A 144179-nucleotide genomic window follows, 5' to 3' on the forward strand; every position below is an offset into this window, starting at 1 on the left:
TGAAGCTAATTGTGATGTTCCTTCCCCTTGGCGAGGTGCAGGAATGCTGAGGATACTTGTGATTAAACTGGAAGTTGCAGTACGTCATGTTAAGCCCCTGTAAGCGGCCCTGATCCCATTTACAAAGAAGAAGATGAGCCTGATCGTAATCTGCTGCCAGGGCCCATAATTGGTTTGAGTCGTCACATGGTCACGCTCGCCATGATCGAACATGCCAAGAAGTACAAGAATGAGGCCGTGTAATGGTTAACAAAGAGGTGGAGCTAATAATGCTGTTATTTATGTCCATACACAGACACAGGTCCCTGGGTTCAACATATCAGGACTGTGCAGTATAGTCTTACTGAAGGTCCACTGACCCAGTGACATTGATTGATTGATTGAAAATGTTATTAGGCAAAAAGAATGTAAAACAACACAGTTACATTTATAATACTTTTTGTCTAAAAGGTCCGACCAAAAAAGTCCTTGCGGACTTGTTTCCGTTGGGGTCCTTGGTATTAATTTCATAGACATATATAGTAGCAACCAAACAGTCCAAATATCAACATAAAAATACAGAGAAAAAATACCACTGTGTACAAAAAAAAGCATGACAAAAATATATATATACAAAAAAGGGGAGGGGGGTCGTCTGTCTACCGGGAAACTGGTACTACCTCCTCTTTTGGCCTCCAGAAGACAACACAGAGTTAGCCCTCAGCATAATATATTGACCCCATGCAGCATGTCTGCTCATAATCATCTCATTATGTTTACATGCACATAAGACACAACGTATGACTATTAAATATATTGATGCATGGCCCTCCTCATCATTCACATTCACACACAAACACAAATGCATCCTATCTCCATCAATTCAAGTATTGTACAGTAGTGTAAAGTAACTAAGTACATTTACTCAAGTACTGTACTTAAGTACAATTTTGAGTTATTACTTTACTGGAGTATTTCCAATTTTCAATACTTTCACTTCTACTATACATCTCAGAGGCAAATATTGTAGTACTCCATTACAATGATTTGAAAACTTTAGTTACTTTGTAGATTTCGATTATTATTACAAAACATACATTACCCACTTCAGCCCTATATACATTTCGTCCCTTTGAAAATAGCCGATCTACAAGCTCACAATGCGTCGCGATGTAACGCATTGTGAGCTTGTAGATCAGCTATTTTCAAAAGATTTGTTACAATCGTTTATACATTTGAAAACTTGTGAAATGGGACATTCTGCACAACGAGTACTTTTACTTTTAGTACTTAAAAGTACACTTTGATAGCAATACTTTTGTACTTTTACTGAAGTAAATTTTGATATCCGGACTTTTACATGTATTTCTACATTGCAGTATTGATAGTACTTTTTCCACCACTGGTTTTGTAATGACCTATAGAGCTCTAGAACAGGGACTGGGCTGGGCAACCACCAATATTTGAGCTACCAGTTGATCAGATTGGTCCCCCGATAGTCTGAATATATTTTACATTTATTATTATTAAAATGCTGACTCATTCTTTGATCCCCTTAATAGAAAGTGGTTTTCACTGTCTGGCAGTGGGTGATCACGCAAGCCTTGTAAAGTGGCTAAGTGATAATGTGCCCCGAAAAGGATGCCCACCCCCTGGTCTAGAGAGTTATGGGTGGAGTACGAACCTGCCTATCTCTCAGGTGCTGTCAAAGATGGACACACCTTGTATAGCTAGGTGGGGGTATGGGGTTGGCAGTGTCAGAGGTAGGGGCTGGACTTCAGCTACCACAGTGGTTATCAAATGTTTTCATTTCAAAGACCCCCCGTAACTGAAGTTACAGACCTGTAAGGGTCCATTTTGAACCCCCCTCAAGGAAACCAGAGGGTCCCTGGCCTGGACCCCACTTTAAGAACTACTGAGTTAGCTTTATATCCCCCAGTGTTTGGGGAGATTCTCGTTGTTCTTCCACATCTGCTTGAGAGAGAGAGCTGCTCTGACCCATGTGATTAATGCTGTTTGGTTATCAGACAATAACCTGTTTTACTGTTGATCATTAAACCTGAGGAACTACTGAGACGTTGGCATTGAAAAAACTCAGTGCAAATTCTACAGTATAGATACTACTATATAGATACTCCATACTCCACAAGTGAAAGTTTCTCAGTCAAAAAAATGACTCGAGTTAGCCTTCTTGAGTTTTATTTGAGTTGAGGAGTACTTGTTTTTAAGTACTCCAAATTGTATTTTCTTTTTAATATCGACACAATGCTGTGTTGTTTTCACAGTGCATTTACACAACTCTTTGAAATCACACAATGAATGTACAGACCAGAGAGGTGACAGATGAGATTGCTGTTGCAAATCACATTTAGGAATAAAAAGGAAAGTCACAAACTGACTACAGTCTACTTAATAGAAACTAGAAAGTACAATATTTCTACTTTAAAATGCAGCCGAGTAAGTCACAAAATAAAATACTAAAGTAGATACCAAAAAAAAGTACTTACAGTACTGTAATTACAGTACTCAAGTAAATGTATGTAAATGTACACAAAGACCTCTGTTTTATGAACAAAGTCAGAGATCAGCCAATGCAGGTTGACCACAAATACACAAGAAAACCTAGTGTCAGTTCACATCCAGACTCTTTATTTGCATCGGTTTTCAATAGCTACATGACAGCTACATTTCAATTCAATTCAACGGCAAGAAACTATTTTGTGCAATTTCACTAATCCTTAAATAAAGAATGAGAATGCAAGAATTCTTTGTATATTTTGTTCATATCAGTGTTCTAACTCAGGACATCAAAGCTATCCTGTATGGTTACTTACTAGCATCATAAAGGCAAATACTCCAGGCTTTGTTCTACACTTCATTTGAACTCACACACACTGAGATATGTATTGTTAAACCATGCTGTTAACTGCTTTTTACAGTAGTGCATTGTCTGTGATTTGATTTTATGGTCCTCTTGACCTCTTATATTATTTACAGTATGTTCGTCATGACCTCTTTTATTATTTTAAGTGGATACAGTAAGGCTATGTTTGTTTTTTGCAAACACATTAGTGCAGTCTATTTAACACCACTGTCTGTTTTTCCCCCATGTTATTAAACAAATGAAATATAAAATGACCAAATATGCCCTTGAACTCATTGACAGTGCAGTGGTGTAACATTTCAATATTATGCATAGAACACCTGCTATATAATCATAATGTGGTGCCTGCTGCCTTGTAGTTGGAAGAGACATAGTTTGGAGCACTGTAAAATGAATTCATATTTTCTAGCAAAAAAATAAATCCAAACAAGCTTGTATTAAATCGCTTTGCATTTAGCAAAGGAAAACAAACCTGACTGTGTCATTGGTTTTATGACTGACTATGATGTTGAGTGCTGTTGTTGCAATGATTTTAATTTAGTTAGGTAGAATGGCAAGTGTGTTGACAGTTAGATACCATGATGCTATCATTTATGTGGGACCTCAACGGAAATAAGTCCTTCGACTTTTTGTGATATCCTGATAAATACTGTACTGTGCACCTCAGTGAATTGTACCATAAATTATCAAATCAAATCAAATCAATAATTGATGATCCAGGCTCAATATAAGGTGACAGGTGAAGAATTACAACCTGCCATGCATTTATGTTCCAAATTCTACACTCATAAGAAAAAAACATTTAAATAATATAGCCTATGAAAGTGCAAAAACTATATGACAGGGCTGCATGATTATAGCTAAAATGATCATCCTAATTTAGCTTAATATTAAATACAAAGACAACTATTTATCACATTATTGGTAATAAATGTGATAAATAATTGTGATTGTATTTATGTACATTGTGCTAATCGTGTCATATCTTTGGTCAAGTGGTGTTCTATGATTTTATTGTTCCTCTGTCTGATGGATGGGGAGATGGGCTGTACATTGTTCTGGTGTTAAACCTTGTGTTTGGTGAGGAGATGGAGGCAAGGTGCAACAGCTGCCATATAATGCGTTTGAATTAATTGGTAAGTTTCAATGACATAATTGTTAGATATAATCACTATATTGAATTATTTCCTAATATATGATACATGCATTAATCAGAGGTGTCCCATTGCAGGCTACACTTCTTCTAATAATGCTCACTCGCTTGTATTCCCGTTTCACTATTATATCTAGTTTTTTTTTTGCTCATGTGTACAGCCTTCTTTGCTCATGTGTACCTTTTCTCTTATGAAAAAAGAGAAACGCACATCCCCAACCCAAGCCTGGGCAGGTGCTGAGCGACCAACAGTAGGTAGAGAAGAATAAATTAATAAACGCTCGCACACGAGGGCTCCAATGCAACAGATGCTTTGGTGCAATAAAACATCGGTCGGATTGGAGGCCTCAGTGTGTGAGCGTTTATTTATTCTTCTCTACTACCCGTTCTCTTATTTCACTGACTAACTGCATGAGAAGTTGAACATACTCATTTCACACCGTTGTCACAGCTGTACGAAAAAAAAGGAATAATCAAATTCCATCATGTTTCCCCTGTTTAGATGGATAATCAAGACCTGTGCCACAAGTCTTAAGATTGAATGTATTTTTTAACTCTAAAATCCATTAAACATTTAAACAGGTGTAGCAATGCCCAACAATTTAAAACAAAATAACTGAAAAACATGATTTCATGTTTCCCAATAATGTAATCGTGAAACTATCAATTAATTCAAACTATTTTATTTATTTAATCAGCTGTTGCAACTTGCCATGGTCTCCTCACCATCACACAATAACCAGAACATCGTACAAGTAATATCTCCATCCATTAGGCTCAATAAAATCACAGAGGCCATCCACTACTTAATACTTATACTTACAATGGTTAATGGCCTATAGCGACACCCATAAAGGACGATGAAATAAATAAATACATTAAGAAAATGATTTAAAAAAAGCACAATGAGCAAATACATAAGAAAATGGTAAAACACCCAAATTGAACATCACCAATAATAATTGTACAAAATTTAGCAAAATAATTGGGATTATCAGTTTAACCATAATGATGCAGCCCTAATGCAGATGACAAAATAATACCGCTATCATTTCAATACCGCTAACTTATTTCAATAACTGCAAGACCAAGAAATTTACTGTAGAATGAAAAAAAAGGCTAACAAAATTATTAGTTTTGGTTTCACACAGAAAAGAAAGTTACTGTAATTGAAAGGCTACTTTGTAAAGATGGGGAACATAGTGGGGGACCCTATGGCTCCCAGGTGGTTCTTCTGTCCTCTTCTGGGATCACGGTCCAGTTAGGGGAAGGCGTTCCCGTGTCCAGCCAGTTAAAATCATCCACCTGGTCCCAGTTGTTCCGCCCCTGGTCCAGACCGGACTCCGCAAAGTCCCCGTCCAGGGACGGATAGGACCAGGAGAACGGGGCCAGGCCCACGCCGCGGCAGTCCTCTATGATGGCCCGGCTGGTGACGTGCAGGTACACGCGCGTGTCCGTGGTGTTGTGCGTGCGCAGCTGCTGGCAGGCCAGCACCAGGGTGCTGTCCGTGCAGTGGTCCACGAACACCGAGCTGGACACGGGCCCGCACAGGATCTCGCAGCCCGTCACGTGCTTGATGTGCAGCGTGCTGGGCGAGCCCAGCAGGCGGACCTTGCAGTTGGTCAGGTGGGTCAGCAGGACGTCCTGCTTCCGGATCTCGTCGGCGCTCTTGGTCAGAACCGCCGAGTCCAGGTTGGAGAAGCCGCACTGCTCCGATCGGACGGTCCAGTCCACCTCGGTGGTGGTACCGGCGGAAACGGAACCAGACGTGGCGGTGGTGGGACCGGAACCGGAACCAGCGGCGTCAGCGCCGGGCTCGTCCACTTTCTCCGTGACTTTGCTGCGAGACTTGAAGGCGAACTTCTTCTTGGGCAGAACCTCGTCCCTCTTCTCGGCCAGGGCGGTCTGCAGCTTCTGCAGGGCGGTCTGGGCCTGGGCCACCTCGTACTGGTTGAGGAAGGACAGGCTGTCGTTGAGGAAGTTCTGCAGCTGCTGGGTCTTCGCGGTGGCCTCCTCCAGGGTCTTCTGGTCCGAGGCGGAGCGACAGTGGGCCAGCAGCTCCTCCACGGCCGCCCGCTGCGTCTTGAACGTGGAGGAGAAGTACTCGCTCTTCTCCTCCGTGATGGACTGGCTGTCCTTCTCCTCCTTCCGTCTCCTGAGGTCCTCCACGCGGGCCTGGTTGCGCTTCACCAGCCGGTCCGGGACCTTAAAGGCGGCGTCTTGATCCGTTAGTTCCATAATGTCTAACGGTCCGGTTGTTTAGAAACGGTCCGGTGTTTATAACAACTCCCCGTCCGCAGGCGTGTGTGACGTAATGCGGAAGCGATGATGTCACCTCGCAGCAAACGGCGTTTTCATTGGACGGCCCCGTTCACTGACGGCGTGTATTCTGACACGTGATTGGTTGGAATAACGGAGCAGCGCGTTGTCAAGCCCAGCCCCTTTTTACCATAACAACATGACAGTGGTGGAAAAAGTACTCACATGTTTTACTTGAGTAAAAGTATCAATACTGCAACGTAGAAATACTCTGTTACCAGAAAAAGTCCGGAATTCAAAATGTAGGCCTACTTGAGTGAAAGTACAAAAGTATTGGCATCAAAATATACCTTTTTGTTTTTAAAAACACTTTTTTATTTATTTTTATTTTCCATGTAACAGACAATAAACATAGCCTACATGTACATTGCACTGTAGCCTATCCGACATCTTATTTCCCCAAACCCCCATCCATGTCATAACAAGACAAAACAGTAAAGTAAAGACAAAAGAAATTGACAAATAGGAAAAAGAAAAAGAATATATATAAATAAAAAGAAAATAATAATAAAATAGAAACAGAGAAACCAAACAGTAAAATGTTTATCAGAATGTATTGTACTTTTCAGGTTAATATAAACAACTCTTGACCTATTCCAGCATTAAGTTCACAATCACAAGTAAGAAAAAAGAAATAAATATCCAATGTACATACTGTAGGCTCCAACCAGAGGCCGTCCAGTACCAGATTTGGTGAGTGGCGTTAAAATATACTTAACGTACCAAAAGTAAAAGTACTCATTATGCAGAAGGTCCCATATGCCAAGTTTTCAAATGTGTAAAATCCTTTGAAAATAGCAGATCTACAAGCTCACACCGCGCTATTTTCAAATGGCGAAAGTAGTCTATATGCATAGGGCAAGTGGTTATTGTATGTGTTACAAAGTAACTAGTAAAATTCAAAATTGGAGTACAGTACTTGAGTAAATGTACTTAGTTACTTTACACCACTGCTTCATGATGTGAGAAATGAAAATGAGGATTAATGCTGTAGTGTGTGTGTGTGTGTGTGTGTGTGTGTGTGTGTGTGTGTGTGTGTGTGTGTGTGTGTGTGTGTGTGTGTGCACATAACTTCATGTTAGAAATAAAAATGAGAATAAATGCTGTCTAGGCCAGTGTGTATGCAGTATGTATGTGTGTGTGTGTGTGTGTGTGTGTGTGTGTGTGTGTGTGTGTGTGTGTGTGTGTGTCTCTATTTCTCTCTCTCTATGAATTGAATACACAGGACCACAATGGAAACAAGCCCTTAGGGTTTTTTTAGTGTTGTCCTTTTAGCACTATTGTATAAAAATACCACTGTAGGCTACTATTTGCAAACTGTTAATACAGTATTCAATCAATGTGTGTGTGTGTGTGTGTGTGTGTGTGTGTGTGTGTGTGTGTGTGTGTGTGTGTGTGTGTGTGTGTGTGTGTGTGTGTGTGTGTGTGTGTGTGTGTGTGTGTGTGTGTGTGTGTGTGTTATAGCTACAGAAAGAGACAGGTTTTCAAATGTCACAATGATTCCACACATTTGTAAGACAAATTGTCACAAAAACATGAGAATATTGAAAAGTAATAAATGGATAAATAACGTGTAAATGTGTAAAATAAAAATAAACTGTAAATGTTGTCAATAACTAACAACTTATCTTTATTATTGTATAGTTATGAATCACCTGTGCAATATGAAGGTGTGGCACAGTGATTGGAGGCCCGCCCCCTACCGTTTGTGATGAAAAAAAACCCAAAACAAAACAAAAACAAATGTTGTACGTGAAGGTAAACAAAACTATTGATTCATTTTTTTTAATGATTCCAAAATAATAACTTGATTTTAATACATCCAGTGGCTTTCATTATCACATCAGTGTTGTTTAAATAAAAGTTTTATTGCTGTAATAATAACAGCGGGATGGATGGATGGATGCAACACGGGCTGCCCGGCAAGCAGCCGGCTCGCGCACTACCCCGACCCGTGCGGCGATGGCGAGGAAACCCCGTTGACAAGGCACCGCTTTTTCATGACGGTGAGTTTCCCTTTGAGTGTATTATAATTTTGTGATAAAAATTTCAGGGAAAAAACACACACGAGCTCCTTCCTCCCTCTTCCCTTCAGGGAGGGAAAGAAGAGGAGTTTAGAGCAGGAGAGAAAAATCTATCAGGACTGAAGGAGAGAGAGAGAAAAGAATATGAGTGGGAGAGAGGAGAGAGGGAAGCAGCAGCAGCAGGGAGGAGGAGGAGAAGGAGAAAGAAGGAGAGAGAAGAAGGAGGGGGAGAGTAGAGCAAATTAAAAGTTGCCAAATAGAGATATTGGGTTTCAAGTAAGAGAGGAGTGAGAGTAGGACTTAAAAGAAGGGCTTTATTGCGTCGTATTCTCTCCTCCTGGCCGCTCTTTATGTTAATGCGTTTAATCACGAGCGATATTTATATATGGCTCGAGACGGGACTGAGTGACGCGGCGGTGTTTTTCCACCTCGAAATGCGACCGTGGTTTCGGGGCGTCGTAGTAAAACAATAAGCAGCGCGAGCGGCTATTAGCACGGCACGGCACAGGGCCGGTCGTTTACAAAAAAAAAGAGTTTAAAACGGCACGAGCGGTTATTTTATGCCTCGAGACACGAATTACCGTCGTTTTTTTCAGCGTCGTTTGAACAACACAGACCGCAACTGAACATACGCAGCACGCGCTGCTGGAAAACGCACATCTGTAGGCCGGGGCCGTCGTGTTAAAACGGCAAGAGCGGTTTCTACTTATTTTAATGGCTCGAAACACGAATTATCGTCGTTTTACAGCGTCGTTTTAACAACACCGACCGAACATACGCAGCTCTTAAAACGCACAACTAGGCCGGGCCGCCGTTTTTTTTTTTTTTAAACAACCGGAGAGTTCCGAGTCGTGCCGTTTTAGTACCAGGGACTAGATAAATAGAACCCCGGGGGTTAAAAGAGAATGCATGTCCGAACGGTTGGGAAAAGAAAATGCGACCGTTCAGCTAAAAAACGACAAGAGAAATGTGACGTTTTGTTAGACGAAGCTAAATGAGAAGAGAGAAATGAAAGCCTCCCCCAGACAGAGACAAACAGGACGTCAGAGGACGTTCTGGGGGGCTGGATGGATAAGATAGAAGGACACACATTATTATTATGATGTCTCTCTGTGAACATTACATGAACGGGCTATTTTTGGAGATTAAAATGCGCAGAGCTTGTACATTATGTGAGCTCTCTTCTCAATAAACCACCAGAAATGGTGGCTGTCCTGTCGTCGTGTAGTAGTAGCATGTATGCTAGGCTGTGTGTGGAGGCTTATATATCTGGTTATAAACATGTTTATTCTTTAGTAACTGTCTGTTTAAACTAAGTCAGAACTAATAAACCATCTGTATTATGTATGCCTTTTAGATTAGACTGTAGGACATGGTGTACCGTCCGAGCAGTAGCCTGTATAGTCCTACACAGCACCACATTATCTAATGGAGACGACGTGATATAAAATATTTAACACAGAATTCTGAGTTGTTTTAAAGCTAATGAAGTGCAGTGACCAGAGTCATTATTGGTATATTTATGTATTATAGGGTCATGGGGGGGGCGTGTTTGTTTTTACATTGATATTGTATCAGTTAATATGCCATGAAATCGTTGCTTTGTTTTACATATGAAATAAAACCTTTGTTTTTTTAAGCGTTTGGTTTATTCTTGTTTGTGGAGATGATGACTTCATGGTTTTGTTCACAATTAAACAAGTCCCTTTAAAAAAAGAAAAAGACAAATCATGTCTGGATGTGGTATAGCTGCCCAACTAGAAATAATGAAAACAAAATACCTAGTTATTGGTTATTTGTCATAAAAAGACAATTTAGCAGATTTTTGTATAGCTATTTTAACATTCACAAATCTCATGTATTTCTGTTAGTTTAGTGCAGTGGCCGTGTTTGTTCTTTGTTCTCCCTGGAATAAAGATGGTGGCTGTGTGTGTGGTAGCATAAAGACAGCCAGTGGGAGGGTAACAGCCATTTTGTAAAGACTTGTGCAACATTTTGTTGCAATGCAGCTGCATTTTAACACGGAATGAAGCACAGAGACAACAGGCTTACTGTGTCTAATACTAGCCTATGTCTTGAGGACGTACATGTATTCATGTGGGATTATTACATTGTGAATATATTTCCATATGTGTATTGCCAAAGTATACTGAATACTGGGTACAAAACCTTATCTAAAAATACACAATTGACCAAATATGCATTCCTCCAGAGTCAGACACACACCGACCGACCACCATGAATCTACTTGCCCTGATTATTTACTCAATATTCCCCTCTGTAGTGTTGAACATGATGGCTGCATACTTTATCTGGTATAGTGGCTGAAACAACTCAAAGCCAACGCCTTTTAAACTGTAGGAACTCGACAAACAATCTTTTTAAAGGGACAAATAGGGTGTGGGGTGGAGTTATTTACACTCAAATGCCCATCTCTCCATTCTGCTGGAGCTTAGCTGACAGGACAGAGAGCCAATGTGTGGGGCAGTGGAGGACGGCAGGGGGTTGTCTGTAGGAGGAGATAAGGCCTCCACTCCACTGCCCTCATTACTTCAATACTGAGCTTACCAATACCTACCCCTGCTCATAACATCTCTCTCTACCTCACATGCCCACCCACCCACCCTTTCTCCCCCTTTCACTGCCCCCCCCCCCTCCTCCTGTCACTCTCACACATTCACTGGCTCTATCTTTCTACCCCCCCCCCTCAACCACAGGAAATAAAGGGTGTTAAATGACTGGTTCCATGCTGCCTGCCCGAAAACTGTGAGTGAATGAATACATCACAAATTGTCACCAACCACCACACCTAAAGATTCAGTTTGGCATGCAGATGAAGTCGGCCTGTTAATGTTTATTAAATCTCAAAGGCCCCCATGCTGGCTGCCGACTGAATACATTACTCTTAATAATATTTCTATTGATGGAGCAGTTCACTATTCACATCATTATGGAGGAACACACAAATTGGTTCATAGCTCACCTTCATTCTGAGTTTGGACATGTTTCAGATCTCGTACCAGTTCTTGACGGCTTCCTTCTGTTTCCTCCCATCTTCCTCTTCCTCAGGTGTCATGGATGATGAGGACGACCGCCGTCTTCTAGATATTATAGGGTAAAGCAAAATCAAGTATTTTGTTTATGTAAGAACACTATGAATGGTAAATGTATAGGCCTATAGCGCTTTTATCCAAAGTGCTTTTCATAGATTGTGCATTACATTCACCCATACATTCACACACCGATGGCGGAGGAAACCATGCAAGGCACCAACCTGCTCATAGGGAGCAATTAGGGGTTCAGCGTCTTGCTCAAGGACACTTCCACACTAACTCAGGGGGAGCCCGGGATTGAACCCGGGACCGAACTGCCAACATCCGGCCGCTCTACCAGCCACTCTACCCCTGAGCCACTGCCGCCCATATAAAACCAATTTTGTTTCTCTGATTGAACGAATGTGCTTCTCAAATCATGTATATACTCATAGGGGCAAATTACTCATTCGTTTTAGTAAGAAATAGCACACCTGTGATCAAAATGTCATCTTATTAGTGTGGTGCACCAAAAAAAGGCAGTTGCAATTTCATACATCATACAAATGAACAGTGTGATAATGTGACCTGTCTTTATAGTCCTAACGTTGATCAATGCACCTAAACGTTCTTTCTCCTCTTGTGTCTTCTGTACAGAGATGTAGATCTACTCAACGATTATCTCCATGGCTCCAACAGCAAGTCGGTGAGTGTTAATTTGTCTTTACCGACTCAAATCCTGCCTGCCCTGAAAATCTATTTTCTCTTATGTAGTACTGTATGTCCTTTTGTTGTGTTGGAAGTTCACAAAAGATTGTTTGCCAGCGCATCAGCCGTGTTGTGCGTTTATTGGAGTTAATTGCAGAGAGATGTTGTGTTGACTCATTGAAGTTGTCTCTGTACCTGCAGATCGGGGAGGACGACGTGACAAATGCAGCGTATGGGTCAGACGGAGCCTTCTATGCGGGCAACACTGTAAGTGTTTTTCTTTTTTTCATAATAAATCTCTGTAAGAGAATACCAGCACTCACGGAATAGTCCTTTTAAGGCACTTTTATTTATATATATTAAGCAGGCATGTGATGGTAGGCATGGTATGCTGCAGAGCAGACAACAACGTATGCGTTTCGGGGCGACAAGCCTTCCTCAGCGTTGTGTGCTGTGGGCAACGGAAGTGTACAGATCGACAACTTCCAACCAACTTGTACAAAAAGCGCAGTCATAATACAATTTCACAAACGGCACATTACATTATACACATCAGAGTCCTTGAAGTCTTTTAATACAATTAAGTACAGTTAATCTGAGTCTGTTCCAATATACAGTAGGGGTCCAAGTAAAGTAGTACAGTACAGCATAAACATGAATTCACTAAATACCGAATAATGCACAATTGGCTAAGTCCTCACAGAGGAGGGTAAAGTACCCATATATAAACTTAGCGAGACAGAAAAAAAGAAAGAAAGCAGTGCTTAAGGTTAGGAGGTAGGAGTCGTGCTCGCGCCCTTGATTTGAACACCGTAAGTGTTCCCATGACTCCCCCGAGAGAGACACCGTGACCCAACCCCAAATAAGATTAGACGGTTCCCCCATGTTTAGAGATTTTTGTCCTTGTTGACAGTGGCTCTTCTCTGATCATGCCTGTGTGCTCGCAACGCAGGATTTTCCCAGGCTGTTATGGTGACTTAAGTAGTAATATCACCATGGTGATTGGCTCTGTCTGCGTGTGAACATGGGGCATTGGAGAGGCTTAAGAGTTGTTGGCTGCGGTCTTTGTGGTTGAACATACACAGACAGACAGACCTATACAATGCTACTAGGCAATGTGCAAGGTAAACCATTCAGGAAGCTCCGAGCTAAGACAAATTCATTATTGGATCTTAGTCGCAGGAAAAGATATAGATTATATTGTATATTTAAGCACTCTCGTTTTTAAGTCGACCATCTAAGACTTAAACATGCATATCCACTCTTAAGTACTGTACTTAAGTACAGTTTTGAGGTATTTTTACTTTGCTGGAGTATGTCCAATTTTCAGTACTTTTACTCCACTGCATCTCAGAGGCAAATATTGCACTTTTACTCCACTACAATTATTTGAAAACTTGAGTTACTAGTAGTTACTTTGTACATTTTTTTTATTATTACAAAACATACACTAACCACTTCAGCCCTATATATATTTTGGCCATTTGAAAATAGCCGACCTGCAAGCTCACAATGCGTCGCGATGCGACGCATTGTGAGCTTGCAGATCTGAAAACTTGTGGAATAGGACATTCTGCATAATGAGTACTTTTACTTTTGGTACTTTAAGTACATTTTTATGCCAATACTTTTGTACTTTTACGCAAGTCAATTTTGAATTCCGGACTTTTACTTGTAATGGAGTATTGTTACATTGCAGTAGCGATACTTTTACTTAAGTACAAAATTAAATTTGAGTACTTTTTCCACCACTGCCACTCTTACACGTAACTTTTCTTCCTCTCCTCTTCCCCCTAAACCTTGTTATTCAGGCTGGCCCCGACGCGGCCCTCAAAGATGGCTCTTCCACAATGGGTGAATTTGGCGAGGATTCGGCGGGGGCAGGCCTCCAGCTCTCCAGCAGCCTCTCCTTCATCGAGGACGAGCTGGGGGGGGCGGCGGGGGGCTCCCCGGAGGAGGGGGGAGGAGGAGTGGACCTGGGAGGAGAGGACCAGCCCTTTGACATCCTCCAGAAGTCCCTCATGGAGGCAGACATCACGGAGCAGACCCTGGCCCAGGAGGCCATGCTGGACTCCCAGCCTGTCCAGTCCCAGACGCCCCTCCCCCAGGCCGCCCCCCAGCTCTCCTTACCCTCCCAGCTGGTCTCCGGGGGTTACGGAGGGGGCGTGGGCGTGACGGCCGCGTTCCCCACGGGTCAGTTCATCCAGGGCGTGTCCCAGCTGCCCAACGGCTCGTCCCATCACCAGCACATCCAGGTCCTGGGCTCGTTCGGGGGCGGCGGCGGCGTGATGACGCTGAGCAGTCTAGAGAGAACGCCTCAGATCGTCTTCAGGCCCGGCGGGGGGCCTGTCCCCACGGGGACGGTGGGGGCGGTGGGGGGTCAGGTGTTCGCCCCGACCCAGGGACAGGTGGGCTTACCGCTAAAGAACATCCCCCTTCAGAACTTTATCATCCAGAGAGGACCCGGCGGGACCCAGACTCTCGTCAGACACATCCAGCCTAAACCCCCCCTCCAGCAAGGCGGGGCTCAGACCGTCTACAGCCTGGGCCTTCAGCCCACGTCCACCACCATAGCCAACGCCGCTAGCCCGGCGGGACAGTACACGGCCAACGGCTCTATTGTCGTGCACTCCCCGCTCGGGCAGCAGCAGCAGCAGCAAACGCAGGCCCAGACGAACCTACAGCCCGGACAGTTCCTCTTGCCCGGTTCTCTGGCGCTAGCTCCCGCCCCTACCCTCCAAAACGGCCCCGCCGTTGACCCCAGCTCCAGCACCCTCATCACCAATCAGAACACTGTGCAGCTTGTCGCCGGGCAGAATTTCACCGCCACGCCGGGAGGCCAGCTGATAGTTAACCACCAAGGTGTGGTGGGTGGCGGTCAGGTGGCGGCGGGTGGGGCCGTGACGCAAACGTGGACGGGTTTCCCCGGCGCGAACCCCCCCGCCTCGGTACAGACGTCGTCGTCGTCGTCCGCCTCCGGCCGGCTGACTCTGGTCGGTCCGGCCACGGCTGGAGCGGGCGGTCGCGGCGGCCAAGCGTCCTCTGGCCCCGTGCAGCGCCTCCTAGTGACCCAGACACAGAACTGCACCGCTCTGTCGCCTCTGCCTGTCGGCTCGGCCACACAGGAACAGCAAGATTACAGACAGGTACAGGAGTGGTTCTCAACATGTGGGCCCACATGATTTGAAGGGGGGCAGATGACAGTGAAGTGACAATTTAAGGACTTTTAAGACATTTTGAATACCTAAAAAAAATATAGAAGAAATGAGACCATTACTGCATCAAAAGTAATCAACAAACCACTGGTCAAACATTGGCCAAATTGTCAAATAATATAAGAGAATAGCTGATCTACAAGCTCACAACGCCTGGCAACGTGAGTCACGCGATGTGAGCTTGTAGATAGTAGAATTACGAGTGCTTGTCAGGGTGGGGGGTCCCCAGTTCAAATATGATTCTTTTGGGGGGTTGTCCCGGCCTGAAAATGTTGAGAACCACAGGCACAGGAGTGACAGTTTGTTTTATCCACTTGAAGTGTCTATATCTCTTCTTTAATCCTGCTTGTCGTCTTACTGACCTCCTTCCTTCCTTTTTACAGGATTCTCCATCACCTGCCGGCAGCCGACAGCCAGGGCAACACGTCAACCTGCATGGTGGTAACACAGGTAGGCGCTGTTCGCTGTGTGTGGCGTCTTCATCATCTACCGTTCGTCTGTTAGTCCCAATGTGCATAATACCATCCTATTGTCTGTTTGGTCTCTCTTAGCGGTGAACACCATGACAGCTTCCAGTCAAGATTCAACGCTAAACGTACAGGTAAAGTACATCACTCACTCAGCGACACACCTTGTCTGTCTTTGTCCAAAGTGTTGTGTGTTTGTGGTGAACTATGATGACCTTATAGTAGTTCTATAATGTTACGTCTGTGTCTGCTTTAGGTCAGCACACTGAAGAGGCCTGCCCTTCCACAGCTTACTAGAGGAGGAATGTGAGTGACCTGCTCCCCCTGTTGTCTGCACTCGTCTTGTTACGGCATGGCTTTGTAGGAGGCTAGCTGTCTGTAAAGGGTCTGTGTGTCTGTTTTGTCTGAGGCTTATCTTGTGAATTGATCAATATACCGAATTGCTTTTCCAAGTTGTCAGTAGGCCAAGCAAGTATCTCCACGCATTGTTTTTCTCATACGTTTGATATATTTTGTAATTTTACTTGAATTTTATTGAAGTCAAAGGGACTCGGGTCAGACTGAAACCGTGCCCATAGTTGGTCTCATACGCCACCGACGACGGACATCATAGTTGACTGACCTCATAGACTGGTTAAGTCCAGGAGCCATGCCGTTATTAGACCCTGTCTTGCTTATTTGTGTGGAGAGGGTGTCAGACACTGAAGCCCCTAACCCTGACCCTGACCCTCATCCATCCAGGATTCTGCAGCAGCTACGGAAGGACCACGACGGAGTTCTGAGTCCAGACCGCAGACGCTTCACCTCATTGGACGATGCCCTGCTGAGGCTCCTCCCCTACCACGTGTTCCACGGAGCGCCGCCCAGTGCAGACGAGTTCTCTCAGGGTAAGATTACGTCCGTCCGTCCGTCCGTCCCATCCGTCTTCATCCACTTATCCGGCGTCGGGTCACGGAGGCAGCGGTCCCAGCAGAGAATCCCACACTTCCCTTTCCCCCGGGCAACATTAGCTACTTCTAACTGGGGGATCCCAGGGCGTTCCAAGGCCAGTGTGGAGATATGACCCCCCCCCCCCCGTCTGCCCCTTGGTCTGCCCCGTGGCCTCCTCCCAGTGGGACGTGCTTCAAACCATCTCATGCCACGTACTGTCATTTGGTTCAGCAAACTGAGAGGCTGACCAAGTAAACACCAACACCCCTGGGTTCATATCTGTGTTGCATGTCCTCTCATCTCACCACACTGCACTATCTTCACTTTAATGGCAAGTCATTGTAGGCTAAATGTTTCAAACATTTTCAAAAAATACCTGATCTACAAGCTCACGACGCGATGCGCTGTGAGCCTGAGCATTGGTTAAACATCTTAAAAAGTGTAAAAAGTGTTACCCTGTTCCATGATGTCAGATCTGAGGAAAGCCGCTAAAACCATGAAATGAGTGAATGCCATTTACATTTTACTTGACCTCCAACTGAGCAGCCAAGAAAGCAGAGATTTTAGCTATAGTCCATATACAGTATGTACTGTACATATAGTTCATATACAGTACATATACATATAGTTTATATACAGTATATATACATATAGTTCATATACAGTATATATACATATAGTTTATATACAGTATATATCTGTAATGTTGCAGGTTGTGTGAGAAAGTCAAAGTGTCTTTGTTTCTGTTGACAGTGGATGAGGAGTTTGAGTCAGTGGCGACTCAGGTGCTAAAGAGAACACAGGCCATGGTGAACAAATACAGGAGACTGCTGATCGTTGAGTCTGAGGTGGGTTCACACACACTCACACTCACACTCACACTCACATTTTAACAAGTTATTTATGTCCACACAAAAGGAAATGTATACAAGGACACAAATATTACGGTCCAGCAAGGTCACATCCACAAAGTCAAGGCATAATGTCCTCATGATACAACAAACAAGCATGTCATGCATGTGACACAGCCCTCCATGCGCTCAAGCAGCAATGTCTCCGCATGGCGGCTGACAATCATATCGCACAACACTCTGCCTCGTTTCTGGGCATGCCAAGTTGGTGAAACCTCCTCTAACAACGTGTCCGCGGGCATATCCCAGGCTGGACCACCAGAGGAAACAAAGGTTCCCAATACTCCCGCCCTGCCGCCCGGTGTCAAAACGCTCTCCGTAGCTGCTCCCATGAGCCCCAAAGTCTGTCCACCCATTGTTGTTCCGCAGCTAGCGGACACACCACTAGAAGGCCGCCGGATCTTTATCCACCGCCGGGTGGTAGTTACACCGCCTCTCTTCCCGGTAGCTGCTCACGGGAAGGGACGCCAGGCAGCGTGGGCTGTCGGTATACTCCATCGGTGAGCAGCACCTTCTTGTGATTGCAATGAAGCACACAGTCCACAGAAGTTGCGGATGCATCTTAAATCCACCCCATTCGGATGCTAGCAATGCATTGAATAGGACATTAGTAGGCGACATACTGACCTACCCGCGATTTATCAGACCATTCATTGGGTGTTATCAAGACATACTGGCGTACCGACAGAGATGACTTAAAAAGTCCAGTTTCGGTTTTGGTTTTGGTTTCGGACCATGACGGAGGCGCGCAGTCTCAGGTGAACTGGAACCACGTGAGGGACCACGAGCAAGCTAAAACGAGCGAGTTGCCGTCCTGAACGTTGTGACGTTCGCCTGAGCCTACTCAGCGCCGTTGGAGTTATGTACCGATAGGCACAGAATGGTACATCATGTTGTGGGGACTGCTCCGCCTCCGAGTAGGTCAGTAGCTCCTGATTACGCCCAATGAATGGTCTGACAAATCGCGGGTAGGTCAGTATATCGCCTACTCGTCGCCTACTCGCCCATTCAATGGTCTGATAAAACGTGATAATCTCCCATTCAATGCATTGATAGCATTCGAAGCCGGTGCTTAAATCTGCACCTACTACATTAACGGTGGTAGTTACAACGGGGCAGTTTAACGTCATGTCCAGGACACACACACACACACACACACACACACACACACACACACACACACACACACACACACACACACACACACACACACACACACACACACACACACACACACACACACACACACACACACACACACACACACACACGTGAAGTGGTGAACTGAAGGCCCGCCCCCCTCTTACAGCGCTCCAGTCCCTCATCAGAGATGGTGATGATTGACAGGACCTTCAACCAAGAGGAGCGGACCAACCTGACCCAGGACAGACGCATGGTGCTGGTGGACCCAGGTAAGAGAACACTGGCTCCTTTCCACTACGAAGGGTTAAAACCCAGAACCTTCCATGACCCATGGAGTTCTGTGATGGTTTTTCTGTTACAGTTTGTTTCCATCATGATCACAACCATCCCTGAAGGGGGAACGTCATAAACACAACAGCTTCGTGAGCTTGTAGATCTGCTGTTTTCGTGACGTATATAAAAAAAGGTAACGTACGAGTGGGTTAGTACCACCTCCTGAGCAGGGCCCAAATCAGGTTCTGACAACCTTATCTGAAACCGAGCCTTATTGTACGGAAACACATCTAGAACCTGTGAAATACGTTAATCGGCACGCTTAGTTCTTTTTCTAGTCAGAAAGAGCCATATGTGAATGTATTCATTCAGTCATTACGTGTCGGGGTAACTCAGTCGGCAGAGGTCTCGCCTTTGGACCACAAGGGTCATGGGTTCGATCCCGGGCACCGCCGACTCAGCGTAGGAGCAGCAGCACGGCCTGGGTGCGGAAAGTCGTGCAGTAAGGGACTGGGAGCCAGAGTCCTGCACGGGTCCAATTTTGAGAACCCGCGCCCGCCCCGCCCGTCAATACTCAGATCCGTAGACCGACCCGTCACCCGTGATTATTTCAAAATACGAACCAGACCCGCCCCGCCCGTCAAATAAACGACCCGTTGTCCGCCCGTTTACCCGTGTAAAATGTAAATCCTATTGAAAAGTGTGTTGAAAAAGATAGCAGCCTTCAACAACAGCGCTACATTCAGTGGTCAGGTTTGTACAGAAATCAAGTGAAGACGGAGGAGCGAGCTTAAGCCACGCGCGCGAACGCGCATCTACGCAGCACACATGTGTCGTTGTTTACGTCATCATATGGTTTTAATTTGAAGGTTTAACAGGATGTTCAATGTGTTTTTGTGAGTTAAGATAACTGACCAGCATGCTCCATGCAGTTGTGCTGTGTTAAGTTACACAAGTGACGTTGTTTGGGCGGAAACAGTGCTCTCTGATTTTCACAATAAAATTATACCCGCCCGCGATTAGTTCAGTACCGCCCGTCCCCGTACCCGTGATCTTATCAAAGTAAAATTTTCACCCGTTTTCACCCGTCAAACGCGGGTACCCGTCGGGTATCCGCGGGTACCCGGCCCGTTGCAGGACTCTGCTGGGAGCTGATGGTAGGTGTGGCGCTCCACCTCAGCATTCCATCTCCCAGCATTGTAATGGGGATAGACCCCCGCGGTATCGGCCGATATCGACAATAAGCCTCTCTTCAGAGCACATTTCTAAGGAAGTCTTATTCACTGTGTTCTCTCTCTCTCTCCCTCACTTGGTGTCTCGTCAGACGGCTTCCAGGAGGACTTCTGCTGTGGCGTGAAGCACAGCCCCGCCCCGGAACCTTTCCCCTCGCCACCTTCGCCCAGCTCCGGCTGGAGAGGACAGACAGGCATGGACTCCACGGAGCCCCCTTACAGGACAGACCCCCAGCCCGGGTACGGAGACCCCGGAGGGGGCGGGGGGGACGCAGGAGGAGGAGGAGGAGGAGGAGAGCCTCCGCTCTTAGACAGCAAGAGCATGCTGGACCTGAAGAGGTCTCAGCAGCAGCAGGGCTACGGAGTGGGCAGCGCCAGCAGCAACAACAGCGGTTACCCCCATCACCACCATCACCACCACCACGGGAACCTCTCGCCGTACACAGGAGCGCCGGCAGCCGGACAGATGCACTACCAGGCCCAGGCCCAGCAGCACCTGGCCTCCTCCTCCTCCTCGCCCTCCTCTGCCCAGCCCCACTACCCCCCGGAGCTCGCCTCGCCCCCTCCCCCCGACACAGACTCCGTTCTGGAGGCGGCGGTCAACAGCATTCTAGAATGTTAAGGACCGGACCCTTCCCCCCCCCCACCCCCACAACGTCCACCTGAGGTTTATTTGTTTTGTGTCTTCTGTTTGTTTTTAGTTTTTTTTATGTGAAGACAGGAAGGCAAAAAGGTCACTATGATTTCTGCGATACTTTGCGGTCCTTTTCGTAGCAGGTTATGTTTGTGAGGGAAATTAAAAGTAGATTCCTTCAGAGACTTGTTCAAAGGTGCCGCTCAAACCCCCCCCCCCCCCCATCCTCCCCCCCATCCCCCCCCCAAAAAAGGAAAAAAGAATCAGGAGTGTGCAATGTAGTGGGCTACCTTTATGGAAAGTTACCTTTTTTAAGTCGGTTTTTACTGTAGCGGTATATGGGATGTGGATCATATCAAGGATTGCCCTTATTCTTGTACCTAAGCTCTCTTTTACGACTACTTCTTCACCCCCCCCCCCTTTCCGTACGTTTCTTTTTGTGCCAGTCGATTGTCCTCACTATATCTATGCTGAACGACAGGGAAGAGAAAAAACTGATGATTCTGTGCCTGAGAAATTCTTTGTTGTCCTTTTTGAAACGTTTACATGAAGAAGCCTTGTTCAAACAAACAAACAAACAGAAATCCTTTAATTTGTGCACCCTGGCATGGCAGACATGCACGGTGTACACATTACATAGACACTGTCTTGTAGAGTTGGCCTCAGACTCAGGCGTCTGGGCCACACGTTTGGAATAGGTACCATCTGTTAGAAGATAGAGAGACGTGTGTATTAGAGTAGTGGTTCCAAATGGACCCTTGAAGGTCTGTAACTCTGAGAGTGTACAAATGGAAACCAAATGATTTGGTTCCATTTGTTCACTCTCAGAGTTACGGGGGTTCTTTGACATTAAAACATTTGAGAACCACTGCGTCAGAGGAACATCACATAATAGATCTCATAAAACGGTTGTTAGTCGGTAGTGGGTTCATCTGGAGCCAAAAACCTGTATTTTCTCGCCAGGTGACTCCAGCTGCTCACAGCAAAAACACATACCTGCTTATCCACCCTCTAATAACTACCAGTTTGACACAAATAGAACTCACAGTAAGTAGTGTTTCACAAAGTACTCTAAAAAAAAAACTTTGATTTCTGTCTGTCGGTCATTATATTTTATTTGGCATTTTTTCCTTTGTACCTTAAAGGTATGTGAGCCCCTACACACAAACACAGGACAAATCTCTTACATGCACACACACACACACACACACACACACACACACACACACACACACACACACACACACACACACACACACACACACACACACACACACACACACACACACACACACACACACACACACACACACACACACACACACACACACACGAGCACATGTTGCATTAACTTAGATTCATTCCATATGTCCTTACCCTAACCTCAGTAAAAATCCAATTGGGACACCGATTCTATCCACAGTTTGACAATATTCCATATACAGACCACATTTTTGGACAGTTTTGTCCCCAAATGTGGCCCTTGTCAGGAACACACTCGCACATACACGCACTCACACGCACAGGCACATACACACACACACACACATACACACACACTGCGTGTGTTTGTGTCAGGGGAGCTACGTAAATCCTCAGATTGGGGAAGATATGTTATAAAAACATGTTTATCTTTTTATTTAGATTATTTTAATTCTTCATTTTGTTAGAAATGACATTTAAGAGTAGTAGTTTTTTGTTTTGTTTATGTTTTGTTACTTACTAGTGATGTTGTTGTACCCAGCTTGGTGACCGTGGTAAGACGATACCAAACCCTGGGAGTGTCATCATCACTTATACCTGTCTGCCTTCTGCATAGCTACGTATCATTTACGCATTATTACCCCTCATAATGTGTACCGGCGTGTGCCATGTTTTAATCTGCATGCACGTACCCACGTGTAAATGTGTGTGTGTGTGTGTGTGTGTGTTCTCACTTGTGATGTTTGATCGTGGTCGTTTTGGACTAGGGATGCAACAGTTAATCGAACTGATCGATTTATTCAATTGTAAAAAAGAAAAAAAATCGATAATCGATAATTTACTAAGATAATCAAATGATAATCAATCCCCATTTTGGCCATGGTTATTATAGGCGAAAATATTTTCGAAATCGGTTATTTTTCACTATGCACGACGTACGACAATGTATAAAATAACACGCAAGTGGTTAATTGATGAATATATATATATATTAAAACCCTGCGCTTCTTGATTATTCAATTAATCGAAAAAGTAATCGATATAAATAATCGCTAAGAAAAAAATATCGATATTTGCAGCCCTACTTTGGACCAAATGATCAAACATTTAATCGTGTTTCAAATGTGTTTTTGTCAATTCCAAGTCCTCTTGTCTGAGTGATCTATATAGTATCCACACTACTCACTCTGCCCTCCTTCCTTCCCTCTCTGCAGCTCAAACCAAAACTTGGGAGTAGCTCTGTCCAGAACCAACCATCTGTGTGCTGGCGTCCGGAATGTTTACCATGAAATAAGGTGCAAAGAAATCCCCCCCCCCCCGGGTCCATCACAGCAGTGGTTCTCAGTGGTCCTTCGGGGGCTACCAGGGGGTCCCCAGAAAAATGTGCTAACAAGGCGTCACAATCATTTTTAGAATGATTTTTGAATATATATATATTTTTTAAAGCGAACATTTGTAACTCAAATCTTTGCTTCTTTGGGGGTCCCTGGAACAAACATTTTGAGATGGGGGGGGTCCGTCATTTTAGGGGTCCTTGACGTGAAAAAGTTTGAGAACCACTGCATCACAGGACTCACTATAGTAGATATGTCAATACAGGTGAAAATGGTCAAAAATAGTGAAGATAGCACATATCTACAAGCTCAGCGTGTCGCATGGTGACTGGTGGAGCTTAGGGATATATTTTGGACGACATGCAGGCCTTAAGTGGTTCAAATTCCACTGTTGCTGTTGGTTCTGGACATGCCAGCTCTTCTCTGTCTATAAATGTGTATGTTTGTGGTGACATATTGATGCTCTCTTTATCAGGTTACGGGAGCAGACTAAAGGCCTTGTATAGGAGGGAGAGAGAGAGAGAGAGAGAACACGTTTGTTTGTTTGTTTTTTGTGTGTTTAAATCATGCCAGTGGCCACCGCATCCTGCCTGTAGCTCAGCCTCAGCTTTTAAAAGACAAAACCTTGTATGTACACACACACACACACACACACACACTGAGCAGAACGCCTGTCCAAAGCATATCATGCATCTTGTTTTTTTTACTCACGTAGAACAGTGGTTCCCCAGCTTAAAGTATGGGTCGTTAGGAATTAAATGGGACACTTTGCAGGTCTGTTACTTCCGAGAATGTACAAAAAAATAGTCCATTTGGTTCAATTTGTACACCGTCGGGAGTTATGGGGGTTTATCGCCTAATGCAAGCCATGCGCATCTGTGTCATTTTAAGATTACTTTGGCTATTAAAAAAATAGCAGATATACAAGCTCATAGCGCAGCACCGAGTGCCGCACTATGAGCTTGTAGATCTGCTATTTTTTGAAAAATCGTGGAAAATGTGTGCAAATCTTTGAATATATGTTTTTTAAAGCTAACATTTGTAAAACAAATATTTTGTTCCAGGGACCTCCCAGAGGCAAATAATTCAGTTACAAATGTTCGCTTTAAAATTATATGTATATTCAAAGATTTGCACACATTTTCCACGATTTTTCAAAAAATAGCAGCTCATAGCGCTCATAGCGCGTTGTAGATCTGCTATTTTTGAATATCCCAAAGAAATCTTAAAAATGACAGAGATGCGTTCCCGGGTTTGAATGGGTTAAGGCCAGTCCACAACCATTTATTCTCAATGCAACTTTCAACCGCTTACGTGATCTCAAAACTGCACCGACCTGCAGCGATTCAGACCGCTGTGACTTCTCTCTGCAACGGTTTTGTTGCATATCGTGAATCATTGACATGAAAGAGGCTTTAAATGGCGTCTCCAGAGCTTGTTGTAACACATAGTTTTTAAGGCGTTTGTTTTCACACTTGCACAAAGCAGGCGTGTGGAAGGTGTTTGGCGAAACGGTGTGTCGTTGTTGTGTGCGTACAGGGGTTTGTAGGCCCCGATAATTTACACTTTTTATTGTCTTTGTTCCTCAGTTGAGATTTTTTGATTTTTACATTTCTGCTCCTGTTCTCACTGTTGAGTTCATGTTTTAGTACGTCTTTCACTTGATTTGTATAGTTTGTTTTGTATGGAAGAAATAATGAAAAGTGAAAACACAAGATATTTATAATTTTTGTAAGGAGAAAAATATTGTAAGAAAAAACAAAACAAAAGCAAAAAAAAAATAATCAAACACCAGAAAATGGGAAGTTATTTTTTATTATGTTGGCAAAAAAAAGTGGCCGTTGGAAAAAAATACTGTCAGTTCTTCATTTGTAGCTAATGTGTGTCGTTCACTACAGCAGCAAAGAAAGTAAATAATAAATTCATTTTTTGAATACAATCACACATTTGGTCCAGTGTGGTTGAGGACGGTGGTTGCCTGTCCGTTCTTATTCTGTCTGTGTTCAAATGGAGGCTCTTCCTTGACCACTCACACACTGTGAGCACACTAAGCATGCACAATGACATCATGTGACTCACTCTGCATTTACACTGGATGTAAACATGTGATTGGATACTAGCAGTGGTGGAAAGTATTTCCAATACTTTTACTTCCACTACATCTCGGATCAAAATATTGTACTTTTACTCCACAAAAGCTATTTGAAAACCTTTTAGTTACTAGTTACTTTGTAGATTTTGATTATTATTACAAAACATACATTAACCACTTCAGCTCTGTATACATTTCGGCTGTTTGAAAATAGCCGATCTACAAGCTCACAATGCGACGCATTGTGAGCTTGTAGATCGGCTATTTTCGAAACATTTTTATACATTTGAAAACTTGAAATGGGACATTCTGCATAATGAATACTTTTACTTTTGGTACTTTTAAGTACATTTTGATGCCAATACTTTTATACTTTTACTCGAGTACATTTTGAATTCCGGACTTTTACTTGTTAACAGGGCATTTCTACATTGCAGTATTGATACTTTTACTTAAGTAAAGCGACCGAGTACTTTTTCCAACATTGGATACCAGCTCTCTAATGCCTCCATACAAAATAAGAACTCTTGATGTGATCAGACAGTGACACCTAGTGGCGCCACAGATGTCCACACCACAGTAGTACACACAGGACTCACAAGCTCAAACCTACTTCTTAACAAAGAAAAAAAGCAATATATTATGGAACTAATATAAAATAACTATTGCATAGCTTGCATGGGTGTAAACTTCCCTTTTTAGAGTCAACATAACATAAATAAAACATGTATTTGGTGTACAGAAACATAAAACAGAATAAGGTTTGTTGAACATGCTTCACATTCTATCTCGCCATTAACCCACTTCATTTGCACATCATTGCTGTCAGGCAGAAACCTTGAACAGAACACAATATTTAAACTTTTTACGATTTTTTTCGTCACACAAGAATGTCGCACAAAAGTAGCGAAAATAGCCGATCTACAAGCTCACAGCGTGTCTCATTGTGACTAATCTTTAGCTTGTAGAGCTGCTATTTTATTTCTTGAAAAGTAACTCTTTTGGAGATACAAGCGACGATATGCTAGTGTCACCAACAGGTGTCTTATTAGAATATCTAACCGTTCACTGTTGAGGATTTACTGTATGCACGTCTAAGCTGTGGAGGGGAATGCAAGATTAACTCATTATTGAAGTGCTATGAAAGCACTACTGTGTATCACCTTGCATCATAACACTTATTTGGAAACTTTAGTTACTTTGCAGGTATAAATTATAATATTATAAAACCTACATTAACCACTTTAGCCCAATCTTATACCTAGGCTATTTGAAAATAGCCGATCTACAAGCTCACAGTTGTGAGCTTGTAGATCGGCTATTTTCAAACATTTTTACTGTTGGTGCTTTGACTACATTTTGATGCCAATACTTTCGTACTTTTACTCAAGTACATTTTGAATTCCGGACTTTTATTTGTAAAAGAGTATTTCTATATTTTACTTTTACTTAAGTAAATAAATAAATGGGGGATGGATGGCTTACATGCAATGTTGAGACAAATTGCTATCATGCCCCCATTTATTTACAATGACATTCCAGACAAAATGGTGGCAGTAAACTGGCTCCAATTGTGCTGACAACAACACCTGCATGCAAACCTTTTGAATGTCCTTAGATGTTTAGTGTTGGTAATCAGTGGGACAGGCTTCTGAACATCCTGACTGATTTTCATATCTGCCGTACAGTACTTGCGGCTCCATTATGAAGAATGAACCGGTCTTCTCTAGTGGTACTTCCTCCAACGGTCTCGCTCTGCAACACATCAAAACACACTTAATTACAAATAGTAAAATGGTGGTAGAAAGTAGATACAAAGAAAAGTCCAATGCGCTTCAGCCAGTTGAAGGTAGAAGGGGTTTGTCTGTGCTCAACAGGGACAACTTGAATCAGAAATAATAATACCCTGGGCACAAGACTATCCAAATAATACTGGAGCACTTGACTGGTCTGCACATATTTATTTTTCAGGGGTGACTGACGTTTCCACTTGCGTCAAACAGTGGTTTCAGCCCGATCAGAGCCCTGTTTACTGCCATTATAAAACTAGTGTGGGCATTCAGAACGCAACGCCCGTTGTACCCAGGCCAGGGTATGATGGCAGTACTATGAAATCATCATTGATCTCCATTATGGTTCCATATATGTATGGGCATAAAAGGGGCACACACAGACAGACAGACAGACACACACACAGACAGACAGACACACACACAAATCTATGATCCGACCAACTTCACACTGGCCACCGCACTCCCTTGGGTCCTCTGCGATATGCGTGTTTGACGTCGATCAAATCGGTTTGCGAGATTTTCTACGGACACACAGACAGACCCTAGATGGCTGGACTCCTACACGCCTTAAACACACACTCTCTCTGTCTCTAATCTACCCACCCACCCACCCATCCCACACACACATACTCACTTATATGTGGGTAACTCCACATGTAGCTGAGAGCACAGTATCCTACTAACAGCATGGCCACGCCGCCCACACCACCTTTCCTCACGTCGATGTACTTCCTGTAATACCACTGCCGGCCTAGAGAGAGAGAGACAGAACAGGATAACAATGAACAGTCTGCTCTGTACAAGTGTTATTTGATGTAAACATGTAGCACTTGGTTCATTACTCAGTGTATATACTGTATGTTTAGTGTGTGATGTACAGTAGGTTTAGTGTGTGATGTAGAGCAGTGTTTATCAACCCTGGCAAACGTCCCAATTTTGGGCCGGGGCTACTGCTGAGGTGTGCCGCGCCGTTTGAAGAAGGTTTGAAAAAATATCATTTTGAGAAAAAAAAAAAAAAAAAAAAACCTTTTTAAACATTTTTTTTTTTTTACAATAATAATAATCAGGCATGCAAACAGCCCGAGGTGAAAAGGGTGACAACATGCTGTTTTTTTTCGGGTCAGGTGTCACACTATTGCCCTATTTGGATTCAAAACGGCTAGTGGAAGCTGAAAAGCTACAAGTTTGCATGTCTGAATAATGCAAAAACAGAAATATTTGTTTGCATTTGCTTTTTTTCTCCCAAATATATTTTCATGATAAAAAAGTGCGTATCGTATCGAAATCGTATCGAAGTTGTGTGCCCAATATCGTATCGTATCGTTTTGTGAAATTAGTGTATCTGCACACCCCTAGTGTGTGTATATAGATAAACCGTATATATATATATAATTATATATATATATATATACCGTATATCTAGGTGTGCCCTGGGATCTTTTGGCTATGCCAGGTGTGCCTTGGCACAAAAAAGGTTGATAAACACTGATGTAGAGTATGCTGAGCTCACCTCCACGGAGCATGTCCACCACCTCAGCAGGGTGGCTGGGGGTCTTGAGGGCCAGCCAGGCGGGGACTTCACTCAGTTTCACCTGGGCAAGACGTCGCTCTGCCAAGACACCTGCAATGCACAGTGGGAATGCATTAGGTATGATAATGAAGGTTTGTATGGATAATAAAGTCATTCAAACATATGCACGCATGCACACGGGTGTTCATTTACTCCACATGAACCCAAATGTCCTTATCCTGGCCATGTCATAATCGGCGAGTTCACATTTGGTGAAAACAGGCGAATATTCTGTGGAAATAGGCAAACATTTGGCAAAAAATTGTCAATCTACAAGCGTTATGAGCTTGTAGATCGCCTATTTTTGCTATTTGATGTAAGACAAAGGGTTTAAGACGTGGTTAAATACAGACCCCCGATTCTGTTCACAATGACGTCTGCTTTCTTGACCCGGAGCAGTGGGTTCACCGTCATCAGAGTCTCTCTGGGTCTGGAGGTCACAGGTCGGGGAGGGAGAGAAGAGGAGGGAGGGGCTCCAGGTGCAGCCCCTCGTTCTGCAAGCTGACTGACAGGGGCTGAGAACGGTTCCACCTTGTTACGGCTCAAGTTTGGCCTTTCTTTCAGTGTGAGCGTAGGGATGATGGGTACAGGAGTCAGTGTGGAGCTGGGTCCATGCTGCCATGAGCCTGAAGATGAAGATGAAGATGTGGACTTGGCAGTAGTACGGCCTTCAGGACTCTGTCTGCTGACCGGCGGAGGCTCCTGAGCTTTAGAGACGGTGTCGGAGAACTGCTGTGACTGAACAACAGGTAAAAACAGTCGGTTAGCGTTCAGGTCATTATAGGGCTACAAATTTAAGTTGACGATTAAGTGTCACTAAAATAATTGCGATTAACGATTTAATTGTGTTTTTGGTGTCGAACATTGGAACATATCAATACAAACTTTATTTCTGTTTGCCTTTTAGGCTTCGGAATCAAACATTGCACAGGGCAGATAGGACAAATCACTTAAATATACAAAGAAATCATTTCATACTTTAAAAAAAGCAGAAATAGCTGATCTACAAGCTCACAACACGTCACAAAGTGACGTGTTGTGAGCTTGTAGATCTACTATTTCTGCTTTTTTTTTAACGTATTTGAAAATGTATGAACATTTTCCAACATGGAAACGATTATGACTTTTATCTCAAATAATTGCGATTAGACGATGATGTAATAATTGAGACAGGCCTACAGTAGGTCATTATTATGACTGACCCCTGGATTGGACTGGACGGCCTCCACGGTGACGGGTCCTTTGGTTCTGGTGTCAGCGGTCAACACTGAAGCTTGGAGCTGCTCCAGGATGCTGCTGGTGGTGTTGGAGCGTCCTAAAGCCGCCTTAACGCCCTGAAGAGTGATTCTGCTCCGTGTGGCGTCCTCCTCATCGTCTCCTGAAGCCCAAAGCAACTTGTTCTCTGGTGTGTTTGGTCCCTTTGGTCCCTCGTCCTCCAGGGAGATGACCTTGACCACGCCACCCACTATCTCTACCTCCCTGTCCTCCACAGAGGTCATACTAGAGGCTTTGGACGGTTTCTCTGGTCGTTGGCTCTTCTTCTTAGAGACGGCTTTAGGTTTGGTGTCTGTGGTGATGAGAGCGAGGTGGGGTGCAGGGTTATTAACTGCTCAAAGAAAGTTCGGAAACTTAACTTCGGTCAATAATATCTCCCCTTTAATAATACCAATTGGTATTGTGTTTTATATCATTTTTATTGTTGATTAGTCACCTTTACAACGAGGTACAGCTTGTAAGGATCGGGCATTCGTGGAATGAGCAACACAGCTAAACGTGCGGGTAGCGCCTCCAAAAAAATTGCCAAAATCAACCAATATGCTTCTGTTGGTAATCACTCTTGTTTTGAGCAACCTGCCAGCACACACCTGCTGAGAAGTGTGTGCCAATAGTCACAGGTGTGTGACTGCCTCACAGGTGAGTGACTGGCACCTGAACATGGGTTCTGCACCTTTCTTGAGTTGGAGTGTCTATGCTCCAAGCAGCAACACTGCCCCCATGGAAAGATGCCACATTTGTCCCTTCAGGATGAGGCCTGTGCAACAGGGCAAGTGAAGCTGGTGTTCCGTTATCCAGAGTCACAGCATTATTTGGTGTCAGCCCTGGTACCATTTGCAAACTTAGGACCAAGTTCTGTGAGACTGGTGAAGTCAACAAGGAAGACAACAACCCAAGACCCCTTGCTTCACTGAGGAACCATAGATTTACAGGCCAGATTTGCACAACGGAACCGAAGACAGATCTCAAAGTTGCAGGGCCCATGCTCAGGTGCCAGTCACACACCTGTGACTGGCACACACCTGCCTGCAAATGGTACCAGGGCTGACATCAAATAATGCGTAAACTGCGTAACGGAACACCAGCTTCACTTGCCCTATTGCACGGGCCTTATCCTGAAGGGACAAATGTGGCATCTTTCCATGGGGGCAATGTTGCTGCTTGGAGCATACACACTCCAACTCAACAAAGGTGCAGAACCCATGTTCAGGTGCCAGTCACTCACCTGTGAGGCAGTCACACACCTGTGACTATTGGCACACACCTCTCAGCAGGTGTGTGCTGGCAGGTTGCTCAAAACAAGAGCGATTACCAACAGAAGCATATTGGGTGATTTTGGCAATTTTTTTGGAGGCGCTACCCACACGTTTAGCTGTGTTGCTCATTCCACGAATGCCCGATCCTTACAAGCTGTACCTCCTTGTAAAGGTGACTAATCAACGATAAAAATGATATAAAACACAATACCAATTGGTATTATTAAAGGGGAGATATAATTGACCGAAGTTAAGTTTCCGAACTTTTTTTGAGCAGTTTAGTTAAATAAAACGAACTGAATAATGAAAACAAGAATTGACAGAAACATTTCAGTTCACTGAAATAAAAACTGAAATGAGGCTCGACAAAAAAACAAAGACACTAACTAACTCAAACTGTATTGTTTTTTTTTTCCATTACAATGAATAACTGAAACGAACATTAAACTAATGTACTAAATGTACATTGGTTACATTTATAATGTAATAAACGTATACGCCTTTTAAAAAAATAGGAGATAAACTAAACTAGAAAATCCACTTTAAAAACGAATCAAAACTAAACAAAACTTAGGCTTAAACTAAGGTATGGTATTCTTAAATCAACTCTTTAGGTGATTGGTTTTCTTCTGTATTCTGTTATGTTTGTATTGTTGTAGGTTTTTTTTATGTGGGAACTACGGAGGGAAATTAGCTTCTAGCTAAGTCTGGCATGTTTACATGAGATCATGATCAGCTGATTCATTTCACTTTCATGTATGGAATGTTCATTCATGTGCATTGTCCCATCGAAAGAAAGAAAGAAAGAAGGAAAGAGAAGGAAAATGTTAGAAAACGAATGAAAAATGCTAATCCATAATAACCTTGTTGTGGTGTAAGCTGTCTCTCTGTGAGCAGGGATGTTGTGGAGATCAGTGTGTTTGACGAGGAGACAGACAGCAGGTCCAGTGAGGTAGATGAGCTTCCTCCCTGTGGTTCTGACAGAACCACAGCGGACCTGGAAGCCTCGATGAGAGCACGCAGACTCTTCTTTTTAGGCTTAGAAAGGGTGGAGCTGGGAGGGAGAGGAGGAGGAGGAGAGGGAGAGGGAGAGGAAGAGGGAGAGATGGAGCTGGAGGAGGACTGGGTAGCCAGCTGCTTCATTTCATCCATCAGCTTCCGTTTCTTCTTCTTTGTTGACACTGAGGATGATGAAGCTGATGATGTAATCTCAGCGTCTGTTGGCTTCATCACGGAGGAAGACGTTGATGGAACTGAAGCTTTGCTCTTCTTCATTCCTGGACTTGTGGATAGGGCTGTCATGACGACACAATTTAAGTTGGCAATGAATTGTCATGCAAATAATTGCAATTAACGATTTAATTGGGTTTTTGGCATTGAACATTGGAACATGTGAATACAAATTAAATGTCTGTTTGCCCTTTAGGGTTTGTAATAGAAAATTGTACAGGTCAGATATGAAAAATATCTTGAAGGGATAGTTCACCCAAACAATTACTTTTTTTCTATTGATTAGTCACCCCTATGGAGACTTGAATACATGGATATATATATATTTTTTTGTCTCATTCCTAAGACAGTAATTTTATGACCGGCAGCGGTTCCGGTCGGAGACACAAATAGTCTCCTTTGTGTCTCCTACTGGAACCGCTGCCTACCGGTCCGCAATTTATTGGTTTAGGAATGAGACAAAAACAAAAGAATATCCATGAATTTAAGTCTCCATGGGGTGACTAATCGATAGGGAAAAAGTTATTGTTTGGGTGAACTATACCTTTAAATATACAAAGAAATCTACTGACATATTTAATCATTTTTATACTTTCACTTCACATTATATTAACCCATTAAGACCTGGAACGCATCTGTGTCACTTTAGATTTCTTTGGCTATTCAAAAATAGCAGATCTACAAGCTCATAGCGCGGCACCGCGCGCTATGAGCTTGTAGATCTGCTATTTTTGAAAAATCTTGAAAATAATGTTTTTTTATATTTTTTTCAAAAAACTGTTAGGATTTAGAAAACATTTTAAAGAATTGCCTCAGGTCTTAATGGGTTAAAAATAGCGGAAATAGCAGATCTACAAGCTTACAACGCATCGCTCAAATAGGCATTATTGTGACAGGCCTACTAGTCCATGACGACAGGGTGAGAGGTGCTTTTCTTACTTGCTGGTGTTTTTTGAGGCGACGCTGCTGTGGTTAATGTGGAAGTTGAAGGTTCCACGCCGTCATGGTCAGAGGGGGGGTGTTTTGGGTGGCGGGTGTGGGTGGGGGGTTCCTTGTTGGCCTTGCAGTGGGGCAGGTGGGCTTTAAGCCTCTTGAAAGGCTTCCCACAGAACGGACAAACCTCTGCGGAACGGAAACGGAAAAAACAAAAGTCAAACTCTCTCTCCCACTCAACAGAAACCTGAATGAGTCATAACATTAATACTAGTGCAGGGGTCTTCAACAGGGGGTTCCGGGACCCCTAGGGGGTCCTCAGAGTTACTACAGGGGGTCCACCAAATCTGTGTGTGATATGATTATTTGTTTTACCTTAACCACTCGAAACCTAGCATCCCTTTTTTATGAGGAGAACTTTAGCCAAAAATAGCCGATCTACAAGCTCACAACGCCTCGCGCTGCGAGGCGTTGTGAGCTTGTAGATTGGCTATTTTTGGCAAAGAGGCTATAGGTGTAGAGGGAAAAAAGCAGACCAAGTAAACAAGAAAAGTTTAATCTAAAACACAATTTTATACAATATGTAGTAGGGGGTCCCTGCTTCATCTCTCTCTCAGCTAGGGGGTCCTTGGCCTGAAAACGTTGAAGAGCCCTGTACTAGTGGTTCTCAAACTTTGTCATTTTAACAAGGACCCCCATAACTATGTGAGCACGCAAACAGGGTCCATTTGGTTCTACTGCTATGCCACCAAAAATGTGGAATGCCCTGCCAACAGACATCAGAAAGTGTGACTCCCTACTCTCCTTCAAAACCACCATAAAAGAACACCTCGTCCTGTCTGCAATCTATAACTGGCCCCTGTATGAAGTCTAAGCTTTAACACCAGAAATGACCCCCCCCCCTTCCCCCCCAACTGCGTACATATTGTTTTTATTGCTACTACTATATAGATGATGTATAGCATAGTATTGCATGTCTTTAAATGTATGTCTCTATGAATTGAATACACAGGACCACAATGGAAACAAGCCCTCAGGGCTTTTTGTGTTATCCTTTTAGCACCATTGTATAATAATACCACTATTTGCAAACTGTTAATAAAGTATTCAATCAATCAATTAGTACACTCTCTCAGTCTGAGTTACAGACATGTAAGGGTCCATGTGGAACCCCCTCAATGAACCCTGACTGATTGATTGATTGATTGAATACTTTATTAGAAGTTTGCAGGAAAAAAAACACATGAAAGTACAGTTCAATACAAGGTCAGCTAATAGGAATTAAAAAAAAACAAGAAAGCCTATGGCTCGTTGCCATGATTAGGGTCCTTTGTACTCAATTCATAGAGACATTAAATGACACTACTATGCAGAACATCATAAAAACTGTTTAAAAAATAAGAAAGAACAAAATATGTACAGTTGGGGGGGGGGGGACTTTTACAGGGGCCAGTTTAGAATCGCAGCCACCTGAAGGTATTCTTTTAGGGCAGTTTTGAAGGAGAGTTTACACTCCTTCACGACTTTCCTGGGGGTCCCTGGCCTGGACACACCACTTTGCATTAAATATACAAATGACAGAAGTTCATATTTCCCCTCTCATCATAAAGCAGTGAGATGTGACCATGATGTGAACACGACCATTATCACTGTCTGATGCAAAAGGACAGCTGAAGGGCAGACAGTGAATGAGTAATAAGTATAATATATGATCATAATGCATATTATATTATATAAGTATTTATAAAGTAGGACATTATTAGTGACACTTATAACTCTTACCTGAGCTCATCTCACGCTGTCTGTGAATCAACCAATCAGATCCAGGACACGATGTTCTATAACTTTGATAACTAAACACTCACTAAGCCGTTAATATTCAACACTATGAACACACATACCGTCCTGTTTGTATTAATGACATCTAAACGTCTAAAGTATCGGATAAATACGGCTGTTTATTATCTTTAAATAAGATAAAAGTGTCTATAATACAATACAACATTCATTCATATAACTTTCATGCTTGTTTGTTATGATCTTCTTTACGTCTGTCGTCAGCACGTTTTACCCAGACCCATAGAGAGAGAGCTACGACACGACAAGGAGTCCTGTCGTAACTACGCGACAAGTAGTTCCAAACATTGGAACTTCTGTATTGAGACACAGAGCGATTCCGCATTCCGTTCTTACGAAGCGAGTCAACATTAGTGTCGTCACTCTCATATTAAATCACGCTGGTTTTTTACCTTCCTTACGTCTGACGTCAGCACGTTTTACCTTCTTTACGTCAAACGTCAGCACGCTTTTTACGTCGACGTTCTTTTGAAAAGGACCCCGGAGCTGACTTTGTAGGTGGCCCCGGAGAATGCCTGAGTGGAAACTATTAAAGTGTCAAAAGAATAAAGTAAAATAAAAAAAAGTAGAATTGTTTATAAAATGTCAACCTGCCATGGAAAACATGACTTAGTTAACCATCTCGGAGGTCATTAAAATCATTTCTAATGTTACTTCTGTTATTCATACTTACCATGTTTTTACTTTAAGGTGGGTGTGGTCCCTGTACTCGGCTGAGGAGGCGTCGTTGAGCCTACTCAGCGGAGAGAGGGGGTCCTAGTGACAAAAAGAGCAGATCTACAAGCTATCAACGCGTCGCACTGCGACGCGTTGATAGCTTGTAGATCTGCTCTTTTTGCACCGCAGTCACTGCTCGAGCTCCCCATGGGGAAACAAGGGGATTTCTTATGACTGTTTAAAGTTCCTCTCGGTTGTACAATTTCACAGAAAATGTGGGGGGAACAAACTTTGATCAACATAAAAAGTACCATGTTGATTCATTAGAAAAGTGTATTTTATTGTTGTGGTTACAGTGACATGAGACTTGACAGTAAAAGAGGAATGAATTTCTGGAGGAAACTTAATTATAAAAGAAATTTTAACCCCAAAAAAAAAGAAAAACAGCTTTAAGGCAAATTAAATCTTCATTGAAAAAAAAAATGAATGAAAAAAGGTATTGATTTGAAAACACGCACACAAGGTAGTACAGCAAATAAAATATGCCATTATTTTTCTCTCTCTACAACCATTTACATACGTAATACGTAAGGAGATAAACTAAGGAAGGATTATTTACATGGCAACAAGATTAACAGTATTTACAATAATAATAGCCCGGGATTGGAAAAAACGCAGAGCCCACACAATTGCTGTCGTGAACAAACAGTCTCGTGAGACAAAAAGGCACAGAGGGGTGATTTGGCTGGAAGAAGAAGTAGTTGTTCTCAGCAAATATAAAAGCTAGGGTTGGGATCCGGAAAACCGGAGGATATCGGAAGAAACCGGATCCAACAAAATTGAGGAACCAGGCATCGGGTTCCATCAAATTTTGGAAGCGTTTCTAGAACCGGTTTTATCACTCTTGTCAGAGTTGGTGTGTTTGTGGACTTGGTGATGTCTGCTGTACGATTACAATACCGCTGGTTCTCAAACGTTTTAATTTCAAGGACCACCATAACTCTTGAGTGTGTACGAATGGAAGTGTACAAAATGGAGTGTACAAAATGGAGTGTACGTGGAGTGTACAAATGGAACCAAGGTTCCATTTGTATACTCTCAGTTACAGTAACAGACCTTTAAGGGTCCATTTGGAAATCCCCTCAAGTAGCCTAGAGCATTGGTTCTCAAAGTGGGGTCCGGGGACCCCCAGGGGTCCTTGGGGGGATACCAGAGGGTCCCCAGCAAACTTTGTCACAATCATTTTAACCCCTTTATCCATATTGTATACTTATTCAAGTATAAAAAAGTATATGTATTCAAAAATAGCAGATATACAAGCTCAATGTACGAGCTAGTAGATCTGCTATTTTTTGAAAAATAAGTCGTGAAAATGTGTGCAAATCTTTATATCTTTTTCCTAAAAGGCGAACATTTTTAACACAACTCTTTCCTTCTGGGGGTCCCTGGCACAACATATTTTCAGGTGGGGGTCCTTGGAACGAAACTACCTCACTTTAAGAACCTGTGAGGTATAGGAACACTCACTTTAAGAACCTGTGAGGTATAGGAACACACATCGAGGCAAATCGTTAAGGAACTGGAATCGTTAAAAGTCCTTTAAGGATCCCAACCCTAATAAAAGCTGGACAACTACATTACAATTACAGAAGCTCAATAAAAAAAAGGTTTCATATCAACCCTGTATGCCTCAAGCAACCTGGATGTTATCTCTGCTTCTAATGTGCAACGAGCGTCAGTGACGGCCCCATTCATGAACACAGAAAAGTCCTAATCTGATCGTATTAAACCACGATAAACTCACTGATATTGCGTCTGTAACGGAAAGCTCTGGTTTTCATCCTCTTTGTCTGTGTCAAAAAGACTCAAGACTATGAAAAACTCCCTGCAGCCATGATTTCTCTGTATTCCGAGTTTGGAAGCAAGTTCCAAGTTTCATAACAAAAGGTGGACTAACCCATTCCGGGAACGCATCAACAAATGTCTCCTGAATCCTAACAGTTTTCGGAAAACCGTACGTTGCTATAATAGCAGTTATTCTCAAACGTTTTCATGTCAAGAACCCCCAAAATGATATGGTCGCAGACCCCCGATCTCAAAATGTTTTGTTCCAGGAACCTCCAAGAAGCATAGATTTGAGTTACAATTTGAGTTAAAATATATAATATATTCAAAGATTTGCACAAATCTTCATGATTTTTCAGAAATAGCAGATCTACAAGCTCATAGCGCGGCACCGAGTGCCGCGCTATGAGCTTGTATATCTGCTATTTTTTGAATAGCCAGAGTATAAAACAATGGCTATAGCTAAAAATCAATCATGACACAGATGCGTTCCCGGCTTGAATGGGTTAACAAACAAAAAACAGACTTCTCACAGACAAAGAGGAAATAGCCCAAGCCTTCCGTACACAACTGCAATATTGCCGAGTTTATCGTGGTTTTTAATACAATCAGATTAGGACTTTTCTGTTTTCATGAATGGGGCTGTCAATGACGCTCGTTACAACCTTTTGAGTGATTTTAAATGACCATCAGCATCATATTGGTTGCAGTATATTCTGGGATCTCTTCTCATCGTTCAGTTCAAATCTACAAGTAGAGCAACTCTCTATACATCTATTAACAAAGACATTCACCATTCAGGCCCTTTGTAAAGGTTAACTAATGCCTATTTTATTACGCCGGAGTACCATGGTGTCTTGCTTGCCTAAAAATAACAGATCTACAAGCTAACAAAGCGTCGCATTGCGACGTCCTTTGTTAGCATGCATGCAGATCGGTGTCGTTTTTTTTGTGCCAAAAAGGAACAGATCTACAACATAAAATGACTCGTCTTTTAGTTCTACTGGATCTATTCTCCACTAGTCCCTCACTAAGATCTTCATCTAGTTTTTATTTGTTGACGAAAATGTCATTATAATGAAGTCATCATAGCTTAGTTTTTATTTAGTTTTCGTCAGTGAAAAAAGGTAGTCGACGAACATCTTTCATCCTGGTTTTAGTCAACGAAATCAACACTGGCCGTTAGCTTGTAGATCTTTTCTGTTTGACAAAACAGCACCATCGCGCTGCGGCGTAAAAACTGAGCTTAGAAGTGGAGGGACATGAGATGTACTGTAGGAGGAGCTAGGCGGGGGGCGGAGCTAAGGTGTTGAGGGTTCAAACGCCAGGGGGACTCGGCAACTGTACTGGGTTGGGTGGGTGAGGTGGTTGTGGGTGGGTGGGTGGGGCGTGGGGGGGGGGGGGGGGCTGGCCTGGCTGAGCCTCGTCCACCCAGATTAGGATTAGATTATTTGGGGGAAGTTCAACAACAATGACATCACCTCTAACAGTGGTTTCCATTCAAAACCCTGAGAAAACAGTGGAGCGCCTGTTCACTAGTATCACTACTACTCGCTAATAGCTGGCACACCTGCCTAACGGGGCCCAGTGTGTGTGTGTGTGTGTGTGTGTGTACACGTCCGTCATGTTGCACTCTCCTACCCGTCCAAACAGTGACATAGGTAGAACTCTTAACTAAGCAACACACATACAAACAAGCACTTCGGATTGGCTGATTGAAAAGGCAACTTTTTTTCTTTTTGTAAATCACACACACGTGCGTGTATATGTGATACACCAAGACATGGAGAGACACACAGGCACTGGAACACACACACACACACACACACACACACACACACACACAAGCGCGCGCACAACCACACCGAGAACACACACACAGACACACACACACAGAAGAACAGTTTAAACAGTGATCGGGTCAGTCTCCGTTAAGACATTAATGTAGAAAGGCATTGTGGTTTTCATCCTCGGTTCTCACAATCAGTCAGTCAGTCAGTCGGTCCTGCATCTCTGGTGGGGTGAGTGGGTGGGGGGGGGAACAGGGTCCCCGGGGGGTCCCCGGTCACCAACATCAGTCCTCCTTTTTACCCAACCACCAGTCTCGCTCCCCAACCCCCATCCATCATCCATCACACCACCTCCTATTAGTCTCAGAGGCTCATCCATCATCTCTTCATCAGAAGGGACTAAAAAACTAATAACATAAAAGCAACGACAGAAGAAGATGAAGACGAACGAACGAACGAACGCTGGTCATTCCACCTGTGTGACTCTCTCTCTCTCTCCTGCTGAGGCTGGTGTCTCCTATGGTAGGGGCCGGGGGAGGGGGGGGGGGGGCGAGCGAGGCTGCTCTCTCTCACCTCCAACTCCTCCGTCATAAGGCCGCTTCATACTTCGTCGAGCGGCCCGAGAATAGCCGACCCTACGAGCGAGCTTGTAGGGCCTGCATAAGACTCTGTGCACAGCAGCCATATACGTAAGAAAGTAAGCAAGAAAGGTGTTGCCAATGATACTAATGAAGGCTCTGTTCCATTCTGGTCAGGGTGCTGATTATTGTGCACGTTGGCTCACTAGAAACACTCCGTTTTGGTTCCCAAAGGACCCCTTTATGGTGGGTGACGTGTAACTCTGAGAGTGTACAAATGGAACCAAATGGACCCTTACGGGTCCATTTGGTTCCATTTGTACACTCTCAGAGTTATGCGGGTCCATGAAAATAAGACAACCACGGTGCTACACTAAATGGAACAAGAGCCTTAATTAGTATTATTGGTAACACCTGTGAAGGAAGTAAGGAAGGGGCCCAATTCATAAGTGGTGGGAAAAAAAACGGTCATTTCAGTGAACGGACGATTTTGTTCACGGCAATGATTCGTTTCAAATCATTCGTTCACATACTCGTCTTTTCGAGTGAAAAACACCATCGCGGGAGCGCTGTTATTACGTCGCGCGTACAGCCCACCCTCCCGTCCTGTGTGTACGGGGGAGGGGATGGGGGGGCGTGCACGTAAGAGTTTCAGGAAGTGAACGAGCTCGTTCGCGGCAATGAACTGGTTCTTCTGAAGTGAGGAGGACTCCTCTGTCCTCACTACAGAGGAGTCCCGATCAAGAGTCATCCATTTTGTCATAGCGTTGATAGCCTGCTGCAACCCTCCTGATTTCGTGTATAAAGGGGCGTGTGTATAGAGCCGGCGAGAGACGGCGCCTGATCCCATTGGTTCACCGATCTGTCCGTCAACCCCCGCCCCGTTAACACAACATTACGAGCGACGCCCACTGCACTCTGGTTGGTTGGGAAATGAAACACTTCCTCATACCCAGTACAGGCTATAGTTGGGCCAGGCTTTTATTTTTTAGCAAAACTAAGCAATAAAAGCCTGGAGATCGAGGCTATAGCGTTGATGTCTGACAAGATGAAGGCATGACTCATCGATTCTTCGGCCGGTGTCACTAGAAGAATTCATCCCCAATAAGGCCGCTGTGCAGAGAGTCTATTCTCGAACGTTCTCGAGCATAAATTAGGCGTTATTCCCCCGCAGAAGCAGGGGGAGGGGTTGGAGGAAGAGGAGGAGGAAGAAGAAGAGGCGGGGGGGAGGGGGGGGGGGGTCTGAGGGGGGCGGGTCATTGCAGCATGAGCTGCTTGAGGTTGTCGTGGAGGATGGTGTCCTTGACGTCGCGGAACACCAGGCGGATGTTCTCCGTGTTGATGGCCGTGGTGAAGTGGTGGTACAGGGGCTTCTGGGTGCAGTCGCGCCGCTTGCCGCGGAAGCACTCCACCAGGAAGGCCTGCACGTCGGGCAGGCTGTGCTCCTCGCCGGCGTAGTCGGGGAAGTAGTCGCCGAGCGGCACGCTCGCCACCTTCTCCTCCAGCAGGTCCGTCTTGTTGAGGAAGAGGATGATGCTGACGTTGCTGAAGACGCGGTTGTTGACGATGGTCTCGAAGATGTTGAGCGACTCGCGCAGCCGGTTGGTCTGCCGGTCCTCCATCAGCACCTGCATCGACGGCGAAGAAAAAACGTTGACACGATACAGAGTGTTAATGTTAGTCAAATGAGCGTCAAAATGGTATGGAAAATATAAACGTTCGGGATCGCACTACTGGCAGTAGGCCGGTCACAATTATTACAGAATCGTCTAATCCAGGGGTCTTCAACAGGGGGTCCTCAGAGTTACTACAGGGGGTCCACCAAATCTTTGTGTGATATGATTTGTATTTTTTACATTAACCACTTGAACCCCAGAATCCCTTTTCCTGGGGAGAACTTTAGCCAAAACTAGCAGATCTACAAGCTCACAACGCCTCGCGCTGCGAGGCGTTGTGAGCTTGTAGATCGGCTATTTTTGGCAAAGAGGTGTAGGTGTAGAGGGAAAAAAGAGAAGACCAAGTAAACAAAAAAAGTTGAATCTGAAACAAAGCTTTATACAATAGAGAGGGGGGTCCCTCCTTCATCGCTCTCTCAGCTAGGGGTCTAATCGCAATTATTTTTGCAAAATCGTCATAATAGTTTCCATGTTGAAAAATGGTCACACATTTTCAAATATAAAAAAAAAAAGCTGAAATAGCAGATCTACAAGCTTACAACGCGTCGTTAGCGTCACCCATTGTAAGCGTTTTAACCCATTGTAAGCGTCAAAATTATTAAATAGGTCAATAATTTCTTTGTATGTTTCAGTTATTCGTCGTATCTGCTCTGTGCAACTTTTGACTGCGAAGCCTAAAAGGATTCATATGTTCATTGTTCATGAAACACACAATTAAATCGTTAATCGCAATTATTTGAGTGACAATTAATTAAACTGATCGGTCCAGCGATTGTCCGGGAGACAGACACACACACACACACACACCCTCTTATAGACAGCGAAACTCCTTCAGAGCCACTATGTAAAAAGATTGCTTATTACCAGAAACAAATCCATTCACTCTGCCAAGAGTTAAAGGTGCAGTAATTTATTTTGTTTGTTTGTTGTTAAAATAAGGGTTAATTAGCTGTACTGAACATTCTAATAATAATCATTGTTTGTTAAAAATGTGTTCATTCTATGTGGTATTGTGAACCTAGAAAGCAATGTGCTTTCTTTTTTTTTCAAAGCACCTTTCATACAAAGAACAGCTGAGCCGATACATAAAAAAGCGATGCGACTACAACAAACTAAAAGGAGAAAAAAAAGGACCCTAACCTCCAAGGAGGGAATAAAGAACATTTGTTTTAGAGAATAATGACAAGGCTTAAAACCAGACAACATGCTTCACACAGACCAGACAACAGAAACACCATGAAAAAAATAAAAAAAAAGTAATAGGAAAATATCCCAAGGACAGGAGCAGACAAACAAGAGACAGCAGACAACACAAGAGAGCAATAAAACAAACAATGAGACACACATTAGTGTGTGTGTGTGTGTGTGTGTGTGTGTGTGTGTGTTCCTAGAAAAATAACTTTTCAAGAACGCACACTATTTTGGGCGTGTCATGATATTGTCAAGAAAATACTCAAAAAATATCTGATCTACAAACTCGCAACGGGTTCACAATGCCCAGTGTTGTGAGCTTGTGTATCTGCTATTTCCGTCCTACGAGTAAGTATATAGGGCTTTAGTTGTTGAAAAGCTGAATTGGTTCAACTAGATCAAAATACACACAAACTAAGCATATAGACACACTGTGTGTACAACAATGACTTATCTAAATGTCTAAAGACATAATCTAACAAAGCAAATTAATTAATCTGTCACTTATCACACAAACTCCACTGTGTGTATGTGTGACTGTATGACTGTATGTGTGTGTGTGAAGAAATTAAACTCCACTGTGTGTGTGTGTGTGTGTGTGTGTGTGTGTGTGTGTGTGTGTGTGTGTGTGTGTGTGTGTGTGTGTGTGTCGCATGGGACACAAGCATCACATAATATACAGTAGCGTTGCTTTCAGGCAGAAACCTTGTTGTAATCTCGACATTTCAACTTTAGATATCTTTTTCGTAAATTAAAGCCCAACTTTATTGCACGAGTGTGCGGCGCAAAAGTAGCAGAAATGGCTGATCTATAAGCTCACAACGCTTTGCAAAGCCTTGTGAGCATGTAGATGTCCTATTTTGTTTTATATGTGTAAAGTGATAATGATTGGGCTATAACTATTATTTTATACTTTGTCTATTAAAAAATAGCAGATCTGCAAGCTCATAGCGCAACACTGAGTGCCGTGCTACGAGCTTGTAGATCTGCTATCTTTGAAAGATCTTGACCATTTGAATATTTTTTTAAACAAACATTTTAACTCAAATATTTGCTTCTGGGGGGTCCGTGGAACTTCATATTTTGATGGGGTCGGCGGCCAAATACATATAATTTTGGGGGTCAAGTTTGAGAACCAATGATATTATAGCAACATAAGGTTTTCAGAAAACTGTTAGGATTTAGAAGACATTTGTAAAGAAGTTCAAATTGGTTCTGTGACTTATACACAATGAAAAGTATCAAGAGCTTGCGATTTAAGAACAGCTACACTGTATCCATTTGGAACACAGGGTTCTTTTTGATCATTTCCCTGAAAAGTAACGGTTTCGGACACACAAGGTTCCGGCCCCACCCCCCCGACAAACGGCGATATAAAATCAGATTCTGATCTGATTGGTTATAATCGATATAAAGTCCTGATCCGATTGGTTACCTGGTCGTATTCGGAGGAGGACACCAGGAAGAGGATGGAGGTGACCGAGTCGAAGCACTCGAACCAGCGCCGCCGCTCCGACCTCTGACCCCCCACGTCCACCATCTTGAAAGGTACATTCCTGATCTCAAAGTCATACTCGTGAATGCCCTTGGTGGGTTTGCGGGCCAACAGGATGTCCTGTTGACTGGGAATGTAGTTCTGTGTGGGACAGACAATAACACACACACACACACACACACAAATAAAAACATGACATAAGGACACAAGAATCTACAGCGTTCTGTCAACCTTAACAACAACATGGACAATGTCTGACTAATGATGGAGAGAAGAATTATACCGCCGTGAACGGTTGATAGAGCAAAAGAGATGGAGGAGGAGGAAAGAATAGAGAGAATACTTTTAAGACCGGTAACACGTCTGTGTCATTTTAAGATTTATTTGGCTATTCAAAAATAGCAGATCTACAAGCTCACAGTGCGGCACAGAGTGCCGTGCTATGAGCGCGATTGTAGATCAGTAGTTAGTAGGAACCAAATGGACACTTATGGGTCTGTAACTCTGAGAGTGTACAAATGGAACCAAATGGACCCGTTAGGGTTCCATGTGTACACTCTCAGAGTTAAATTAACATTGATTTTACAATATAAATTGGGGTCCCAGAGATAGAAATGTCATTAAATGGGGGTCGGCAGCCAAATGTATGTCAAACTCCAGTTTTCCCCCCCCCCCTTTTTTTTATATATATTTTATTATTTTTCATGCTTTTTTTGGTACATAGTGGTATTTTTTCTCTGTATTTTTATGTTGATTTTTGAACTGTTTGGTTGCTACTATATATGAAATTAATTCAAGGACCCCAGCGGAAACAAGTCCGCAAGGACTTTTTTGGTCGGACCTTTTAGACAAAAGTATTATAAATGTAACTGTGTTGTTTAACATTCTTTTGCCTAATAAAAATTTCAATCAGTCAATCAATCAATCAAACTGGGGGTCCTTGAAATTAAAATGGTTGAGAATCACTGCTAGAACGGTCAAAATTACCCTGGCATATCTTTTCAAATGGGGGTCCGTGGGCTAATAAGGGTCAACTTGGGGGTCCTTGACATGAAGAAGTTTGAGAACCACTGCTCTAGTGAACACAATACACATTTTCAGGTGGGTTACGCAAATGTCCAATCAGGAGAGAGAACCCCACAAAGATGTACATTTATCAGCTTGTGTTTCAGCTCCAATTTTTCACTGCTCGTTTATTGACTTTTTCCTCCCTTCATATTTCACTTGTATATCCTGCATCCTGTATGAAATCTCTGTCCTGATTGGACGAAAGCGCGTTATCCCACACCTGTTTACTAAAGAGCTGGAGAGACAGGCTCATCTCTGTTCCTGAACAAACACTCTGTACAGCAAAGATTACTGTAGGAATATAGAACAATTTACACACAGAAATATCACTTACAGTTACAACACCCTTTAACCACTAAAACCTAGACTCCAGCATCTGTATTCTGGGAAGCACTCTCACAGAAAATAGCAGATCTACAAGCTCACAACGCGCCATATTGTGTGAGCTTGTCAATCGGCTATTTTCAGCAAAGATATTTAACCTGTTAAGACCAGGAACGCATCTGTGTCATTTTTAGATTTCTTTGGCTATTCAAAAAGTAGCAGATCTACAAGCTCATAGCACGGTGCCGAGCTATGTGCTTGTAGATCTGCTATTTTCTGAAAGATCTTGGAAATGTGTGCAAATCTTAAAATATATATATATATATATATATATATATATATATATATATATATATATATATATTTTTTTTTTTTTTTTTTTTTTTTTTAAAGCGAAAATGTTTAACTCCGATCTGTGCTTCTGGGGGTCCCTGGAACAACACATTTTAAGACGGGGGTCCGTGGCCAAATATATATAATTTTGTGTGTCCTTGACATGGAAATGTTGGAGCACCACTGATATGGCAACATACTGTTAGGACTTGGAAAACATTTTTAGATATGTATTTGGCTGTGGACCCCCATCTCAAAATGTTTTGTTCCAGGGACCCCCAGAAGCAAAGATTTTAGTACAAATGTTCGCTAAAAAAAAGTACACATTCAAAGATTTGCACAAATTTCCATTTTCCCCCCAAAATATAGCAGATCTACAAGCTCATAGTTCTGTCAAGAACAAAACAAGCACAGAGCCAACTCAGGATTACTTTACTAAGTGTAAGTGGTTTATGTAACACAAAATGTATTTCACTGTGTATGCTAAAGCAGGGGTCTTCAACAGGGGGTCCGGGACCCCTAGGGGGTCGTCAGAGGTACTACAGGGGGGTCCACCAAATCTTTGTGTGGTGGGGAACATTAGCCGAAAATAGGCGATCTACAAGTGAGCTTGTAGATCGGCTATTTTCTGAGAGTTTCTGTAGAGGGAAAAAGAGCAGACCAAGTACAGAGCCAACGGTCAAGTTGACTAAATATTAAGGGTTTAACTGTGTGAAAATACACATTAACATGAATCCAGCTGTCTATGAAAAAAGTTCTATCTGCAACCCTATTTTAGACACATGTAGTGGAGGTCCCTGCTTCATCTCTCTCTCAGCTAAGGGGTCTTATTTCATTTGTTTTATAATAATATGTCTGGCTACTGTGTACCGCAGGGCTGAAACTATCCAGGATTATTCTATCCAAATAACCAGGAAACCTTTTCTGAATATGAATAGATTCTTTTGGGCGGTGAAACCGCCCCTATAAGTGAGGTTTGGATATTTGTACAATTTTGTACAATTTTATTTGTACAATTTGTACAATGCACCGTGATTGGCCAATCACAGTCTATTCAGGACTGTGATTGGCCAGTGTCACATGACACATGTGCATAGCCCTATATAAGAAACCATAACTTGAAAAAAACCATCAATTTGTTTTTTTCAAGTTATGGTTTCTTCCATCATAAAGAGTGTTTCAATAAATGTATTTATTTTTTGTACATGATTGGTTGACTCCATTCAGTATTGTGATTAGCTAGCAAGACACCGCCCACTTCACACAGGGTGTGTTTTTGTTTTATAATCGACTCTTCCGAATCACAGATTAAATTCCGATTTCATGCATTGCTGTACAATGATGTTAAGCAAAAATAATGAAAATAGCTACAAGCTCACAAGACGTCACTATTATGAGATGGTGAGCTTGTAGATCTGCTATTTTATTTTTATTTAATAGATTTTTATTTTTATTTTTTTATTGATTAAATCTTAGTTGGATGAACTGTTCCACCCCTTACTGTACACGTCATATTAATTACATGGTCTACTCTAGACTATAATTAGTTATTGTAATAAAGAACAAAACCACTTACCGGATCACCAAGTTTATCTACATTGTCCAAGAAATACTTCACTGACTCGCCCTGCATGGAGAGAGAGAGAGAGAGAGAGAGAGAGAGAGAGACACAGACAGAGAGAGAGAGACAGAGAGAGAGAGACAGAGAGAGAGAGAGAGAGACAGACAGACAGACAGAGTGAGAGAGAGAGAAAGAAAGAGAGAGAGCGGGAGAGACAGAGAGAGGAGGGAATCCTCATGTCAGTTGTGGATGATTCATCAGCTACACAACAAACATTGTTGCAACATCTATTGTCATGTAAACTATGTGAGAAATGTACAAAGCATTCAGTTCTGGCGTCTTGCGTGTGTCATTCATCCACTTAAATAAAAACCCTGCATCGTGTGTTGAATTCTGTGGAAAAACCTTGGCAGAAAATAGCCGATCTGACAAGCTCACAACAACGCGAGACCCGTTGTTGTGAGCTTGTCAGATCTGCTATTTTCAGCAAAGATATTTAGATGTATTTAGTACTAGTGACACAAAAGTCACTAGTACAGAGCCCTGAGGTGACTAGTACAGAGCCCTGAGGTGACTAGTACAGAGCCCTGAGGTGCTCCGGTCCACCAACTCAAGGGTTTTAAGTGGTTAAAAGATAAGAGCTGCATCACAGATGTCAATCCTCTTTTGCCCCGCTGCACCAGAACCAGTCGGATGTCATTGAGAAAGACATTTGAGTTATGTGTGTGTGAGTGTGTGTGTGTGTGTGTGTGTGTGTGTGTGTGTGTGTGTGTGTGTGTGTGTGTGTGTGTGTGTGTGTGTGTGTGTGTGTGTGTGTGTGTGTGTGTGTGTGTGTGTGTGTGAGAGTGTGTGTGTATGTGTGAGTGTGAGTGTGTGTGTGTGTGTGTGTGTGTCTGTCTGTGTGTGGGCCGTTGTCTCCCTGACGGAAAGAGCCATTCTTGGCCCTCTCTCTCTCTCCCTCCCAAACACCACCGTGCCAATACATTAACCCATTCAACCCGGGAACGCATCTTTGTCATTTTTAGATTTGAGCTGTAACCATTATTTTATACTCTGGCTATTCAAAAAATAGCAGATCTACAAGGTCATAGCTTGTAGATCTGCTATTTTTGAAAAACCTTGAACATTTGTGCAAATCTTTGAATACATTTCTTTGAAACAAAATTTTTAACTAAAATCTTTGCTTTTTTCATTTATCACATGATGTCATTTACAGTAATCAGTTACTTTGTATTTTGAATGTTTCAGTTGATAATAATAATAATACTTTATTTGTATAGCACCTTGACACGAAATGCAACTCAAAGTGAATACAATTACAGTTACAACTAATTTAACAATAAAGCCAAAAAAGAAAAGCAAAAGCATAACACAAAATAATAGCAAAAGGCAGTGAATCAGGCGATACAGTGAGGACATGGATAACAACACAGAGACTTAAAAATCAACCCAAAAAATCTGCTAAAAGCAAGAGTGAAGAAGTAGGTCTTGAGCTGTGCTTTAAAGACATCCACAGAGGTCTTAGGTGTAATGGGAGTTTATTCCACGCTGTCGGTCCTGATGTTGCACTACCGTTTTAAACTCTAAAACGTTTTAATTTCAAGGACCTCCATAACTCTTGAGAGTTGGTTTCATTTGAACACTCTCAGAGTTACATACTGGTAAGGGTCCATTTGGGACCCACCTCAAGGAACCCTTTGATTTTGTTTTTAATTACACACCGGTCCCGGGTAGGTACTCGGTAACGACCGATACGCCAAGTGTTGGGTATTGGTATCAGGAAGGAAAACGTAGAACCGGTACATCTGTAGTTATGGTCGGACACACACAGTGAGTGTACTGTAAGTTCACCTCAGAGAGTACTGTGTCTGTCTCTCTTCATATCTTAATGTCAGCCACAACGGAGCCTGCTTTGCCTAGAAGTAAGCATGATGCAAACTCCTGTTCTTTCTGCGTGTGTGTGTGTAGATACAGTGTGTAGTACACACGTGTTTGTCAAGGCACTTTGATGAATAGTGAAGCGTGCCTGTCAGCGTGTGTGTGTGTGTGTGTTTCTAGGCTGTTCCGACGGTGTTCCTGTGCTACAGAGTGCATGCCCAGACACGGAGACTTAGTACGCTGCAAAGACTGGAGGCATTCCTTTATCTGTGCAAGGAGGCCTGACCGTGTTGTGTACAGACAGACTGTGTGTGTGTGTGTGTGTGTGTGTGTGTGTGTGTGTGTGTGTGTGTGTGTGGTCTCGAATTGGCACACTGTTTGCAAACATAAACCAGACAAATTATTAAATGGATTTCTCTCTCTCTTTATGTCTGCCGATGCAACTCTTTTAACCCTTTAAGGCCTATGGTTTCGATTCAACAAAATGTCTTCTAAATCCTAACAGTTTTCTGGAAAGAAAAAACCTGTTACTATATCAGTGGTTCCCCTACTTTTTCGTGTCGGACCCTCAAAATTATGTATTTGGTCGCAGACCCGCATCTCAAAATGTTGTTTCAGGAACCCCCCAAGATGCAAAGATTTGAGTTTTGTTTGCTTAAAAAAATATATATATATTCAAAGATTTGCACAAATCGGCTATAAAAAAATAGCAGATCTACAAGTTCGTAGCGCGGCACTCGGTGCCACGACATGAGCTTGTATATCTGCTATTTTTGAATAGCCAAAGTATAAAATAATGGTTTAAATGGTTACACAGATGCATTCCCGGTTTGAATGGGTTAATGGGATTAATGCTATTATGCAGGATTCATGGCCACGCATAGGAGGATATTTGTCACAGTCATAAATGCTCTATAAAACAGTGGCTCTCAAAGGGGGTCCCCAGCAAAATGTAGCATCGGAAAGCATATTGTATTGTGGGGATGTCTGGGCTGGCACAACGTACTTTTCAGATGGGGGGGGGGGGGGGTCTGCGGACATGGGGGGGTCCTTGACATGACAAAGGTTTGAGAACCACTGATATTATAGCAACATAAGTTTAAAACAAAAAACCTGTTAGGATTTAGAAGACATTTTGTAGAATCCCCCCAGAAGCAACGATTTGAGTTACAAATGTTTGCTTTAAAAAATAAATATATATATTCAAAGATTTGCACACATTTTCACAATTTTTCAAAAATAAATGTGCAGAACTACAAGCTCGTAGCGCGGCACTCGGTGCTGCGCTACGAGCTTGCAGATCTGCTATTTTTGAGTAGCCCAGATACTTTTGGTAAAATAATGGTTATAGCTAAAAATCTAAAATGACACAGTATGTGTTCCCGGATTGAATGGGTTAATTTAAATGGGGGTCCACCTTGATGTGAAAACGCTTGGAGGACCACTTGCTCTAAAGTGACCTCACAGTCCTGTGACACTACAGGCTCTACATGGAGGCAGTCAGTGGAGACGCCATTTTTTGCAAAGTGCTGCTTTAGTGCTGCTCAGCCTTTAATCTTTACTAAACTCACCTAACCTGAAAAACCTGTGTGTGTGTGTGTGTGAGCGAGCGTGTGTGCGTGTGTGTGTGTGTGTGTGTGTGGGGCGTGCGTGTGCATGTATTACTATACTTGCGAGGACCAAAAGTCCCCACAAGTACAGTAGAATTGGAGAAATTTGACCGTTTTCCTGGTCCTCCTCACAAGAGAAACGGTTGATTTTATGGTTAAAACACATTTTTAGAGATAGATTTTACAATTAGGAATAGAATCAGGTTGGGGTTAGGATTTAGACATTTGGAAAATGAGGTTTAGGGATTAGAGATATAAGGGCTATTATGCCTGATTTACACTGGTTTTGTGCACAGAAAAATAGTTGATCGACAAGCCCTCACAAAAGGCGTTGCAGTGCGATTAGCTTTTTTTTTTTATAGCTCTAAGCTTACGGTCAAAAATGGCACACATTTGTACAAATGCCATTCATAAAAACCACCGTCTTAAAATGACGATGTCCTCGCAAGTATGGTTATAGAAACCTGTGTGTGTGTGTGTGTGTGTGTGTGTGTGTGTGTGGTAAGGGTAGGGTTACATAGAGCAGAAGTGCAGTAGGATAGGAGCTGAAGTGAGGCCAGGGACACAGATAATAGACTACCTGTCTGTCTGCTCATAGACTACCTGTCTGTCTGCTCATAGACTACCTGTCTGTCTGCTCATGAATCTAAATGTGTTCTAGAAGAGGATAAGCTTCTCTTTTGAAAATGATCTAAAGCTCTTTAGACCAGAGACTAAAGTTAGATTACATTTCAACATCGTTGGAACCAGTGTTGATTTTGACAGAACATTTTGATTACGTTTTAGTCATAGTCTTTTGAATCAAATTCCATTTAGTTTTAGTCATATTTTAGTCATCTGAAATGTTTTACTGTTAGTCTAGTTTTAGTCGACTAAATATCATAAGATTATAGTCGACTAAATCTACAGTTGATTTAGTCGACTATAATGTATGTTGTCGGTGTCTTGGCAGTAATGGCCGATTTTACACTTGGTTGCATGCTGAAAATCTACAAGCTCACAACGCGTCGCAGCGCGACGTGTCGTGAGCTTGTAGATCTGCTATTTTCAGAGCGCAACACCCCAGCGCAACCAAACATAAAAAGACTTGTCTTTTAGTTCTACTGGATCTCTTCTCCACTAGATCCCTCACTAACATTTTAGTCTAGTTTATATTTTTTGACGAAATTGTCAGTATATTTAGTCTCAGTTTTAGTCATCATAGCTTAGTTTTTATTCAGTTTTTATTTCGTTTTCGTCAGTGAAAGGTAGTCGACGAACATTTTTTGTTATAGTTTTAGTCGACACTGGTTGGAACCCAAATTAACCACATGAACGAACCCCACTAGCCCCCCCCCCCCCTATTCCGGGGCAAACATTTGGTGAAAATTGCCCCGATCTACAAGCTCACTAGATTGGCTTGCAGATCGAAGGCTTTGTTTTTTTTTTCCATTAATATTTTTATTTTATTTATTTTGCAATACATCTGGATGAGATAAACAATTGTGTCGTTTTAGATTTCTTTGGGCTACAAAAAAAAAAGCAGATATACAAGCTCATAGAGCGGCACAGAGTGCCACGCTACAAGCTTGTAGATCTGCTATTTTAGAAAAATCTTGAAAATATGTGCAAATCTTTGAATATATATATTTTTAAAGCAAACATTTGTAAAATATGTTGTCCCAGGGATCTCCAGGGGCAAGGATTTGAGTTAAAATTGCAGATCTACAAGCTCATAGCGCGCTTGTATATCTGCTATTCAATAATTCCCGATAGGAGCCAGTGAAGATGGGACATTATGCAATAATCATTAAAAAGATAATGGAAAAGTTTTTCCCCTTTACCAATCTTTTATTTTGAGATTTGGTGTAGAGGGAGAAAAGGAGGGTGATCAAGTACAGAGCCCTGGGGGACACCACCACCGCCGGTCAAAAGGAACTGTATAGGGTTTAAGTAAGCGGGTTGAGAGAGAGTGGAAAAGAGAACAGCTTCACCACTGAAACGTCTCCTTATATGTCAGTAATATAAAGCGTTGTGTGTCACTGGGTGCATGATGCCAACAGAACTGAAACAGTCCTTAACATAACAACTACATTCACTGGTCCACAGTATCCAAGTACTTTACTTTACTTGAGTACTGTACTTAAATTAATCCATTAAGCCCGGGAAAGCATTCTGTGTCATTTTAAGATTTATTTGGCTATTCAAAAATAGCAGATATATACGATATTGTAGATTTGCTAATTTTTTGAAAAAAAGTGAAAAGTTATGCAAATCTATATATATGTTTTAAAGCGAACAATTTTAACTCCAATATTTGCTACTGGGGGTCCCTGGAACTGAATATTCTGAGATGGGGGTCCGCGGCCAAATACATATAATTTTGGGGGTCCTTGACATGAAAAAGTTGGAGCACCACTCCAACCAGCAACCAAACAACAACAAATATATGTATTTGGCTGCCGACCCCATCAAAATATTTTGTTCCAGGGACCCCGCAGAAGCAACATTTGAGTTAAAAATGTTGTTTAAAAAAATAAATATTCAAAGATTTGCAAACATTTTCAAGTTTTTTCAAAGATAGCAGATCTACAAGCTTGTATATCTGCTATTTTTGAATAGCCAAAGTATAAAAAATATGACTAAAATGAAATCTAAAATGACACAGATACGTCCCATGATTGAATGGATTAAAGGTAGGGTAAGTGATATGTATTTTTGTTAAAATCAGTATAAAATAGCTCTATATTGTGATAGTAATCATTGCTATAGAGTGTTTGTTCAGTAACAGTGTTAAATAGCTCTATATTCTGATAGTCCTCATTGCTATACAGAAGTCTCCCCGTCTCTTCAGCTCTTTAGTAAACAGAAATTGTATTTTCAGTTCAGGATACCAATTTTGTCCAATCAGGAGCGAGTACTCGCACAGGATACAGATTAAACAAGTGATGACACTTAGAAATGAGCAGACAAAGTTGGAAGTGGAACACTATAAAAATGAGGCTGATAAATGGGTATTCTCTCCTTTCACTTGTAGTTGAGTAATATATTTGACCAGGAGTATAAATATCTACACTTTGACTCAAGTACTGTCTGGGGTCGAGTACTTTGTCCAGCGCTGGCCGCTCCAGCCTGACAGTAGTTAACCCTTTAAGACCGAGAACGCATCCGTTTCATCTGTGTTGAGCTCTATAACCATTATTTTATACTTGGGGCTATTAAAAAATAGCAGATCTACAAGCAGAGAGAGCCGTGCTACGAGCTTGTAGATCTGCTATATTCTTGAACATTTGTGAAAATCTTTGAATACATATATTTTTTTAAACATTTTTTAACTCAAATCTTTGCTTCTGGGGGATCAGCAGCCAAAAACATGAAAAAGTTTGAGAACCACTGATATAACATACGTTTTTTCCCAAAGAACTGTTAGGATTTAGAAGAAATTTGTAAAGATTTGCAAAAAATGTTAAAAATAGCAGATCTACAAGCTCAGTGCCTATGAGCTTGTATATCTGGTATTTTTGAATAGCCCAAAGAAATGACACACAGATGCGTTCCCGGTCTTAATGGGTTATAACATAACATTTAAGCCAGGGCTTTATTTAGTCAGATGTGTCTCTTGTGACTGATCATCATCATGGCTGTAATAAACACCACATCTGCCTCTGTTCTGCTGTGTGTGCAGTCTGAACGTCACACAGCTGTTACATAACCGCTGATCACAACCAGTCAGTGTTCATTAGGGCTGTCAACTTTCCTCAGAAATCATATTCGAACATTGGTCTTAAAAATGTGCAGATATTCGAATATATTTGAATATTATTATTATTATAAAAATATATATATATATATATTTTTCTTCTTTTTTTTTACAGAAACAGTACAAAAAACATAACTTCATACATAGTTTTTTTGTATTGTCCCTGTCAAATAAACATTAATCCATTGACTGCCAAAAGTATTTCTGGACGCGTTTGCCCACTGCCAGAGATTTTTAATTGAAAAAAAAAAAGTACTCAGGAGCCGAGATACAGAATTTTAAAGTTTTAAGTTAACAAGGAAGTGGATAGGAGTCTAGATCTTTGAAAAATCATATCTCCTTGGTCTTTGGGTAAAAAATAAATATATATATATATATTTTTTTTTAAGTTCACGTAGATCTACGCGACTGGCACGCGGCGGCTTTAAATAGGTTCGCGTAGATCTACGCGATTGGCAGTCAATGGGTTAATTAGAATATTAATTTTCATATTCTAATATTCATATTTTCCCAATATTCGAATAATATTCGAATATCGAATATTCATTTGACAGCCCTAGTGTTCATTGCGTCGACTAAAACTATGACGAGAAATGTGTTCGTCCACACAACACTACCTTATTTCACTGAGGAAAACAAAATAAAAACTAAGCTATGGTGATCTGAAACTATGACTAACCTATTAGGACCAGGAAAGCATCTGTCATTTTAGATTTTAACCACTTTAACCATCTTATACTTATATTATACAAAAATAGAAAATATATACAAGCTTGTAGATCTGCTATTTTCGGAAAAATCCTGAACATTTGTGCAAATCTTTGAATATATACATTTGTAACTCAAATCTTTGCTTCTGGGGGATTCTAAAAAAGGACCCCCCAGAAGCAAAGATTTGAGTTACAAATGTTTGCTTAAAAAAAAAAAAACTTTCAAGATTTTCACAAATAGCAGATCTACTTGTAGCTTGTAGATCTGCTATTTTTGAATAGCCAAAGTATAAAATAATGGTTAAAGTGGTTACACAGATGCTTTGCCATGCGTTGCCAGGTTTGAATGGGCTAAATGCATTGAGGAGCTCTTCACACAGCACGATTCCTGTGGCTGCAGATGAAAAGGAGGCATAAAGCCTGTTTTTGGGACCTTTTAGTACATTGTTGTCATTGTTTAGTTATTTCTTTGTATATTTCAGTAATAGGCTTTTGTATATTTGAGTCATTTATCTCAGATCTGCCCTGCTGTGCAGATTGTTGTTTACGAACGCTTAATGGGCAGCAGGCCTCCAGTCCAGACTTTCCTAAATTAATGCCCTACTTCAGTGGTTTTCAACCAGCGGTCCGGGGACCACAAGTGGTCCTTGAGGGAGTACCAGGGTGTCCCCAGCAAAATTAGTTAAGATAGCGTCACAATCATTTTTAACCACTTAAGCTTTGGCTATTCAAAAATAGCAGATCTACAAGCTCATAGCATGAGCTTGTAGATCTGCTATTTTTTTAAAACCTTGAAAAAAAAGTGTGCATATCTTTGAATATTTATACTTTTTTAAAGCGAAAATTAACTGATATCTTTGCTTCTGGGGGGTCCCCGGCACAAAAAAATTTCAAATGGGGGTCCGCGGCCAAATGTATATCAATTTAGGGGTCCTTGGCATGAAAAAGGTTGAAAACCACTGATCTAGTGGATCACACTACAGCGTCACACAAAAGCATCAGATCTACAAGCTCAAACATGTTTGATTTGTGAAACAGAAAGACAGGAGTCCCCCACCACACACACACACACCAACACTCATTTTCCTAAACAAATGGCACAATGTGTGGAATAAATAATGTTTAGGTATTGTTATCGCTCTAAAATCTATGTTCCTGCTGTTCTACATACTGCCAACCAGTTGAAGAAATCACAGTTTGATGCTTTAAACCTTTGATTTTATGACATTGATAGTTTTACCACTAAAACTGTTCACTGGCCACTTCAAAGTCTTTCATTTTAAAATAAAGAATAACCGAAAATAGCAGATCTACAAGCTCTCACGACGTGTTGTGAGAACTTGTAGATCTGCTATTTTCGGTGTCATGGTGAACTTGACTCCATGTTTTCAGTTGCACCGGAAACACAATATAATCATTATTGTCATGATTATTTATGACAGGTCTAACATGTCAATAACGTCAACTTTGTCGGGCGCTAAACTTCCCAGAGCAAAAAAGGGAGCAAAGGATTGTGTGGTTTCTGCTTTCTTTTCTGTTAAACGACAAGCTCATAGCCTGAAGGCATCGGGCGATTTGTGAAGCCGAACACACAAACAGAGGACAGACAGTCATGACACATAATGGGGCGTATTTCCTGACATGGACCCGATCCAGGCCTGTCCTGCATGGGGAAGAGAACAGGCCAATTTAAAGTCACTACTGAAACGGAAGTGAACCATCCTCGATAATCACCTCGGTGTTCCCTCCCATGATGCATTGCTTCCACAGGAGGAATGTCCTTCTCCCTAACGGTGACACTGTGCCTCCAACCCACCGCAAGGCGTAAGCGTTTAACCTAATGAGTTTAACAACTTAAAAAGGACCACTTCACCCATTTTCATATAATTGGCCCTCCTCACTCACCAATGCTCATGATACTATGGTATGATTAGACATCGAAGAGGTCACTGGTAGGCAGTGATGGGCAAAGTACTCACATTCTTTACTTGAGTAAAAGTATCAATACTGTGATGTAGAAATACTCTGTTACAAGTTAAAGTCCGGAATTCAAAATTTACTTGAGTAAAAGTACAAAAGTATTGGTATCAAAAAATGTACTTAAAGTGACAAAAGTACAAAGTAGTCATTGTGCAGAATGTCCCAAGTTCAAAATGTATAACAAATATTTTGAAAATAGCAGATCTACATTGTGAGCTTGTAGATCGGCTATTTGCAAATGGGTGAAATACATATAGGGCTGAAGTGGTTAGTGTGTTTTGTAATAATAATCAAAATCTAAAAAAGTTACGATTAACTATAGTTATTACATTAAGAGTGAGACACATCGGTGTCAAGATGTATCTTTTCTATTCTTCTATTTATTTGTTGGTTCATTTCATGTTGCAATCCATTAGGTAGGTATGCTGTATTCAGGGTTCACACACATTTTTAACAATGAATTCTTTTTTCTAATTTCAAAATATTTCCAGGAATGTGTATTCCAGTGGTTCTCAAACATTTTCACGTCAAGGACTCCCAAATTGAGAGGTATTTGGCCGTGGACCCCCACCTGACAAGAGTTTGTGCCAGAGACCCCTATATTAGAAGGTAGATTTTTTTATACATTTCTCAAAACCTTTTTTTTTTTTTTACAAAATATTAAAAATTTCTTGCAGATCTACAAGCTCAGCTTGGACCCTTGGGAGTCCCCGGACCGCACTTTGAGCACCACTGCTGTACTTTCGTATCTGTTATAACTGATTATTCTAGTCTATTTCTGTACTTCTATTATTACTGTGACATACTGCAGAGTCAGCATTAATAGATCCTAAAACGCCACAGGAGATTCTGGTTTCCATCATGAAAAAGAAGAAGTCACAAAATGACTGAAAGAGAAGTAATCAGCATGGACCTGATCCTGTTGGGATGTTGACTGTCTGGTAAAAAATAAAAAACTAAACAACACGTTTACAGATCCTATTTGAGGGCCACCGTCCCCCATAAATTAACTGCTTGTGTTTGGGTTATTTAGACCAGGGGTCTTCAACAGGGGGTCCGGGACCCCTAGGGGGTCCTCAGAGCTACTATAGGGGGTCCACCAAATCTTTGTGTGATAGGATTTAGGTTTTTTTACATTAACCACTTGAACCCTAGAATTCCTTTTCTGAGGGGAACATTAGCCGAAAATAGCAGATCTACAAGCTCTCAACGCCTCGAGAGCTTGTAGATCTGCTATTTTTGGCAAAGAGGCTATAGGTGTAGAGGGAAAAAGAGAGCAGACTAAGTAAAAAAAAACTTTAATCTGAAACACAATTTTATACAATATAGAGTAGGGGGTCCCTGCTTCATCTCTCCCTCAGCTAGGGGGTCCTTGGCCTGAAAACGTTGAAGACGCCTGATTTAGACCAAAAGGCATCCAGTCGTCACAGTTAGGTAGAAACCTTGTATCTCAGCTTGTCATATTTTTTTTCCCGTGAATGAACGCCCTACTTCGTCTTTTCAAGAGCGCTGCGCAAAAGTAGCCGATTTACAAGCTCACAACGCAGCGCATCGCAGCGTGTTGTGGGCTTGTCAATCTGCTATTTTTGAAACATTTTGAAAGTAAAAGTGAAAGTGGTTAAGTGTGTGTTTTTTTTGTAAAGCATGAACAAGAGCTTTGGACTAAATAATAATAATAACTACATTGGAACCACGGTTTCTCCCCCCCCCCCCCCCCCCCCATTTCCTGAAAAGCAACAGTTTGACATACAGTACAAGGTCTGCACCAAACAGACAGCACCAATATGCTGCTGAGCATGTGCTCTGTGTGTGTGTGTGTGTGTGTGTGTGTGTGTGTGTGTGTGTGTGTGTGTGTGTATGGGGGGTATTAGATTAGCTGTGTATTAGGAATTCCAGAGTATGAGCGAGGGGGAAAAAAAGAATACAGGAAATCACAAATCTCACATTATAAAGAAATGCATGGAGGCTGCATTACATCCATACAAACTACATTACAGCCATCAAGACACAGAACATATCACATCCCTGAGACATTCAAACCACTGCCAAACTGTCAAGTTTGTGTGTGTGTGTGCGTGTGCGTGTGCGCGCGTGTGTGTGTGTGTGTGTGTGTGTGTGTGTGCGCTTTTGAGCTCGCTTCCAGTGTGTTTGTTAGTGTTTGTGTGCAAATATCAGTGCGTGGTACATTGAGGTACTTTTACTTTACTGGAGTATTTCCCATTTTCAATACTTTTACTTCTACTCCACTACATCTCAGAGGGAAATATTGCACTTTTACTCCACTACAAAATTATTTGAAAACTTTAGTTACTAGTTACTTTGTAGATTTGGATTATTATCATAAAACATACATTAACCACTTTAGCCCCATATACATTTGAAAATAGCAGATCTACAAGCTCACAATGCGTCATGATGCGACACATTGTGAGCTTGTAGATCGTCCATTTTCAAAAGATTTGTATACATTGGAACACTTGTGAAAAGGGACATTCTGCATAATGAGTACTTTCTACTTTTGGTACTTTAAGCACATGTTGATACCAATACTTTTGTACTTTTACTCAAGTACAATTTTTAATTCCTGACTTTTACTTGTAACAGAGTATTTCTTCATTGCACTTAAGTAACAAATGTGAGTACTTTTTCCACCACTGACTGTATGTGTGTGTGTGTGTGTGTGTGTGTGTGTGTGTGTGTGTGTGTGTGTGTGTGTGTGTGTGTGTGTGTGTGTGTGTGTGTGTGTGTGTGTGTGTGTGTGTGTGTGTGTGTGTGTGTGTGTGTGTGTGTGTGTGCGCGTGTGCTTTTGAGAGCTGGCCTCCACTGTGTGTTTGTTAGTGTTTGTGTGCAAATATCAGTGCGTGGGAGGGAGGGAGGGAGGGAGGGAGGGGAGGGCAGGAGGAGGTGGTGTTTGTTAGCAGAAAGCTGTTTAAGCACAGATCAACATTCCAGCTGCGATCATAAGTTAGTCCTTCATTCATTATGGCTGCACAACAATCTGCTCCAAACAGCTCTGTGTGAGAGGGCAACACTTAAAGGCTCCTGCATGCTACCAGATGAGGTGATTGATCACCCTATCACCTTGTACTGTAGGTGATAAAGTGAGTGGTTTGGATACTAGGCGCTCATAGTCGGGGTGATATCCTTTAGGATTGACCCTGCCTCCCTCTTTCTCTCTCTCTCCGTCTGTCTTTCTCTCTCCCGGATCCAACGAGCCTCTCTGTAGTTCTGCGTTTTTCGGTCGAAAAACGCAGAACTACAAGCCCCGCGGACCACGGAGGACCCAACCGCCCAGCCAGCGGTGAGAGGGTGATGTCGGTCAGTAAAAGCAGAGAGATGGCTATTCAAAAATAGCAGATATACAAGCTCATAGAGTGCCGCGCTATGAGCTTGTAGATCTGCTATTTTTGAAAAATCGTGAAAATGTGTGCAAATCTTTGAATATATATATTGTTTTAAAGCGAACATTTGTAACTCAAATCTTTGCCTCTGGGGGGTCCCTGGAACAAAATATTTTGAGATGGTGGTCCGCGGCCAAATACATATCATTATGGGGGTCCTTGACATGAAAAAGTTTAGGAACCACTGATATAGAAACATACGTTTTAAAAACAAATCAGTTAGGATTTAGAAGGCATTTTTGTAGAATGGGCCTCAGGTTTTAATGGGTTAACCCTGCCTTAGGAAAGAGGGCGACACTAACCCTACCCTAGGAACTAGGAGAGAACAGAAAGAGAAGAAAGAAAGATATGGGAGGAGGAGGAGGAGGAGGAGGAGGAGGAGGAGAAAAGTGTACAACAGCTCTTGGCCTGAATGCCTCTTCATAAGTGGGTCTTCCTCTTGCATTTGTTCAGCGTTGCTCAGAGGTGGAAAGTAAACTTAAGTACTTTTACTCAAGTACCGTGCTTACCCCATTAAGACCGGGAACACGCATCGGTGTCGTTTTCAGATTTCTTTGGCTATTCAAAAAAATAGCAGATCTACAAGCTCATGAGCTCGTAGATCTACACATTTTTGTTTTAAAGCGTGGGAAAAGTGTGCAAATCTTTGAATATATACATTATGTTTTAAAGCGAAACATTTTGTCCAGGAACGGAAGGGCTATAGTTTCTATTAGCTTGGAATACCGAATCGATGATGTCACTGGTAGGCAGGTTTCTGAACTGTCCACAGCCCCTCCTCTGACACACAGAGTCAGGAGATGGAAATTGTCCGTATTATAATGAGCATGAGGACCAATTACATAAGGTTGAAAATGCTCCTTTAACTAAGACACGCATCTGTGTCACTTTTTGATTTGAGCTAAAAAGCATTATTTTACACTTTGGGCTATTCAAAAATAGCAGATCTACAAGCTCATAGCGCGGCACCGAGTGCCGCGCTATGAGCTTGTAGATCTGCTATTTTTGAAAAATCGAGAAAATGTGTGCAAATTAATATATTTTATATTCTTTTAAAGAGAACATTTGTAACTCAAATCTTTGCTTCTGGGGGGTCCCTGGAACAACATATTTTGAGATGGGGGTCGGCGGCCAAATACATTTGGGGGGTCCTTGGCATGAAAACGTTTGAGCACCACTGATATAGAAACATACGTTTTTCAAAAAAACAGTTTATTTAGAAGACATTAGTAAGAATCGGCCATAGGTCTTAATGGGTTTAAGTACAAGTATTGTTTTACTTTACTTGAGTATTCATTTCACTAAATCTCGTCTAGCGAGACTTCCGGTGGGGAGCGTTCAAGACAATCACGTTGCATAAAGCCATTTAAAATACGCGATTTAGGCAGAAAAAAAACTTGTTTCTTCATATTTCAACCTTTCATGTTTTTTTTTCCGTAAAAGAACGCCCTACTTCAGCATACAAGAATGTCGAAACAAAAGTGAGTTTGTAGATCGGCTACAAGCTCACTATTTCACCATTTAAAAACGTTTTTAAAATAATAAAACATTTACATACAAGGAGTCACAAGGTTTCCATCCGACAGTATAATGTGCACTTTGTGTATCTGCAAACGTACTTAATAATTCTATACTATCCTGATAATTATATTCTATAAAATGTTCAGAAATAAGCAAAAATAGCCAAATGTAGATCGTCTATTTTTGCTATATTTCAACAGATGAAGGTATACACATGACTGGGAACGATTCTGGCGACCATGACAGACGCCTGACTGACTGCGACCATGAACTGAAAGCAGCATTTAGTCGACCAGCGATCTGTGTTGTTCTGAAGCAGAAGACGAGACAAGTGTGCTGAGAGTGCATGCTGACACGTCAAACACTAGAAGAAGAAGAGAGAGAGAGGTGTAAACAGGAAACTGACTGAATCACATGTCAGAGAGAGAGACGCCAAACAGACCGACGGAGGGTAGAGAGAGGAAGACTATTAACAGAGAGAGAGAGAGAGAGAGAGAGAGAGAGAGAGAGAGAGAGAGAGAGAGAGAGAGAGAGAGAGAGAGAGAGAGAGAGAGAGAGAGAGAGAGAGAGAGGTGCAATGGAGACAGAAGGAAAGAGAAATGGATGGAGGGAGGAGAGAACAGAAGGTTGGAGAGCAGACTACGTGGAGAGAGCAGAGCGGAAAACTTTTAGTTTCACTTTCACTTTTAGACAGCTTGTATCAGGGCCCTGCAGACAGGCTTATAGCTCTGATGAACCTTGACCTTGTTGTTCTTAACAGTCTAAAAAGACAAACTGGTACAAACAGAGAACAATGTTAGGTGTTAGCCTACAGCCCACTCTAACAGATCTTACAGCCCACTCTAACAGATCTTACAGCCCACTCTAACAGATCCTACAGCCCACTCTAACAGATCTTACAGCCCACTCTAACAGATCTTACAGCCCACTGTAACAGATCCTACAGCCCACTCTAACAGATCTTACAGCCCACTCTAACAGATCTTACAGCCCACTGTAACAGATCTTACAGCCCACTGTAACAGATCTTACAGCCCACTCTAACAGATCTTACAGCCCACTGTAACAGATCTTACAGCCCACTCTAACAGATCTTACAGCCCACTCTAACAGATCCTACAGACCACTCTAACAGATCCTACAGACCACTCTAACAGATCCTACAGACCACTCTAACAGATCCTACAGACCACTCTACAAATAGCAGATCTACAAGCTCATAGAGCTATGAGCTTGTAGATCTGCTATTTTTTTAATTGTGAAAATGGGTGCAAATCTTTGAATATATATATTATTTAAAGTGAACATGTGTAACTCAAATCTTCCAGAAGAAAAGATTTTAGTTACAAATGTTCGCTTAAAAAATATATATATATTCAAAGATTTGTACACACAGTACACACGGTACACATAGTACACATGGACACCACACAGACCTAACCATGACGTCAAGAGGTTAGCATTTAAACCGTTTTGACCTTTATAGCATCCCATCACTCCCCCTCTCTTTCTCTCTCTCATCCTGTCTGTCTGTCTCTGTCTGTCTCTGTCTGTGTGTGTGTCTGTCTGTCTGTCTGTGTGTCTGTGTTTGTCTCTGTCTGTCTGTGTGTCTGTCTGTGTCTGTCTGTCTGTGTCTGTCTGTCTGTCTGTCTGTGTGTCTGTGTGTCTGTCTGTCTGTGTCTGTCTGTCTGTGTCTGTCTGTGTCTGTCTGTGTCTGTCTGTGTCTGTCTGTGTGTCTGTCTGTCTGTCTGTGTCTGTCTGTGTCTGTCTGTCTGTGTCTGTCTGTGTCTGTCTGTGTGTCTGTCTGTCTGTGTCTGTCTGTGTCTGTCTGTGTCTGTCTGTGTCTGTCTGTCTGTGTCTGTCTGTGTCTGTGTGTCTGTGTCTGTCTGTGTCTGTCTGTGTCTGTCTGTGTGTCTGTCTGTCTGTGTCTGTCTGTCTGTCTGTGTCTGTCTGTGTGTCTGTCTGTCTGTGTCTGTCTGTGTGTCTGTGTCTGTCTGTGTCTGTCTGTGTGTCTGTCTGTCTGTGTCTGTCTGTCTGTCTGTGTCTGTCTGTGTCTGTCTGTGTCTGTCTGTCTGTGTCTGTCTGTGTCTGTCTGTGTCTGTCTGTGTGTCTGTCTGTCTGTGTCTGTCTGTGTGTCTGTCTGTCTGTGTCTGTCTGTGTGTCTGTCTGTCTGTGTCTGTCTGTCTGTCTGTGTCTGTCTGTGTGTCTGTGTCTGTCTGTGTGTCTGTGTCTGTGTGTCTGTCTGTGTCTGTCTGTGTCTGTGTGTCTGTGTCTGTCTGTGTCTGTCTGTGTCTGTGTGTCTGTCTGTCTGTGTGTCTGTACTATGTAATAATCTAATACTTTTACCCATTGAATCCTGGAATGCATACCGTGTCATATTAGATTTTTAGACATTATTTTATACATTGTGCTATTCAAAAATAGAAGATCTACAAGCTCATAGTGCGGCACCGAGTGCCGTGATACGAGCTTGTAGATCTGCTATTTTACTTGTGAAATTTTGTGCAAATCTTTGACTATGTATGTTTTTTAAAGCGAACATGTTTAACTCAAATCTTTGCTTCTGGGGGGATTCTACCAAGGTCTTCTAAATTATTTTTTAAAACTTTTTTCATGTCAAGGACCCCCAAAATTATGTGATTTTTTCCCACGGACCCCTATCTCAAAATATTTTGTTCTAGGGACCCCTAGAAGCAAAGATTTGAGTTAAAAATGTATATAGTATATATATTCAAAGATTTGAACACATTTTCACGATTTATTTTTCCCACTATGAGCTTGTAGATCTGCTATTTTTGAATAGCCAAAGAAATCTAAAATGACAGAGATGCGTTCCCGGAGTGAATGGGTTAACTGAAAGTTAAATGAACACTGAGGGTTTTTAGCATGCCGTCTGATATGAGCTGTAGCTGATGGGAGAGGAAAGAGTTAAATGAACACTGAGGGTCTGATATGAGCTGTAGCTGATGGGAGAGGAAAGCAAAGTCCTCCATTACAGCCGCCGCTAGATTAATGAATGTCTCCTTGTTGTTGGCAGATAAACTTATTATGATCACTGGTGTGTAAAGTACGCACTTATTAAGTCTGGGAATAGTTACTGACCTCCTGCTACATGCTAATTCCACTGGCCTGGTGTGTGTGTATGTGTGTGTGTGTGTGTGTGTGTGTGTGTGTGTGTGTGTGTGTGTGTGTGTGTGTGTGTACACGCACGTGCGTGAGACTGAGGTTGGTTCCCTCTCTTTGATTGCTAGAGCACTGGCTCTCTCTGAGATTAAAGAAAAAAAAATAATTCAATTTATGTTGTTGTCAGGCCAAACCCAATCTGAGATTAGTGAAATAGGAGCGCTCCGTTTCCTAAACAATTAGCACAATAACAATTGTAACAATTAGCACGCCGGCCTCCTCGAGGTCCCTAAGACCCAAGCGCCGAACCTAAGGCGACCGTCTGTGGCCCCGCCCCCTCCCTCTGGAAGACACTCCCCCATAACGCATCAGAGACGACCCCCCCCTCCCTCCCTACCTGCAAAACCGCCCTGAAAACCCACCTGTTCACTATGGCCTTTCCCAGTCGACTTTGCATCAACTCTTGTTTTTCGTGTTTTTATTGCTCTTATCATGCTTGCTCATCTTAGTCACCACCCCCCCCCACCCCCCCAATACACATGTAAAGCAACTTTGGGTGTACTCAGAAAAGCCGCGCTATGAGCGTGAAACATTTGTGCAAATCTTTAGTTTGAATATCTATTTTTAAAGAGAACATTTGTAACTAAAATATTTGCTTATGGGGAATTCTACTATGTCTTCTAAATCCTAACAATTTTGTGAAAAACTATTTTCAGTTTCTATATCAGTGGTGCTCAAACTCTTTCATGTCAAGGACCCCCAAGATAGTATTTGGCCGCCGACCCCCATGTCAAATTATTTCGTTTCAGGGACCCCCCCCTCCCCCCCCCCCAAGAAGCAAAGATTTGAGTTTAAAATGTTCGCTTTAAAAAAATATAATACTCAAAAGATTCGCAACAATTTTCACGATTTTTCAAAAATAGCAGATCTACAAGCTCGCAGCATGGCACTCTGTCCGCTCTATGAGCTTGTATATCTGCTATTTTAAAAAAAAGTAATGGGTTATTACTGTAGGAATTGAGATTACCAGCCAGTCACATGACTTACTGTATAAACCAATAGAAACACATGCTGGTCTCCCTGGAATCCATTAATGACTGAGATCAGTCATGGAGACTGAGAACTTTAATCTGTATGAAGTTCTGTCCCAACAATACATTATTATATTATACCTTCTCCCATCGCTGTTGTTTGCATACTTATAACTCTGTTGTACCAAAATATTTTTGACACGTGACAACGTTGCACAACCAAGTATATAAACCAGGCTTTGGTTTGTGAGGTTTTTCGGGGACACCCCAGCGAACAGATGTCTCTGTCAAACGGTCCATGTTTTAGGTCCCCACCCACCAGTTGAGAAACCCCACAGGCTAGACAAAAGCGGTTTGTGGGCCGTGAGGAGGTTATTGCACAGTGGGCTGCTCCCCAAAATGCTGCGTCCTAGTGTAGCGGTTAGAGCATACATGGGCAACTGGCGGCCCGGGGGCCACATGCGGCCCCCACCTTCACGGAATACTGATATATTATTGTACTATTATTATTTCAGCTGTTACAATTCCAAACATGACCCGCTTTAATTACTTCAGTCTATATTAGTAGCTTAATGACTAGTATAAAAATGCTATTGTCTTTTTTATGTCCAATGTATTTGCATTTAAGTTCATAAAGTTAACATAAGTATAACTAAATACATTTGAAATTAAATAAAAATGTTACTTTTCAGGATTCCAATTCAAAAATAGCAAAAATTGCAGATCTACGAGCTTGTAGATCGGCTATTTTTGCTACTTTTGTGTGACATAGAATGGCGAAGTAAAGCACTCGTTTACGGAAAAAGTCAAAATACGGAGATAAGAGGTGTCTGCCCAACAGTATATGCAACGTGGCCCTCTGGAGTGAGCGTGGAAATATAGTGGCCCTCTCCATCATCAAAGATGCATCACCCCTGGGTTAGAGCAAACGCCTTTCACGCGGTTTCGAACCCTACTCAGGGTCGCCTTCAGACTACGCCATATCTAATGGGTTCAGATCTGAGCCAAGTCTCCTGCAGGAGGCGCTGTCTGAAGCCTGTCCTGGACAGGGGGACAACCTTGAAAAATGTGTTTTCATTGCGATACATATTAATAGTAAGTGACATATAATATGCTAGGTCCATTGATCAGAGCCAGAACACAATCGACTGATTGGTCATTAAAATAAACATGCTCGGGGGGAGGGGCGCCGATGGCCAAGGGCTCTACTGCGGACTGACAGCGAGTCGCCGGGTTCAATTCCTGAGCCTTCAATTCCTATTTTTTCCCCCCCCGTTTCCTGACCCTTTCTGATGTACTATCAAAAATAAAGGCAGAAAAGCCCCCGAAAAATAAACATGCTCTGAAAATGCATGTTATCAAGATGTTATCAATATTTTTCAAGTAGAGATGTATCGCTACCATTTCTTCCTTCCCGATACCAAAGATCTAGGGCAGTGGTTCTCAAAGTGGGGTCCAGGGACCCTCAGGGTTCCTTGAGGGGGTTCCAAATGGCCCCTTACAGGTCTGTTACTCTGAGAGTTATGGGGGTCCTTGAAATTCAAAAGTTCAAAAGTAAAAATCCCAAAAATATGTTTGTAAATAGTAGTAAGAGTATAAAGCAGTAGTGCAACATTAACTGAAGCTTTCAAAATACAAACTAATTGACGACTGTAAATGAAATGTCATCATGTGATAAATTACATGGTATCAGAATGGCATAGACTACTCGCCGATACCAGCATTTTAGGCAGTATATCGACAGCTTTTCCGATACTGGTATTGCTATCGGAACAACAAGTCGGCCCTGATCCCGGAAATGCTGGACTAGAACATAGTACCAGTGTGTTTATGAATGACGCTGTGTGTGTGTGTGTGTGTGTGTGCGTGTGTGTGTGTGTGTGTGTGTGTCACGGCGGGCCAACACTACTGACCAGCTGGAACTCTCGGCGGCGGTCGTAGGCGTTCTGGATCCCCGAGTCGGCCCACAGGGCCTTGATGGAGGGCAGGTAGCCCAGGAACACCGAGGACTCCACCTGGCCGCTGGCCATCTTGGCCGAGCGCGTGTCGAACGCCATCAGGCTGTCGCCGTGCTCCTGGTTGTCGGGGCAACCCCACGGGATGTGCAGCTTCCCCCGCGCGTCCACCAGCACACGCACACCTGGGAGAGGGAGGAGGGAGGAGACACAAAAAAGGGGACCAATGGGAAGACAGGGCTGAATTGGATGACAGGATTTGATTGGAGGAGAGAGAGCCACAAGGCGTGGTCATCAGTAGAGACGATAAATAGGACATCGTTTTTATTAACCACTTAAACCTGTGGTTTTCAAACCTTTTCATATCGAGGTGCATTATTTATTCATTATTTGAGCCACGGAACCACCGTTTGATGAGATTTAGACTCTCAGACGCGAGACTTAGAATATTTTGTTATAGTTGGATAAGATTGTGTCCACAATTCCATCCATGCTGTATTGATGTTGTACTTGGTTAGTACCATAGGAGAGATAACAGGCCAACGTTGATCAAAAATAACAATTCTCTAATTGTGTAGACTTCTTGTAAATTAAGTAATGCAGCTGTTTAACAATAATTTAACTCTTGAGAGAGTACAATGAAACCAAATTGACCTGTATAAGGGTCCATTTGGTTACCAACTCTCCATCATTTAGCTGGGGACCACCTGGAACCAACTCAAGGAACACTTCTTTTCTCCCTCTACACCAAATCTAGTCTGGCTGAATGTTCAGCCTAGAAAAGGGATGCTAGGCCCTAGGGTTGACGCACGCACGCACGCACGCACACACGCACGGGTCTTCTAACAATGCAAAGAGATGGAGTGGTAGGCTACCAAGGCACGTATAGGGCACTCGGAAGGAGTTAGGGGTTCGGACTCTTTTCCTGCCCTCAACGAACACCTTAATGATCTACAAGCTCACGATGCGTTGTTGTGAGATCTGTTATTATCACAGAAGGTTCACACCCCCATGAATATGAAAGCTAGGGTTCAAGAGGTCAAATATATTTACAGCTGCATGAGTTATCGTGAAATTGTCCTCCATCATACACTAGGATGAATTCGCTTTTGTTGAGCTGCAAATTCAGCACAACTCCCCCCCCCCCCAGAATAGGGGTGCTGTGGGTTCAAGTGGTTAACAAATAAAGTGGAATTTTAAGTTTTACGCACATTTTGATAAATTATGTTTTTGCCACAATAATCGTGATAATCGTGTAATTTTCCTATCGTCCGATCCCTAGAACCACTGTGTGTAGGCTCTACTGTTGTCCAGCAATGGATTGCAGTATTTTAGTTACTGTGGTCCGACTTCCGAACCCGGGCCAGCCTCTGCTTCTCAAACCAACTCCCTGTGGACCTGACTAAACATCTCCAACACACACACACACACACACACACACACACACACACACACACACAGCCAACATACATACGAGCCTGCAGGCCTGGCCTGGCCTGTCCTCCTCTTCTCAAAACAATGCTGAACTTAACTTACTGCCGTGCTTGCTGCCCATCCCACAAACCCATTATTTTGTCTGGCAAGAAGTAGCACCGAGTTGCAGCAGCAAGAAGGAACTTCTCGGGGAGCCACAGACAAAAACTAACTAAACCTACAGATGCAACTAAATAAAAACCTCACTTTGTGTTTACAAATAGAGACAGATTGTTGTGGCGCGGCTACAAACTGTCTGGCTGACTAACACTTCTCAGCCCGTTGACATGGGTGTGCCTCCTGTCTCTGAGAGAGAGAGGAGGGCAGATTGGGACTATTTATGTCAGCGCTATACCAGCCCCAGCTGGGCTCATGTCGCCTATAAACACATGTGATTTCCCCCCCTGTTTGCTTCATCCATTCTTATAGCGACCAGGGCCTCCCTTTAAGCCACTTGAACCCCAGCATCTATCCATATTCTGGGGAGGAACAGAACAAATAGTCGATCTACAAGCTCTAGATTGGCTATTTTTTGGGGTGGAAATCGGATAAAACCAGGCTACAGTGCAAGTTTTCCTTGAAGCCTAGAGCAGTGGTTCTCAAAGTGGATTTCAGGGACTCGGTTGTCCTTTAAGGGGGGTCTAAATTGACCTTTACAAGTCTGTAACTCTGACAGTATACAAATGGAACCGTTAGGGTCCATTTGGTTCCATTTGTATACTGTCAGAGTTAAAGGGGAGACCTTGACATTTTAAAGTTTGAGATTTGGTCCAGAAGAGGGTTTGAATGGTTCGCTCCTACAAGAGGGACAAAGATGAAGCAGATCAGACTTTTGTTTCGCAACTTTCTTTTACCAACTCCTCCATAAAGACTAGTTTTAAGACCTCCCGCACCACTAAGTCCCATTAACTCCTCTATAAAAGACTTGTTTTATGTCCTCCACCACCACTAAGTCCCAGTCTTCTACCAACTCCTCCATAAAGACTTGTTTTATGACCTCCTCCACCACCACCCAGTACTAACTCCTCTATAAAGACTAGTTTTAAGACCTCCACCACCCAGTCCCCAGTCAACTTTCTTCACTAACTCCTCCATAAAGACCCCCACGTTTGATCACGTTGCTGTAGATTAGACTAACTTTCTCTACTAACTCCTCTATACAGACTAGTTTTAAGAGCACCACCACCCAGTCAACTTTCTTTACCAACTTCTCCACAAAGACTAGTTCTATGACCACCACCCAGACCCAGCCCAGTCCCCCACCTTTGATCACCTTGCTGTAGATTAGACTTAACTTTCTCTAACTCCCTCCTCCATATTAGACTAGTTATATGACCACCAGCACCACCCAGTCCCAGTCAACTTTCTTTACTAACTCCTCCATAAATACTGGTTTTTAAGGCCCCAGTCCCACACCATTGATCATGTTGCTGTAGATTAAGACTAACTTTCTTTACTAACTCCTCCAGAAAGACAAGTTGTATGACCACCACCCAGCCACCCCCAGCACCCACCCACCCTCCCTTGATCACGTTGCTGTAGATTCAGCCCTGGACCTGAACTAACACACTAACTAACTACCAAACCCCTCCATAAAGACCAGTTTTATGACCACCACCACCACCACCCCACCCTGACCCACCTTTGATCACGTTGCTGTAGATGGTGGACCTGAAGCCCTCCCGGTCGTCCCGGTCGAAGTCCTGGCCGTGGATGATCCTCATCTGCTTGAGGAAGGTGGACTTGCCGGACTCGCCGGCGCCCAGCAGCAGGATCTTGACCAGCCGCTTGACGTAGGTCTTCTGCCGGCTCAGGTCGCGGTCGATCTGCTTGGAGCGCCGGAGCTGCTCCACCTCCCCTCCGGAGAGGAGGCACACGGGCAGGCAGGAGGACAGCAGGGAGCGGGCGGGCAGGAAGTCCGCCATGTTTACAGACATGGTGATGAATATACAGGACAGGAACAGGGCTGTGGGGTGGAAGTTAGAGAGACTTCATGGATACCTCCTCTAAAGGGTCCAGGGTTAGGGTGGGGTAGGTGGGAGGAGGAGGAGGGGGGGAAGAGAGGAGTAGTTTGTTGGGGTAGTTTGTTTAGGTCCTTCTTCTCCTTCTCTCTCTCGGCTTCAGGCTGCTTGGGTTCTTCTCCTCCTCCAACTTCCTTACTGTGTGTGTGAGTGAGCGCTCTGTCGCTTCCGCGCCCCAGCGTTGCCAGGTTGTGAGAGAGAAGTAAGTAAGCACAACTAGGGTCTCTGTGGAAAGAAGCCCAAAAGAAGCGACTTCTGTGGTTCTCAAACCTTTTCGTGTCAAGGACCCACAAAATGATATGTCATTTGGCTGCAGACCCCGCCCCCCCCCCCCCCGTCTGAAAAATATTTTGTGCCATGGAATTTTCAAAAATAGCAGATCTACAAAACTAATTTTGCTTGGGACCCCCTGGTACAGAGAAAAACAAGCCCAAAGCCGCTTATAATAGGCGGACATGGCAACACTAGTTTCCGCGCCCCGTGAACGCGTGCACGCGCACGCCCCGGGCGTGTTCGTTGGGGGCGCGGAAGCGCCAGTACAAAAATACTTAAACAATAAATAAAACATAAAGTAAAATAGTCTACATAGTACTTACTACATAAATACTAAATAATAATAATAATAATGTTAATAGGGCCTACATTAAAATACTATCAATAAAAATACTAAAATACCAAATAAATGCTAAAATAAAATAATAAATACTAAAATAAGATTAAAAAAATGATAGCGTAATGAACTAATAAGCTAAGTAACCAATACATAGTAACTATAAACGACACTTCAAAGATAATAGCATTAAATATTTAATATATTTAAAACAAAAAGTTAGACATAGTTAGACTTGTTGCTGTGCGCGTTCACGGGGCTTGGCGGACACGCGCAGCAGAAGAAGGACCAACCAGCCACGCCCCTTCAGAACCCAGGAAGTACATTATTATAATATATGAATGACACTTATCTGTTCCCCAATGGTGGAAAGTAACTAAGTACATTTACTTAAGTACTTAAGTAATTTTTTTTGGGTATTTGTACTTTACTTGAGTATTTTCAATTTTCAATACTTATTTCTACCCATTCCCACTACATCTCAGAGGCAAATATTGTACTTTTACTCCACTACAATTATTTGAAAACTTTAGTTACTAGTTACTTTTCATATATACATTATTATATTATAATAACACATTAACCACTTTAGCCCTATATGTGTAAACAACAAACACAACTATGAACGAACATCTTGATCAAAGCATAAATAAACTAAGTGCAAAATCCACAACTTTAGGTTTAGTGTTTGTTTCTAAACTCTCATCTCCAGAATATACTGTGTGCGTGTGCGTGTGCATGTGCATGTGCGTGTGCGTGCGTGTGTGCGTGTGCGTATGCGTGTCTATTTATCTATCTATCAAGAAAAAGAGACAGATAGAAATATTGAATGCCTCTGGTTATACAATGTCTCCATCTTGTGGACACATTGTGTAATATCATGCATGTATCTACCAGAATAACATGGATGGATGTGATTGGTGGATATATACCCCCCCCCCCCCCCCGCTGCCTGTGTTGCCAGGTCCGACTCTTGTTTTTCGCTTGTAAATATTGATGGTTGCTGTTTTTTTGGGCTTGTTTCTAAAGTGTGGTTTTGATTGATTGATTGATTGATGTAGTTTATTTGGAAAGACATGAGAACAGTACATGACAGTACATAACAGTACATGGAAGTACAAATTCACAATACAAGGTCTACTAAACTGGAACTCTCATTAAGCACTAAGCTTGTTTAAGATGAGAACCCCATGCACACAAATCATGATGTCATATAAGAGGCAGACAGATATACACACTACTATCGCTTATTTGGGCTTGTTTCTAAATTGTAGTTGCTTATTTGGGCTTGTTTCTAAAATATAGTCGCTTATTTGGGCTTGTTTCTAAAATATAGTCGCTTATTTGGGCTTGTTTCTAAAATATAGTCGCTTATTTGGGCTTGTTTCTAAAATATAGTCGCTTATTTGGGCTTGTTTCTAAAATATAGTCGCTTATTTGGGCTTGTTTCTAAAGTGTAGTTGCTTATTTGGGCTTGTTTCTAAAGTGTAGTCGCTTATTTGGGCTTGTTTCTAAAGTGTAGTCGCTTATTTGGGCTTGTTTCTAAAGTGTAGTCGCTTATTTGGGCTTGTTTCTAAAGTGTAGTCGCTTATTTGGGCTTGTTTCTAAAGTGTAGTTGCTTATTTGGGCTTGTTTCTAAAGTGTAGTCGCTTATTTGGGCTTGTTTCTAAAGTGTAGTCGCTTATTTGGGCATGTTTCTAAAATATAGTCGCTTATTTGGGCTTGTTTCTAAAGTGTAGTTGCTTATTTGGGCTTGTTTCTAAAGTGTAGTCGCTTATTTGGGCATGTTTCTAAAATATAGTCGCTTATTTGGGCTGGTTTCTAAATTGTAGTTGCTTATTTAGGCTTGTTTCTAAAGTGTAGTTGCTTATTTGGCCTTGTTTCTAAAATGTGCTTATTTGGGCTGGTTTCTAAAATGTAGCTTATTGGGCTTGTTTCTAAAATGTAGCTTATTGGGCTTGTTTCTAAAATGTAGCTTATTGGGCTTGTTTCTAAAATGTAGCTTATTGGGCTTGTTTCTAAAATGTAGCTTATTGGGCTTGTTTCTAAAATGTAGCTTATTGGGCTTGTTTCTAAAGTGTAGCTGCTTATTTGGGCTTGTTTCTAAAGTGTAGTTGCTTATTTGGGCTTGTTTCTAAAATGTAGCTTAATGGGCTGGTTTCTAAAGTGTAGTTGCTTATTTGGGCTTGTTTCTAAAATGTACTTCGCTTATTTGGGCTCGTTTCCTATTGTTGTTTAAACCGGTGCCACTGGTCCTTGCCATGAAAATGTTTGAACCACTGGTCCAGTGGTTCAAACATTTTCATGGCAAGGACCCCCACATTAATATGTATTTGTCTGCGGACCCCCATCTGAAAATATTCTATCAGGGAGGGACCCACTTACAAGATCTGTGTGGTTAGAATGTTTCAAAAAATATTCCACATTTTCATTCTAGATAGTTTTTGAGCTTGTAGATCTGCTATTTACAAATAGCCATACAGTACATATATATGTACCAAAAGAAGGGCACATGAGCCCTTTAAACCTATAGGTTTAATTAAGTGCATGTGCCCTTTTTTTGGGCTTGATTTCCCAGACCTGGTTGCTTATTTCTCTCACACAATCTGGCAACACTGCTCTGCTCCTGCCAATCCCCCCTCCAGTATCACAGCACGATACAGACACAGGCTCACTGAGCCATCAGTGGAAGAGGAGGAGAGAGACAGACAGTTCAGTGGAAGAGGAGGAGAGAGACAGACAGTTCAGTGGAAGAGGAGGAGAGAGACAGACAGACAGACATTTCAGTGGAAGAGGTGCAGGGAGACAGACAGACAGTTCAGTGGAAGAGGAGGAGAGAGACAGACATAGACAGCATCAAAAACAACAACCATGACCATCAGGAACGCAATGAAGGATCACGGACAGAGGTACCGACCCAGGATGGCATGTCTCAAGAAGGTAGGCTGTCAGTTCTGTCATAATAATAACAACACTGACTATTATGCACCTTGATCATGGCTTAATACCTGCAGACACACATGGCTGCTGTCTGTCTATACTAGTCCCTCAATGGCCATTCTCTAGAAACACTATTCATTCATACAGGTTGCTGCATGTTTTGTCTGGATGTGAGTCCAGTCTCCAGTGTGTCTGTCTTTGATTGATTCTTAACAAATTGTTCATCATAGAAAAGGGGGGAAAAGAAACGTTTCTGTCATGATAACAACACTGATTGTGTCTGTTATTGTTTACCTTGATGATCATGGCGTACAGACTAACTATACCTGCAGACACTGGCTGCTGTTTATGATATACTGCTAGTCCCTCAATGCAATGGCCATTCTATAGAAACACAATGCAATGCATACAGGTTGCATGTTTTGTCTGGATGTGTGTTCATTCTCCAGTGTGTCTGTCTGTCTGTCTGTCTGTCTGTCTGTCTGTCTGTCTGTCTGTCTGTCTGTCTGTCTGTCTGTCTGTCTGTCTGTCTGTCTGTCTGTCTGTCTGGATGTCTGTCTGTCTGTGTGTCCATTCTCCAGTGTGTCTGTCTGGATAGACAGGCATTGATTCTTTTGCAAATTGTTAATCATTACCAAATAAAAGAAAACAAGAAAGCAATATTTTAACCCTCTTGTCTAGACTTAATAAATTGGACCTGAGTTGGCTCTGTACTTGGCCTGCTATATTTGTGAGCTTGTAGATCGGTTATTTTTGGCCAATGTCCGCACCCACACAGAATATGGATGCTGGCTGCCTGGGGTTCAAGCAGTTAAGATTTCTCATAGAATCCCCCCTGTTTTCCAGAAACCCTGATGTTCGTACAGTCTGTCTGACTTAAACACAGACCCTTAATAAGACCTGAGGCCGATTCTACACATATCTTCTAAATCCTAACAGTTTTCTGAAAAACTTATGTTGCTATATTATCAAGAAATATTTGGGCTCTGAGATGAAGCTTGAAGGCAAATCAGTTCAGTTTAGTGTGAGGTGGACAGATACAGGAGAAAGCTAAAATGAACCCATTAACTCCGGAAACGCATCTGTTTCTTTGGCTATTAAAAAATAGCAGATCTACAAGCTCATAGCGTGGCATGAGTGCAGCGCTATAAGCTTGTAGATCTGCTATTTTTGGAAAAATCTTGCTCCAACTTTTCCATGTCAAGGACCACCCAAAAATGATATGCATTTGGCCGCGGACCCCCATCTCAAAATATGTTGTTCCAGGGACCCTCAGAAGCACAGATCGGAGTTAAAAATGTTCGCTTTAAAACATACATTTTATATATATATATATTTATATATTCAAAGATTTGCACACATTTTCCAAGATTTTTCAAAAATAAAATTGCAGATCTACAAGCTCATAGCGCGCCACTCGGTGCCGTGCTACGAGCTGTTTTTGAATAGCCAAATAAATCTTAAAATTACACAGATGCGTTCCTGATTACAGATTACATGCAGCCTGTCTTTATCTTATGCTTCTCAACAGGAATTTAGTTTACTAGCACTGACAAGAAAGCAGTGAACAATTACATACAGCACATAACAAGCACAATAACAATAACATAGCCCTCAACACAACACAACACTGTGAAAACAGACAGTAGCATCATACAATGTGAGATTGAATGCTTGTCTTTGTTCCATGTTATGAAATGAATGTTTATTGTTATATTTGTTTCCGGGCTGGGGAAACAGGCAATGTTCAAGATTTGGGTTCAGAAGATGCAGTGTGATGAGCATTTACCATCATTTTGTACTCTTTATTATAGGATTTTACCATAATTTGATGATCTAAAAACTGATAGCATAAAACCTATATTGAGTAAATAAAGAAAAATAGTCAATACCACTCAGATGAATCCATTATAAAAGTGATGCAATGCTCTGTCTAGTCATTGCATTGGTTCTCAACCTTCTCTGCATCAGGGCTCTCTTGACCATCTCCCAAAGCGTTGGCGGCCCACCTGTGGGCCCGGCCCCACATGTTGGGAAACGGCTGTGGTAGTGAAATGTCAGTGTGATTTCCATCTTGTCACCCTGGACATGTGTACCTGTACACAGTATCATCATACAGTCTGTGTTTCATCTGCTGCTGTTCCTGTGTGATAATGTGCTTCAGTTTAATTATAATAATATATGTGTACCTTTACACTACAGCAGTGGTTTTCAACTAGTGGTCCGGGGACCACCAGTGGTCCCTGAGGGAGTACCAGGAGGTCCCCCAGCGAAATGAGTTAATAGCGCCACCATCATCATTTTTAACCGCTTAGCTTTGTCTATTCAAAAATAGCAGATATATCTGCTATTTTTGAAAAACCTTGAAAAAGTGTAGCATATCTTTGAATATTTATATTTTTTTAAAGCAAAAAATGAACTGATATCTTTGCTTCTGGGGGGTCCCTGGCACAAAGCATTTTCAAATGGTGGTCCGCGGCCAAATGTATAACAATTTAGGGGGTCCTTGGCATGAAAAAGGTTGAAAACCACTGCACTACTGTATCATACAGTCTTGCTGCTGTTCCTGCGTGACAATGTGCTTCAGTTTAATAAGCATTAAGCCTGGATCAGTATCAGTATCAGTATCAACACTAGCCACTCCCTGACACACTGCTAATCCATGCACTACGTCTACACCATGAGGCAACCTGTTGTGTCCACAGCACAGACACTATAATACTGACTGTGAACAGCTGCTCTACTGCTGTATAAGTGATTTTTTTTGGGGGTGTTAATCCATTAAGACCGGGAACGCATCTGTGTCATTTTAAGATTTCTTTGGCAATCTTTTGAAAAATTGTGGAAAATGTGTGCAAATCTTTATATATACGTTTTAAAGCAAACATTTTTAACTCCGATCTGCAGACAGTGCTTCTGGGGGTCCCTGGAACAACATATTATGAGATGGGGTTCCGTGGCAAAAATACATATCATTTTGGGGGTCTTTGACATGGAAATGTTTGAGAACCACTGGTTATAGCAACATACGTATAAAAATATATAAATAAATGAAAAAAACTGATTTAGGGCGCTCTCTCACCAAAAGTTGGCTGGCTGCTGTTAAACGCAGGTTGTGCGCGGCCACAGTTTTTTGCAGCCAGCGGATTCTAAAAAACCTGTCACTCACTTTCAGGACCCTCCCCCGTAGCTTCCTGAGTCTTGGGACGGTCCGCCTTCCACTCACCCAATTGGACAGAGGGGGAAAATCAGCTCCTGCCTCCAGCAGTTTTCTGCTTCAAATGGACAAGTCGCGTAGAGCAGCTCTTGCGTGAATCCACGCATTTATATTGACAATGCATTGGCAGATTCTGCCCCAGAGGTAAAATAAAAGTGCGGTGAGAGCGTGCCCTTAGAAGACATTTGTAGAATCCCCAGAAGCAAAGATTTGAGTTGCAAGAGAGAGAGAGAGAGAGAGAGAGAGAGAGAGAGAGAGAGAGAGAGAGAGAGAGAGAGAGAGAGAGAGAGAGAGAGAGAGAGAGAGAGAATGCATTAACAAGTATCATTGGAAGTGGTGAAACAAAAAGATAAGCAGACACAATTTGTAACTGAAATATACAAATAAATTATTGACATATTTAAGAATTTTATACATGTAAAAATAGCAGAAATAGCTGATATACAAGCTTACAACGCATCATGAAGTGACGCGTTGTAAGCTTGTAGATCTACTATTTGTGTTTTTTTATATTTGAAAAATGTGCGATTATGATGATTATGCAAAAATAATTATCTCAAATATTTCTGATTAGACGATTATGAAATAATTGTGAGGGGCCTACTGGGCATCAAAGAACGCTTTGGTCTGGCTCTGACCGACCGGGGCCCCTAAGGGCCTCTTCAACGTGACTTCAAACAACAAGGCCACATCAAACACTGCCCAGAGTCACAGGCACACACACACACACACACACACACACACACACACACACACACACACACACACACACACACACACACACACACACACACACACACACACACACACACACACACACACACACACACACACACACACACACACACACACATGCTGCTCATCAGTAACACTCACTAACACAGTCGTCGAGATGCATCACAGTGTAAGTACAATTTCATTTTCACATTAATATTCACATCAATGATAACACAAAACAAAACAGAATCTTTCCCCTAACGTGTGATACAACACAAGTTTAGAAGCAGTTGCAGACATGTGTGGGTAGGTCTGCAATCAAAGATTTAAAATTACTGTATGTTATGAGAGAACAGATCTTTAATTTAAGCTGTAGGTCATTCCAGGTGGTTGCAGGGGCCAGTGTGTTTTGGTCGGTACACGGGATACTGGTAAATGTTCACCCCCTAGCTTCACGAGCCAAGTACCCAAACGGCTGCTTTGCATAACAGGTTTACCGGTGGCGGTGAGCTTGCACGCTTGTGCATGTGACGTCATTAAAATACTGTTCCCCTGGGAAAAAAATCACCATTACACCACTGGTTGGGACAGACAGACAGACAGACAGACAGACAGACATTCAGAGAGAGAGAGAGAGACATATTGCAACCACCATGTGACCTACAACATGACCTGTTCAGTGTCGTCCTGTCCAGCCCTTCATAACGACGGCTTCCACCACGTGTTGTCATGGTGACCTGTGACCCCCTCCCCACGGTAACCTTTGTCCTCCCCCTCCCTCCACAGATGGAAGCAGTGATGCTGGAGATGCAAGATCCAAACACAGGAGTCAAGTCTCAACCCCAGAGACTGGCTATCACCTCTATACCACACGCTATTACAGGTATACCACACTATCACCTCTATACCACACGCTATTACAGGTATACCACACTATCACCTCTATACCACACGCTATTACAGGTATACCACACTATCACCTCTATACCACACGCTATTACAGGTATACCACACTATCACCTCTATACCACACACGCTATTACAGGTCTACCACACTATCACCTCTATACCACACGCTATTACAGGTACCTCTACCACACTATCACCTCTATACCACACGCTATTACAGGTATACCACACTATCACCTCTATACCACACGCTATTACAGGTGCCTATACCACACTATCACCTCTATACCACACGCTATTACAGGTATACCACACTATCACCTCTATACCACACGCTATTACAGGTGCCTATACCACACTATCACCTCTATACCACACGCTATTACAGGTATACCACACTATCACCTCTATACCACACACGCTATTACAGGTCTACCACACTATCACCTCTATACCACACGCTATTACAGGTACCTCTACCACACTATCACCTCTATACCACACGCTATTACAGGTATACCACACTATCACCTCTATACCACACGCTATTACAGGTACCTATACCACACTATCACCTCTATACCACACACTATTACAGGTACCTATACCACACTATCACCTCTATACCACACGCTATTACAGGTATACCACACTATCACCTCTATACCACACGCTATTACAGGTATACCACACTATCACCTCTATACCACACACTATTACAGGTATACCACACTATCACCTCTACCACACGCTATTACAGGTACCTATACCACACTATCACCTCTATACCACACGCTATTACAGGTACCTATACCACACTATCACCTCTATACCACACGCTATTACAGGTACCTATACCACACTATCACCTCTATACCACACGCTATTACAGGTACCTATACCACACTATCACTTCTATACCACACGCTATTACAGGTACCTATACCACACTATCACCTCTATACCACACGCTATTACAGGTATACCACACTATCACCTCTATACCACACTATCACCTCTATACCACACGCTATTACAGGTACCTATACCACACTATCACCTCTATACCACACGCTATTACAGGTACCTATACCACACTATCACCTCTATACCACACGCTATTACAGGTATATCACACTATCACCTCTATACCACACTATCACCTCTATACCACACGCTATTACAGGTACCTATACCACACTATCACCTCTATACCACACGCTATTACAGGTACCTATACCACACTATCACCTCTATACCACACGCTATTACAGGTATATCACACTATCACCTCTATACCACACGCTATTACAGGTACCTATACCACACTATCACCTCTATACCACACGCTATTACAGGTATACCACACTATCACCTCTATACCACATGCTATTACAGGTACCTATACCACACTATCACCTCTATACCACATGCTATTACAGGTACCTATACCACACTATCACTTCTATACCACACGCTATTACAGGTATACCACACTATCACCTCTATACCACACTATCACCTCTATACCACACGCTATTACAGGTATACCACACTATCACCTCTATACCACACTATCACCTCTATACCACACTCTATTACAGGTATACCACACTATCACCTCTATACCACACTATCACCTCTATACCACACTATCACCTCTATACCACACGCTATTACAGGTATACCACACTATCACCTCTATACCACACTATCACCTCTATACCACACGCTATTACAGGTATACCACACTATCACCTCTATACCACACTATCACCTCTATACCACACGCTATTACAGGTATACCACACTATCACCTCTATACCACACGCTATCACAGGTACCTATACCACACTATCACCTCTATACCACACGCTATCACAGGTACCTATACCACACTATCACCTCTATACCACACGCTATTACAGGTACCTATACCACACTATCACCTCTATACCACACGCTATTACAGGTGCCTATACCACACTATCACCTCTATACCACACGTTATTACAGGTACCTATACCACACTATCACCTCTATACCACACGCTATCACAGGTGAGACATGCAATGAAGGCAACTCTCCTACCGGATAATACCGTCAGGAGAAGGCGTGCTCTACTCAAGGGGAGTCTTGAGGAGTAGTCTCTTGGGGTTAACTGGGTGCAGATTCTTGAGAATACATATAATAAAGGAACATCCGCACTCTCTTCAGTTATGTTCTTGGTTTATTCTGTTAAAGATGAACAGCCGCAGCAGACATGTCTATCTAGAGAAACGGACGCGTCTCGGCACGTCGGCCTTCCTCAGCGTTAAATACATCAAACAGGAAGTGACATATTGACACTATTGCATGCACGCACGCATGGATTGTGCACACGGCCGAACGCACGGGCTGCACGCTGCACGCAGATGACATTCAAACAGTCACACATTCACAAAAATGCACATCAACACGCATGCGTGCACGCACGCACGCACGCACACACACACACACACACACACACACACACACACACACACACACACACACACACACATGCTGCTCATCAGTAACACTCTCTAACACGGTGATGAGTGCATATTGTGTTTCTGCATAGAGTGTCACTGAGCTTTGGTTTGAAACTTAAGAGCCTGAGATCCCATCTCCATGACAACCCCCGTCCTTTACCGAGGAGGAGGAGACACTGAGGAGGCGGTGGGAGGGGGAGGTGGTGGGAGGGGGTGGAGGAGGATGGAGTGGGTGATGGAGCGAGGAAAAGGATAAAAGAAGAAGATCATGAGAGGAAGAAAAAAGAGGGGGAAAAGGAAGAAGCAACATAGGTGTGCAACGGTTAACCGAACTGATCGGTTTAATAGATCATTAAAAAAATAATTGATAATCGCTAATTGAATCAAAATAATCGAGTAACAGTCGATCCCTATGTTGTGCATGTTGGTGAAAAAAAATCTAAACACCAACTAACAAACTAACAAATCAGATACATACAACACAGCTGTTAGATTGGCTATTTAAATTTTTTCTTGCACAACACCGTTGTGTGACGAAGGTAAAAAATAACGCTTACGTGGTTAATCGATTCGTTGACATATTAAACGATACAGAATTGAAAAACGTGCTTCTCGGTTATTTGATTGATCAAAGAACGTATGGATAGAATAATGGTTAAGAAAATAATAGGTGGTTGTACAACACATTGTGAGAGAAACAGAAGAGGGGGAACGAGAGAGAGAGAGAAGATGGAGTGATGGGTTGTTGATGATAAAACACATGATTGAAGCCCAGCTGTCAATTGACCAGGAGACATGTTGCTTTTTGTTTTATCTCTGTTTCTCCTTTCCTTTCCTCTCCTTTCCCACTTCTGTCTCTCTGTCTTTCTCCCCAACTCTCCCTCCCTCTCTCTCTCTCTCTCTCTCTCTCTCTCTCTCTCTCTCTCTCTCTCTCTCTCTCTCTCTCTCTCTCTCTCTCTCTCTCTCTCTCAGATTATTAACCCTCCAGCAGTCTCTTCTCAGAGAGGCTGTGACATTTAAAGACGCACACACACACATACACACACACACACACACACACACACACACACACACACACACACACACACACACACACACACACACACACACACACACACACACACACACACACACACACACACACACACACACACACACACACACACACACACACACACACACACACACGCACACACTCATTACTAACTATGCTGTTGTCTTAAATCATTATGTCTTATGTCAATGGTGCTAGTTTTAGTCTAGATATCTAAGTCATACCATGGCCTTTTTCTTTTTTTCAATCAAACAAAAGTTATTTTTGATATAATCTTTCACTGGTATATGTCTGCCTCCGACACTCATAGAAATCAATCTTTTTTTAACTGTTGCACACTTTGGTCAACATGATACAGTTTTTCACCATTGTTAACACACGTTTCTCAAAACAATAACGGCTTCCTCAAATCTGCACACACAAAACTGGAACACATGGAAGTCGTGTTTTCATTTGGTACACACAGACATATTTTCAAATGACACACATACCATTCATTGAGTACACACAACTAAGCATGTGCTGCACACTACCAAGCATTTACAGCACACTGCAGGGCAAAATTGAAAACACAATCATAAAAATGGAACACACCATATGAATGACAATGACTCCTGAGAATGAGCCATTTTAGGTATAGGTACATGAAGTGAAGGGTGTGCAAATTGTGCCGAATTTTCGGGTTTTTGAGTGTTAACAATGGTGATTTTTTTTTATTATGTTTTATTTTTGGATGTATTGCTGACAGACTGAACCGCATGTCCTCTCTGTCCTCAGGTGAAGACATAGTAGCGTGGCTCGCCAACAGATTCCAGACAGACGAACAAGGTGAGAAATAAGGCAACAGAGCCCAGCCAGACATTTTGTCCTAGACCAGGTGTCTTCAACAGGAGGTCCGGGACCCCTAGGGGGTCCTCAGAGTTACTGCAGGAAAGGGGCCAAATCTTTGTGTGATGGGGTACACCAAAAATTTGTTTTTATTTTGTAAACAAAATTGTCAATATATTTAGTGATAGTTTTATTTTATTTTGTATTTTTTATTTAGTTTTCGTCTGTGAAAAAAGGTAGTCGACGAAAATTTTCGTCATAGTTTTAGTCGTCGAAATCAACACTCGTTCGGCGTGGGTACTCGTTCGGCGTGGGTACTCGTTCGGCGTGGGTACTCGTTCGGCGTGGGTACTCGTTCTGCGTGGGTACTCGTTCTGCGTGGGTACTCGTTCGGCGTGGATACTCGTTCGGCGTGGGTACTCGCTTTGCTTGGGCCTTACTCTGGCGCGACTCTGCATGAAGAACAAAACAACCGATATTGGTGCCATGGCAGTGTGAATGTTGTAAAATGTGATCTCTCTCTGCTCCTCAGAGGCCAGGAGTATGGCTACTCTGTTTGTGGCCTTTGGTTACATCTACCCCTTACAGGACCACAAGCGCTTAGTGGTCAAACCCAACGCATCTCTGTACCGCTTCCAGGTAAACGACCACAAATATGTTACCATTATGTCCTTTCTCAGACACCATATGTTACCATTATGTCCTTTCTCAGACACCATATTTAACCATTATGTCCTTTCTCAGACACCATATGTTACCATTATGTCCTTTCTCAGACACCATATTTTACCATTATGTCCTTTCTCAGACACCATACTTTTGGCCTGCACAGCAGTGGCCTGTGGAGGATACCGACTACGGTGAGTTTGAAATGTTTCTTACACATCACATCATCTACTATCTGTTTACATCTTCTAATAATGATCTCAATGTTGTTTCTATAAGCGATCTATCTGGCAAAGAGAAACATTCGCAAGAAAGGGATCCTAGAGCTGTATGAGCAGGTGAGACACACACGCGCGCACGCACACACACACACACACACACACACACACACACACACACACACACACACACACACACACGCACACACACACACCTGTAATAGCGGATAGAGGATTTCACGGTAGATTGGTGTCCCAGAGATAGAGATCGTATCAAAATGTCGGCCTTTGAAGTGACAGCGGTTGAGAATCAGTGTTATAATGTAACATTTAGCATGTTGTCTGTCCTGTGGTGACATTATGGTGCTTTGTGTGTTCAGGAGCAGTACAACCGTCTTCATAAATGGATGAACCACAAATGGGACTTCATAGTGATGCAGGCTAAAGAACAGTACAGGTAAGGACTATGCGATTATGCGCATGTGTTAGCATATTTCCACATATTTTGCTACTTCCCGCAATTTCATCGCATAAAATCACATATTTTCCAATATTTTCACAACTTTTGGCAAAACAATCACATAAAATCCCTGCATATGTCATCACAAAATCTGGATTTTAGCCTGCATAATCAAGGATTTTTGTGTGTGTGTGTGTGTGTGTGTGTGTGTGTGTTATCCCAGAGCGGGTAAGGAACGTAAAAAGCCAGACCTTGTGGTGTTTGACTGCCAGGAGAGAGCCTACTGGGTGGTTCACAGACCTCCGGTAAGAAAGTGAGCACGCACGCACGCACGCACGCGCGCACACACACACATGCACACACATGCACGCAACCGACCGCACACACACACATAGAGACACACGGCCGGAAGCGGAAGGCCTACAAATCCACGCCCACTTTTGACACTCGGGGTCCGTTAGAACGATGAACTGCAGCTCTCAATGCAATCTCTATGAGAGGCATTGTAAAATACCGTCATTTCACTGGTTAACTACTGAGGCTGTAGCGATTTTTTTTGTGTTCTAATAATCTGTCCCATTTGTTTAATTTGTCCTTTTTAATGTCCCATATCTTTCATCTCGATATACTACCCACAATATACTATAATATACTCCATCAGTATGTCAAAACCGCTAGCATCGGAGATCCAGACTTTAAGTGGTCGCATCACGGACGCATCCCTTGAGGTTTTCAATACCCAGAAAACTGGCGAAAGTGGCCGTTTTCAATAGGTTTTGGTCATTATCTCTGGAACAGAAGGTCCAATCTGCTCAGTTCAAAGCTTGTTGGATGCGTGACTTTGAGGACATTAAGCACGCAATGACACATTTTCGGGTTATTTTTTTTTTTAGGGGAGGCGAGACCTTAGTTGGGCAGGCGACCGCCTCTCCTGCCTCTACAGTGGGTACGCTGTCGGTCGGCGCTCGGCGCTCGTAAAGACAGTGATGTCACTGAAATGCCCGTCTGCTGTCTACCCTCTGCTGTGTTAGCATTATGGGTAACTCGTTAAAGTGGCAAATTAAATGTGAAACACATCAACTATTAAGAAAACAAGAAGATATGTTGACAAAGACACTCCATACATTTGGAAACATATTTTTATTTAAATCAATATCGTCTCCAGTTAATGTAGGAATATTTCAAAAGTAGGCTAATTCTCATATCCTCTCATAGGGATTGCATTGGCAGCTGCAGTTCATCGTTCTAACGGACCTCGAGTAGCGGCGCTGTCTCAAAAGTGGGCGTGAAATTTGTAGTCCCCGTGTGTCTCTATGCACGCAACCGACCGCACACACACACATGCACGCAACCGACCGCACACACACACAAGAGACCGAGAGACAGACAGAACAAAAGCGTGTAAATCAAAGTTCCCAGACTTTTCAGCTCAAACCCCAAAAGAGGGTTTCGGAGACTCAGACTTACAAATACGTTATTAATTAATCACTTCATAGCCCTATTTTATAGTGAAAATAGACGATCTACAAGCTCAGTGAGCATGTAGGTCGTGTGAGTGTAAGTCTGAAATGATAACAAAAACTGGGAAAGCATCTGTGTAATCTTTTTGTGTGTTGGCTATTCAAAAATAGCAGATGTACAAGCTCACAGCGCGTCACTTCGTGCCGCGCTCTGAGCTTGTACATCTGCTATTTTTGAACATTTTTGAAACATTTTGAAAGTGTAATAACTACTGATTTAGAAGGCATTTGTAGAATCGGCCTTAATGGGATTAAAAACAACGTAGGAAAGAAGGGATATTTACTTTAAAAAAGTGTCAACCCAAAAATGGGTAAAGACCCATAGTTTCAGAAACCCATGAAGCTCATCATCTCTACCCATGAGGCCTCATTAGCATGGTGCTAACGCTCCCAGGAAAAGACCAGGGATGGTTAATATTTCACCACACAAGGAACTAACCTTGTGTTCTCACTGACGCAACAACATGGCCCACCATGAAAATAAACTTTTAAGATATGTGGTGTGCACGCACGCACACACGCACACACGCACACACACACACACACACACACACACACACACACACACACACACACACACACACACACACACACACACACACACACACACACACACACACACACACACACACACGCGCACGCACACACGCACGCGCGCACGCACACACACACACGAGAGACAGACAGACAGACCGACAGACAGACAGAGTGAGAGAGAGAGAGAGAGAGAGAGGGGGTTTCACAGTTTCTATTGTAGTTTTTTTATTAACGCGAGAACAATGGCTTCTATTATAGCATGTTAACTTTCCAGGAATAGAAAGCCTGCAGTTTCTATTAGCTTGGATTCCCTATCGATGATGTCACTGGTAGGTGGGTTTCTGCACTGCCCACAGCCCTCCTCTGAGACAGTAGTAGGGAAAATGTGTGTGTGTGTGTGTGTGTGTGTGTGTGTGTGTGTGTGTGTGTGTGTGTGTGTGTGTGTGTGTGTGTGTGTGTGTGTGTGTGTGTGTGTGTGTGTGTGTGTGTGTGTGTGTGTGTGGTTGTTAGAGGGTTTCAACAATATGGGATGACCAAAAAGGAGGCAAAAAGAGACGCTGTTACTTTTACCCATAGAGTACTGAGTGACATGCTTATTGTATCATGAAGACATATGCCACATGGAAACTTAACTATACTCTCCTTTATGCCGACATTCATACGTGTGTGTGTGTGTGCGTGTGCGCAGCCAGGGACAGCCTCGGCGATGGACTATGGACTTGAACGCTTTGCAGATCCTAATTCAGACGAGGTACCAGGTGCGTCCCTGTGTTTGTGGGTGTGTGTGGGGGGGTGTGTGTGGGGGTGTGTGTGTGTGCGCGACTGCGCGTGTGTCCCTGTGTGTGTGCTCGCGCACGTGCTTCAGCTTATATTAGTTAAGAGGCTTTATTCACTGATAATCTAAGTCAAGGTGTTTGGTTGAATGTAAACTGTACTATAACAGAGTCCTCTCACAGTAAACTGTACTATAACAGAGTCCTCTCACAGTAAACTGTACTATAACAGAGTCCTCTCACAGTAAACTGTACTATAACAGAGTCCTCTCACAGTAAACTGTACTGTAACAGAGTCCTCTCACAGTAAACTGTACTATAACAGAGTCCTCTCACAGTAAACTGTACTATAACAGAGTCCTCTCACAGTAAACTGTACTATAACAGAGTCCTCTCACAGTAAACTGTACTATAACAGAGTCCTCTCACAGTAAACTGTACTATAACAGTCCTCTCACAGTAAACTGTACTATAACAGAGTCCTCTCACAGTAAACTGTACTATAACAGAGTCCTCTCACAGTAAACTGTACTATAACAGAGTCCTCTCACAGTAAACTGTACTATAACAGAGTCCTCTCACAGTAAACTGTACTATAACAGAGTCCTCTCACAGTCCCACAGTAAACAGTGGGACAGTAAAATGGTTTATTTCTCAAACATTTTGTACATTACATGTACATATTTGGCAGCAGACCGCCATCTGAAAATTCTCCATACACATTAGTGTTGTTAAAATGTTTCATAAACAATTCCAAAGTTTTCTTTTCATTTTTTGTTTCCCAGATTTGTTTTTGAAAAATAGCCAATGTATTATAGGGTTAAAGTGGTTAAACTAAATTTTATGCTAAATCAACTAATTTAGTTGGGGACCCCACGGGGACCCCTAAGGGTCCCTGGACTCCACTTTGAGAACCTACTTACTTACTTAATCCTCTCCGTTCCCTGTGAAACACAAGGCTGTGACTATCTTTTTGTTCCTTTTTACGTGTGTATTGTTTGTTTGTGAATAGAGGGTTCTAGGGTTAGAGTAGGATTGGATAGGATTGTTCTGTATGTCTGTAACGTTCTGAACTTGTTCTGTTCTTTCTTGTTTTCTCATCTCCTCTCTTCTCTTTTCTCTTTTGTCGTTTTCTGCAGGTTTCTCTCACGGCTCTTTCATTGTGTTCATAACCCTCCACCACACACGCACGCACACACACACACACACACACACACACACACACACACACACACACACACACACACACACACACACACACACACACACACACACACACACACACACACACACACACACACACACACACACACACACACACACACACACACACACACACACACACACACACACTCACTCACTCACTCTTCATTTGCTCTGAGTCACACTACGGTATTGCAGTATTTATATTTCAAAGTGAACAAGAGCTTTGATTGTATCCTATTATTGAATCATTCATCTCTGACATGACATTAAGTATGTTTTTTCTCTGTCCAGGTCAAAACACCAGACTTCTATGAAAGAATTGTAAGTGTGTTTTTTGTGAAATTCACTCCATCACAACATATTAATAATGGGTTATGTTGTTCCTATTCTGTGTTCAGTATGCTCACACCAGAAAATATATGGAATCATTTCATTGGCTTCTTTGTAAAACAATGTCATAATGTTTCATATTGGACATTTTAAGAGCCCATATATGGAGCAAGCTATGAACATGTTTTGAGTTGTGTATAGCATTGTTGGTAAGTGCACACAATGTTTTAATAATCCATGAAGCTGAATTTATACTGCATCGCATAATGGTGTTGCTTGACGAAAATAAGATTTCTTCTTTTGGGCAAGCGAAGCGACACCGTCGTAATTCAGATTTTGTCATATAAAAAATAGATGATCAGCTCACAACATATTTTTACTATTTGTCATAAGAAAGGCGGGATTAAACCCTATTGGCTGATTTTGATTTTGTAGTTTGTTAAGAACTACAGCAGGGTAAAAACATGGCAGGCTGCATAAGGCTGACCTTATTGTACACCGTGTTGTAAGCAACACAGCTTCAGCTAATCACATGAATAACGGCTGTGTTAGATTTAGGTGTGTCAATGTGCTTTGACATTGTTGGCTACTGTCTATGCTTGATCATTGGCACACCCTTGGCTCTGGACCAAGGGGTTAGCATCTGGGTTGTAAATGGAGGCTATATAGGAAGTGACAGTTCACATGAATGGCTTATAGTCTCACTGTTTCACCCCTGCTGGTTTCAGAAGCAATTAGGCTCTATTCAAGCGGATGGGTTTTTGGCGAACTTTACACTTAATTTTATTACCTTAATAAACATGTCATAAATACTATATGCTTCCGGTCGCTAGTTTAAAGTCTTCCTTCAATCACCATGATAAGCTCACTGCGACGCATTGTGAGGTTGTAGATCTGCTATTTTAAGAGCGCAACACCCGAGCGCAACCAAACATAAAACGACTTGTCTTTTAGTTTTAGTTTAGTTTAGTAGTCTCTTCTCCACTAGTCCCTCCCTAACATTCTAGTCTAGTTTTATTTGTTGACAGAATTGTCAATATATTTAGTCATAGTTTTAGTCAGTTTTTTTTGTTTTTATTTAGTTTTCGTCCAAAAAAGGTAGTCGACGAACATTTTTCGTCATAGTTTTAGTCGACTAAATCAACACTGGTACTAATGAAAAGGCAAAGACTGAGCGTAGAGACATGGTGTGCCGAGCTGGAACATAACACACCCATTATTCTTTTTATTAGCTACAGTGGCGTTGCTTACTAGCCTGCCATGTTTTTTTTATCAGCTGTAGCTTTTAAGAGAAACTGGAAAACAAACGACAAAATCAGCCTCAGGGTTTCAGTCGTTGAAGGTCATTGTTTTTGTGTCGTGTCTCTAACAGATGATCTTCACAGAGGTTAAAGGTTAAAGGTTAAAAGGTTGTGTTGTGTCTCTACAGATGATCTTCACAGAGTCGGCCATCATGAGGCCCAGGGTGAAGTCCTCCGTGTCTATTGGAGCGTAAGCTATAGCCTCATCCTAACAGCTCACATTAAATCTCACCTGTACATCATGATGAAGAATTGTGTCCCACAAAATAAAGAGGTTATCTTTTGCCCGACGCTTGTTGCTTGTGTCACACAGACATTATGCAGGACAGGTAGGCATTAATGAGATCATATATAGCAGTGGTTTTCAACCTTTTTTCATCTCAAGGTCCATTATTTATTTCGGCATTTGAGCCACGGAACCACCGTTTGATGAGATATAGACTCTCAGACCCAAGACTTAGAATATTTTGTTATCGTTGGATAAGATTTTGTCCACAATTCCATCCATGTTGTATTGATGTTGGTACCATAGGAGGGATAACAGGCAAACATTGGTCAAAATAACAATTCTTTACTTTAATTAAGTAATGCAGATGTTTAACGATAATTTGACTCTTGAGAGCGTAAAATGAAACCAAATGAACCCGTAAGGGTCAAGAGCTCTCAAGAATCTCTAAAGATCTATAAGGGTCCATTTGGTTACCAACTCTCCATCATTTAGCTGGGGACCACCTGCAACCCCCTCAAGGACCACTGGTGGTCCCCGGACCACTGGTTAAGAATCACTGATATCTAGTAATGACATACTGTATCCATAGGCTGGGTGAGCCTTGTCGGGGTTTGTCTGAGGCAGTGGTTCTCAAAGGTTTTTCCTGCCAAATCAATGTATTTGGACGCAGACCTCCATCTGAAAGGATTTTGTGCAAGATTTGTGTCGTTAAAATATTTCAAAAACATTATTTTCTCAAGACGTTTTAAACAATGTCATGACGTGATGCGGTGAGCCCTGTACTATTTTCAAATAGCCAAAGTATATAGAGTTAAAGTGATGTTATATTATCGCTAAAATCTGAGTATTTCGCCAATTTTTTTGGGGGGGGCCCACAAGCAATATCCTCACGGCCCCCCAGCCAGCCCCACAGGTTACTGACTAATGAAAACTGTGTGTGTGTGTGTGTGTGTGTGTGTGTGTGTGTGTGTGTGTGTGTGTGTGTGTGTGTGTGTGTGTGTGTGTGTGTGTGTGTGTGTGTGTGTGTGTGTGTGTGTGTGTAGCCTGGTGAAATACACAACAGTCTATAACAACCATGACCCCTTCCTGGCCAAGTGTCTTCCCAGCAACCCCTGGCTCACTGATGACGCCACTTACTGGGACCTAAACATGACCAGGTGAGTCTGCTGAGCGCAGGCCTTCACATAACGGTCGTAGTAACAACAGTGTTGATTTTGAACAGCAAATTTTGATTTAGTTTTAGTCATATTTTAGTCATCTGAATTTGTTTTAGTTTTTGTCTAGTTTTAGTCGACTAAATCTACAGTTGATTTAGCCGACTAAAATGTATTCTGGCGGTGCCTTGATGGTGTCGTAATGTCTGATTTTACACTTGGTTGCATGCTGAAAATAGCAGATCTACCAGCTCACAGCGCGTCGCAGCGCGACACGCTGTGAGCTTGTAGATCTGCTATTTTCTGTCAGTCACTATGTCTGTCAATATATTTAGTCTTAGTTTTAGTCATCGTAGCTTAGTTTTTATTTAGTTTTCGTCAGTGAAAGTTGTAGTTTTAGTCGACGAAATCAACACTGAAACAACAACGACAACATCAATGATTTATGTGTGTCTCTCTGTCTGCATCTGTGTGCGTGTGCGTGTGCGTGTGCGTGTGTGTGTGTGTGTCTGTGTATGTGTGTGTGTGTGTGTGTGTGTGTGTGTGTGTGTGTGTGTGTGTGTGTGCGTGTGTGTGTGCGTGCGTGCGTGCGTGCGTGCGTGCGTGCGCGTGTGTGTGTGTGTGTGTGTGTGTGTGTGTGTGTGTGTGTGTGTGTGTGTGTGTGTGTGTGTGTGCATGTGTGTGTCAGTGTGGAACATCCAACTAAGCAGCGTGTGGAGAGGTGGACCTTCAGCTTTGGAGAGCTGCTGTCTGACCCTCGAGGACGAGACGATTTCAGACTCTTCCTGAAGAAAGAGTTCAGTGGTATGTGTTATCTCCCTTGTTAATGAAGGCATATACAGCAGGGGTTCTCAAAGTGGTGTCCGGGGACCCCCAGGGGTCCTTGAGGGGGTTCCAGGCCGGTCCTCAGCAAAATGTGTTTATATATATAGCGTCAAAATCAAGTTTAACCACCACAGCTATTTAACCATCTGCTTTTTGAAAATAGCAGATATACAAGCTCACAACACATCGCACAAATTAGATTTTTGTTTTACACAAACTGATTGGCTCTATGGCTCTCAAACCTTTCATGTCAGGGACCTCAAAATGAATATGTATTTGTCGAAGGACCCCCATCTGAAAATATTTAGTGGCCGGGACCCCCCATACAAGATTTGTGGAGTTAAAACATTAAAAAAATATTACAAATTGTTCATAAAAGTTCTCCAATAGCTGATGCATAACGTCAAAGTGGTTAAACTGATTTTAACCAATTTTGCTGGGGATCCCCTGGAACCCCCACAAGGACCCCTGGCGGTCCCCGTACCCCATTTTTAGGACCACTGTTTTAGCTTACAATCCAATGCTGGATAGACAGGACACAGCGCTGATGGCTGCCGCTGTATGTTACTGAAAGTTTCACTTCATCATGAGTTAGTGGTATGACATGGACAGTTATGATCGTTTTCTTGCCTACTGTTTACAATACAGACACATTTAGTTGAAACTTGATTGTGTTATTATTATATTAATCTGATTACATTTACCTCTCCTCTCCTCTCCTCTCCTCTCCTCTCCTCTCCTCTCCTCTCCTCTCCTCTCCTCTCCTCTCCTCTCCTCTCCTCTCCTCTCCTCTCCTCTCCCAGTTGAGAACCTTGCTTTCTGGGAGGGTTGTGAGGAGATGAAATGGGGGAAACTTGACACCATAATGGAGACATCCCAGGAGATCTACACGTAAGCTATTTAAGCTAATTTATGAGTCCAACAGGGTCACCTTGTGGTAGTTGAGAATAATAACAGTGATCATTTGCTGTTGGTTTCCAAAGCTAAATTCCAATCCCCCAAACTCGGTCACTCGCTCACTCTCCTCGCTTCCTCCACTCGCGCCTATAAGCCCCGCCCCTGCGAGGAGCCGAGGATTATTTGCGAGGACGGAGTGGTCGACCTGTTGGCCTCACAGGATTGGAATGCACTAGAAGCGTCATTTCTAAGCGACGGCAAATTCCGCGATCACTTATGACGTTTCATACAGCTGGACCAGAGCAGAGGCGTGGATGAAAATATACATGCATAGAATAATATGTAGGTATAGAATAATACAGAATATAAGAATAGACAATTCATCAATGTGGATGGATGGCCACATTGTTATCTTTATAGTTAACATTTTGTGCAAAGCCATTTATTCCTGAAATAGTGAACGAAGCGCCAGGATGAGCAAACTTACATTTATGAATGAAATCCTGACCTGTCCCTCTTTTTGCTCGTACAGTCCCCAGACCCCCCACCCCACACCCCCCGCAGCAGTCCCGCACGGCACTGCTGCTTTGCCACTGTATATAACAGAGTATGTCTGACTCTGAATTACATCATTCAATATTCAGTCCACATATAAATACAATACATTCTTTTAAACATAATCTTTGTCATAGTCATTTATAGTAATCCGTGCACTGCATTGAGGCATGATGCAAGGAGAGAAATGAACTATCAGCCTTTGAGACAGAAGAAGTGTGCACAATATATTACAATGTATATAATTGTATTATGCTTTATATCATACAACGCAATAAAGCCAGTGGCTTGTTGCGGTCTTTTCAGTTACTTTATCAGCTGAAGCTATATAATTCAGCATTAAATGTGTGTCTTCACATCGCGTTTTAGTTAAGCGTGTGTGTGTGTGTGTGAGTTGCGCAGTGAGTGAGCGGCGGCGGCGGGGGGCGAAGGGGGGGTGGGTGGCGGTGGTTGGTTTCGGGTTTCAAGCATTGTTTGTGTGGCCACATGTGGAGGAGGACCATGTATACGTCACGGGAGAAGGGAAAAAAAACACAAAAAAAACGTGTACGCGTGATGCGGAAGTCTGCCGCAAGGAGCTGTGGAGACTGGTCGAGCGTACACTTCATGTACACTCGCTCAATGCAGAAGTGGAGAGCCTCCTCGCCTCCTCCACTCGACTCCACTCGCCTCCTCCAAGAAGCAAATGAACAATTGGAACCCGACTACATCCGGTTCGAAGTCGGAGTGACCGAGTGGGAGTGAGCGAGTCGCCGAGATTTTAGGTATTTGAATTTGGCTCAAGTGTCTCTACTGTGTCTTTCAGAACTAAGGGTTCCCAGACTATTCAACTGGGGACCCCCCACCCTGACAAGCACTTGGAATTGTAGGCATTACATTTAGTTTGACGTATGTTGGTCTGTTTACCGTTGAGTGAGAAAGCAACATTGTTTGATCATCTGGGGACCCCCCAAAATAATTTGGGCCCATAGTTTGGGAACCACTGTTTTAGACCCATCTTCTATTACATTTTGTCTCAGTGTTGGTGGATAAAATATCATGGATTCATATTCCATTCCATCCTTTCTTCCTTACCATGCTGACTGAATACTGACACATGCATGTAAAGTTCAAAATGTCCCTATTTGTCACTGACTTGTGGTACAAGCAGAGAATTGTTGTTGGGACTTTGGGGCAGATTGTGCTACATAGATATAATGGAGGAAAAAAATAGAATAGAATGACAATAATGAATGACAATAATGAAACATTATATATTATACAAATAAATATAGGGCTATACGTTAATCCTTAGGGACTTGTCTGAGACAGGCACAGTAACTTTGAATTTGCAGCGTTTTCCGTAAGCAGTCAATTCTGCAAAACATCATCACACCCATCAAAAACATCCAAACTGCCATGGTTCTTGTGTCCAGTGTTTTCCTGATCTTCCCTTCCTGCTCTCAGGACATTCCTGGCCCGTGGCGCCCCCCGGTGGATCAACATAGATGGCAAGACGATGGCCGTCACAGTGAATGGCCTGAAGCATCCACACCGATACGCCATGGATGCAGCACAGACTCACATCTACATGTTAATGAAGAAGGTACGTCTAGACTCACATCTACATGTTAATGAAGAAGGTACGCACAGACTCACATCTACATGTTAATGAAGAAGGTACGCACAGACTCACATCTACATGTTAATGAAGAAGGTACGCACAGACTCACATCTACATGTTAATGAAGAAGGTACGCACAGACTCACATCTACATGTTAATGAAGAAGGTACGCACAGACTCACATCTACATGTTAATGAAGAAGGTACGTCCTGAAAAAACATTAGTGTTTTAATGCTACTCAGCTATTATTAATTGGATCAGATTACTGAGTGGGGGGGGGAGCGGAGGGAGTCAAGCTCTCAGAACAAGTTGGGTTGGCACTGCAGTAAACCAGTATGAAAGGTTGTCTTGTCTTGTCAATAACAATGTTTTCTTATGAGCCATAACAATTTTGTTCGTAGCATGTGGTCGTCGTAAAAAAAAGTACTACAAACCTTTGTGTGTGTGTGTGTGTGTGTGTGTGTGTGTGTGTGTGTGTGTGTGTGTGTGTGTGTGTGTGTGTGTGTGTGTGTGTGTGTGTGTGTGTGTGTGCGCGCATGTGCGCGTGTGGTCTGTCATTCCAGGACTCATATAATCGTTTCATAAAGTCGCCAGTGTTTAAGGAGACCATGAAGAACGCAATAACCCCTGAAGAGCACAAGTTCACGTAGGTTTCATCCTATCATACACACACCATACCATCCATCCTATCATACTCCATTGAGCTACACCATTTATACACTGTTGAGCTAAAACGCTGTGACTCACTACATCATAGAGTACAGAAGTCCTGACGTCACTCGTTCATCCTCTGGGTCGTAAAGTAAGTTCTCTATGGAGAATAACATTGGGTCATCATAATCGTCTCATGTAAGAATTGGGGTCCAAAAATAAGCAAACTGTCTCTGCGATATTGTCAGGGAGGTGGCTCTGTATCGTTTATATTATATATAAGATAGATATTGTCAGGGAGGTGGCTCAGTATCGTTTATATTATATATATATATAGAGAGATATTGTCAGGGAGGTGGCTCTGTATCGTTTATGATAGTCAGTCACTCATATTTGATACAATCCGTTTCTGGCGGAAATTTAACTAATTCGGCAGAAGTAACATTAGCGTTTTCTCACCGTCCGTTGATGCTTCATATCCATAAGAGTCAAACCGCCGGGATCATTTGTTTATTTTTATTTGACGTAATATTAAACACGTCTATGGGAATTCAGAACGGGGGGGAAAAAACGCGACCCAGGTAGGATGTGTAAATTACGTCAGACTTCGGTGCTCTAATAATAACAATAATAATAATGGATTTTATTTATGCACCTAATATCTGTGAAGATCTCAAAGTGCTACAATAGGCAATTGCATAAAAAATAACCATCACACCATTACAAAACATCTAAGAATACATGAGGGCATAAAGCCTAGAGGTAACACCAGTGTAGCTAAAGAAATGATTTGTTAAAAAGGTAGGTATATTTGGAACAGTTTCTGTAAGCACTATTAAACTCTCTTTTTAGTGAGTGTCTGCCCCTGAAACTTGCGCCAAATGATGTAGGCATGGGAAATGTATCGTGAATGTATTTATTTATTTACTTATTTTAATCATTTCTGACAAAGTATTTTCAAAATTTCTCTCTCTCTCTCTCTCTCTCTCTCTCTCTCTCTCTCTCTCTCTCTCTCTCTCTCTCTCTCTCTCTCTCCCTCTCTCTCTCTCTCTCTGTGTCTCTCTCTCTCTCTCTCTCTCCCTCTCTCTCTCTCTCTCTGTGTCTCTTTCTCTCTCTCTCTCTCTCTCTCTCTCTCTCTCTCTCTCTCTCTCTCTCTCTCTGCCCTTCCCCCCCCCCCACAGTGACATCCAGTTGGAGCAGAACACCAGGAAGCGTCAGCCCGGCCTCAGCCCCATCATCGTGAGGCAGATGGAGGCGGAGCAGAGGGCGCGCACCGCCGTGCCGGACATCACGCAGGTCATGAGCAAACTCAGCAAGAAGCCCGTCGCACCGCCCCCCCAACCGACCGCCCCCCCGCCCAACCCGCCGGCCCCCACGAGTACTTAGTATCGATAAAATCGATTATTTGCATCGCAGAACGATTCGATACGATACAAAGTCAAACGATGCGATATTTTGCTGTTTGCATATCGATATAGTAGATCGTTGAAAATTTGAATCGATTTTTCGATGCAGTTACTATATCGTTACACCTCTAGTTGTTATACCTTTCAATCTGGGAAAGCATCTGTGTCGTTTTAGTTGTTACTATGTATCGTTAGCCTGACACTCAGCCTGAATTTTCATTTAGTTTCTCTCCATTATTCAGTCTGAAAGCCCTCTCAGTGCAGCCGTTTTTTGAGATGGGGGCGTGGCCAAAGTGGGACTCTTTAGCGATTGGTTCATATACTGGATAAGCGGGGCCGGCGGTTAGATTTTTTTCAACCGAGCTTCAACAGCTTCACCAGACCCTGAATGCGAGGCTATAGCGATTTCAGGGGCTGGAGCCAGGCTAGTATATCGTCACTGTCCGGCAGAAACCACCTTGTGTCTCCAAGTTTCCAAATGTTTTCATAGATTAAAGCCTTTCTTCATCACACAAGAGTTTCGCACAAAAGTAGTGAAAATAGCAGATCTACGGCGTTGTGTGCTTGTAGATCTGCTATTTTCAAAAAATATATATCCTTTTTAAAATAATAATAAAAAAGGAACGGTTTTGGGAAACATGGTTTTCACCCGACAACAATGATAGCAACATGATTTAAAAAATAAATAAATATATATATATATATATATATATATATATATATATATATATATATATATATATATATATATATATAGTAATTTGAATCAAAAACAGAAGTTTTTCAGAAAACTTAGGTGTTAAGCAGGTGTTGGATAAGTATATAATAGGCAACAGCCTTGAGTTGTAAAGCTGTGTAAATAGAGCTGCCGAGTCAGTATAACCTTTTTAATGAATTATAACAGAACAGAGTAAGAGTAACTACACTGCTCAAAAAAATAAAGGGAACACTTTGATCCCTTAATTCTATTGAGCAGTTTTCATTATGTACACAGTTCATGAAAAAACTCAAAAGAATTAAGGGATCAAAGTGTTCCCTTTATTTTTTTGAGCAGTTTATATCGAGACACATTAGGACTTTGGGGGGTCAGTGTGTTCATTTCTGGGAGTAATGGAGTAATGGAGTAATGGAGTAATGGAGTATTGGAGTAATGGAGTAATGGAGTAATGGAGTAATGGAGTAATGGCAGACACATTACCGTGCTAAAATAATACATCTCTTCATAGTCAGATAGGCAGATCGTTTCCTACAGTCATTTTCATATACTGTAGCATATTTTCAAACATGTTTTCTTTTAGTTTTCCATGGTTTGTCACTCATGCCGTCTTGTGGTTTTTATCAGTAGCTCAACTTAATGTCCATAGTACAGTGGTCTTTGTCATCATCTGTCAATACAGTCATAGTCACTCATAAAACATACTGTTTGCATTGTCATCATCTGTCAATAAAGTTTTTTTTTAAAGCAGCTCATATCCTCCTGTATGTCTTTATATGTGCATCCTGTTCATTCAATTTTGAATACGGGACTTTTACTCAACACAGTACTTTCCTCACTGTTTTCTGTTGTCATCTCTCATTCTCTGTTGTCATAAACAAGAAGTCAAGACACGACCATTTCCAGTCAGTGTGTTAAATGTCCATGGAAGCCTTGAAATGGAAGTACATTTTGTGATCATGTGTCATACGCTGATAGACAGCTGTCTATGATTATCTACTGAAGTGAGATATGAAGTGAGAATAACATCAATTACAAAACGTTTGTGTTGGATAAGTAATAATTTGAATGTGCAGTACCTCTGATGGCCACGAGATGGGACACTTTCCTAACATTGCATTTAGGTTCAATACCATGTTGGTGTATAAATCTATGCATTAAAAAGTATTGAGTTTACAGTACATAATATGTGATTTACTAGTACACATGGAGTACATAATATATGATTTAATACACATAATCAGTATGTAGTACATAATGTTATTTACTAGTACACATGTAGTACATAATGTGATTTAATAGATACACATGGAGTACATAATATGTGATTTACTACACATATTCAGTATATAATATGTGATTTACTACACACATTCAGTATATAATATGTGATTTACTACACATATTCAGTATATAATATGTGATTTACTACACATATTCAGTATATAATATGTGATTTACTACACATATTCAGTATATAATATGTGATTTACTACACATATTCAGTATATAATATGTGATTTACTACACACATTCAGTATATAATAAGTGATTTAATACACACATGGAGTACATAGTATAATGTGATTAGTTCATAGTTCACATCAGTCTACGACCTTCATGCGACACCCTTCCTTTGACCTTTGACCTCACAGCTTTGCCGCTTCACCGCTCCCGTCCCCCACCTGTCCGTCTACGCCGGCATCACCGAGCCCCCGCCCGCCAACGCCAACGCCTCGCCGCCCCTCCCCTTCTTCCTCCCCCACACCCCCGCCTGCCCCTCCCCCATCAGCGTGGCCATAGAGAGCACGCCGCCCTCCGAGGCCGAGGCCAACGGCGAGGCCAAGGCCGTCCCCCGCCGCCGCTGCCGCGCCGCCGGCGGTGACGACCAAGTCCCGGAGCGTGGCTCTCTCTCTGGGCCGCCTGCTGAGGCGGGGCTGTGCCCCCGCCGCCAGCGTGTTCGCCGGCCTGTCGCCCAAGTGCCCCGCCCCCCCGACCGCTACCGGCGGCGGCGGCGGCAGCCGGGTCCAGCCAATCAGCGCGGAGCAGCCCTCGCAGGTCCCGCCCAGACGTATCGCCAAGTGAGTCGGAACGCCGACATAATCGACATTTTGAACTTGTGTGAAATGGGACGTTTTGCACAATGAGTACTTTTACTTTTGGTACCTTGAGTATATTTTGATGCCAATACTTTTGTACTTTTACTCGAGTGCAATTTTGAATGCGGGACTTCTACTTGTAACAGAGTATTATCTACATTTCAGTATTGATACTTTTACTTAAGTAAAAAAAAGAAATTACTTCTTCCATCACTGCCTAATTCTGTGTGTTCCAGTTTTTTCCAGATCAAAGTGGACATCCCTCCAGAGTGTAGGATCTATCCCATAGACTCAGAGGACGAGGAGGAGGACAGCAGGGTGGCCTCTCGGGGAGGAGGAGGAGGAGGAGGAGGAGGAGGAGGAGGAGGAGGAGGAGGAGGAGGAGGAGGAGGGACCAAGGAGATCATTTGCCCGTGGGAGAGTCTGAGCCCCCAGGACGGGACAGGCTAAATGTCACAGGCAGGATTTGCACGTGATGTGCGCAATTAGAGCGCCGCAGTCTGACATCACTGCCACTAGGGGGCGTTGTCCCCCTGAGTCATGGTGCTATTTTTTTTTATTATAATTCCCATATCCACAAGTTTCCTATAGGGCATTGTGGGCATCACTTCCTGTCCATTTGATCCCTGATTCCTGATCAAATTGACAGGAAGCGATGCCCACAATGTCCTATAGGAAACTTGTGGATAGGGGAATCTTAGATCGCGTCATGTAAGAACTGTGTTCCAACAATAAACAAACCACCCGCTCATATGGAGTATGAGCAGAATCATGTGGGGACCCCTCTGGGGGTCCCGAACCACAGGTTGAGAATCACTGTCATAAACCAAACAGAGTCACATACCTGATAAAATCGTACTTCAAAAAGTACTCGAATGTTTTACTTAAGTAAAAGTAGCAATACTGCAATGTAGAAATACTCTGTTACAAGTAAAAGTCCGGAATTAAAAATTTACTTGAGTGAAAGTACAAAAGTATTGGTATCAAAATGTACTTAAAGTACCAAAAGTAAAAGTACTAAAATGTTTGAAAATAGCAGATCTACAAGCTCACAACGCGTCGCGATGCGACGCGTTGTGAGCTTGTAGATCGGCTATTTTCAAATAGCCTATGTATAAAATATGGCTAAAGAGGTTAATGTTAATACTGTATCTACAAGTAACCAGTAACTAAAGTTTTCAAATAATTGTAGTGGAGTAAAAGTACAATATTTGCCTCTGAGATGTAGTGGAGTAGAAGTAAAAGTACTGAAAATTGGAAATAGTCCAGTAAAGTAAAAGTACTTCAAAATTGTACTTAAGTACAGTACTTGAGTAAATGTACTTAGTTACACCACTGGTTCTTATATGATGCGATCTAAGTTTTGCCTATGGGGAATTCCAATACAAAAAATAGCGCCATGACCCAGGGGGTAGTGGGAGTGACATCAGGACTTCGGGATACTCTATAGCAGTGTTTCTCAAACTCTTTCGTGTCAAGGACCCCCAAATTGATATGTATTTGGCCGCGGACCCCCATCTGAAAATGTTTTGTGCCAGGGACCCCCGGAAACAAAGTAGCCTTACAGCTTTCCCTGAGTTCCACAGACGTTCTAGTGACTGATGATCCCAATGCTTTGACTGCAGTGTCACTGTGTGTTAACCAAAGACTGTCACCACAGAACTATCAAACCCATGAAGGCCCTAAATCACTTTTCTCAGTCATAGTCATAGTGGGTTGACTTATTTATCGTATTAGAACTTTCTACAAAGCAGGCAAATCAAATACACATAACTGCCAATCTCACACAGAGTGCCTGTTGTAAAAAAATGTTAAAGTATTGTATAATGATGGTATGTCAACATAAATGGTCCTCACCATAACGCATTCTACAAAATAAAACACATATGCATCCAGATACATCATAGCCCCCCCCCCAACACCCACACACACACACACACACACACACACACACACACACACACACACACACACACACACACACACACACACACACACACACACACACACACACACGCGCACACACACACCTCCAGAAAAACGCGTGCAAAAATCCTTGATTATGCGGGCTAAAACTCTTGATTATGCGGGCTAAAACTCTTGATTATGCCGGCTAAAATCCTTGATTTTGCGATGAAATATGCTGTTTTTTTTTAGCAATTTTATGCGGTGAAATATGCGGCAATATGCTAAATATGCGATATGTGAAAAGTTGCGAAATATGCGGAAATATGCACTGCGATGCGCATATTATGCGATGCGCATATTATGCGATGCGTATATTATGCGATGCGTATATTATGCGATGCGATGCGGCCTTTTTGAAAAAACGTACCCCCGCATAATTATGCGCCATTTTGCTGATTATGCGGTAAATTCTGCGATCGCATAATCACATTTTCTCTGGAGGGTCTATTTAGGCATTCTCTGTGGACCACAGTGGAGACAAGTCCCCAACACTTTTTTTTGTGTTATACTTTAGGCTTTAATGTATGACTGTACCTCGTGCTGTGTTTACGTTTCGGACTAACAAAGTATTCAATCAATCAATCGATCAAAAAGATTCACCCATGGAAAGAAATATGAAACGTGTAATTAATGTAAATGACGTTCCGTTTTATGACGTCAGGAGCAGTGTAAAGTGATGTCCTCGTGCTGCTAACTAGAACTAGACATCTCTTCTACACCCAAGTGTGTGTAACAGCTCCAGAGCTTAGAGCAGCGCCTCCCAACCTCTTGGTGGATCAGGGCCCACTTAAAAACCTCTTGGTGGATCAGGGCCCACTTAAAAACCTCTTGGTGGATCAGGGCCCACTTAAAAACCTCAAAGTCGTTCACGGCGGCCCACCCATATTAAGTGGTCAGATGGGTGGGCCATGTGCATTCTCAGAGCACGTTTATCTCAATGATCAATGAATCGATTGGGTTCTGACTTGGATCAATGGAACTGACTTTACGTTAAGATTCTATTTTATCTGCAATTAAAACAAAATGTTCAAGGTTTTAAAGAAAAGAACGCCATGACATTTTTTTTCCATTAATAGTTTTTAATAATTCATTATATTGTCATTAAAATCCTATTTTTTTGGCCAATTATTTGGGGGCACCACTTGCAATATCCTCACGGCCCACTAGTGGGCTCCGGTCCACAGGTTGGGAGCCGCTGGCTTAGAGCCATCCCATCATGTGTTCTCTACTCTTCAAGGACACAGAGGGAGTCATGGAGGGGTGGCTGATAGTTTTATATCTGACTATTCTGCTGTTTTCTACACATAATGTATGGCAGGGGTCTTCAACGTTTTCAGGCCAAGGACCCCCTAGCTGAGAGAGAGATGAAGCAGGGACCCCCTCTATATCGTATAACATTGAGTTTCAGATTAAAGTTTTTTTGTTTACTTGGTCTGCTCTTTTTTCCCCCAACACCAAACACCTCTTTGCTCGAGGCGTTGTGAGCTTGTAGATCTGCTATTTTTGGCTAAAGTTCTAGTCAGAAAAGGGATGCTATAGGGTTCAAGTGGTTAAGGTAAAATAAATCATATCACACAAAGATTTGGCGGGGACCCCCTGTAGTAACTCTGAGGACCCCCTAGGGGTCCCGGACCCCCTGTTGAAGACCCCTGATGTATGGTATATGTATATACTTTATATATAGAGTAGTGTTGTACCGTGGACCGCCATGGGCCAGGTGATGTGTTATCTCTGCCACGTGTCTTTCCCAGAGGGACAGTTCAATGTGAGTCTAACTGTCACAATGTATTTAAACCTTCACCATGTTTACAAATGCAAGAATGTGAAAAAAACTAAAACTACCGTAACAAGTGAAACGTTATAGTGTTTGATTTATACATTTGACATTCCATGGCTTTTGCAAGTGCCTCAATAAATGACTGTCTTAAGCTGAATGTTTGCCTTGTTGATGAGGGTCTAATGAGCTCAGTTACAGAATCCATTTAGATTTATTAGGTACAATGTGACTGATGTTTCAAGGCTTGCCTGTGTATATTATTTTGGTGGTTATAATTGTAACCACTAGGTGGCAGCACCACCACAAGTGATACCCTGAGCCAGCCCGCCCTAGCGTAATGAGCAGGGTTTAGGTGTGTTCTGGGTGTTAAGGCCTAGTCAGTAACCTGACCAGTTTGTTTTTTTGAGAGGTGTGCAGTTTAGTTTTGAATGCCTTTGAGGTGCTAAAGTAGGCCTACCACCAGGTGCATGCAGAGTCGAAATGACATTGCATGAGTGCTCCTGCTAAGTGTCCTCAGTGTGTGTCATACAGTTGGGAGCTGCCCAATAGTGGTGGGAAAAAAAAAGTTAATTTCAGTGAAGGAACGATTTCGTTCACGGCAATGATTCGTTCAGATGATTCGTTCACGTTATCACTCAGTAGTGCTATTTTCTAGTGTTCAAAATGTACTCGAGTAAAAGTACAAAAGTATTGGCATCAAAATATACTTAAAGTACCAAAAGTAAAAGTTCTAACATATTTGAAAATAGCCGATCTACAAGCTCACAACGCGTCGCGACGCGTTGTGAGCTTGTAGATTTGCTATTTTCAAATAGCCTATGTATAAAATAGGGCTAAAGTGGTTAATGTATGTTTTATAATGTTTGTAAAACACCATCGCGGGAGCGTTATTTTTTTACGTCGCAAAAGAACGCACAAAATGTGCTTGAAGGAAGACAACCCAATGTTTAAATAAACAAATCTTTATTAACATAAATACATACTTAAAACAAACAAGGTGATTGACCATGATCTGTGGCTGGATTACTGGGCAGTTCACTGAGGCTGGTTGAGTTTCCCCACCAAAAAGTCCACCAGGCCCTGTTGGAAACAGAAAAAGTTTTCACAAATGACAGATACTGAAAGTTGCCCTTTCCATGCATTGTTGTTCACTGCCCAGCTATCAAAGCAAAAGACTTTATGCGCAGACATATATGCACGATGTCTGCTTAATGCAATATGGAACGGATAGCAAAATAAGGCTGTAAATTCAGCGTTTTCTGGAAAAGCTTTCAAAAGGGTCAACACTGTTAAAAATATTTCATTTACATGTTATGTGCATCAGTAGGCCTAAGATCACATAATGCACCGTTTTAGAATTCTGCATCCAGAATTACAACAGTTCCTGACTGTATAACAGGTGTAGGTAAACCCTACTGGAAACATGCATTGAACTATCTGTAGCGGTCCATTTGACCATGCAAATATCGGTAAACATTTCAATACCATGCATCCCTAGAATATCACCTTAATTGTATTCATCTGTTCCACTGCCCCAGCATCCAGCTCACTCAGGTCGATGTCCTCTTTATTCTCTTCAGTCAATTGGACCTTCTGTGTTAAGAGCAGACGGTACATCAATTACAAATGTGCCGATACCATTTGTGGAAGTAGTCAGTTTCAATGGCAAGTTGCAAACTGCCTTCCTGGATCGAATAATTTGTGTCAGAGGAGATTATGAATAGAACCATAGAGCCGAATGTGTTGTGACATGAGTTTCAGATAGTATATTAGGACGTGGTTAGCAAGTGAGACAGGAATCACTCGAGGGTTTTGTACCGGCAAGACTTGTCTTCATTGTTGAAACAATTGATATAATCATTCATGCGTTAAGATACTGTATTGTGCCTCATGTTTTTGTTTCTGGAGTTATGCGACAGCAGAGTTCTGAAAAGCCCACAACATACCTCTCCCTGAGAAGACTGTATAATCAACTGCAGATCACCGGCAGACACAACAGACCTGGGATAGAACAGACCCCCCCCCCGTCCATCAATAAGTCAATATTCCTGTTACACTGCAGATACATTTAACATGACATTTTATACGCAGGAAATTCAAAGTTCTAAAAATGTTCGGTTAACATATAGGATATACAAGATATTTAATGCAGAAATCACATCAGTTCTGTGTGGTGTCAGCTAACCTGAGTTTGGGTTTTGGCGCTGCTGCCTGGTCACTACCACTAGTCTTGGCCACACAGGATCGAGTTTTAGTCCTGCAGAAATCAAAGTAGGAATTCAGTGCCACAGGGTAGTTTATAGAGGATGAGCATCACCATAAAACACTGAGATTACCTCAGACTCCCTGTGCTGTGACTGCTGACCAGGCCTCTCGTTTTTCCACCCTAAGAGATGTTACAGACACATGGATTATTGGTAGTACCGTTATTTAATTAGACATTTAACAAACAACTAGAACAATGTGGACTCCAAGGCCTTTAAAAGTGCATTTCACATTTCAATACATTATATAGGCTACCTTTTCAAGTCAAGTCACTTTACCTTGGAGGCCTTAGTAGTCTTCTGAGCTTCTGCCTTCAGGCTTGACACAGCACTTTTTACTGCAACAAACACAACATTAACCGTTTAGAGCAAGCTATCCCACTGTTGTCATACATGTTTCAGCCACTAAACTGGTATAAGTTGATGAAAAAGTATGTCACCTCTTCTCCTGGAAGAGCTGCTCAGAGGTGGCGTGGCAAAGGAGGATTCACTCTGAACAACATTTGACAAAAGAAAATACTCAATTGCCATTTTCGCATTATATAGTGAGTAATATATTACAAGCTAAAGTGACTTATAGGGAAACTGGGCTTGTTTGAGTTTAGTTGTAAAGAAAAGACATCCGGGTAGAAATAGCATTTGAGAAGAATGTACATTTAAAACACTTAGCTTCAAGTAGAAAGTTAAGTAAAAAGTGCAAAATATGTATATATACATTTTTAAAAAAAAATATTTTTAGAACAAACATTAAGTGGAATGTACCTTTAATAGCATAAATAGGGTTATAGGTTCCAATATTTTGGGTAGAATAGTTTAAATACAACTCACCTTCACCACCATGGAGACTTCACTTAAAGATGAAACCGGTTGTTTATTTTCCAACCTTTCAAAGAACTCTTTGTCACTGAGCCCTTAAGTGAATCAAGAAAAAAATATATAAGTCAAAAGATCATGCTGAATAATTGGATATCAAACATTGATTGGTCCTCCAGCAGGCACTAATCAATTTGCTTTACCATTCATTAAATCCCCAATCCGCATCTGCTGTAGTGACGGTGGCATCTTCATCAGCTCAATATCAAAGCACTTATCGATCATCGCCAAGTCGTTCTCCATCTGGCTCTCCAACTCATCCATACGCTCTTGTGCTGAACGGGAAAACGGTTTAGAACAAATGACAATAAAAAACTGAGGCATCCTACATTTAAGACCATCATTTCACTATAAAAAGGACCAACTCAAATCAAACCTTCTTTCTTAAACTGCTGAATAAAAAGAGCATGATTCTTGTCCCTCAAGCTCAGGTCATCCTGGTTGAGGGCAGCAGCGCTCTGGTCACTTTTCTGGCTCTGTGTCCTTCTTGGCATCTTGTTTCATCTGCAGCTCTCTGTTAGTGCAGCTCTGAGATTCACTTAAATATTCCACCACCCATGGGCGTCGCCTGCTCCAAATAACAGACCTACAAGCTATCAACGCGTACCGATGCGTCCTGTTGATGGCTTGTAGATCTGTGCTTTTTGTAGCATAAGCGAGGCGGTTAGATACGGACAGGTGTCAGTCGTTCCTGCTGATTATAGGCTTAGACTACTTCTTTTTGATAGACATTCATTTAAAGGGATATTTCACTTTAAAAAAAAACGTTGGGTCATTTTATCGTCTACTCAGGCTTTTGTGAGCCCCCCCCCAGACTGTTTTTAAGTTGCTTGATTCAGTATTTAGATATTTGATAGGTTGATCTGCAGCTAATGTGGACAATTGGACTGCACCACAGTCTCCCTGCACCATGGGGAGGGTCAGGGGTTATTAGAGTGTGTTTAAGTGGTACTCTCTGTGTCTTTTCCCCCTTTATGTTCACAGTGGTCTGACCCGTCCCTATATGTATCCACCTCATGTGTCAATTAGGTCAGTTCAGTTTCAGCCCAGTTGTGCTGATCAGTCCAGTTTCTGTTTAGTTATTTAGTTTGATTTCATTTATTTTGAGCACACTTCTTTTTGTTATCTGTTAAATCATTCATTTGCAACAAAGAAAAAAAAAGGAAAGGAGAAAAAAAAGAAATTTATTTTAAACCAACAACCAAGTATCCCTGTGTCTCTCCTTCCGACCAACTCGGTCCCTGACAGAATCCATCAGACGATGCTTCATGTTCCATCACAATCATATGTATGAATGTTTAAAGACAAATGAATTAAAATGTAGATCATGAACAGGTCATAAGGCAAGGTCAACAACAGGTTTAGACCAGTGGTTCTCAACCTTTTCAGGCCACGATCCCCCAAAACAACACATTTGAACTGGGGGACCCCCCCAAAAATAATCATATTTGAACTGGGGACCCCCCAAAATGATCATATTTGAACTGGGGACCCCCCACCCTGACAAGCACTTGGAATTGTAGGCGATGAGGCATTACATTTAGTTTGACTTGGTTCCACAGATAAATATTGTGAAAACAGCCGATCTACAAGCTCACTTGCTCAGCTCGTAGATCAGCCATTTGGCCAATGTTTGACCAGTTTTTATAGTAAAGTTTGTTGATTACTTTTGATGCAGTAATTTAATTTCATTTAATTTCCTTCTTTTTTAAGTATTACATTTGTTTCCTTCACTTTACTGTCATCTGGGGACCCCCCCCCCAAAATATCATGTGGGGACCCACTGTGGGTCCTGACCCACAGGTTGAGAACCACTGATTAGATATAGTCATATTGGATATTAGGCATATAGGCCACATTAAAAGTTCCACTTTTTTTTTTGACACTCCTTTGTTTTATGCAAATGTTTTATTCTGTACTGTACTGAACACAGGTTTGTTCAAATGTAAAGTGCAATACAAATAAAACGTATTATTATTATATTAATCCATCAGACGATGCTTCCATCATAATCATATGTATGAATGTTTAAAAACATTATGAATTAAAAGTAGCCAAGACAGCATTAGTAAAGGAAATGCTACTAACAGAGCTGACAGAGTGTCAGAGCATGACTTGGTGCACAACCTTCCCAGATCCTGTACCAAACTCTACACTAACCCTTACATAAAGTTATGAAATTAAACCACATCAAAGCCATGTCTAAACTAAACCACCTGCAAGCTAAATAATCATTTAATCACAGCCCTGATCAGAAGACACACACATTATCTGATGGTTAAATATTCACAATCCCTACCAATTAATTTTGTGTAATTTTACAATAATTAATAGATACGCATGCATTTAGCCTGAGAAACAATGTTTTTTCCATTAAAGAAATATCTACATATGATGAACAATAATGTAACATTTACATGTGTAATGTGTAATTCAATAAACAACAACATAACAAATAGCTGAATAATTGAAATAAGTTTCTCTGACACAGTGGGAGCTTTAGATTATATTCAAACAGTCCTGTTTAACAGTATGTTGCTATATCAGTGGTGCTCCAACTATTTAATGTCAAGGACCCCCAAAATGATATGTATTTGGCCGCGGACTCCCATCTCAAAATATTTTGTTCCAGGGACCCCAGAAGTAAAAGTAGCCAAGACAGCATTAGTAAAAGAAATGCTAACTGGTGTCATAGCATGACTTGGTGCACAACCTTCCCAGATCCTGTACCAAACTCTACACTAACCCTTAAATAAAGTTATGAAATTAAACCACATGAAATCCATGTCTAAACTAAACCACCTACAAGCTAAATAAGCATTTAATATATGTTGTTCCAGGGACCCCCAGAAGCAAATATTGGAGTTAAAAATGTTGTAAAAATAATATACTATATATTCAAAGATTTGCATGAATTTATACTTACAAAAAAAGGCAGATCTACAAGCTCATAGAGCGGCACTATGAGCTTGTAGATCTGCTATTTGTGAATAGCCAAATACATGTAAAATGACACAGATGCGTTCCTGGTCTTAATGGGTTAAAAACATACCATCACACTGGTGAGGTCTGGTGGTAAGAGATCTATCCTGCTCTCAGAGCCCCTTGAAGCATGGCAGTTTCCCAGCTTTGTAGAGGTACAGCAAAGGATGAGCAAACTCTGACATCACGGCTATTGCATCTGAGATGTCTATAACAGCTGGTTCAGTATAAATCAGTATTACAGACATAACATAGGGAATAAGGCTCATCATAGTCACTGACATTACTACCAAGCTGATCAGAATAATTCTAAAAGCTCTTCTCTTCACGTCCTGTCCCTCCCCTCTGTCCCTCTGTCCTTCTCCTGGTCCAGGCTGTTTCAGAGCTCTGAGGACCGAGAGACAGCAGAAAGAAACCACAGAAACGCACACGACGCAAAAGCCCAGGAAGATATAAACCGCCACAGTTGGTAACCAAAAATCAATCAAGCTGAACGCAAGCGCCGTCAGCCAGACAACGCAGCAACAGGCCACCTTGTAGCGAAGATGTTTGTAACTGAGAAATACCACAGGGTGGATTACTGCTATGTAACGCTCCACACAGATACAACACTGGAACCATGGGACAGAGATCCAGGAAAAAAATCATAAGTAAAGTTCATAACCGTGTAGAAAATAGCATTGTGTGTGAAAAGCCATGCTAAGTCAAAGGCAGACACCAGTGAAGAGGTGATCACAGATACAATCAGGTTGAGATAAAAGAACTCTGAGGCTATCGTCCCACCAGCTCCACTCAGTATCAGCCACATAACGTAGCTGTTGACGGGGAGACCCAGGATGAGGTTGATAGAGTTGACAGCAGTTGGTAGTGCCAGATGGGTGTCGTCTTCTGAGGACGATGAGGGGATGGAGGAGTTGGTGCCATTCGCCAGTGTGTCGTTCATATTAAGACTCTCTGTGCGTGTGCCCTGTAACCGGTACAGAAGAGCAAAACATAATGGCTGGATTTGAGGCCTGTCACAAGTATTACATAATCGTCCAATCGCAATTATTTTTCCGATCATCTCAAATAATGATCTCAAATAATAAGTTAAAATAAGTTTCCAAGTTGAAAAATGTTCATACATTTTCCAATATTAAAAAAAGCAGAAATAGCAGATTTACAAGTTTACAACGTGTCACGTATAAAATTATATAATTATATAATTAGTTTAACTCTTCTTAATGTTCTTCTAAAAACAACAACTATTCTAATGAACAATGAACACAAGGTTAAAGTGATCTCACGTTTTAGATGTCAGCAGAGAGTCTCAGATCTCTGAGTCAGGTGTTTTGGTGAAGTCTCTTCTTCAGACAGTCACTTTCTTCCTGATGATGATGATAGCAGATCCTCCAAATGATGTTCTCTGTACTTTGCCTCCTCTAACTATTCCTCTCTCTCCTCCTCCTTCACCTCGTATTGCTTACTGTACACCTGCACTCATAAGCATTTCCATATTGCTTTTACAGCGATATGTTTATTCCATGGAAATGTATATTTAATCATCCGTACAGTCGTTATATGCAAACTTTGTCCTTAGTTGGATCATCTCAGGCAACAATGACGTGGCGATACTTTGTTTAACACACCCCCATGTGGCCTTTAATGGCCCTGGGTTAAAGGAGCATTTCACTTTAAAACATGTTTGGTGTAATTTTAACGTCTACTTGGGCTTTAGTGAGCACCCCGGACAGTTATTAAGTTGCTTGATTCAGTGTTTGGATATTTGATATTCATTTATTTTGAGCAGACACGCCCCCTTCCTATGCAAGCCCATTGTAACTTCAAACTCCATTTTAACCATGTTAGATTTATTGAAAACACGCCCTTCTAATGCACGAGGAGATCGTGCTTTTTCAGCTTTTTTTACACTTTCCCCAAAAATAAATGAAAAAAGTAATTGAAAAAACACGGTCTCCTCACGCATTAGAAGGACAATATCAGTCACCAAAACCAAGGACGGGTGTTTTCAATGAATCTAACAACAAGGTTACAACATGGGGTTTGTATAGGAAGGGGGCGTGTCTGTTAAAATTAATATCAAATATCTAAATAAATACTGAATCAAGAAACTTAAAAACTGTCTGGTGTGAAACAGAAAAGCCTGAGTAGATGTTAAACATGTTTGAAAGTGAACTAACCCGAAAAACAGAGAGGTTGATTTATGATACTGTCACTAATTCTGTTCACTAGCAATATAAACCGGCACAAAATACATTATGTACATTTAATTTAGACTTTACTTTGCTTTCAATGTCCAGTGTCCCTCTTTGACATAACCTTGTCCACAGACAAGGAGATGGTTTGGCCCAATTTGGCCCCAATCAGTGGTTGCAGGTGTGCCTCCTGGCAAACCTATAAAATGTCCTGAACCCCCTTGTGACTCTTTAAGTTTCCAGAGCAGAGCCACGGTGAGAGAGATGACTGTGATTTGTTTGTTATGGTTTTCTTGAATAAATAACTTTAAAGGTTGTAGTTTGTTGTTTCTGTTTGTGTCCATAGTACCTAGCAAGTGTGCATTCGTGACAGTGAGGCACGTGCCGTACATCACAGAACAGTGACCAGAGGTCACTGTGGAAATGTTTATTTTATGTTTATTTATTTGACATGGATATCACAATCACATTGGACGAACCAGATGCATTGTTTAAAGTGTATAGCACGAGTGCTAGTTTTCAACACGTGTGTGTGTGTGTGACATTCAATTAATGATTGTTGTGCTGCTCGATGATGCAGAAACTACCACACTGTGTGTGTGTGCATGTTTGCATGTGCGTGTGTGCGTATTCCCACCTCATCGATGGTGATATCAGGTTTCCACAGCCATCCACTGGGTGCAGAAACACGCTGAATTCCACAGAACTCGGAGGGATCCCAGGATATGAACTCATTTGTCCATTTCTGCAGTAGAAGAACAAATCATATTGATAGCTCGTAGACATCATTACTTTGTTCTTTTTGTCAACTACTCAGTCCTTCTTTACTTAGTAAACTGGACCTGAGTTGGCTCTGTACCTGGACCACATTTTCTTCCGTTGACACCAAAAATAGTGCATCACAAGCCCACAACGGGTCGCAGGAGAGAAATGCATGTACCAGAAAATGTCATGTATATATTATTTGCATTTCAGTGATTTCAGGTACTCACCTCCTGCAGTTGGATCCAGGTCATTGGGTGGGGTCTGGGTTGTACTTGATTGCATGGGTGTCATGGGTGCTGCGGTTAATGAATCTGCTGAACCTGGCATCAGGGACATTTAGTTTAGTATGGATAGCTGGCTACTATTGTCTAAAAGAGCTAAACATAAATACTCAGGATATGGTGGAATGATTGATTTAAGTATATTTCACAGTTTCAAGGCCAACACACACACACACACACACACACACACACACACACACACACACACACACACACACACACACACACACACACACACACACACACACACATAGATATATATATATATACCAGCTGTCATTTAAATACATAAACCCTATACAGTATATTGACTGGAGTCCCCCAGGGATCTATACTAGACCCCTATACTCCTCCCTGCACTAAATCTTTTTCACCAAATGTTCGCCCCAGAATAGGAACCAGTGTTCATGGGGTTAAACAGCTGAACAAAATTCAATGTATTAAGAAAATGTTTCCCTCTGAACAAACCACATCATGACTGCAAGCACTTTTTCTTATTGTAGCTATACAGTACATATCCAATAAAAACCTGAACAGCAAATGAAAAGCTTCATATCTACGTGCCGAATGAAATCTTTCTTTCCTCTGTCTTCACTGACATATACAGATTATTAACAGACAATACAAAAATGATTGATTTGACAAAGTTAGACTGAGCATTACACTATGTTTGGGAAATTGTTTTAGCATTTTAAACTAAACACAGAACACAAGTCATGAATAGGTCTTACCTGTGAAGATGAGCAGGAACATGAAATGAACAAGCATTGTAACGTGTGTGTGTGTGTGTGTGTGTGTGTTTCTACTGTGAGCTGCATGTAACTGTTACTGCATTTATAGACAGCCAGGTCCCGGCTCTGATTTCCAGTAGAGGTGGGCAGGGCAGAATAAATGACATGTCATAATCATTTCAATAATGGACGGTGCAATAATCATATGAAAACAGGTCACTTCCTTAATGGACGTCATTACGGTCACTCTCATTAGATTTACATGATATGGTACAAGTGCAAGATTGCACTGTTGGCCAGAAAATGAGCTAACTCCCTTAATGCAGACATCCTAACATGTTTGATGCAGGAATTGCTTAATCAAAGCATAACAATATTTAACTAAAACATAGTTTTTGGGCACAGGGCTCCATGAAACGCAGCAATAGTGGAAAGAAGAATAACATCTCCAGCTATTTATTTTGTACGGAATGAATATAACAGAATTGCCCACACACAGATGCTTAATGTTGCTTAATGAGGTAAAAATGAGGTAAAACAACAACAACACGTACACAAAAAAAACTGAAGATTAAACTGTATAGTTGATACTGACCATGATACTGACATGATACTTACTGACCATGATACTGGTATCATACTGACCATTCTGTAAAGATGTTGTGAAATTATCAATATCTATGCCTATTTGATGATATTTGGTGATATTGTCAATATCTATGTTTTGCAAACTGTTAATAAAACAAAAAATACATTTCTATTATACCATGGCAATCTATCCTCAATAGACAATAATCACAAACAACACTATCAATTGTGAAATCACACAAGCACCGTATACGCAGGCTAAATACAACCAGGCAGAAGGCTAAGTAATATGCGACAAAAAGTCGGTTACAAGTGTCCACGGGTTAGTGAAAATGTCTGACTAGTGACACTACCACACTACACAACACTACACTACATTATAGAATATAGAATAGACTGCAATAGTCTAAACCAGACTACACTACACTAACACACTAACCAGAACTTAGAGAAAGTGAATGTATGAACATTCTAGGATCCGACAGCATTCATTTTTTACCAGTCCTTCCCTAGGACTGGAGCTACCAGCAGATGGTGCTAAAATAAGACCACTGGTTGCATGCTGCACAGTACTGCTTTATCTGTGTTCAACATTCAACAGAGAAGCAACAATAGCTGCAGCATTTTGTCTTGTTTTAGTATTATTCAGGCCTCCATTCATTAAAGATGACGGCCAGGAACACGATGACTGTTGTTACATAGGACATGAAGAAAGCTTTGTTGATTCTTGTGGCCATTCTGGTCCAGTAACCAGGGCTTCCTCCTCCATCTTCCTTGCTCTTAAAGAACAAAACCAGGTTCTTCTCTAGATCTCTCAACTCATCCAGGATCACCTGGAATCCATGAGATTCCCCTTTGAGACTATTGTCCTGAAACACACATTAGATTAGATATTTTATATTAGTGTTTATTACGTGGATGATAACTTGTCTAAGAGTATAGTATATTTGACAATTGCTAGGACCAAAAATGTAGGTAATACACCTCTAAAATGATTTGTCCAAATTTTTTCTTCTACATTCATACACTACACACATGGTGACATGTATAATGGTGACATCATGCAAACCTCTTCCGCTGCACTCAGAGGCTGATGCGTTGTGTCTCTATCATCATCATTATCATCACCATCATCATCAGGGACTTTGTAAAAGCATGAAGGACACCACTTGCATCTCTTCTCTGAAATGACACACACATTATGATTGATGATTATACCACATTATGATTTATATAATTCAGAATATTCATGGCTGAGAATTTAGAACACGATTGAATTAAGAAATAAAAAAATGGACAAGACATTATGCTTCAACACAAATTGAGCCTGTAAAAATGTTGTCTCTGGTCTGGTGTAATAACATATCGCCTTTCAACATTCTCTCAAAGAAATTCAAGATTTGGATTTCAGCCCATGCGTCCATCCAGTCTCTGCATTTTCTTGTTCTCGTTGAGACTTCCCTAGAGAACATTGCTAACTCTGCTGCCCTCTTAGAACTGTGAAACTTTCAGCCATTCTCCCGGGATTTTGAGTCAATGTGCTAAAGGTTTATCTTCTGTGTTCTGTGTTTGTAATCTTTCTCATCTTTCACTTTCCACATGATTTGAATTCCATGCCACCTCAATTACACAACCAGACCCTCTTTCCATCATTGTGCTCTATCCATGCAGGTTCACTTGGAGACTTCCTTGAAGAGCTGGACAAACTTATCAGCTCATTCCCGGAAGATGCACCTCTCTCATTTTGACATCGACCTACCCGCAGGCAAGCATGTTCATAATACGTCTCTGTCTTTATTCAATCTCTAAATCAAAATCAGGACCGCAGATTCACTCTCAACTTTTTTGCCACAGTCTAAAAAGTATATTTTTCAAACTCTACCATGCTCCCCTTTCTTGCATCCCTTTTGTCTTCTATTGTGATAGATGTACAGTATGTTTATTACTTGTTCATATACTGTATATTACATTATTTAGATAGACATACATACTGTATTCTTTGCATCACCACAAATGTTAAAAGCGTTATTAACATTGTTTGTTGATTAGGGTTCATGTCATTTACTTTGATCGTGCACTTTGTTGCATTACTTTGGATAAGAGCCTCTGCTAAATGCCTACATTATAATTGTGATTGTCTCCGTGTTGTAATGTCTCACCTCTGTCACAGCTGTAGCCTTTGGTCTCGTCCTCCTTCAGGTTGTGGTCTTTGTCTGTCTCTGTCTTCTGGGGGACAGAGTCTTTTTCCAACAGATACGTCACCAGAATAGCCTCCAACAGACTTAGCAGCATCAGAGCAAAACTCCCAATGCAGTAGGTTGCTATGAGCAGGACATCATTAGAAATAGCCTACATTGTCATCTGTACTCATACTGTGTATATGATTCTATGAATGATACAAATGTAGATAAAACAAATTATCAATATGTATCCCTTTTAGGGCTGGCCCCAAACATCCAAGGGTTTGTTATGTTGACGTTCAGATCTCAATTAATTAATCACTTACAGTATTATCTTATCTTACATTTAGAATCTGCAAGGCGTCCAGTGTTTATCCGTTCGCCTCCTCACGGCACACCAGTAGTTTGATTGTCTCCAAACTTTGTAAACATTTAAGACATGGGTTGGGATATATATATATATATATATATATATATATATATATATATATATATATATATATATATATATATATATATATATATATACATATATTCAGGGCCAGCCCTAATCCCAAGAGCATTACCTATGATTGGCATTCTGTTGGACGTGGCGGGCAGGATGTCGTTGAGAAGTAGTTGTAAAACTGTGACGGCCAGCAGCACGGTGATTTTAAAGCCCAGCTTCGTACCGCTGTCCGAGATCAGGAAAGACGCCATGTCTAGACACAAGAAGAACAAGACGGGCAACAGGAAGTTGACAATGTAGAGGATGGCCTTCCTCTTCATTGTGATCTAGGAGGAGATGTTAGAAGGTCAGCCTAGAGGCAGTTCAGGTTTGACAAATGCAACTGTAGCAGTTTGCTAGAAAACATCCTAGCGTTTATGAACAATACCGTGTAAACAATCCTATGCTGGGGTTTGTAGGTGGTCCCGTTGAGTTTGATGTATGTAAAGTTGTCAAACTCCCACTCATGCTTGCCCCACATCACCATCGTGGTTAGAAATCTGGTGAATTCTTTGTCAAAGGCTGCTTTGAGCTCTAGTTCTTCAGCTGGTAAAGGAACAGAAGAAAACACGGAGGTAATCCAGACTCCAGGCAGACAAATGAAATGAATGAGAATGAACATGAAGTTACATGATTTTACCACCCACCCGTTCACACACATGCATGCACAAACTCATTTGAACACAAACAGTATGCATATATGCATATATGTTTTTGTGTACGGAAGCATGTATGTGTATATGTACTGTATGTATGTAGGGTGTTAATCTTATTCTTATTTTTCATTTTTTTCTCCTATGTGTCACTGTCGGGTAGGGGTGGGAGAGTGTGTTTCTTTCCCCCTGAAGTACGGCATACCCTGTAAACTGCTGTCGGTATGAACAATACAAAACTATAATACAAAAATAAATACAAAATAAATAAACACAAACAGTTGAGTCACTCACTGAAGTATATCAATGAGGCAAACGTGAGGTTGCAGGACTGAGTGTCGAAGGGGAACTTGTAGACGTTCATTCTACAGCTGCTGACGACCACGTCATCATTCTTAACAAAGACTGTCCCATCATATTTAATGTGGACATAAGGGCTGACAGTAGCCCCACCCTCTAACCTGGAAGACAGACAGACAGACAGACAGACAGACAGACAGACAGACAGACAGACAGACACACACACAGAGAGAGAGTTTAACAGATTTGTATAGAACATTTCACATTTGTTGTGTAACACATATAACATTATGTACTAATCCATACCCAGGATGCTGTGCACCCAAACTACTGTATGTGAAGGCATGAGACTTGGGACCACAACTGGTGATCCATAGCCCAAGAAACCATCACGCAGGAGTGGAAATGTTTGGAGAAGGAACTGTTTGGATCGGGGGGAGTCTGGTGCAACGCTCAGGTCCTGGACCTGGTGAGACGAAGGAGGACCCCGGCCAGGAGGCCATCCACAGAGCCTCTCCTCTCCCCCAGCCCCGGCAGAGTAGTTCCGGAGAAGCGGACTGAGTGGCCCTGTCTTTCCCTAAGAGGACTGACCGTGGGTAGCTACTGGGACGTAAGTCGGAGCTTGATCAACCCTAGCTGGGTCACCTGGGCGAGGCTGTATGTTGTTGCGAGACCCGAAACACCCGATGACCCCAGGCTACAACACTGATGATACTTCCCAGGTGCATCCATGTGATGTTTTCTTCAAAGTAAACTGGACCCGAGTTGGCTCTGTACTTGGACCACATTTTCTTACATCTACACCAAATCTCTTAACCAAAAACTGTGCATTACAAGCCCACAACGGCTCGCAGGAGAGATTAAATGCATGTGCCAGAAAATGTAACATATACATTCTTTGTATTGCAGTGATTTCAGGTAGAATATACTGCCCTGTTGATGTTGTTGTAAATGTAAAACATGTGGCAAGTTAAATGATGCCACAGGTTCTATTTGACAGATCCAAGGAATGTAACACTTAACTAAAAGAGGGAGATGTAATGGCATTTAGGTGTCACAAGGTGACTCTGTGGACTGTGTTTCTTTTTTGGGAGGTGGAGAATAGACACACACGACCGGAAGCGGAAGGCCTACAAATTCACGCCCACTTTTGACACAGCGCCGCTACTCGGGGTCCGTTAGAACGATGAACTGCAGCTCTCAATGCAATCTCTATGAGAGGCATTGTAAAATACCGTCATTTCACTGGTTAACTACTGACGCTGTAGCGATTTTTTTTGTGTTCTAATAAACTGTCCCATTTGTTTAATTTGTCCTTTTTAATGTCCCATATCTGTCATCTCGATATACTACCCACAATATACTATAATATACTCCATCAGTGTGTCAAAACCGTTAGCATCGGAGATCTAGAGTTTAAGTGGTCGCATGGTATATACGTCACGGACGCATCCCTTGAGGTTTTCAATACCCAGAAAACTGGCGAAAGTGGCCGTTATCAAGATGTTGTCTCTGGAACAGAAGGTCCAATCTGCTCAGTTCAAACTTGTTGGATGCGTGACTTTGAGGACATTAAGCACGCATTGACACCTTTTCGGGTTATTATTATTATTTTTTTTAGGGGAGGCGAGATCTTAGTTGGGCAGGCGATCGCCTGTCCTGCCTCTACAGTGTACGCCACTGGTCGCCGCTCGGCGCTCGTAAAGACAGCGATGTCACTGAAATGTGACAACTTGTCTGTCTGCCGTCTCGCCTCTGCTGTGTTAACATTATGGGTAACTCGTTAAAGTGGCAAATTAAATGTGAAACACGTCAACTATTAAGAAAACAAGAAGATATGTTGACAAAGACACTCCATACACTTGGAAACATATTTTTATTTAAATCAATATCGTCTCCAGTTAATGTAGGAATATTTTAAAAGTAGGCTAATTCTCATATTCTCTCATAGGGATTGCATTGGCAGCTGCAGTTCATCGTTCTAACGGACCCCGAGTAGCGGCGCTGTGTCAAACGTGGGCGTGAATTTGTAAGCCTTCCGGTTCCGGTCGTGTGTGTCTATAGATGTGAGAGTAGCAGAATGGCTTGTGAGGGTTAGAGATTGTTCAACATTCCTGACGTTGCTAAGTTGTAACAGAGCATCAAGACAGCATATTTACATTTACACTGAAAATGTCATTTGCATTCAGAGAGTCCGAGGGTTCCCAATGCAAAAACAATAGAGGAGGGATACAACTGTATACCTAATGCAAACATAGTTTTAAGGCCTTCAAACAGGTATTTTACCTTTTTGTTTAGGCAAATTGACAAATAATTGTCTTAAAATCTTAACTTTTCCCCAGGCAACAATGGTAAGTGTGTGAAATCATCTCAAATATATAAATATAATACTGGTATATCATGACCCTTCCCTATATATTTGACCTGATTTCACATCATTGCTGCCTGAGGAAGAGTTACTCGAAACACATTGCTGAGTCTGTAAGATTTAAAAATTATACCTCCTTCTGTTTTTCATACTGTATGCAACGATACGTATTCAGAACTCACCATTTCAACCCACAGGTATGACATGAATTTCTGGTCTTTCTCAACCTATGAATAATACATAGAGTAATAATAATTTTTCAGCCAACAATCACAACTGATGAAAACACACACACACATACACACACACACACACACACACACACACACACACACACACACACACACACACACACACACACACACACACACACACACACACACACACACACACACACAGATATAAGCAGATGCAAACAAAAATGCACGCTATACGGAAAAGGAAACACATGTGCATACTGTACATACAATAAGTACACAGTACAGCGGACCTCATGCAAACAAATAAATATATATCATGGCTCCCTGGTTAACCCCTTTGACTTTAGTGTTCCAATTTGGGGCATGACATTATAGGCAAACATTCTTAAATATAGCAAAAATAGCATGTATGCAAGCTCAAAACGTGTCAGATCAGCTGTTTTCACTGACGTTATGATGAAGTATAAAATATCATCAGAGGGGTTATGAAAGTAACCTCAGGGCTTAATTTTGTAATTTTGACTAAAGCGACTTTGAGTACTTAGAAAAGCACTATATACATTTCAGGTATTATTATTATAATTATGATAATTATTACATTTATTATAATTATTATAACAATAGAAAGGGTGTTCATGGCAGGTAGTGCTCAATGTTAAATGCTATGACCCGTGAACAGACTAGTATAATTATTATAATAATAATAAGGGTAATAATAATAATAATAATGATAATAATAATAATAATTATTATTATTATTATTATTATTATTATTATTATCAATTCAACAGTCACATAAGGGCATCAAGCTGTCCTCTATTTACACTTTAATAAGTGCAGCATTTACTCTCTCTGCCATCACTTAATTTGTTCTGTCTTCATTGTCCCGTGTCAATTGGGAAGAATTAGAAATGCCTTGAAAACACAACGTTCACTTACCACGTCTAAAATGGCGTTGAGCGCCACATCCAGCCACACCACGGTGGGTTTGGTGTGGTCTAGAACGGGTCGTGTTGCCATGTACATTCTGTTGCCTTCTTTCATGTTCAGGTGTATTAAAATGTCAAGGTAACTACACACCTGTTTGATACCTGAAACACAAGAGTGAACACAACTATGAATGAAAAAAATTAAATAAAATATGTACCACAAAATATCCATTAGCTGTGGTCATTGAGAGGCCAGATAGAGCAGTGGCAGCCATTTTGTGGTTCCACATATAGAAAGCCCATTCATTCAGCCCATAGAGGTTTCAGAAAAATATGTATTTATATACATTATTTTAAGCCTAGAAACAAGCCATCTAGGCTCCTGGTGAATCATGACCATAAAACATTTGATTCTGTGTAAACACATATTTGAAAACCGCAAAAAAAGGGTAGTTATTAAATATAGTATAGAATATAATAAAACATTAAAATCATTAATATTTGAATTGACTCATTCAACACTATTGTGCTCACCTGTTCTCTGTAATCCAGTCTGATTGGCTCCGGTCAGCAGACTTCCTTTTTTCACGTCGTCCGCGTCATTTATACGTTCCACGATCCAGTACTTTGGAGATTTTATCCTGTCCTCTGCAGCTATTATATACGTTATTCTTAACCCTAAAGATAACATTATATATATATATATATATATATGTGTATATATATATATATATATATATATATATATATATATATATATATATATATATATATATATATATATATATATACGTTCTATATATTATAAATATATGGAGCCAAAACTGGAACCGGTTCAAGAATATAGAAGCACACACAACACAGGTTGTTTTCCAATCAATAATTTTTCGATGTGCACACTGTATAATGTTATTGAGGCATCTAAACAGCGGCATGTATCGTTTCTGGCCATATTTTGTGAGAGATATAAGCAACCAGGTCTAGGAAAACAAGCGCATAAGAAGCAACTATAGGGCACTAGGCCATTATGAGCAGAAAAATAAGCCCAAAGTCGCTTATAATTAGCAGACATGGCAACATTGGTTGCTGTCTTGGCAGTATTAAATAGCAGATCAACAAGCTCACAATGTGTCACATCACGACACGTTGTGAGTTTGTAGATCTGCTATTTTCAAGAAATATTGGGAAAAAAAGTAAATGATTAAAAATATATTTTTAAAACATTTTATCAACACAAATCTTGTATGGGGGTCCCTCCCTGGCACCACATATTTTCAGATGTGGGTCTGTGACAAATACATATTAATCTGGGGGTCTTTGACATGAAAAAAATGTGGGAACCACTGTTTTAAAAAAAACATTAGAAAGCAATTAAGCCCAATGAAGCGACTACACTTAAAAATAAAAAACCCAAATTGCTCATTTATAAGCAGACATGGCAACACTGGTAACGAGCGTATTAGGAGCCGGTGAGATCAAAGCGTGACGTCACTCTCTCCTCCACTCTGATATGAGTACTCCAATTGTCGCGCGCGCTCCCCCTCCCCCACACACACACCAGCAAACACGATGCCACACTGTTTGTTAACAAGCGCAGCTTGTTTAGAAGTCATAAAAGACTCTTATAGTGAAATAAACAACTCATAATATAAAGTTAGTCCACATAGACGTCGAGTAAAGTTGTCAGTGTGGTGAAAACAAGCTGTTAAAACACGCTTTGTGACCAGACTGTAAGAAGTGAATGAATTCTCTCCATCCAACAAACAGGTGAGTTTTACTGCAGGTGCGTTATTAGCTCAGTGGTTCTCAAACTTTTCCATGTCATGGACCCCCAAATTGACACTTGTTAGCCCGCGGACCCCCATTTAAAAAGATATGCCAGGACCCCCATAAGAGAAGATTGTTTATGGCTCTATAGCAGTGATTCTCAACCATTTTCATTTCAAGGACCCCCAGTTTGACATGCATTAGGCTACGGACCCCCATTTAATGACATTTCTATCTCTGGGACCCCCATTTATATTGTAAAATCAATGTTAATGTGAGAGTGTACAAAATGGAACCAAATGGACCCGGTTCCATTTGTACACCCTCACAGTTACAGACCCATAAGGGTCCATTTGGTTACTAACTATCTATCATTTAGCTGGGGACCCCCTGGAACTCCCTCAAGGACCCCTCGGGGGTATCATAATATTGGAAAAATATAGTGGAAAAAGTACTCAAATGTTTTACTTAAGTAAAAGTATCCACACTTCAATGTAGAAGAAGTACTCTGTACAAGTAAAAGTCTGGATTCCAAATTTACTTGAGTAAAAGTACAAAAGTATTGGTATCAAAATGTACTTAAAGTACCAAAGGTAAAATTATTGAAATGTTAGAAAATAGCAGATCTACAAGCTCACAATGTGTCGCGGTGCGAGGCGTTGGGAGCTTGTAGATCTGCTATTTTCAAATAGCCTATGTATAAAATAGAGCTGAAGTGGTTAATGTATGTTTTATACTGTAATAATGTATATCTGCAAAGTAACTAGTAACTAAAGTTTTCAAATAATTGTAGTGGAGTAAAAGTACAATATTTGATGTAGTGGAGTAGAAGTAAAAGTATAGACAATTGGAAATACTCCAGTAAAGTAAAAGTACCTCAAAATTGTACTTAAAGGGATACTTCACTTTCGGGTCGGGGAAACATTTAAAAAATATATTAAAAATAAATGAAAAAAGTAATGGAAAATTCATGGCCCCCTCACGCATTAGAGTGTCCTACTAATGTGTGAGGGGGCCTTTATTTTGCCATAACTTCTTTCATTTTTTTTAAATATATATTTTTAATGTTTATTTTATGTGAAAGTGAAGTATCCCTTTAAGTACAGTACTTGAGTAAATGTACTTAGTTACTTTACACCACTGAATGCAGGTTATCAATGTGTTGCCAGATTTTGCAAAAGAAACAAGCAGCCATGTCTATGAAAACAAGCCCAAAAGAAGCAACTAGGCTCATTTTTTAATGTACTTAGTTACATTACACCACTGGCATTATACATGTCACCATGTGTGTAGTGTATGAATGTAGAAGAACAATTACCTTGGGACAAATAATGTTAGAGGTGTATTACCTACATTTTTGGTCCAAAAAGCATTTGTCAAATATACTGCTCTTAGACAAGTTATCATCCACTTAATAAACACTAATATTAATCTAATCTAATGTGTGTTTCAGGACAATCTCAGAGGGGAATCTCATGGATTCCAGGTGATGCTGGATGAGTTGAGAGATCTGGAGAAGAACCTGGCAAGGAAGATGGAGGAGGCAGCCCTGGTTACTGGACCAGGATGGCCACAAGAATCAACAAAGGTGAGCTTGTAGATCTGCTATTTTCAAATAGCCTAGGTAGAAAATAGGGCGAAAGTGGTAAAAATGTATGTTTTATAATGTAATCATGTATATCTGCAAAGTAACTAATAACTAAAGTTTTCAAATAATTATAGTGGAGTAAAAGTACAATATTTGCCTCTGAGATGTATAGTGGAGTAGAAGTAAAAATATTGAAAATGGGAAATACTCCAGTAAAGAGAAACATCCTCAAAAGTGTCCTTAAGTACAGTACTTAAGTACAGTACTTAAGTACAGTACTTAAGTAAATAGCAGTGATTCTCAACCATTTTAATTTCAAGGACCCCCTGGGCTGAAGTGGTTAATGTGGTTAACACGTTGTGACGCGTTGTGAGCTTGTAGATGGGCTATTTTTGGCGAATGTTTCCCATCAGAATGCATGCTGGGGTTAAACGTCAAATAGAAAGTTATTTTCAATCTGTCCTATAATGGAAACGGACATTCTCGTTTTCCTCGTGACTTACAGGCTACTGTATCTTAGGGAGAAAGATTTACAGTAACACTGTGGTGCCGTGGATGAAAAAGTTGTTGACAGGGGTGCCTGTTAGGGTCCATTTGGTTCCATTTGTACACTCTCAGAGTTACAGACACATAAGGGTCCATTTGGTTCCATTTGTACACTCTCAGAGTTACAGACACATAAGGGTCCATTTGGTTCCATTTGTACACTCTCAGAGTTACAGACACATAAGGGTCCATTTGGTTCATATTCCTAACTATCAATAATTTGGCTGGGGACCCCCTGGAACCCCTTCATGGACCCCTGGGGGTCCCCGGACCCCACTTTGAGAACCATTGGCATAGCTAATTAACTCCTTAGCATTAAGGAATTGATGAAATTGAGTGTAATTTCACTCTTATTTGACTTGGTAAAAAGCTACAACTTGTCAGGATGAAGCATTGTGTGAAGTGAATATATGTGTTGTATTGAGCTGTGTTTGTTTGTGATGCTGACACTGACACAGGCCATGCAGGCCTAGTCAGTGGTGTAAAGTAACTAAGTACATGTTACTCAAGTACTGTACTTGAGTAACGTTTTTAGGAGCTTTTACTGTACTGGAGTATTTCCAATTTGCAATACTTTGACTTCTACTCCACTACATCTCAGAGACACACAGCAGGGATTGACACTAACACCTGCCCACCTGCCCGGGGCAGGTAAATAAAAAATGTTAGGGCAGGTGAAGTTTGCTATCTGGTTGCCCCACGGGCAGGTGCACATGTTGTCTCTCCAGCTCTTTTTATTAAACAGAAAATGCCTTTTCGAGTCAGGATACCAATTTTATCATCAGGACAGAGAACTCAGACAGGATACAGATTAAACAAGTGAAATTGGAAGTGACGACACAAAGAAATGAGCATGTAAAATTGGAACTGGAACATTATACAAATTAAGCTGATAAATGGGTAGGGTACTCTCTCCTGATTGGCTGAAATGGTGTCACCTAACTGGAAATTTATTTCTGTCTATCAAAGAGCTGGAGAGACAGAGAGACCCCTGTTACTGAACAAACACTCTATAGCAACGAGTACTATCAGAATTAGAGCTTTAACCCATAACAAAACCCTTTTTGTTTTAACCAAAAAATAACACTTACCCTACCTTCAACCCATAGTCATATTCATAGCTATTTAGATATTTGGCATACATATTGAGGTATGAATTTTTTTTATCGTGCAGCCCCATAATTCGCAAGTAGAAAGTAAAAAAATACGTGTTTTATTGAATGGTAATTCAAATTTAACCTATAATTTTATAAAGGACGATTTACTTTTCGGCCAAGTGGGCAAGACCTGAGGGCAAGTAGAAAATGACCTGTACTTGCCCGACGGGCAAGTGCCTCTGAGACCTTAGTGTCAACCCCTGCACACAGGCTATTTTACTTCTACTCCACTACATCTCAGAGACACACAGGCTATTTTACTTCTACTCCACTACATCTCAGAGACACACAGGCTATTTTACTTCTACTCCACTACATCTCAGAGACACACAGGCTATTTTACTTCTACTCCACTACATTTATTTGAAAACTTTAGTTGCTAGTTACTTTGTAGATTTTGATTGTTATTACAAAACATACATTAACCACTTACAGTATAACCTACAGCAGGGATGGGCAACTTTGATGATGGAGAGGGACACTATTATTTAGATCTGTAGATCTGCTATTTTTAAAATGTTTCTTGAAATGCCTTTCTTAGGTAATATTTGACAATTTGGCCAATGTTTGACCTTTTTTATAGTTAAGTAATGGTTTATTAGCTCATTTGTATTTGTCATTTTAGAGGTATTAAAAAGGTCTTAAAAGTCCCTTAAATTGTAACTTTAGAAAATGTGCCAATACCCTGCATACACTTATACTGTATGTCGGTTTGTTTACTGTTGAGTGTGATGTTGCACATTAAGCTAATCATCTGGGGACCCCCAAAATAATTTGGGTCCCGACCCCCAGTTTGGGAACCACTGTTCTACTACTCGATGCTCAATCTAGGCATTATCATCGTATTGTGTAACTTCTGTTCTACTGTTATGGCCGTATTATGGCATAAGTTACAGTAACACAAAAGTTTGAGAAAATGTAAAAATGCAATGTTGAAAATATTTTGATAAATCTAAATGGAGCACAATAGAGTTTGTTGAGTCAATATCTCGTCTGCTTTTAGAAGCAATGGAAAATACAAATTACAAATAATGTTGAGTAGCCTACTTTGTTGACGCCCCCTAGTGGCGCTGTGGTTGAACATCTGTCAGCTCTCCAAGATGATCAAAAGCTTAAAGGGATTGTAGGCGATTCAGAGATAAACAAAGAAAAAAACTCCAGCTTTGGTTCAGCTTGTGTTGTTTTTAAATGTGCTCTATAAATAAAGTTTGATTTGAAATACTAGGCTGTGTATGTTGTGACAGGATCTGGCTCTCGGTCACTTGAATTAATGTTTGTTTGCTTTCTTTCTTTCTTTCTTTCTTTCTTTCTTTCTTTCTTTCTTTCTTTCTTTCTTTCTTTCTTTCTTTCTTTCTTTCTTTCTCAGAGTGGAGACACAGACTGTGCTGAGGTTGTTCTTGTGCCATAAATGCCCAGAAGACTGAGGTTCTCACCTACCAGTGGTGGAAAGTAAGTAAGTACATTTACTTAAGCACTGTACTTAAGTACAGTTTTAAGGTATTTGTACTTTACTTGAGTATTTCCAATTTCCAATACTTTTACTTCTACTCCACTACATCTCAGAGGCAAATGTTGTACTTTTACTCCACTACAATTATTTGAAAACTTTAGTTACTAGTTACTTTTCAGATATGATCATTATTATATGATAAAACACACATTAACCACTTTAGCCTTATTTTATACATGTATAGGCTATTTGAAAATAGCCGATCTACAAGCTCACAACGTGTCGCATCGAGACGCGTTGTGAGCTTGTAGATCTGCTATTTTCAAATATTTGAGTACTTTTACTTTTGGTACTTAAAGTACATTTTGATGCCAATACTTTTGTACTTTTACTCAAGTCAATTTTTAATTCCGGACTTTTACTTGTAACAGAGTACTTCTACATTGCAGTATTGGTATTTTTTACTTAAGTAAAGCAATTGAGTACTTTTTCCACCACTGTCACCTACAGTATAACACCCTCCCCGACACCGCTGGAAGGCTCAACCCGAGGATGCCCTTAGAGATGGAGAATCTCTCTATCCATGGATTTGTCTGCATGGGGCGGGGGGGGATTCCTCCGTGCTGCTGACCCTGGTCTTCGGTGGACCTCCACTGTGGCTCCATCGCTGAGTGATCAGACTTCTGGTCGCCTCACGGCGGTCTCCACTGGTGGTCTCCGCCAAAGACCTCGGCCCGCCGGGGGTTTCCTCTGAAGACAGCTCAAAGTAGGAACCTCTTTAGGCCTGTCACCATTATGACCTTTAACTTGACCATTAATTGTCGCTCAGATAATTGCGATTTAACAGATTAATTGCGTCGCACTAACATTATGAATAAAACTTTGTCTGGCTTTTTTTTAGACTTCGTAAACAAAAGCTGCACAGGGCAGATATGATGCAGATATATTGCATAATTCAATAACTATACTTAAAAAAAAACATGAATAGTGGAAATGGGCGATCTACGAGCTCAAAACGTGCCACGTCGTGACGTGTTTTCAGCTTGTAGATCGGCTATTTCCATTTTGGCAATTTTTTTATGGTTGAAAATATGAAACATTTTCAGCATGGAAACGATTATGATGATTATGACTATTATCCCCCAAAAACAAAAGCTGCACAGGGCAGATATGATGCAGATATATTGCATAATTCAATAACTATACTTAAAAAAAAACATGAATAGTGGAAATGGGCGATCTACGAGCTCAAAACGTGCCACGTCGTGACGTGTTTTCAGCTTGTAGATCGGCTATTTCCATTTTGGCAATTTTTTTATGGTTGAAAATATGAAACATTTTCAGCATGGAAACGATTATGATGATTATGACTATTATCCCCCAAAAAACTATTGCGATTTATGTAATAATTGTGACAGGCCTAATTTTTCCTTTTCCTTTGCTGGATGCTACAGCTGCTTCATGCTGCAGTTTGTTGGATGGTGCTTGTGGTGTTGGTGTTGGATGCTGATCCATGCATCCAACACCATGTATGCGTGCTGATGTGGTTAAAGATGTTGCTCTGCTGCTTTTTTTCCAGGTTGTGGAATCGACTATGTTGGTGATGTACTTTTTGTTTTCAGGTTGAATCTACGAGGTATTTTTTTTCAGGTTGTAGTACGACTATGTTGGTAGTGTTGTGGCTGTTATTTTGTGTGTTTGTGAGAGAGAGTGTGTGTGTTTGAACTTGAATTCAATATGTTTTTAGACATAGGCCTCTGTAAATCCGGGCATGGACCTGGTCAATTGGGGGGGGGGGGAGGGGGGGGGGCGGCGTTCGTTCACACTAGTCACATGTCGCTGCTACATTTTAATCGTTTTTCATTTGAAAGTTTAATTTCTTGCCCGAAGAAGATCAAGAACATGTCGATGTGTTCCAACATTTTGAATGATCAATGTCTAACCAATGGAGCAACTATTTTTCATTTCTCGCCCACATTTGGAGTTACATCATGGCAAGGTAACTATACAATCCTAACCTCTACCAAAGTGTGTGTGTGGGTGTAAATCAAGTTCTGATGTGTACTTAATCATGAGTTCTTTTAAATCTGCCTACGTATATTTTGTAACTAATCAACTGCTTTTTTTCTGTTCTGGCCCCACAGTGGTGGAATGAACTCCCCACTGATGTCAGGACAGCAGAGTCACTGCCCAGCTTTCACCGCAGACTGAAAACCCACCTCTGTCTTTCTGTCTGTTCAACCTCTGTCTGTCTGTTCAACCTCTGTCTGTCTGTACAACCTCTGTCTGTCTGTCTGTCCAACCTCTGTCTGTCTGTTCAACCTCTGTCTGTCTGTACAACCTCTGTCTGTCTGTCTGTTCAACCTCTGTCTGTCTGTTCAACCTCTGTCTGTCTGTTCAACCTCTGTCTGTCTGTACAACCTCTGTCTGTCTGTTCAACCTCTGTCTGTCTGTTCAACCTCTGTCTGTCTGTCTGTCCAACCTCTGTCTGTCTGTTCAACCTCTGTCTGTCTGTCTGTACAACCTCTGTCTGTCTGTCTGTTCAACCTCTGTCTGTCTGTTCAACCTCTGTCTGTCTGTACAACCTCTGTCTGTCTGTCCAACCTCTGTCTGTCTGTTCAACCTCTGTCTGTCTGTTCAACCTCTGTCTGTCTGTACAACCTCTGTCTGTCTGTCCAACCTCTGTCTGTCTGTTCAACCTCTGTCTGTCTGTCCAACCTCTGTCTGTCTGTCTGTCTGTTCAACCTCTGTCTGTCTGTTCAACCTCTGTCTGTCTGTTCAACCTCTGTCTGTCTGTTCAACCTCTGTCTGTCTGTCTGTCTGTACAACCTCTGTCTGTCTGTCCAACCTCTGTCTGTCTGTCTGTCTGTCTGTCTGTCTGTCTGTCCAACCTCTGTCTGTCTCTCTGTTCTACCTCTGTCTGTCTGTCTGTCTGTCTGTCTGTTCAACCTCTGTCTGTCTGTCTGTCTGTCTGTCTGTTCAACCTCTGTCTGTCTGTCTGTCTGTCCAACCTCTGTCTGTCTGTACAACCTCTGTCTGTCTGTCTGTCTGTCTGTCTGTCTGTCTGTCTGTTCAACCTCTGTCTGTCTGTCTGTCTGTACAACCTCTGTCTGTCTGTCTGTCTGTCTGTCTGTCTGTTCAACCTCTCTGTCTGTCTGTCTGTCTGTCTGTCCAACCTCTGTCTGTCTGTACAACCTCTGTCTGTCTGTTCAACCTCTGTCTGTCTGTTCAACCTCTGTCTGTCTGTTCAACCTCTGTCTGTCTGTACAACCTCTGTCTGTCTGTCTGTCTGTCCAACCTCTGTCTGTCTGTCCAACCTCTGTCTGTCTGTCTGTTCTACCTCTGTCTGTCTGTCTGTTCAACCTCTGTTTGTCTGTCTGTCTGTCTGTCTGTCTGTCCAACCTCTGTTTGTCTGTCTGTTCTACCTCTGTCTGTTCTACCTGTCTGTCTGTCTGCCTGTTCAACCTGTCTGTCTGTCTGTATGTTCAACCTCTGTCAGTCTGTCTGTTCTACCTCTGTCTGTCTGTTCAACCTCTGTCTGTCTGTTCAACCTCTGTCTGTCTGTTCAACCTCTGTCCGTCTGTCCGTTCGACCTCTGTCTGTCTGTTCAACCTCTGTCTGTCTGTTCAAACTCTGTCCGTCTGTCCTACCCCTGTCTGTCCGACCCCTGTCCGTCTGTCTGACCCCTGTCTATCTGTCTGTCTGTTCAACCTCTGTCTGTCTGTCTATTTGACCCCTGTCTGTCTGTTCGACCCCTGTCTATCTGTCTGTTCAACCTCTGTCTGTCTGTTCGACCCCTGTCTGTTCAACCTCTGTCTGTCTGTCTGTTCGACCCCTGTCTGTCTGTTCGACCCCTGTCTGTCTGTCTGTCCGTCTGTCTGACCCCTGTCTATCTGTCTGTCTGTTCAACCTCTGTCTGTCTGTACAACCTCTGTCTGTCTGTCCAACCTCTGTCTGTCTGTCTGTCTGTTCAACCTCTGTCTGTCTGTTCAACCTCTGTCTGTCTGTACAACCTCTGTCTGTCTGTACAACCTCTGTCTGTCTGTACAACCTCTGTCTGTCTGTACAACCTCTGTCTGTCTGTTCAACCTCTGTCTGTCTGTCTGTACAACCTCTGTCTGTCTGTACAACCTCTGTCTGTCTGTTCAACCTCTGTCTGTCTGTCTGTCTGTCTGTCCAACCTCTGTCTGTCTGTCTGTCTGTCTGTCTGTCTGTCTGTCTGTCTGTCTGTCTGTCTGTCCAACCTCTGTCTGTCTCTCTGTTCTACCTCTGTCTGTCTGTCTGTCTGTCTGTTCAACCTCTGTCTGTCTGTCTGTCTGTCCAACCTCTGTCTGTCTGTCTGTCTGTCCAACCTCTGTCTGTCTGTCTGTCTGTCTGTTCAACCTCTGTCTGTCTGTCTGTCTGTCTGTCCAACCTCTGTCTGTCTGTCTGTCTGTCCAACCTCTGTCTGTCTGTCTGTCTGTTCAACCTCTGTTTGTTTGTTTGTCTGTCTGTCTGTCTGTCCAACCTCTGTTTGTCTGTCTGTTCTACCTCTGTCTGTTCTACCTGTCTGTCTGTCTGCCTGTTCAACCTGTCTGTCAGTCTGTCTGTTCTACCTCTGTCTGTTCTACCTGTCTGTCTGTCTGTCTGTTCAACCTCTGTCTGTCTGCCTGTTCTACCTCTGTCTGTTCAACATCTGTCTGTCTGTCTGTTCAACATCTGTCTGTCTGTTCAACCTCTGTCCGTCTGTCCGTTCGACCTCTGTCTGTCTGTTCAACGTCTGTCTGTTCAACCTCTGTCCGTCTGTCCTACCCCTGTCTGTCCGACCCCTGTCCGTCTGTCTGACCCCTGTCTATCTGTCTGTCTGTTCAACCTCTGTCTGTCTGTCTGTTTGACCCCTGTCTGTCTGTTCGACCCCTGTCTATCTGTCTGTTCAACCTCTGTCTGTCTGTCTGTTCGACCCCTGTCTGTCTGTCTGTCCGTCTGTCTGACCCCTGTCTATCTGTCTGTCTGTTCAACCTCTGTCTGTCTGTTCAACCTCTGTCTGTCTGTCTGTTCAACCTCTGTCTGTCTGTCTGTTCAACCTCTGTCTGTCTGTCTGTTCAACCTCTGTCTGTCTGTCTGTTCAACCTCTGTCTGTCTGTCTGTCTGTTCAACTCCTGTCTTTCTGTCTGTTTGACCCCTGTTTGTCTGTTCAACCTCTGTCTGTCTGTCTGTTCAACCTCTGTCTGTCTGTCTGTTCAACCTCTGTCTGTCTGTCTGTTCAACCTCTGTCTGTCTGTTCAACTCCTGTCTTTCTGTCTGTTTGACCCCTGTTTGTCTGTTCAACCTCTGTCTGTCTGTCTGTTCAACCTCTGTCTGTCTGTCTGTTCAACCTCTGTCTGTCTGTCTGTTCAACATCTGTCTGTCTGTCTGTTCAACATCTGTCTGTCTGTTCAACCTCGGTCTGTCTGTTCAACCTCGGTCTGTCTGTTCAACCTCTGTCTGTCCGTTCGACCCCTGTCTGTCTGTCTGTCTGTTCAACCTCTGTCTGTCTGTCTGTTTGACCTCTGTCTGTCTGTCTGTTCAACCTCTGTCTGTCTGTCCGTTCGACCTCTGTCTGTCTGTCTGTCTGTTCGACCCCTGTCTGTCTGTCTGTTCAACCTCTGTCTGTCTGTCTGTTTGACCTCTGTCTGTCTGTCTGTCTGTTCAACCTCTGTCTGTCTGTCTGTTCAACCTCTGTCTGTCTGTCTGTCTGTCTGTTCAACCCCTGTCTGTCTGTCCGACCCCTGTCTGTCCGTCCGTCCGACAACGTCTGTCTGTCTGTTCAAACTCTGTCCGTCTGTCCTACCCCTGTCTGTCTGTCTGTCCGACCGTCTGACCCCTGTCTATCTGTCTGTCTGTTCAACCTCTGTCTCTCTGTCTGTTTGACCCCTGTCTGTCTGTTCGACCCCTGTCTATCTGTCTGTTCAACCTCTGTCTGTCTGTCTGTTCGACCCCTGTCTGTCTGTTCGACCTCTGTCTTTCTGTCTGGCTGTTCGACCCCTGTCTGTCTGTTCAACTCCTGTCTGTCTGTCTGTTCAACCTCTGTCTGTCTGTCTGTTCGACCCCTGTCTGTCTGTTCGACCTCTATCTTTCTGTCTGGCTGTTCGACCCCTGTCTGTCTGTTTGACCCACCTCTGTCTGTCTGTCCGTCTGTCCGACCCCTGTCTGTCTGTTTGACCCCTGTCCGTCTGTCCGGCCCCTGTCTGTCTGTTCAACCTCTGTCTGTCTGTTCAACCTCTGTCTGTCTGTCTGTTCAACCTCTGTCTGTCTGTTCAACCTCTGTCTGTCTGTTCAACCTGTCTGTCTGTCTCTGTTCAACCTCTGTCTGTCTGTTCAACTAGCAGACTGCTGATCACATAATCACCCAAGTATCCTGTACAGACCACCATGCTGCACGTCATTGAGCTGGACATCTGATGATGATGATACACGAAATACACTTCTGTTTGTAATATATTGTATTATGTAATATATCTTTGCTCATGTTTGCAATATATGTTTCATGTTGTCTCGTCAGAGATTCTTGTCGTGTCCCCATCTGCAACCCCCCCCCCCTTCCCCACAGAGGGGAAGGGGGGGAGGGTCCCACTCTCGGCCTGCACCTTGTCGTGGTGAGTGGGCTTTAAACCAAGACAGGCCATTTAACCCATTAAAACTGAGAAAGCATCTTTCATTGTGTCAGTGTCATTTTGATTTGATTTTAGCTATACACATATATATATTTTTGAGTGTTCTGAAATGCTTTTTTTGTTTATATGTGTATGTATATGTATGTATGTATATATATATATATATATATATATATATATATATATATATATATACATACATATACATACATACATATACATATATAAAAAAAATAATATATATATATATATATATATATATATATATATATATATATATATATATAGAAACATAAAAAGTGTTTCAGAAAACTCAAACTCAAAAATAGCAGATATACAAGCTCGCACACATCTGCTATTTATGAGGATTTTTGAATAACTTTTTAACACTCCTGAAAGGGGTCCCTGGCACAAACCATTTTCAGATGGGGGGGGGGTATATGGCCATATCCAACTGATATGGCCATATATTGAGATCTTTGTATCTGTCAGTCCTTTTTTTATGGTCATAAATAGAGATCCCTGATGTCATTAGTATTCGCCAATAATGGACATGGCCCCTTTTGTGGCCATATATGGAGATGAGTGATTTGTTTGTGCCTGATGCCATGATGACACATTGACAACACACTCCATATTTGGGCGTAGCTGCTTTTGGAACGCCTTAGTATATGGTTATGGCTGAGTCATGGTGACATGAGTGTAACGGTGTGGTCCAACCGCCCGCCTGTCAATTTTAATATAGGTGTGGTGTATTTTATTATTAGTAACTTTTATTTGAATAACAAATGAGAATGTAGAATAATAAAACGTTTATATAAACTTTTATGTTTTATCAACTGTCGTTGATATTTTCAGATTCTACTTTAAGAAGATGAGTTAACATTCTTTGCCCATTCCCATTCCAAGTGTTTATGACTGCCTTCCATAGTTTGCGGGCCCTGGGTAGACAACCCGGCCTGGCGGAGACGTGCGCTCTGAGGAGGACTGTTCTAGTTAATAAGGCAATCAATTCTACATGGTTCAGGCCTTCAATTTAATATTCTCTCTCTCTCTCCCTCTCTTCTGGCTTACATCCCAGATGGGCTTGTTTTCATAGACCTGGGGCCTTTTTCACGAAAGCAGAATTAGGGTTTAAGCCTGGATTTAACAGCTATCCTGGCTTAATTTATCCAGGATTAGCCATGCATTGGTTTCATGAAAGCTGAATTAACTTGCCAGATTAGTTTAGCCAGTTCACCCTGGATAATCCATGACTCGGTTTCACAAAAGAAAATTTAAGCAATCCTACCTTAGTTACCATGGAAATTTAGCTGTGAAGTTAGCCTAGGCTAACTGCCAGGTTTAACTAATCCTATTGCCTTTACTGTTCATTAAGCAGTCAATCTGATCACAAACCAAAGGGTTTTCCCACACTTATTCAATTCTTATGCGAAAATTGAAGATCTTCTGTCCGCTCTACTCACCTTCATCATCACCTCCTCCACCGTCCACCCCATCCAGGGTAGCCCCCGCGAGGGAGCCAGCTTCCAGAAAGGGGAGAGGAACTGGTCAAAAACAACATAACATTACACATAGAGTCCCACAACACAACCCCAAAACACATTCACATATCCAAATTATAATACGACACATAACAATAACCGTAGTCTTTAGCGCTCCGGTGCATGCTGGGAAATGGACTTCACCACTCTAGCCAAGGAAGGTAAATGAAGGAAGAGACACCCTTTATTTACCCTTTTTTTCTCTATCCAACATTCCCAGCCGGCAGATTCGCTGCACTGGGTGGTTAAACTACGGAGATAAGAGGTTTTTGCCCGACAGCAACAAAATACATGTTTGTGTCTAACATTACGTGAAAGACGGGTGAAATGCAGTGTTACTCGATACGTTGTTAGCTTGTAGATCTGTTCTTTTTGTCATGTGACCACCTTCGCTCGAGTCTGTCTTGGGGCATTGATGGCACACTGGTTTAAGAGTCTCATTATTGCACTGTATGATTTCTAGAGTCCTGGAAATGGGGTAAAATACTTTAGAAAAGTTACCGAAAAGTTTTGAAAATTCGTTGTTAAAAATGTGTGGGAACCCCGATAGAGGTGTTGCTTTTCTATATGTACACTGTATAATTGTATAGAGGTATCTAAAGAGCACAAAGTAAGTTTTTATGAACGTGCCAAAGTATCGCAAGACTGTCCATCACTGCCAGTCTGACAACCAAATCCGAAAAAACAAGTGATCACAAAACAACTGGTGACATGTCTTCTTCCTTAATTTATCTTCCTTGACTCTAGCCGCCCGGGACGCTACAATAGCTTGACTGTCATTCAAACGCATGTCTACTCACCTCCTTCTGTAAGTGGCATCAGGTCATTGGCTGGGGTCTGGGTTGATATCATGGGTGGCATGGGTGCTGCAGTATATGAATCTGCTGAGCCGGCTGGCACCAGGGACATTTAGTTTAGTATGGATAGCTTGCTACAATTTAGTCTGCATTGATTTAATTCTGATAGCACAGGGCAGAAGATAGGGCCCTTAAACTCTATTATAGTTATTTCACTGGAGTCCCCCAAGGGTCCATACTAGGTCGCCTCTTTTTTCCCGACACTAAATATGTGGCTCGTATTGTGTGCTTGTAGATCTGCTATTTTATTCCTTCATGTAGTTAAACACTATCCAAACCGGTGGGATTCATCAAGGAAATGTCTCCCTCTGAACAAAGCAGACCATGTTATACTGGGAGTCTTTTTGCAGAGCTACTGATTCAATAAACACATTAACAACAACAAATGAATAACTTAACCAAATTAACCACTTCAAACCTGTAGCTTCTCTCCTCTGGGGTGTACATTTAGTGAAAAATAGCTGATCAACAAGCTCACAATGCATCACAGCTCAATGCATTGTGAGCTTGTAGATCTGCTAATTGTCTGCAAAGAGATTTGGTGAAGGGGGGTCAGAAAGAGCGGACCAAGTACAGAGCAGACCCCGGTCAACATTTGTATTAATTTCCTATCAAGTATAAAAGCTTCAAGTAGCGCTTTATTGAGATTTTCACAAATGTAAAGTGCATTATAAATAAAATCCATTATGATTTAAGTGGTTAAATCATGATTGATTTGACAACGCTGGACATCACTTATATCACAATGTCTGGGAAATAGTTTTAGGCCAAAAACGAAACACAGAACAAATACATTCAGTCACTGCTGACTCACAATACAAGATATGCTGTTAATGCTCATATTGTTGAAAGACAAACTCAATGAAAAAAAGCAGTCATTTATAGAGCCATAGTTTATCCAGAGTAATTTACCACTTGACATTTTGTCAAAATAATTTAATAATATTCCTTTTAAGATACAAGTGCCGAGGCATTTACTGGAATGCAGATGACCATAGTTGAAGTAATAACTTTAGGCAAAATTGCAATATTGTGTCATTTCGTACCAGTGTTTGGTTTAATCTGTTTTTATATTGATATTGATGTAACTTTAATGTGAAATAATACAATTTAATGTTGCAGTTGTTTTGTATTTGTTTTGTAATATGTTTTTTTTGTGGACCCCAGTAAGACTAATGGTGGATCCTTTTAAAATAAACAAATAAATAAACACTGCATGCATGCATGTTATTTATAAATGTGTCTTACCTGTGAAGATGAGCAGGAACATTAAAAGAACAAGCATTATAAGTGAGTAGTGTGAGTGTGATTGTGTGTTTCTCCTCTGAGCTAGCATGTAACGGTTGTGTGTTTCTCCTCTGAGCTAGCATGTAACGGTTGTGTGTTTCTCCTCTGAGCTAGCATGTAACGGTTGTGTGTTTCTCCTCTGAGCTAGCATGTAGCGGTTGTGTGTTTCTCCTCTGAGCTAGCATGTAAACGGTTGCTGCGTTTATAGATCCCACAGCTCTCTGTCCTGTGTAGAAGTGGGCGGGGCAGAGATAATGACAACCATGTTTCAATGGTGTTGAGCGTAATGGTCATGTGAAAGCAGAGGTCACTTCCTTAATGGCCATCATTATGGTCTCATTAAGATTGCATGATGGTACTGTACATGCAATCAGTGGTGGAAAGTAACTAAGTACATTTACTTAAGTACTGTACTTAAGTACAATTTTGAGGTATTTTTTACTTTAGTGGAGTATTTCCACTTTTCTATTTTCAACTCCACAACATGTCTGAGGAAAATATTGCACTTTTACTTCACTACAATTATTTGAACACTTTAGTTACTAGTTACTTCGTAGATTTACATTTTTATTACAAAACATACATTAACCGCTCTATATATATTTCGACTATTTTCAAAAGGTGTTTATTGTTTTTTGAAAACTTGAAATGGGACATTCTGCATAATGCAGACTTTTACTTTTGGTAAGTATATTTTGATGCCAATTATTTTGTACTTTTACTAAAGTCAATTTTGAATACCAGACTTTTGCTCGTAACGGAGTATTTCTACATTGCAGTATTGATACTTTTACTTAAGTAAAACATTTGAGTACTTTTGCCACCACTGCATGCAATTCTGGTTTGCCAGAAACTGAGCTACACTGACCGTTAACTCCACACCAAAGCAAACTAGTTGCAACCAATGTTATTATAGTTAACTAACTAACAAAATAATGAAAACTAAAATTGAAAAAACATTTTCTTTAACTGAAATAAATAAAAACTATAATAAAAAAATAAAAAAATAACTAACTGAAACTGTTGTTTACAAAACTAACTAAAACAAACTGATTTGATAGACAAAATGCCCTTAGTTTTAATTTTTGTCAATTTATTTATAAGCTTAATCTGTAACTAAATATATTTTTTAAATGCTGTCTTTTCTTGATCTTTTATTTGACAATACTTACTCTGGCCCTTTTCAATCCTGTACCTGACTTATCTTTTTTATTTGGTGCAGGATTGAAAAGGGCCGAAAGTATAAAAAAAACCTAACACTAAAAATAATAAAAAGTAGCACATCTGCTTCAGAACTAATTAACTGAATTAGAGAAAAAATCTAAACAAACTAAAACTACATATGGAAAAATCCAAACTTGCAAAATGCAACTTGCATTTGCAACCAGTAGCAAAACAATTGCAGCCGTCTGAATTGACCCGTTGCAGGTCGGTGAAATCTTGGGATAGCCTATATGTTGATACTGTAAGTGGTTGCAAGTAGTTGCAAGTTGAAACTAGTTGCATTGGTGTGGACTTGGGCTTTAAACTCCCTTCATGCAGACTGACATCCTAAACTTACTAATGTGGAAACTGCTCAATCAAAGCAGAAGAATGTTTAACTGAGTCTAAAAACATTGTTGGGGGCACAATGACATGCAGCATTGGTGGAAAGGAGAATACAATCTCCAGCTATTAAACATTGTAATGGATTCATTCAACATAATTGTCCACAAAAGGGCACTTAATGTGGCTTAATGATGTACAATAATAATAAAAATAAGTTTATTTAACACCATGAGCCTCCACAAAAGCAATTGTGAAAGTCAATAATCCCAAATTTAGGTGGGGAAAAAACTGCACAATTTTGCTTAATCTCCCTCTCACATGCACACGCACACACACTTTATATATCCATATCTATCTCTGTACACACATGGCTGTATAGCCACACAACTCCAACCGCCGGATTATCAACAATGACGAGTGCCTACAGGAATGATATTTTATACATGGTAATGGTAGTATTCTTTTATATGCAGTAATACTCTGTAAAACGTATAGTTATTTCAATGTAGTTGTTGGACTGGAGACTGTAATAAGGTAGGATAAGATAAGCTTTTTATTGTCACTGTGTGGAACATACAACAACATTGTGTTTAGTGCATCCACTTTTGTTTGATTGAATACTTTATTAGTCAGAAATGTAAACAGCACAAGGCACAGTCAGACATCGACTTGTTTCCATTGTGGTCCTATGTATTCAATTCATCAGCATAGTATAAACATAACACAATACGATACATATATCAACAACAAATACAAAACACTATATATTGTGTGTGTGTGTGTGTGTGTGTGTGTGTGTGTGTACGTACACATGTATGTGTATTTGGAGGAGAATGAGGTTATGTGTCCATCAATGCTGTCACAGTTATAGACGAATCCACAGAGCGCTCCCCTGGCGCAATATTGACTGCGGTGTCAGAATGCACACCGCAGCGCTCTGGATTCGTCTGTTGGGAAGAAGCTGGTGTTTTCCAGTCACTTAGTCCTGACGCATATATGGAGAGAAGAGTATTATGAATGTGTGTGCGTTTGCGGTTGCATGTGTGTGAGAGATCTGGTAGGTTACTGAGTGCATGGTTGGGTTCTGTAAGTGCTGGCTAATGAGTTAATCAATACAATGCATTCACATGTGCATTACATGCCTTACATGCAGTACCGTCGTCATCTTTAACCACTTGAACCAGTTGACCGGAGTCCCTCGGGGAGGGCTCTATGCTAAGGTCATTTTCTGTTATATTGTGGGCGTCTATGCAAAGGAAATATTGGCACATCCACTTTGTTCAGATGCAGGTGCGTTGGACAGTGACAACCGAAGTGATCATGAAAAAAAGTCGACACTCTTGATGAAGGTCCAGACTAGCATACATGGGCAACTGGCGGCCCGGGGGCCACATGCGGCCCCACTTTCATTTAATGCGGCCCGCAGGTTAATAACGGAATACTGATATGATATTGATTTCAGTTGTTACAATTCCAAACATGCAAACATGACCCGCTTTAATTACTTCAGTCTATATTAGTAGCTTAATGACTACTATTAAAATTCTAATGTCTTTTATGTCCAATGTATGTACTTTGGTGTGACATAGAATGGCGTTCATTTACGAAAAAAGTTAAAATACAGAGATAAAGAGGTGTCTGCCCAATCGTATATGCAATGTGGCCGTCTGGAGTGAGTGTGGAAATATAGTGGCCCTCTGCATCAACAAAGTTGCCCACCCCTGCAATAGCCCTGTGCCACTGGACGTCTAAGTCAAAAAAAAAAAAGGGGGGGGGGGGGGGGGGTATTTTTTCCAGAACCCAAGATATCATGATTTGAAAATGTTCTGCTCCATTCACTTCTTGTTTAACTTACTGAAAAAGGCTGTATCTCGGCTCCTAAGCACTTTTTTCTTACAATGAATTTTGGCTCTGGCACTC

The 144179-nt window shown here is 41.8% G+C and overlaps 5 protein-coding genes across 5 annotated transcripts; 2 read left to right on the plus strand and 3 right to left on the minus strand.

The window, feature by feature from the left end:
• Nucleotides 1-3360: 3360 nt before the first annotated feature.
• On the minus strand, nucleotides 3361-6322 carry tbcc (tubulin folding cofactor C). The gene is made up of 2 exons (XM_080455264.1): nucleotides 3519-6322; nucleotides 3361-3488 (listed from the first exon to the last, which is right to left on the minus strand). The coding sequence occupies exon 1, from the start codon at nucleotides 6252-6254 to the stop codon at nucleotides 5229-5231; it is 1026 nt and encodes a 341-aa protein (XP_080311390.1). The 5' UTR covers nucleotides 6255-6322; the 3' UTR covers nucleotides 3361-3488; nucleotides 3519-5228.
• Nucleotides 6323-8255: 1933 nt separating this feature from the next.
• Nucleotides 8256-25385, plus strand: bicral (BICRA like chromatin remodeling complex associated protein). The gene is made up of 13 exons (XM_080455324.1): nucleotides 8256-8341; nucleotides 11077-11125; nucleotides 11429-11474; nucleotides 12049-12097; nucleotides 12301-12366; nucleotides 13911-15245; nucleotides 15698-15764; nucleotides 15866-15915; nucleotides 16038-16087; nucleotides 16523-16668; nucleotides 17465-17559; nucleotides 18932-19034; nucleotides 20363-25385. Exons 3-13 carry the CDS (start codon nucleotides 11434-11436, stop codon nucleotides 20890-20892), a joined length of 2532 nt encoding a protein of 843 aa, XP_080311450.1. The 5' UTR covers nucleotides 8256-8341; nucleotides 11077-11125; nucleotides 11429-11433; the 3' UTR covers nucleotides 20893-25385.
• A 1594-nt stretch (nucleotides 25386-26979) lies between these two features.
• On the minus strand, nucleotides 26980-40343 carry LOC308105195 (uncharacterized protein; the record flags this gene model as incomplete). Its single annotated transcript, XM_080455830.1, has 8 exons — nucleotides 26980-27288; nucleotides 27961-28077; nucleotides 28837-28947; nucleotides 29250-29634; nucleotides 30099-30463; nucleotides 32291-32722; nucleotides 33597-33779; nucleotides 40313-40343. 8 exons carry the CDS (start codon nucleotides 40341-40343, stop codon nucleotides 27260-27262), a joined length of 1653 nt encoding a protein of 550 aa, XP_080311956.1. The 3' UTR covers nucleotides 26980-27259.
• Nucleotides 40344-40630: 287 nt separating this feature from the next.
• Nucleotides 40631-72532, minus strand: LOC308104751 (guanine nucleotide-binding protein subunit alpha-13-like). The gene is made up of 5 exons (XM_080455259.1): nucleotides 72029-72532; nucleotides 68872-69098; nucleotides 47981-48031; nucleotides 44620-44820; nucleotides 40631-41945 (listed from the first exon to the last, which is right to left on the minus strand). The coding sequence occupies exons 1-5, from the start codon at nucleotides 72321-72323 to the stop codon at nucleotides 41574-41576; spliced, it is 1146 nt and encodes a 381-aa protein (XP_080311385.1). The 5' UTR covers nucleotides 72324-72532; the 3' UTR covers nucleotides 40631-41573.
• Nucleotides 72533-75888: 3356 nt separating this feature from the next.
• Nucleotides 75889-102792, plus strand: LOC308105196 (regulator of G-protein signaling 9-like; the record flags this gene model as incomplete). The annotated part of the gene is given in 21 exon segments (XM_080455831.1): nucleotides 75889-75957; nucleotides 80678-80774; nucleotides 85145-85195; nucleotides 85728-85834; nucleotides 86004-86055; nucleotides 86141-86199; nucleotides 86460-86536; nucleotides 86763-86844; nucleotides 89285-89347; nucleotides 90867-90896; nucleotides 92335-92396; nucleotides 93479-93592; nucleotides 94278-94393; nucleotides 95218-95305; nucleotides 97313-97451; nucleotides 98035-98117; nucleotides 99304-99418; nucleotides 101899-102093; nucleotides 102095-102324; nucleotides 102579-102690; nucleotides 102721-102792. Coding segments are annotated over 21 exon segments (2013 nt in total).
• Nucleotides 102793-144179: the final 41387 nt, after the last annotated feature.

The sequence above is a fragment of the Gymnoscopelus braueri genome (genome assembly GCF_963280865.1).
Source record: "Gymnoscopelus braueri genome assembly, chromosome: 17".
Lineage (NCBI taxonomy): Eukaryota > Metazoa > Chordata > Actinopteri > Myctophiformes > Myctophidae > Gymnoscopelus > Gymnoscopelus braueri.

Bases quoted from the DNA above. Each gene is read 5' to 3' on its own strand.
- tbcc (XM_080455264.1), bottom strand. From the start codon at position 6,254: ATGGAACTAACGGATCAAGACGCCGCCTTTAAGGTCCCGGACCGGCTG.
- bicral (XM_080455324.1), top strand. From the start codon at position 11,434: ATGGATGATGAGGACGACCGCCGTCTTCTAGATATTATAGG. The intron at 15,765-15,865 runs GTAGGCGCTGTT...GGTCTCTCTTAG, and splicing joins CCTGCATGGTGGTAACACAG to CGGTGAACACCATGACAGCT. The intron at 16,669-17,464 runs GTAAGATTACGT...TTCTGTTGACAG, and splicing joins TGCAGACGAGTTCTCTCAGG to TGGATGAGGAGTTTGAGTCA.
- LOC308104751 (XM_080455259.1), bottom strand. From the start codon at position 72,323: ATGTCTGTAAACATGGCGGACTTCCTGCCCGCCCGCTCCCTGCTGTCC. The intron at 48,032-68,871 runs GTCAGTAGTGTT...CTCTCCATGCAG, and splicing joins GCCGCCGAGAGTTCCAGCTG to GGCGAGTCAGTGAAGTATTT. The intron at 44,821-47,980 runs GTAAGTGGTTTT...TGTCCCACACAG, and splicing joins TAGATAAACTTGGTGATCCG to AACTACATTCCCAGTCAACA.